The sequence below is a fragment of the Mytilus galloprovincialis genome, chromosome 6 (assembly GCF_965363235.1).
Source record: "Mytilus galloprovincialis chromosome 6, xbMytGall1.hap1.1, whole genome shotgun sequence".
NCBI lineage: Eukaryota > Metazoa > Mollusca > Bivalvia > Mytilida > Mytilidae > Mytilus > Mytilus galloprovincialis.
The window spans coordinates 93,154,901-93,267,558 of NC_134843.1; the positions used below are offsets into that span (position 1 = coordinate 93,154,901).

Sequence of the window (112,658 nt, forward strand, 5' to 3'; positions counted from 1 at the left end):
AGTAAACGCGGACCTCGAAGAAGACACCCATTGACATGCCTGTTTGAAGTAATATCACATATAAATAGGAACGTTATTTAATCATAGTTATCGTTCATAGTTTCTAACAACACTTCTTCGAACGCAAGTCATCTCATGAATATTATTGCCGGCTCATGAATATTATTGAAGGCTGGCCTCATGAATATTAACGCCGGCTGCTATCGACGGCTAGATCCACACTAGTGATTTATTTAAGTATATTAAGATCGGATGGGTTACGGACCAAACCAGTATATCTTCCATGTGTATTATAATCTTTTGTAATAATTCCTATTTTCTATGTATATGTATATACAATTAACTAAAATTTGTTTATTCAATGAATGATAACTCGTACATTTAAGTATATTAAATCTATACATAGACTATTTTCTCAAACTGTTGTAATCAAACTATGGACATACACAAAGAAAGGTAGAAAAACAAAAATACGCCACGAAAAATTGCAATCTATAAGTCCCTTATCAAATGGCAAAACATATCATACGAATGGAAACAACTGTCATATTCATGACTTGGCATCAAAAAGATATTAGATATTTTAGCCTATCTCGATGACGTATAATTTACATGCACACAAAGAACATATTGAAGTTGTTTATATAGCTTGGCCAAAGATTGTTGAAATTAGATATGACATACCTCTCCAACCTAATGATACAATTTTAGAACTTTTGAATTTACTGAATCTCATTTATGAGTAATTAAAGATATGAATGAATGAATGAGTCCTAGCTTAGCTAATATCAGAATGGTTGAAATGATATAAGAAAAGCTTACACTATTTCCGTTTAGAATATTATCATTTATTTATAAATTTATCAGGACACTGGCTTCGTCCTATCTGTCTTAAGTAAAGATCTTCTGGTCTTCTTCAACATCGCTAATATTTTAAAACACTCATTAATTAGATTTACAAATGAAAAAGAATTTAAAAGTATCTTATTTCTAGATATACCTTTCTTCAAAGGGAAAAGAAATATAACTTTAAACATTAAACTATATAGAAAACCAATTGATAATTTTTGTTTTCCTAAACGAATATCAACCCTAAACGTTAGTTTCCAATAATTGATAACTGCAGAAAATATTCGCTCTATTAGATCTTCAAAGAATCTAAAGACTTTCATGAAGAAATTCAACTTTTGAAGTCTTACTTCTTAAAAGAGAACAATGCGAAAATGAGATCGATAATATTACAACAAACAAACAATAATAACAAGAAACGTATGTAAGATATAATTATAAAACAAATAGGAAATGGCTCCACCACTCATCTTTGCAACAAGATTTAATTCGGTTAACAGGAATTTACAGGACTATAAGAAAACATTAGGACATAACCGAGCAAATCAGAAATGTAGAAATACTATTTATACACATCAGATTATTGCATAAAGAAGTCATTTCAAATCTAAAAGATTCACAAAGAGTTATCAGAAGATTAAATCAAAGGAATTAACAGAAAGAAAGAAGTTTATAAATATATAGAGAGAGTAAACGAATGTATAAACAGGTGGTGTATTCCAATAAATAAAAGGAAAATTTTAAGCATTCGTAATACTTAAAAAATGTAAACATATGGCCAGGGAAACCCGATGATGATGGGCTTAGGTTTACGGGAACTGAACCAAAACACCTTTTTATCACAGACTTAGCTATGCATTTTTTTTTTAAATATACGTTCATATCATTACATTTAAAGGTATGTGCTAGTTTCTTTAAAAGTACAAAAATAAATTGTGAAAAAAAAGTATTTCAAAACAAAAATTATCAATATACAGTAACTAAACCAATTCTAGATAACTCTAGTTCATATATGTATTAGAATGGGAAATTATTACAAAGGATTCTAATAATTGGTCCTGGACCTGGCTGCTTTAAAAATAAAAATGAGTAATATATATATATATAAAATATTGAGTCATTGTTATTTTAATAACAAAAAAAAAACAATCTATATTGATTTTTTTCCAAATTTTAAATTTTAAGGTTGATTTAAAAAGGTTTTTTTTTGTGTTGTGTTCGTGTTGCTCAGTTATCAATTTTCTGGGTATAGTGTACTTTTACTTGTAATATTATAAAAATATTCCTGGTAATACATTTGTTATCTTTTTAATTCTATTTACTAATTAACAAAACAATATCTTCAAATATTACCTTACGATTCGGATTGAACAAGGAGTAGGTCAAGGCCGTGTGTTGTCTGCCTGGTTATTTTCCGTATTTATCAATGACTTGATTTGTGAACTCTTATCGACACATTGTGGACTACTAGTAGGCCCGATAAGCATACCAACAATCTTGTTAGCTGATGACACAACTTTATTAAGCGCAACTGTAAATGGTGCTCAGACATTATTAAACATTGTTAACAGCTATGCGCTCAAATGGCGGTTAAAATATAATGCATCGAAAAGTAGTGTTTTGACTTTTACACCACCAAAAAAGACTCGCAACAATTATGACTCTGCAGCATGTCTTAACCTAGGTAATATTGTACTCGAAAGAAAACGTACATGTACTTACGCTGGAACACTTATTAACTCAGATGGAAAAACTTTCGATAGATCAGATAAATCCAGTAAAAAGTTAAAACAGAAACTTCACTCACTATATACTGTTGGTGTTAATCCGCGAGGGATGAGTGCCTTAACTAATAACTTGATATGGAAAAGAGTTATCCTTACAACTGCACTTTATGGATGTGAAACTTGGGGTCAGCTACCCTACCGTGAAACTGAAATGTTGGAAATAACTCAAAGATATTTCGTCAGATTTATTCGTATGATGGATAAACGTAGTCCGACTGACTCTTGTATTAGTAGTGTTGGTTTGTGGTCTGTCGAAGGATATACTGATAAAATGAAACTTTTGTTTTTTGGGAGATCGTGTCGTGCAAAATCGACAACAATACATAAACGGATGTTTAATTTTCGTATGGGACAAATATTAACCGGTGAGACCAGTCAAATATCATTGACTTACGATTATATCAAAATTTTGATGAAATATGAATTTGATGTTTTTGTTGAAAACTTTGTGGCTGAAATTTTTTTCAAGACAAGCTACTGTGGAGCAAAATTGTAAAACAGACTTTAGACATATACGAAGAAAACAAATGGAAACACTCAGTTGAACGGCGACCAGAACTAAAGCGGTACCATAAAATACATACATGTTTGACGGAGCATCGTTTGTTACGACTAGCGGTAACTTATCCATCTCTAAATTCAAAATTTATGACGCTTGTGAAATTAGGATCCATAGCTATACAAACAGGCAAATGCTCCTTGTGTAACTTATATAATACGGATATACTTATGCATTATATACTTTGCTGTACATCTCTTTTACAAATTCGGACAGAAATGTTCTACAAAATTGTTGATATTCTTGACGTAGAAGATTCCGTTCGTTTCTTTAATCAAGATGATGACGAAATTGTCGAGTCGTTACTTGGAAGTATGAATCATACCATGCAAACTATAAATGCTGATGTATGGAGCCTCTTGATGTGCCAAATAGCAGATTATATGTATAAACTATATCAGGTCTTCAATTATGATCTTTATAGTCACATATTTGATCTTAACTAATGTTGTTCTTGTATGAAATTGGTGAATTATAGACGTTTTGTTTTCGACTCTATTTCATATGTAATTATGTAACTACCTATAGACTTTTTTTATTGCTGTTTATATACTTTGATGTTGTTTAGAATATGTAAATATGTTAGTGTTATGTTCTTGATTCTGTTCTTATAATATAAATTGTAAAATCTTCATATATGGAGGAAATAAAGATAATCAATCAATCAATCAATCATACATGTATTTTATCATTTTAACCATTTAACTGTTTTTATCTTTGCAAGGAAGTGATTTTGTTTAGCTATAAAAGGACTTGAGTTTTTGTGAATTCTTTTTAAATCATTAACACGACATAATTATAACTATAATATCTTTATCGCTAGCACTTATAAAGAAGTTAATTGCAAATATAGTGTTGTGGCAGAAATATGAGTACATGCAAGTTTATTTTTTTAAATCAATTGGGGATCACAACTGTTTAAAACAATTATAAACTTTCCATTCACCAGTTATACACCCTGTGTCCATCTAATGGTGTGTATACATCAATGTTAATAAGGTACTCTCTTGCTTGATCACACTATACAGACTTCATTAAAAGGGGTGTCTTCCTTACACATATAATGCTATAACAAATGTATGAGGATTAATTATGAATTTCTCGATTGTGACAATTTGACTAAGCGTGGATTCGAATGCAGGATAATTAATGTATGTGTTACAGGAGATACTTGCCTATTCAACGAACCTTCTAACAAGATTTATGATAGTTGAAATTAGTTATACAAGCTGCATGTTTTGCACCTGTCGTAATGCAGGAACCTGACGTTCAGTAATTTTGTTGATGTGATTCATAAGTGTTTCTCGGTCTTTGATTTTTATATAGATTAGACCGTTGGTTTTCCCGTTTGAATGGTTTTATCATAGAAATTTTTAAGGCCCTTTGTGTCTTGTTGTTGGTTGTGATCAAATGCTTCGTGTTAAAGACCATACTTTGACCTTTAATGATAAAATAAAATTGAGAATGGAAATGGGGAATTTGTCAAAGAGACAACAACCCGACCATAGATCAGACAACAGCAGAAGGTCACCAATGGTCTACTTTTACAGATTGCGATGTAGAGTTGTCTCATTAGCATTCATACTACATTTTGTTATAACTTATTACTACCTAAACTTACTGTCGAATCATTCGTCATTGTTATAACTTATTACTGCCTAAACTTACTGTCGAATCATTCGTCATTGTTATAACTTATTACTGCCTAAACTTACTGTCGAATCATTCGTCATTGTTATAACTTATTACTGCCTAAACTTACAGTCGAATCATTCGTCATTGTTATAACTTATTACTACCTAAACTTACTGTCGAATCATTCGTCATTGTTATTCGTATTTTCTTCTCATCTCTTTATGTGTCTTTTTATTATCACCTTGTATAAAAGAGGGACGAAAGATACCAAAGGGACAGTCAAACTCATCAATCTAAAACAAACTGACAACACCATGGCTAAAAATGAAACAGACAAACGAACAACAGCACAAATGACACAAAATGGAAAACGAAAGAATAAACAACACGAACCCCACCAAAAAAACTAGGGGTGATCTCAGGTGCTCCGGAAGGGTAAGCAGATCCAGCTCCACATGTGGCACCCGTCGTGTTGCTTATGTGATAACAAATCTGGTAAATAGTCTACTTCGGTAGGTCACATTCATGAAAGGGAAGGGGTTGTAGTTACGACGTAAGGAAAATATCCGATATCATTTGTGAAACGGTTATTCCATAACGGTCAACCAACTCGTGATGGCGTCCGTAAAATTTACGAAGGGATGATTTTAACTTCACCATTTGGAACTCTTGATATAATAGCTTCCTTGTGACCAGCAACCCTCTATCAGGAAAATCATGATAGGAAATGCAAGCACGGGAATATCGTATCAATTGGGAGATCTATACCCCGTATGCAGATGCTATTGGAATGTTGCTACTTAGAAATGGACAGTTCACAATTGGAAAGCTGAAATCCTCTCTTTTTTCGTAAAGTTTTGTTTTCAACCGACCCTCATTGTCAATTTTTAGATATAAATCAAGATATGAGGCCGACATAACTGTATATGTAGTATCATTTATCTCTAGCTCGATGGGATATAACTTTCTTTCAGTGTATCTGTTTAGAATGTATGATAAATTTCAGTAATAAAGAAGCTGAAATCAACATACACCACTTATAGTACTGCAACTGACATAAAAAAAAAGATGCTAAGTTAACGAGTTTAATAGTTCGAAATAACACACGGCTGCAAATTGTTTTAAATGATAGAATAATCTCTATATTCTAATTTCCGTCTGGTCGTAAAAAGTTTCTATTGTCACATTTTTGTATGTTATCCCTTTAATGGGGATAACCCTCAATTTACGGTTTTGGGTAGTTACCTTAAAATCCGAAAATATATTTTTTGGTTTAATTTCCCGCTATGTTCGTAAATATTTTCGATGCACTGTCATTAAGGATCATCGGAATGATGAAGACATAAATATAGTACCATCCCCAAGTAAAACTTTCAAACTCAAAGTTAGACTGTTTAGGCTGTTTTTTTAGATAGAAATTTAACGCGTTTTTCTTTGAAAACCAGAAAACATATTAAGATTAAAACTAAAAATAACCGCTACAAAGATAAATCCGGTTTAGTTTAATATTTTTTCTTGAGGTTTAAAATGGTTAGATATAAAGAAATCTGATATTTTTTTTATTAAAATAAACTCCTTTGATGGGTTTATTGAAATTTAAGTAAAAAACAATTATGGATGACTTCTAGAAAGTTAAAAAAAAAATACAGTACCCATGGCCAGGGTAAAAGCATTTAGTGCATACCTGGCCAGGCACATAGATCGAAAGATCACAAATAAATCCGTGTTTCCCTGGTAGCAGTATAAATTAAATTGCATTGAAATAATTGTGGTAGATATATCAACAGTGTTATTTTATTATTTAACTCGTAGTTATCTAAAAGGAAATTATAAAAAAAAAAAACATAATATGACGGAAGATATATTTTTGTCATTCAACGTATGCATTCAAATATATATATACATTGATAATTTAGAGTGGATAATTTAAATACTTGGTGGAATTTAAATAATTAATTTATCTATTAGTATGTACATGTATATCCATATAAAGAAGTTACTTCCTTGTTTTAAACATAAACTTCCTTAGAATCTGTAGGTAAGTCTGTTTATTTTCTAGGTCTGAAAAAAGTATTAACACAAATACCGACCTTTAGGTAAATTCAAAAAGGCAAATGTCAATAAAACTGGCATAATAAAACGTAAGTACATACCAACTAACGGAACAAATCGAAAACAACTGTCATATCCAGAAAGGAGGAGAATAAAATGTGGACAATGCAACTACATATCACATTAAATAATCGTGAAACAACTGAATTCAGATACCACAAAATCAGGAAGGGGTAAGTCCTTAGAGCCAATTTTCTCTGTATGCGTTCGGTGTCATTAGCAATCGGTCGTTGAAATCTACTGGAAATAGACAATTAAAATTACAAGAGATTCTACATTTACATTTATTTTTAAAGACGTTTAATTCAGACTATTTGGAACATGAATTGTTCTTCTTCGTTTGTCTATGTTTGTATGTCTGTTAGTTTTTGAAAGAGTCATTGTGTTTATGTGACTTTTGGTGATTCATGTTATCCATGATATATATTTTATGATATAAAGTTAACATTTGCCAGTAAAATATATCTCGATAAAATCAAAATGATATTCAATGCCACATGTTGACAATTTTTCCAATTTTACGTACAAAAATGTGTTCTTTTTAGTTGAAAAAAATCCCTATAATCAGGAAATCAGGAAATTGCAACAGTGAAATAAAAGCAAAGCTTTGTTTGTTTGATTTATGAAAAAAATAGGCAAACAACAACAGTTCATTAAGACGAAAAACTAAATACACATGTATAAGTCAAATCTGTTATGTGTGATACCACCATTTCTTTTCCCCATTAAGTTTGAGTTAAATTTGCACTTTTTCCAAACAATTGTGCAGAATTAATCTTTGTTTCAAATATAGAAATACTTGACATGAGTGTTATCCTGTCTGGTACATAACCGTAGACAAAATGTCACATGGATTTCATTGCATATACGAAAATAACCAATCAACTTTCACCTCTTTTGTTCCTGTGTCCAACCTTAAGTAACCACGTAAAATCAAGATTCCAAATTATAGTGTAGAAATACAAAGAAAATAATGATGCTTTGAAACACCCAAGATACATTTCTATTGCCCAATTGTTTTTTACTGTAATGAAATGTATGTAGACTTAATGTCTTCTAATTGACAAATTCAATGGATGTTTGTTTTACAACTATTTAAAATGTTAAAAGGTTCCTTACTTGGGTCAGTGATATACGCATTCGTTCAGTTGTAATTGCTAAATGGAATGCATATATTTTATTCTGAATAACTAATCTATACGTATGCTCAACATAAAAGTTTTTTTCTTTTTCAGTACTATAATGATGTAATCAGAGAGTCATGGATAGAAGACATGTTTTGTTTCTTTCCAAAGCTTTGTTTTTTCAGTCTATCTTTCATATACTTGGCGGATTAAAGTGTGATAAAGACATCGATGCTTGTAAATGTGCGGAGAATACTTATAACCTCTCAAATAGAAGTGGTATTCATGTACAACGTTTGCGCAAATTAAGTTTCAAGAATGACACAACTTGTATTAATTTTAACAATAATAATATACCGAAGTTATCATGCGAAGATTTTTCTCCTATACCAAGCAGCGTAAAAAAAATATATTTGAGAAACTGCAAAATAAAGTCAATTGACTGCACAAATATTTTTAGAAATTTGACAAAGCTTATGGTTTTCGATATTGGATCCAATGAACTGCAAACTAATGCGTTTATAAACATATTCATGAGTGTTGAAAAGGTGTCAAGTATAGCTTCACTCAGTCTAAACATTTCTGGTAACGAATTGAGTGAAAATTTTTCGTATTCTTTCCTTCATAATTTAAAAGAATTTCGAGCAGATGGCTGTAAAATTAACAACTTACAAAAAATATTGGAAACAAACAAAACTAATAATCGTCTTAGGTTGTTGTCACTGCAACATAACCAGATAAATGAAACTTCGTTAGAAGCATTTTATAGTCATGGAGAACACTACGAAATGCTAGATAGTTTAATTCTTTCTTATAATCCGGTTAAAAGTTTAACTCGAACTGTTTTCTCCAAATTGCAAAAGCTGAGAAATCTTTGGATTACAAACCTTTTCGCCTTTACAACATTTCCAGGATTGAATTGCCCAAGGCTTAACGTACTCGACATAAGCAATTCGTTCTCTTTTAATCCAGTGGAAGACGTAATAAATGTTTTTAACATCTCAAGGAACATATCAAATCTAGTTTTAAGTGGAACTGACCTAGTAAACTGGACGGAAAATGATCTCCTGCAATTGTTAAGTCCTTTGACAGAACTAACTGAATTAAATTTAAATAAAACATCATTAACAGAAATTCCGTGCAATCTTTTAAGAGCACAAACATCCTTAAAATTTATCGGTTTGTCGGAAAACTATATTGTAGGTTGGTTTAGTGATTGCTTTGAAAATATGCCTAAGGACTTAGAAAAGATTTATTTACGTCAAAATCTTATAACTATAATAAACGAAACATCATTTCCGCAGCTATTGGTGAAAAAGCTAAAGCATCTTTACTTGAATGGGAACCTATTTAAATGTGACTGTTCCACACATTGGTTTCGTTCCTGGATGAGAGATCATTATGGAATACTTGATGCGCTTTCTGAGGACAAATCAACACCTTTTTACGAATGTCATTCTCCTAAAAACAATGGGACATTGCTTGTTGACTTTGATCCTACGTATGAAGAGTGCTATGGATTGTCTATATCCGAGTTGCTATCTTTATCGATATCGGGATTTTGTTTTGTATTGGTACTAACGCTAAACGCTTTGACGAAACTCAACTACAAGAAGAGGGGCGTAAGATACCAGAAGGACATCAAAGGTTACGAAGAAATTGACGGTTGGGCCATGGTGAAAATTTCATAATTCGTTGCTATTGGATGTTTTTAACTGATATAAAGAACACACAGGAACACACAGGAAAATGTCATAATCAAAAGCAAGATCAATTTTAATTGCAATTATAAGACGATTCGTTGAGTCATAAAACAAACAATTACAAACGGATTCTCTCCTGTTAAAAATCTGCTTTGTTCCATTTTTTTGCCATGTTGAAAAAGACGATTATAAAACTGGTGTCATTGATATACTTATACGATGTCTGTTTTAGTATTCCTCTTCTATACGTTTTACATCATTATCTCCCTCATGCAAAGCTTTGATTCCTTTCACGGATTTGGCTATACTTTTTGGAACTTTTGGATTATAGCTCTTCATCTTTTATATAAGCTTTGGATTTCAAATATTTTGGCCACGAGCATCACTGAAGAGACATGTATTGTCGAAATACGCATCTGGTGCAGAAAACTTGGTACCGTTATTGTTATTGCAGCATAATACGTCGTTCATAAATGATATAACTGTTAATACATGTACCTACAAAATATATACGTCATTTGGACAAAGACAAAATATAATGAAACAAACCAAAACTAATTTCATTTTTAAATAGTTAGTATGTCGTTTTTAAAAAGAGATTCGCCAGATACCGAATGGGCATTCAAACTTATTTTTCTAAGACATACTGACAATACCACGATTAACAATGAAATAGGGAAAAGACAAACAACAGTCTACATATCTCAACACAGAAAATTTTAAACAGAGCAACACGACCCCCACCAAACTTTAAGGTTAGAACTATTTTCTCAAAGTACAATTAATTTTATCGTAATAAGTATTGTTTTTGTAAATATTTATTTTATTAGCGAAATGATAGTAACCACGGTAACATTGCTCAATATTAACAAGGACGTAGGATCAAAAGGTTAACTCTAGTTTCTACATTGTCATTTTTCGTTTCCTCCTATGGATTTTTCTTACCTTTAAGTTTTCATATATTCTGGCTATGTATTTTTCAGTCAGTGGAAGAAAGCTTAAACTGTTGTAAAAAGGGCTGATACAATGTTGAATACTAGTGGCATAGGTATGACACTTCTCTGTTGCCCATGACCTGCTTGTGGTATTATTTCTGATAAAATACTTTAAATGTCAGATATAGCCGCATCATGTGCTTGATGAATAACGAAAAACTCTTTACTAACCATATGCTGTATTTGAATTTTTCTGGAAAAAGTAAAGTCACAAAAATACTGGACTCAAGAGAAAAATTCATAAAGGAAAGTCCCTGATCAAGTGGCGAAATAAACAGCATAGACACATCAAATGAATGCATAACAACTGTCATATTCCTGACTTAGTACAGGCATTTTCCTATGTAGAAAATAGATGATTAAGGTTTATGACCCCTTCTGTAGCCATTTTTGTACGAATTTTTCAAACTTCAATTGTATCAAAACTACAGATGTAATGAATAATAGAGATAGACCATTTTGTACATATACTCAGAGGAAACTTGATGCAAAGCATTATTATTTATTGTTTCATTGAATTTAATAGAAAAAGAGTACTTTGTGGCAAATAAACCAAGATTTTTATAGAAAATCCACAGCCTTTAATACAGAGATTTTTGTTATAAAATTTGAAATTTAATTTTGGGGCCCTTTATAGATTTTTGTTCCGTGTCGAAGGCCGTACATTGACCTATAAGAGTTTACTTTTATAAATTGTTATTTGGATGGAGAGTTGTCTCATTGACACTCACAAAACATCTTCCTATATCCAATTACTCACTTGCTTTTCTATGATGTGCTATAGTGTTTTTTTTACAAAAAAAGTTCTAAGCAACCTGTAAATTCCAAAATACCTCGTGCTGAGCCACTAAAGTCGATCGCACCCTAAAAGGTGTACTTGATTTGGTCCATATTTTAATTTGTTTTATCCAATATCTCACAGACACTTGTCTCAGAAAAAAAATTTCCTATATACCTTAATATAACACGTGTTATATTAAGGTATATAGGAAATTTTTTTTCTGAGACAAGTGCCTGTGCAATATCTACATTAATAAACTCGTTTTAAGGAAATCAATGCTAGCACTGCATGCAATAATCTTATATCTATCAGTCATAAAATTGTCAAATACGAGGGTACAAGGATAAATGCTGTGGATTTTCTATAAAATTTGGATATGTTTAGCATTGAGTCAACACAAGGGTACATAATCCTTAACCTAGCTTAAATCAGTCTATGAAATATCTTATGTATATAGAAAGATAGTACGCGGAAAATTGTAGAAATAAAACAAAACTTTATTAAACAAGTTTACGGAGTTTAGATGAGTACTATAGTACTTTAAATATTTGTGACATATACACGTGTATATTCTTCCTTGTCCCATAATTACATTTTACTTCCTTGTTTAGTTCCGTGACATACTATGATGTCGTCCCTAATTATTGATTTTAGATTTTACAAAATACTGTCTCTGATGATTTAAAAAGATATATAATGAAATTGTCATTTTAACAATTAGATGGAAGAATATCTATTACAATAAAATTGTATTGTGATTTAAAAGAATCTCTTAAGGTTAAGGACCCCTTCTGTAGCTATGCGAATTACGTAACTCTGCAGTAGTATCAAAACAACAAAGATAATGAATAGTAGAGATAGGCCATTGTGTACATATACCAAGGGGAAACGTCCTGCAAAGCTTTTTTTTATTGTTTCGTTGCATTTAGTAGCAAAATGGAATTTTGTGGCAAATAAATCCAAGATTTTTGTAGAAAATCCACAGCCTTTCCCCTTTACTGTCATATTTGACAATTCGGTGTTTGATAAATGGAGGACTATTGCATGCAGTGTGAGCAATGATTTCCTTTAAGTAAATATAAATATGGACCAACTAAGTTCACCTTCTAGGGTTTACTCGACTTTAGTGACTCAGCACGAGTTTTTTGGAATTTAAAGGTTATTAAGGACTTTTAGTAAAAAATAAACACTAGCACATCATAGAAAAATAAGTGATTAATCCATGTTTAAAATTTTATAACTAAAATTTCTGTATTAAAGGCTGTGGATTTTCTATAAAAAGCTTGGTTTATTTGCCACAAAGTACTCTTTTTCTATTAAATAATAAAACAGTAAATAATAATGCTTTGCATCAAGTTTCCCCTTGGTATATGTACAAAATGGCCTATCTCTGTTATTCATTATATCTGTAGTTTTAATATAATTGAAGTTTAAAAAGTTCGTACAAAAATGGCTACAGAAGGGGTCATAAACCTTAAAAAATAAAATTGCATTATTTATTATAGTTATTCTACTTTTTCTGTTTGGGTTTTTTCAGGAAATAATTTTGTATATTTTGTATAATTAAAATTATAAAAAAAAATCCAAAAATATCACAGCAGTGCTGTTGGGATCGTGTGTTTTTCCACGGGAGTCGGTTCATGTTTTTTTTTTTTTGTTAATGTAGACCAGTTTTTGGTTTTTTTTATTATTATTATTTAAATAACATGCGGTCAATTCGACTTAATCTTAATTTACAAGTACATTTGTATATCGGTTTTATTTATGATAGTCAGATTTTTATCTTATTAGAAGTTTTGAGCATAAACAGCGCCTGATTTCCCACTAATTTAGCTTTTTACACTAACAAGGTTTTTCGAGTGCTACAACTAAAACGTCCAGGTTTTTTTCACAACTGATCCGTTTCTTTCTCTTTCCTTTTTTGTATAATGATTTTCAGTCATAGTTTATCTAATCAAATTAAAAGTTCATCCTTAATATTGATGAACTACTCCCAACTCGACGTTAAACACTCAACAACTAATCAATCACACATTCCATGAAATTTTGATGAAGTTTACGTTATTCCTTCTGAAAGTAAATAGATAATTTTAAAAGAAGACGGATAAAGTTATTCTATAAATTATATTATCATTATTCTTTGTCTACTAGATTGAGTCCATCCAATAAAAAACGATAATTTTGTGCATTATTCCCCCTTGATTATATTTAATATTTTGTTTTAACTGGATATTCCTTTTTTGGTTTTTCAGTTTATTTCAATCTGAATAAAATTCATATTAGTTTTAACTAATGTCATATGCATATTAGCATAGCTAAGTCAGATATCTATATTTTCATTAGATTGAAGTGTTTATCTTCATCCTGCAATATTATCAGCCAACAATTGTACAAATGACAAGTTCAAATATTTCTGTTTTGCTTCATTTGTAATTGCAGCCATGTGGATATCAATTATTTGGATTTAAACAAACTATATAAAGCATCCATTTCCTGGTGTATATTGTAGGGTAAAAAACGTTATATGTAGATTATCAAAAATCATAAAATTTATTTGTTTTCGCTTTTCGTCCTGTTTCTTACGCTCTTACAAGAAAATTCATATTTTCCGACCAAATAGCAGGAAACAGCCGAAGGCAACCAATGGGCCTTTAACACTGGGAACATATCCGGCACCCGGGAGCGGTCTTCAGCTTATATTGTTGAAAGATTTGAAAAAACTGTGCTGTACATATTTTTATTAATGCCATAACTAACTATTTAAGAAATTGTGTATTTAAGATTGCCATTAACATTTTGCACTTACTCGTTGTTGAAGGACTGACCTTTAGATGAACTTGTGCTGCCTTGTCATTAAAGTGACAAAATACTGGATGTATAATTCTAACAGCCAAACCTTGTTTATTTATATAACTATAAAGACTGTTTACTCGAAAATATCATCCAGTTTAATTGATGTCACACAGAGTTCATATACTGTGAATAATTCTGTTTAAAAATTCCAATAATGTGCCATTATATGTAAACGTCTGTATATCTGTAAAAAAAAACAGTTCAGATTTCATGAATGTTAAATATCAAATAACGTATAAGAAATTCTAAAATTGAAGATACAAATATCGTCTAAAATTATTTAAGCGATTCTCCCTTTGAGTTTCTTATGATGTATTACATACATGCAGAAGGTTGGCCTTGTTTTGTTAAAGATTTTTTTTAAATTGATAAAATATGAATCAGTAGAAATCTAGATTAGTCAAAAGTATAATGACAAAAATACCGAACTCCAAGGAAAGGTCAAACCGAAAGACCGTCATCAAATTGCAAAATCAAGCTCAAACACATTAAACGAATGGATAACAACAGTTACTGTCCAATTCCTGACTTGGTGCAGGCATTTTGTTATGTAGAAAATGTTGGATTAAACATTCAACTGACCTTCATCGTGTTCATATTTGTAAAAGAAATTAACTATTTTATTCGTCATGCAGTGCTGTTTTAAAAAATAGATAAATTCACAACGAGCAACAGTTTTAGAAGCAGAAGAGGGGCATCCGATTGGTTGTGCTGGATGAATACATTGGCAGCCACGATGGGCTTTTGCGCTCTTTGCAAATTAAAAAAAAAACTTACTTTTTGATACATTTGTAGGTGGCATGGTGTAGATAAAATTTCTACAAATAGAACATTTGTTCTCCTTCTTAATTAACACGAAATATTGGGAAAGTTTACAAAACACATCGTAAGTGATGATAGGTCTACACTTCTGCTGCATAATTAATTTCCAGTAGATTCAATAATGATCGTTTCAAAAAAATTGAAGAAAAAAGCAAATAGTTCTGCATTTACCTACGTCGCTGCATGTAATTGATTGTGGTTGCTTGTATACGGAAACATAACTGCCTATTCCCTTTCATTAAAGGTTAAACAACTTTGACGCAAATTTTCACTGAATAATTAATTCTGTAAACAATTAAACTATAGGAAAACAGGAAATGGCTGCACGATAGATGTTAAAATTGCTTACATGCTACAACTAATCATTACCAAGCTGCAGACCAAATATCATAACATTCCAGACACATTAATTGTTGTCAATATAATAATGGATTTATATACCACTGTCATACAAGTGAGAGATTTGGCTAGCTATAACCAGGTTTAATTCACCATTTTCTTCAGGGGAAATGTCTGTATCGAGTCCGTATATGACAATTGTTTTCCTTTCGTTTAATTTGTTAGAGTTTTTGACTTTGTCATTTTATGAAGGACTGTTGTTACGGCCAGAAATCGCCTTTAAATTGTAGCCAACAAAAGACACAAATCAATAGTAAAATTTAACAATATTTATTATACAAAAGTTTACAAGAAGTATTACACAAATATTACTGTTAACTTAACTGTCAAAATATGAGTCCAATCTTTTATCTTTATCTGTATCCGGATATCTTTCGGAATCCAATCTGAATATTACGTTCACTACTACGGTCACAATCCAGTATGATGTTGTTTGTAGAATAAAAGTGTCAATCCAAATGCTATGAATATAAATGTCTATCGATGTCTAAGTCTAAGTCCAAAAGTAAGTCCAAGCGTAAGAGTAAGAGAGAGTTTTACTTTAGTGTCTGTATATATATATATATATATATATATATATTTGTCATGGAAGATTCTAGAACAGTCTATAATGGAACATCCTAGAAAGTTACAACAGAAGTTTCTAGTAAAATGTAGAAGTGTATATAATGCATCTTTTATAAGGATCATTCTGGAAAGTTCCAATCATTCTGTAATTGTTCCAGAGATTTCTAAACTGCACAATTCTAAAATTATTCTGTAAACAACTATCAGGCCACACAATATAAATCAGGCCAACATAAATAAATACAATAATTACAATATCATAACACCTCCCCCCTTAAAAGAAGTTTTAGTGTAACAAAAACTTATCATGAATAATATGAACAAAAATACATAGTATATACAAAGTGTTTTAATAAGCTCTAGATAAAGCATCTGCTATTACATTATCTTTACCCTTAATATGTTTTACAATTACATCATATTCCTGTAACAATAAACTCCACCTAGTCAACCTCTGATTCTTGTTTCTCATTTTATGTATAAAGGTGAGAGGATTATGATCAGTACAAACAAGAATAGGATATACAGTGGGATTCAAATATACATCAAAATGTTGAAGTGCTGATAACATTGCAAAACACTCTTTTTCAATAGTTGAATAATTTTTCTGATGTTTATCTAATTTCTTAGAAAAATATGATATAGGTTTCTCAACATTATCATCTGTCTCTTGATATAAAACGGCTCCAATTCCTACATCGCTTGCATCAACGGCAAGTTTAAATTGTTTTTCAAAGTCTGGAGTAATCAGAACTGGACTATTAATTAAAAGTGATTTGCTATTTTCAAAAGCGTTTTGACAATTTTCACTCCATATAAATTTAGAATCTTTTCGTAAAAGATGAGTCAATGGTTGAACCACAGCAGCAAAATTTGAACAAAATTTTCTGTAAAATCCAATCATGCCTAAATATCTCATAAGTTGTTTTCTATTTGTAGGAGGAGGAAATTTGGAAATAGCTCCCACTTTAGCCATAATAGGTTTCACTTGACCTTGGCCAACTGTATGCCCTAAATAATGAACAGTGGCCTGACAAAATTCACTTTTACCAAGATTAACAGTCAAATTTGATTGTGACAATCTATCAAAAGTATCATACAAATGTGTTAAATGCTGTTCCCAGCTATCACTACATACAATTAGATCATCAATATAAGCATAACAACAGTTCAAATCTTTTATAACATTATTGTTCATTCTTTGAAATGTAGCTGGTACATTTTTCATGCCAAATGGCATTACAGTATATTGAAATAAGCCATCTGGTGTAACAAAAGCTGATATTTCACGAGCTCTCTGTGTCAATGGAACTTGCCAATAACCTTTCAACAAATCAAATTTGCTCACAAATTTTGCTTGACCAATGTTGTCAATACAATCATCTATCCTTGGAATCGGATAGGAATCAGATTTTGAGACTGAATTTACTTTTCTGAAATCAGTCACGAAACGAAAGGTTTTATCTGGTTTTGGCACAAGGAGACAAGGAGAGCTCCATTCACTGTTACTCGGCTCAATAATATCATTGTCAAGCATGTATTTAATTTCTTTTCTCATAGCTTCAAGTTTGAGTGGATTGAGCCGGTAAGGATGTTGCTTAATTGGAGAAGCATCTCCTACATCAACATCATGACAAACAGCAGTGGTTTTGTTTGGCACATCTGGAAAAAGATTTTTAAAAGAAAATACCAAAGTTTTTATTTCTTCTCTACGATCAAAAGACAGATGTGCAAGTTTTGAGTCTAAATTTGACAAAATTTCTGAATTTTTCAATCTAACTGTCTCTTCGATAGTTTTAGAACTAAAAGATGGTTCAATTACATCTGGTTTGTCATGATTGTTCTCAAATTTAACCATGCCTAAAGTGGCAACTGGTTTACTCTCACATTCATTAGTACGCTCAAAATATGGTTTTAACATATTAATATGACACACTCTGTTTTGTTTGCGCCGACCTTGAGTTTTTACAATATAATTCAAATCATTGATTTTACTCTCTATTGTATAAGGACCACAATATTTAGCCTGTAAAGGATGTCCAGGGACTTGCAAAAATACAAGTACCCTATCACCAGGCTCAAAAACTCTGTCCCTGGCATCTTTATCATACCATATTTTCATCTTGTTCTGTACATGTTTTAAGTTTTTCTGAGCAATTTGACAAGCAGTATACAATTTTTCTTTAAATCTAGATACATAGTCTAAAAGATTCAAGTCAGTATGTTCAGTAAGCCACTTTTCCTTAATCAATTTTAACGGTCCCCTTACAGTATGGCCAAATACCAACTCAAAGGGACTAAATCAAATGGATTCTTGAACAGCCTCTAGGACTGCAAAAAGTAGAAAGTGAACACCATCATCCCAGTCTCTGTCAAATTGAAGACAAAAAGTTCTAATCATGTTCTTCAATGTTTGATGAAAACGTTCTAAGGCACCTTGAGATTCTGGATGGTACGCACTTGATCTATACTGAGCAATCCCTAACTGGTACACGACTTGCTGAAATAGACCTGACATGAAATTTGATCCCTGGTCGGACTGTATAGACTTAGGAAGTCCTACTAATGTGAAAAATTTGATAAGAGCTTTGACAATAGTAGGTGTCTTGATATTTCTTAGCGGAATAGCCTCAGGAAAGCGAGTGGATGTACACATGATTGTCAATAAATACGCATTTCCAGTTTTGGTCTTTGGTAAAGGTCCAACGCAGTCAATTAGAATTCTGCTGAAAGGTTCGTCAAAGGCTGGAATAGGCAGAAGTGGTGCTGGTGGTATTTTCTGGTTAGGCTTACCAACAATCTGGCATATATGGCATGATTTGCAGTATTCTGCGACATCATTTCGAAGTCTGGGCCAGTAGAAATGCTGCAATATCTTAAGGCAAGTCTTTCTTATACCTAAGTGTCCAGCCAAGGGGTGTCATGGGCAAGACCAATAATTTCTTGCCTATAAACTTTAGGCACCACCACTTGGTATACCACTCTCCATTCCTCTTTTGGGGTAGCATCAGGAGGCCTCCACTTCCTCATTAAAATGCCGTCCTGATGGTAATAGTATTCGGCCACTTTGTCTGCTTCCTCCTGTGGTTGAGCCCTCTTGCGGAGCTGAAGAACCTCAGGGTCTTTATTTTGTTCTTCGAAAAGGTTCTTTCTGTTTAATGAATGGCTATTTACGTCTGGCCATGGCATAATTACGTTCTTGTTATCATTAGGTGGTCTTATTAAGGCCTTTTCTGAGCTACCAGGACCTTCAATGTCGGCTAGGAAAGTGTCAGAAAGGTCCATATAATCAAACTGGTTTTCTTGTAAATCCTCATCTTGTTGTTTTCTAGCCATCGCTCTAGTAACAACACAAGCTGGATAGAATTCAGCATCATCTTCAGGTGATTTAACATCCACCACCGGTTCACTGGTAACAATTGGTTCAGCAACCACTTTGTTCCTAGCTAGATCATTTCCTAGCAATAATGTAACACCCTCAACAGGGAGATTAGGACGAACACCCACAATAACTGGTCCAGTTATCAAATCTGACTTCAGATAAATACGATGGAGAGGAACATCTATACAACCTAACTCTACACCTTGTAACAAAACGGAGGCACCAACAGAAGTCTTCTCGGACAAAGGCAACACACCTTCTAACAATAAAGACTGAGAAGCTCCAGTGTCCCGTAAAATCTTAATAGGCTGAAGAGTGGTATCATCAACAATAGAAATAAACCCATCAGACATAAAGGGTTTATATTCCTCCATGTAATCACAAAAAACTGGACTTAAAAGCCTGACTCGCAGGACATTCCAACGTACTGGTAATATAAGGTGTCGTACAAGCACTGGACTTCGACTTATTATCTCGTTCATTCTTCTTCTGGAGTCTAAAACAATCAGCCATCAGGTGACCATTCTTCTTACAATAAGCACAAATCAGTGACTTCTTCTCAAAAGTATCAAATTTTGGACTAGACATATTATAATTGGACTGACTCTTATTCTGTGCAACAGACTTACTATCAGTACGCTCAGTGCTTTGATTTTTGTAATTTCCACTTGAAGTACTAACATTTTGACCCTTGAAACTTCTTTTATGTGAAAGGGTATAATTATCTGAAATTACAGCTGCATCATGTATTGTCCCAACAGTTTTGTCGTCTAAATGTGTTTTTAAGTCTAAATGAACACATTGTTTGAACTCTTCTAATAACATCAATTGTCTTAGGTTATCAAAATTGTTATCTGTTTTCTTTGAAGTAAGCCATTTATCAAATAGATCTTCTTTTTCCCGAGCAAATTCCACATAGGTTTGTGAATCAGACTTTTTATAAGATCTAAATTTCTGTCTATATGCTTCTGGTACTAGCTCATAAGCTTTCAAAACTTCCTGTTTCACCGTGTCATAATCGGAACTTTTTTCTGATGGAAGTGCGGAGTATATTTCAGCAGCCTTACCCTCAAAAACACTTTGTAGCATTGTAGTCCAATATGGCTTTGGCCAATTCAAATTATGAGCAATTTTCTCAAACTGTGGAAAATATTTATCGACTGTTTTTTCACAAAATCTGGGAACCAAACGTATATTTTTTGCTGCATCAAAATATTCTGATTTCGACTGGACTTTAGTGTTGCTTTCTTCTTTGACCATTTCAATTTTCAGTTTTTCCATCTCTAGCCTTTCTCTCATTTCAAGTTCTTTTATTTTCTCCCTCTCCTTCATTTCCAGTTCTTTTAATTTAAATTCATCTTCTTTTTCTTTTTTCTCTATTTCAAACCTTTCCTTCATTTCCAGTTCTGCTTGTTTTAATTTAAATTCATGTTCTTTTAATTTGAGTTCATGTTCTAATTCAAGCTGTTTTAATTTAAAGGCGTCAATATTGTCTACCTTAAGTTCAAGAGCCTCTTCACCTAAAATTTCTGTGTCAACTAATTTGTCTATAACCAAATTTTTTATAATTTGTTTTCTCATAGATACTTTAAAATCTAATTTCAGATGTTTAGCGAGCAACACTAATTCCTCTTTCTTTAAATTATCAAACCCCTCCAGGTCTGGCGTTTTCAAAAATTTACCGACATCAAATGCCATTTTGTAGAATTTTGTTGGCTAGTTATAATAAAAATATTGAATAAATTTTGAAAAAGATATTTTCGTGATCCCGGACGAGCCCCCAATTTCTGTTACGGCCAAAAATCGCCTTTAAATTGTAGCCAACAAAAGACACAAATCAATAGTAAAATTTAACAATATTTATTATACAAAAGTTTACAAGAAGTATTACACAAATATTACTGTTAACTTAACTGTCAAAATATGAGTCCAATCTTTTATCTTTATCTGTATCCGGATATCTTTCGGAATCCAATCTGAATATTACGTTCACTACTACGGTCACAATCCAGTATGATGTTGTTTGTAGAATAAAAGTGTCAATCCAAATGCTATGAATATAAATGTCTATCGATGTCTAAGTCTAAGTCCAAAAGTAAGTCCAAGCGTAAGAGTAAGAGAGAGTTTTACTTTAGTGTCTGTATATATATATATATATATTTGTCATGGAAGATTCTAGAACAGTCTATAATGGAACATCCTAGAAAGTTACAACAGAAGTTTCTAGTAAAATGTAGAAGTTTATATAATGCATCTTTTATAAGGATCATTCTGGAAGGTTCCAATCATTCTGTAATTGTTCCAGAGATTTCTAAACTGCACAATTCTAAAATTATTCTGTAAACAACTATCAGGCCACACAATACAAATCAGGCCAACATAAATAAATACAATAATTACAATATCATAACACTGTCCGTTTTGAATTTTCCTTGGAGTTCAATATTTTTGTTATTTTACTTTTTTTTTCTTCAATTGAAGCAAATTCAGAAATTTTTTATGACCATGGACTTTCGAATGACTGGAGTCCAGTGATTTCTAGACCTGAATACACATTTCAGACATACTAGTCTTCAGGTTAGCTCGTCAATTACAGTTCTGTCCGGAAATGAAGGCTTTTGATAGGGACATCAAGTAGATAAGCAAATAAGCCAACAATGAACAACTCGGAAAAGGAAATAGTATCGATTATACAAAACAATAGTCAAATAAGTATGTAGTTCAAAAACTTCACAACATATACTGAAATCATGTGATTTTAGTATGAGAATAATACCCATGGAAAGAAATTAATAAGTGAAGAAAGAAATCAGTATTAATAGGGTAAGATATAAAGGAGTGTTTCAAAACCAAAAACTAAAAAAGATCACAACTGAAGAAAAGGCGGCCTCTTATATGTTGTCGAGCTGTTGACAAGTCTGAAAGAAGACTTTAGCAAAGAGTTGGAATACCAAATTTAAATAATCGAAACAGACCAAAGGTGTTTCCAAATTCAATATCTTTCTTGTCAAAATTATATTAAATCTGAATTTAAACGTAATGACAAAAACAGAACGGTTGTACAACTAAATTGAATGCGAAAGTAGTTGATCAGGAATTTGTGTGAGACATTGTTAGAAAACAGTTATATAGCAGAATATTTCAATTGTTGATGCAGACTACTAGTATTACCCAGCAAATGCAGAATACACTAAAGTCACAATAAATGTTTGAACATACAATGTATAGAGATCACAGTTGAACTTTATTATTTGCTCTGTAAATATTCAAATAGCAAAATAGATGCTAGTTACACTGCATTTTGCTTTTAAAGTAGTTTTTGAATAATTTAGCCCTTTTCGTAATTTCTTAAAACCAATTTATTAGTTTAAATCTTATATACTGCTCGAACATCTACAAAAGCTACCAATGATGATTACTAAGACCTGACTTCTAAACACATAAAATAAAAATCGAAATAAAACATTCAATTAAAAGGAACGATGATTCAGTTAACAATACTATTTACCAAGTGGAGAGATTTTGATTGGAGGTATTAAAAATCGTCACTGTAAAGACCTCCTCACCATGGCCTATAAGATGCAAATCAGATTGGTAGACATTGACCCATTTAAATACTACAAACCTGGCGATTCACGGACTATATCAGGTCATCACATACACCAACAGCGTACAACAACAACAGTACAGATACTCCTTCTTTCCAAGATCAACTAGGGAAAGGAACTCTTTACCGGAATTTGCATATAGTTTGAAAATAAATAATAATGGTAAATAGCTGTATTTGATAATGGAGGAGGAATTAAGGCCTCGTAAAGAGTCATAATAATATAAAGAAGAGTCCGACTCCGAAAGAAGGCGAAGAAGATATTGTTTTCTGATTGTATGTTTCTGGTCACCTAGTCGCCTTTGGTTTTTCAAATCACAGGTTGTCCAAAAATGGTTGCCAATAGATAAATAAAGAAAGATGTGGTGTAAGTGCCAATGAGACAACTCTCCGTCCAAGTCACAATATGTAAAAAGTAAACCATTATAGTTGAACTTACGGCATTCAAAACGGAACCTTACTTGCTCATACCGAAAAACGAGTCTACGGGTCCCAAAAATGGCTAGTGTTAAACCATTCACACTGGAAAAGCAACGGGCTAATCTATATAGAAAAAAAACAAGAAAAGAGAAACACTGAAGAATCACATCAACAAACGAAACCCACTGAACAACAGGTCCTAGCTTGGAACAGGAGTAAACAAATGCCGGGTTTATACATTTTAACAATTAAGCTCTAAGGGAGCTACCATTTGATTTTTATAGGGGGGGGGGGTGGGGGGGGCTAGGATGAAATTTAAAAAAAATAGGCAGGACAGGAGTTTTGAGTAAAAAAAAAAGGCAGGATGAGCAACTTGGTAAAAAAAAAGTTAGGATGACAATTTGTGTAAAAAAAGTCAGGATAAACTAGTAAAAAAAAAAGGCAGGACCGAATAGAGTAAAAAATAAAAAGGCAGGACAGAGACTACAACTAAAAAAAAAAAGCAGGACAAAATTTTTCATCCTAGCCCCCCCCCCCCCCCCCCCCCCCATAAAAATCAAATGGTAGCTCCCTAACATTCGTCCTATCCCGAAATAATAGTGTATTAAACAACACAACATATAAATCAATCATCAATTGAAATAGCTTGAAAATAAAAAGCAATATAAATATTATTGTTATATACATATGTTGCCTTCGGCTGTTGTTTGCTCTATGGTCGGGTGGTTGTCGCTTTGACATATTCACCATTTCCTTTCTCAATTTTACATTAATGGATCTATAATCTATCGATTCCTGTATCTTGGCATGTTTTCTCTGGCTGTTTATGACGTCTTTACACCCAATCCATTGGATGTTGGATGTGTAATGCATACTTTTTTTTTATTAGTTGTTATTTGCTCTAAACTGGCGGTCAGTAACTGTGAGAACTCTCAAATATGTACTTGGTGTCTTTCTGTTGTTGGGATGTAAAAGTACCAGTTCACGTCCACTCTGTGTGTTTGTTATATGTATTTCTATATGTATCCATTTGATAAGTAAACTGATTTTTATAGTTCGATTTTATGTTGTACTGTTACAACACTGTCCAAGGTTAGGGGAGGGTTGGGATTCCGCCAACATGTTTACCCCCGCCACATTCTGTATGTATGTGCCTGTCCCAAGTCAGGAGCCTGTAATTCAGGGGTTGTCGTTTATTGCTATGTTACATATTTGTTTTTCATTGATTTTTTTGTACATTAATTAGGCAGCAACCATTTGATTTTCTGGGGGGGGGGGCTATGGTTTTTTTTGGAAAAAAAAGTTTGTTTCCAGTTTTTGGAGAAAAAAATAATTTGTTTTGAATTCTGAAAAAAAAAAATTGTTTGTTACACCCTCAGCTGCCACTATATGTAATGCTAAAATTGAAAGAAAAAAATTGTTTTCCACTTATCGCGAAAAAAATAGAATGTTTTTCGCCGCAGGCGAAAAAAAAAGTTTGTACAGAAAAAAAAACCATAGCCCCCCCCAGAAAATCAAATGGTTGCTGCCTTAGTTCGTTAGTCTTCTCTATATAGTAAACATCCACTTTCAGCCGTGATGACTAACTAGTACTTGTTCTGATTATGAGGGCCTCAAGTTGAGAGGGTTGTTTTTCTTCATAAAATGAAAATTTACTGATGCAATCATTACATACTAGTACAACAAATATAGTTGAACTACAATGTATTGCTTATAGTATTTGATAAACAGGCAAAACCATGAAAACTTAACATTGTCCTTTGGAACAGTATACATTGTGTACCTAAATAAATGTTCCTGCATTGACCAATGAACATGAGGTCAAGGTCATTTGAATCCTCCAAGACGGAAATATACATGTTTCTGTCATTCTATACACCAAAAATAGTTGAAATATGAATTATAGTATCTGACAAATAGACCATATCTGCAAAGCATCATTGACCAATGACTAATGAAAATGAGATCAAGATCCAATCTGCTAGCTAGCTAGACATGTACACATTACAATCATTCCATAGATATAGTTCACCTATTGCTTATAGTATTTGTGATGTGGACTTGGATTTCATCACATAAACTTCATCTTAATCAGACATGTTCCCCAATTCCCCATTTCCTTTCTCAATTTTATGTAGACCTTGTAAGGAACATATATACCAAATAAAGTTGTCCGATTTGTAATTAGTGAGAAATTCACGTGACTAAAAAAGCATTTTTTTTTCAGTCTGTGAAACATGAAGACAATGGACAGAAGATGGACAGATTATTAGTAACATAAGGCATCTGCAAAACAAAGTATGAAACATCCAGGTCTTCTACCTTCTGAAATATGTAACTTTTTACAAATATTTTTAGCTATTGTTGATGCTGTCACTGGATTGTACTTATTTGCATTCTGCCACTTTCTTCACAGGCAAGACAATAAATTAAACATAAACTAATCTATGGATTATTAAAAAAAATCATCTGTAAGATGGCTCACTCTCTAACTCTTCATGTAATAAGTATAATGTGACTTTGCAAAACATAATTTTTAAAAAATGCACATTGAATTGGATAAACTTGATGTTTAAAAACTTTAAATGAATAATGCTATCAATGCAATTTACTTCGGAATTCATTTTTTTTTCCACAATCATTAGGTCACCAAACGTGGTTTTTATTTTTCAGTGAAGAGAGGGCTAGAAACGTTTTTTTTATAATTTTCATGGTCAAAGGTCAAGGTATATTTGATAAGTAGATTGTGGGTTATATGATCATCAGAACATAGGTGTATCAAATTAGAAGAGATGACCGTTATATTTCCATCAAAATCACAATCAAAATCCTGTGGTAACATTATTAACAACACCATAGATCAACTGTTTGACAAATAATTAGAAGTGAAAGTGTATAAAACTAATGGAACGTTATTAAGTAATGAGTATATGATAGAAACATCAAAGGTAAAAATTAACATGATTAACAGACTTGCAAATCTTTATTCGACAAAATTTTTAAAACATATTGGTATAATTACTCAAAGTACGTATATTACACATGTTACATACATAATATTGTCAATATGAAAAATATTATTTGAGTTAACCTAAAGTACTTAAAACAACCTTTTTTCATTATCTTGAATATTATCATGATTATAAGAAAATAAGCAGATGGTATAAAATGTATATGAATTTGATCAATCCTAGTTTTTAGATGACCCCTTATATTTGACCTGTAGTTATCGTTGTTGGTGGTGAACAGTTATTGAAAATGTTCATTGTAATCCATTAGTATCTAAAAAGCTATAATAATCATGATAATAGATAATTGCACTGAATTATAAAGGATATATCAGATCAACAACTCCCACTTAAATATAGAAGATTTTTTTTTATTTATGCCAAAAAGGCAGACACAATACAAAATTTTTATTCATTGATTAAAAGATATCAATAAAAGTCAACACATATCCATCAATATTACTGTACTTGTTTATGTTAAACACATGAAAATTGTGAAGGCACATTAAAAAGACAATCAGGAACTAGTTGCAGGTGCAAAATGTTTGTGCATTAACATGATTTAAGTAAAATATTGACTTAGTAAGACCCATTATGTACAGTAACATGAAAAATTAATGCATAAAATTAGAAAAATTATTCCAAAGCAATTAAACATTTTTTTTAATTCAAACAATAGCAAGAATTGTATAAGACAATACCTGTGATTATATCATGGTATCTTTCGCCCCTCTTTATCCATGTTATCTGCAATCAAAATTGGCACGATTTATTCAGGTAATTTTAATGCCTTTTTCAAAATCTCTTACTAGTCATTTGCTAGCACAATGGTCCTACATTTATCTTTCTTTTTAATGAAAAAAATACATATTCTATTGAATATACATAAAACGACCATTGGTAAATCGTTATTATTATCAAGAAATCGAACTGAACTATGATGTAAACAAGAATGTGTCCTCAGTACACGAATGCCCCACTCGCACTATCATTTTCTATGTTCAGTGGACCGTGAAATTGGGGTAAAATCTCTAATTTGGCATTAAAATTAGAAAGATCATATCATAGGGAACATGTGTACCAAGTTTGAAGTCGAGTGGACTTCAACTTCATCAAAAACTACCTCGACCAAAAACTTTAACCTGAAGCGGGACAGACGGACGAACGGACGAACGGACGAACGAACGGACGGACGAACGGACGCACAGACCAGAAAACATAATGCCCCTCTACTATCGTAGGTGGGGCATAATAAAATAATTGATATCATATTAGGTTTTATTCAATCATATCTAAATAAGACTTTGTTTTGTCATCATCAACGATGCTAGTTATATTTAGATTGTACGCAGTTTGTTCTGTTGGACAGATTGCTTTATCATCGTAATTGACGCTGGTTATATTTACGTTCTCAGCAGATTGTTCTGTTGAACACATTGCTTTATCATTGTTATCGACGCTGTTTATATTTACGTTGTCAGCAGATTGTTCTGCTGGACAGATTGCTTTATCATTGTTATCAATGCTGGTTATATTTAGGTTGTCAGCAGATTGTTCTGTTGAGCACATTGATTTATCATTGTTATCAACGCTGTTTATATTTACGTTGTCGGCAGATTGTTCTGTTGAACACATTGATTTATCTTCATCAACCATGCTACTTATATTTAGATTGTCGCTCGCAGATTGTTCTGTTGAAGATATCGATTTATCATCATCATTATCGTCATCAGTACTAGTTATATTTAGGTTGTCCGCAGAGTGTTTTGTTTTGAATGTTTGCGTACCAACAGATGATTTTACTTTCTTGCACTTTGACCTTTGATGTCGTTGTAACTGATTCTTCTGAACAAATTGTCGATGACATAAGGAGCATGCATGAGGCTTTTCCTTTCTGTGAATTCTTTCATGCATCTGTAACTGAATCCGTTGAACAAAACGTTTACTACAGAAAGTACATTCAAACTGCTTATCTCCAGTGTGTGTCTTCATATGCAGACTCAGTGTATTACTCTTATTAAAACGTTTACCACATACATCACATACAAACAGTTTCTCTCCTGTATGAATTCGTTTGTGTGAATTCAAATTACTGCTCTGACTAAAACTTTTGTGGCATACATCACATGAATAAGGTTTCTGATTTAAATGTATTCGCTCATGTTTTACCAGCGCCCCACTTTCACAGAATCCTTTGCCACATGTATGACAAAGATAAGGTTTAATCGATGTATGAATCATCGAGTGACGTTGTAACACATCTACACGACCAAACCCTTTTCCACATCTAACACAGATGTAAGCTTTTATACCAATATGTATTCTAGCATGTTTTGTCAGAGATCCTTTGGTTTTGAACATCTTATTACAGGTATCACACTTCAATGGCTCATTAGCAGATTTTGTAAAACACTTTCCCTTTATAAATTGTTTAATAGTATCTTTTTTATGACTCTCTTCCTTTCTTTTTCTTGAAAGTTTTTTCTTGCCCTTTTTTGTTGGTGAAATGACTTTGGGCTGTTTTGTCCCATCTGAAGTATTTCTTTTACTTTTCCTTCTATTATTCATTCTGGTTTTACTGAACATGCTGATTTCCCTTAAATGAGAAACTGTCCTTCAGACAATGCAAGGTGTCATTCGGCTGTTCTGTAAAAGAAAAAAGAAAAACTTAAGCATGTTAAGCTTTTTAACTCAAGTGGAGAAAATTCCTTATATGGGGATGTGGTCCCCAATTACAATGATAACCGTCATGACAGTTCTAGTAAACAAATCAATAATTAAAAAAAAACAATCTACTAATGCACTCAACTTCATTTACCTTTAATTTCTAACATTTTTATTTTCCCACATTTGCGCAGAAATCTCTTTGATTTGAGCGTCACTGATGTCTTTTGTAGACGAACCGCGCGTCTGGCGTAATTATTTTTTTATTAATCCTGGTATCTATCTATGATGAGGTTATTTACTTTCTTTTGGTCTGGTTTGTCATGAGACTTTAATTTATATATTTATCAGTCTAGTAACATATAGGAAGTATTTGATATGAAAAAAAACATTACCTGATGATAGCTTTTTTTAAACTATGAAAATGATGTCATAACAAAAATGACGTCATAACTAAAATGATGTCACAACTAAAATTCCTTACAATAGAAAAAGAGGGGGTCACTTATTTTTAAGGACAAAAAAGATATTACAAAATTCCTGGAAATGTTTTCACCATATTATACCAAATAGATGTCTCACAAGTCCTAATCCCTGATATCTCGGCCTATAACAAACTCGGCCTATAACATAATTGGCCTCACAATATAGGACTATAACAAACTTGGACTTCTAGAAGAATACAAGTATGATGTTGGATGTTGTTTTCTTTATTAGAAATTAATCATCAATACTTAATTTGCAATAAATTATGATTTACAATTAATTAAATAATCATTTTGAACATTTTAGAAGCAAGTAATATAAATTATGTTAACAAGACATGTATAAAAAGAAAAGTAAAAATGAATTCGTAAAATAATGAAAATCTTATTTGTCTTTTCTGTATTATTATTTGCATATATATAAAAAAGAAGATAATGCTTTTCATTTACATGTTCATCTTCACTTAAAAAAATAGAGTAATAATTAAAATCCAAACTGAAGTAAGTTAGAATGAAGATAGAATGGTCTTGCGACACCTAATTAGGTGTCCTAAAGTTAGGATGAAACATGTGATATATCCTAAGTTGAGATAGCTTCCAGAACAAGACATAGGACAAAGACGTGGTATAAAATGGTCTTAGAACATTTTAGAACATGTCCTAATCCTCAGATAGCTTCGAGAACACCACCCCAGGATTTAAACTAACAACTGGCACATGTACTGTTGACACCTATTTATCACCCAAAGTGAGAACAAAACTATAGCTACCTGTAATTACATGAAATAGTAATTAACTAAATTATATCCAATAACTTTGCAGTAGCAGCTTGTGTATTAACATAGATATAATAGCCATTATATCAATGGTATAACTGATGTTTTCATGTTCTTTTTTTATTAGTTTGATTCCAATTCTAAGTAGTTATAAGATAGTGTAGTAAATTATATGTTTCTGGTCATACTTTTATTGGTTGAATCCCAGTGGTTTGTGAGAAAAAGAAATCTCTGTTGTTTTACATGTTTTACTCCACCTTTTTTGGGAAATATGTATAATGTTTGCATATAACACATATATTTCAGTGTGGAACTTAATCTATTTGTCATGTTTTTATACATTTCTATATATTGTTTTTTTTTCAAAAATATTTATCATTTTCTCATACGTGTACATTCGTATATCATGTATATCATTTTTTTACATATAAAGTTGTGTTTTTTAAGTCAGAAAAAAATCGTTAACAAAATTATCTACTATAGTCCGAGTCTTTTCAACATATTTCTGCATATTAATAGTGGTTGGGTGAGTTTGTTCTAGTCCGATTTTGTGATAAGCCAATTTTGTTATAGTTTAAGTTATCCAGCAGAGTCTAGTATTTAGAGGACAGTTTCTATTTCTTAATTATATTACATAAATATGTGCCCTTTGAGTTTTGGATTTAGAACTAGAAGTGTGGGGGTAGTCCTTATCAGGACTTGGGTTCGGGATTGACCCTTTCATGATACGGGAATTCTTTTTTTTGAAAAATCGGGATGTCAGGATTTAAATTTATCTAAACTTGGAACCGCGGAATTTCGTGTTTTTAAGCCCAGGATTTCAGGATCAGGAGCCTTCCACCCCTCTCAGAATTGATTTTATTTTATATACCTGCCAACTTTCACAATTTAAGCGTGTACTACACGATTTTGACCCTTTATTGCACGTTCGTGATGGTGACAAAACATCAAAAACACGATTTTGTGAAAATCTCAACGAAAAATATGCTTGTTCTCGATTTTGAACTGTTTCTAAGGGAAGACAATCATAATCAGCCAATCAAATTTTGTGTTTCTCATTATCAAATTAGTAAGCCAATCAAAATGTTTTCTCTTAAGATTATTCTAACATGCTACACTGATTTTGAAGTTGTGTTGTATTCCTCTGTATGTTAGTCAGAATTGTAAAATCGTGATCATGGCAGGTGAATTTTCATCTGCAAGCAGGTTCTTACACAGCTTAAGAATGAAAGCATGGCTGATTGACAAAATTCAATGATGCAGTACTACCATAAAGATAATAAATAGAAGTTTATTCACTAATTTATTGACATTACACTTGCTGTAACAGATGTCATTTTTGTATCCAATTAAATTACCAAATCATTTACAGTACAATGTACTATTCTTCTTTTTTCACAAGAACCAAACTAACAGGTTCCTAACAACCCCATATTTGAGGGGTAATTTTACTGTTGAAAAAAAGAAAAAAGAAAAATTTCGATTTTTTTAACTTAAATTAGTGGGAGCATTCATTATATTTGGAAATTTTTTTCTAAATGAGTGGTCCAATTATTATTAATAATAAAGAAGATAACAGTCCATGAACATAACGAAATTCTATGACATGTTTTGACCAGATGATATTAATACCAGATAGCTGTATAGTTCTTTGGGAAAAGTTTCTTCAAAGAATATAAATATGTGCTAATTTGTACTTAAAAGTGGGTTTTATTGTTTTTACATTGAAGGATTACCCCTCAATTGGGATGTTGTTCCCAACCTGATAAAGGTCCTTTTATCATGTTTATGTGCATAATTTTAAATTGGAAAAGTCAACAATCATTTTATATCCTTACACAAGAAAATAAAAGGCAGTGTCTGCGCGTCTCCGCATGTGGGTACGAATAGTATAATTGCCTTTCCTAGGCTACGCGTACCCACATCCGGTTTTATAATAAAATGCCATCTGATAGGGAATAAAACGTGAAATATATACAGAATTTGTTGCAATTAGTGAATAAATTGATTAAAACTACTCAAAAGTTTTATAAATATTTATATATAGGTAAGTGAACAGTTTTTATTTCAGTTAATAAATATTCTTAAAATGGAAAAGAGTGATATACATGTGGGGAAAACATTTCATATGTATCATGAATTAGAACAGTCCATTAATTTTATACAATAAAAGTTTAACAGAATTCATTTTTCATGTATTCATGGAGGCAAAAAATTCCGAACAAATTCGATAGGAAAAAGGCCTAATACAAGGCATTTGTTTTAAAGTGTAGTTTTAAATCGAATTTGCTGCGTTACATTCATTAGTCAAGTCTGAGACTACTATGTGTTATTGTCATGATTGTAGTCTCAGGTCAAGTTTTTTTTAAAGTCAAATACTTCTAGTTTTCCTATTTTAAACCGTTCTTAATATAAAGGATATGCCTACTTTTAGTACATTTCAAATGGAATGTCCTCTCCACTTTAAACTTGGCGTGACTAAAGATGGACAAAACCTGATTGAGGGAGGTAAAATGTTTATTTATCATGTTTATTATCTTCTGTTTTTCATTTTACTAAAAGATTATTTTTATTTCAAATTCAGTAAAATTTAATTCTATAAATTTGCATTTAAACTTTATAATACATGTAGTATCAATTTTTATCATGTTTTTCTTTTTACAGGGACTGAACAGTTTCATTTTCCATCAGTGTGCATTTAATTTGCAATGTTTATTATGTATTATTATAAGATAAATACAATTTGAAAATATCATTTTTCATACTCTTCACTCTTTCTACGAGAAATCCAAATTTATCAATAATTTCCGTTTATCATGTTTATATTTCACGTTTCATTCCTGATCCGATGGCATTTTTATAAAACCGGATGTGGGTATGTGTAGCTTACGACTGGCAATTTGCCTATTCGTACCCGCATGCAGGTATGTGCAGACACTGTCAAAATAAAACCTGGTCTTCTAGCTACATGTTCATCTTTTCTACTGATATAATTACTAAAATCAGGCAAATAAACTTAAGGAAAAAGGCTTGTAAGTTCGTCATACAAATATGACACTTTTTCAAGACCATAGAACAGCAGGAGCAAAATACTTTGTAATGAATTGTAACCTGTGAAATTGTTGTCGTGCAATAAAACCCCCATGGGCACTTTTAAAAGTTGGCAGGTATGATTTTTTATGATTAGGTGAATACCATGTCCATGAATACAGACATGACATAATTTTTGTTGTTTAAAAACAATTTTTTTTTACACTTAAAAGATATCGTCATATGTTACTCCAAAACAAAATTCAATTCAAAAGAATTACTTTTCCAGCTTTGATGTTCCGATAAGGTAAATATAAACAAAGGCCAAAGGGGAGATAACCAATGGTTTCAGCAAGCATATGCATTTCCCAAATATATTATTTATCTGCAAATAAAAACAAACTACAGTGGGCATTTACATAGCAAGACTTCTCTTCAAATTAGAACTGAGCGTACAATGATCGCTGTAATCCTCAAAGTCGTCACTAAATATTGATCTTAAAATGGGAGATATTTCCTAAGTTCGCGGCCATGTTGTTCATAAAAATTTTGTATGTCATTATTTTTTTTACTAAAAAAAGGATTATTTTCATTTAAAATCGTTCAAATTAGTATCTTAAAATTATTTATGAATTATTTCATCACAATTGAAGAATAAGACTGTAAAAAATTTGTTCGCGTTTAATCGAGAACAAGATTTTTATCCAATCGCTCTGCATGTAACATTTTCGCTTTCGGTGTCTGGTATTTTCATCCAATCAGAGAGAAGCTTTTGCCCGCGTAGAATCAAAGCCACACGACCTCCAAAGGTGAGTATCCTCCAAAAATCCTAATTATAGAAAAATTGGTGGCACCTAGAGTTAAAACATCCCCATATTCGTATTCTTCGATGAATTTTAAGGAAGGGGTCATCTATAGTTTTACAAATTTATCTTCTGTGATGCCGGAAAAGATCCATGAAAATCATCAAAATGAGGCCTCCATCCCACGCTCCCTGCCATTGTTTTCGTTATATTTTGCTTTTTCTATGCTGTGAAATGAAATCCAATACTATCAAATGTGACTTCTATACAAAGTAACAGTAGGGAATCAATTTTCCACGTTGAATTTGTGAAATAAAGTGTTGTTTGAATGTTTATTCAGTTGACCTATATATTGCCATTGCTTACAAATATGTGCTGTATTCAGGTCATGGAAAGCATGAAGTTTTCCCTTTTCCCAGAGATGTTAGCAAATATTTACATATACAAGTTTGGTGTTTATTGAAACTGGAGACAACTGCTTCAAAAAAGTACAAGTAGAGTATTTATTTTTTAAATATTGTTAATTTTAACTGTTGCCTTTTTGTTGGGCTTGGCATGTCTTCTACAATAACATCAACACATCATAATGTCTACTTCTTTGGGTAAGATATGTGGAGAAGTGTAAAGAAAACAGTATTTTGACTGATGACCATCGCAACAGTCACTGTGGACGATTTCAAATGACATCTTAACATTAAGTTAAGGTTCATGTGGACCCTATGGCTAAAATGGCCGTATTTTCACCTCAAAATTTTCTCTGAGTACAGGCAAACCTGTGCATCTGGAAAAGTTTTAAGGCATGGCATGCCCTAGATAAATAGAATTCAAATGCATTGTATGATTTAGAAAATTCATAACTTAACTGGATTTTGCCGTACACTTTTTTTCGTCTCTGCAGAAGACGATAAAATTAACAAACAGTTGAGTTTACCGTGATATGGTCCACTCAGGTACACAGTTTAAATAACCAATTATTGTCGGGTATCTATTGTCCATCTAATGTCCATGTCAATTAAAAATGCTCACTTTAATTTTTACCTGTGGGGAAGTTCTCAAACCTGTTTCCCAACTTAGTTTATTTTGGCACCTTCTGGAGAAATGAAAAAAAGTGCACGGCAAAATCCTGGTAAGTTTTTACTTTTCTAAAACATAAAACATATTTAAAATTCATTTATCTAGGGCATGCTATGCTTGAATTTTTTTACAGATGCGCAGGTTTGTCTGTACTCAGAGTAAATTTTGAGGTGAAAATACGGCCATTTTAGCCATAGGGTCCACATGAACCTTAAAAATACAAAAATTATAATTTATAGTCAAATACTTCATCATTAAATCTGGTTAATACTATTTATATAAATATATCTATTATGCATATTTCATTGTAACTTTTTGTCTTAATAAATAGAAACCTCTAGTGACATTCCTTTAATTAAGAGCAATATTATACAGGCAGTTGCATTGTCAGTCTTGATTTACATGTATTTTTAAAGAATCTGTAAAATGATCATACATGTATACGTAGATGAAGAGAATGTAACCATGTAATCAGAGAGCATGATTTGCCATCTAAAATCAATAGACCACTTTTGATTTTATGCCCTTCCCTGGAAAAGTTTGTCTGTTTATATGCATACCTTTAGGAGGTCATTTACCACATAGACAGGATTGCTTGTATCCCTGCTCTATTAAAGTGCTTTAGACTTCTTTGTGATCATCAATATGCAGGATATATTGGAAATAATGATAGTTTGGTAGCTACATAACTTAATTTCAATTTACTTATGATGACAGAATATAATTTGAATAATGATTCATTATGTATAGAGTCATATTTTTTAAAACCTGTCTTAACATGAGGAGGCATTGATGATGCCCCAATTTGCATGAATGATTTTCACGGTTTTTGACAGAAATACAACAAACTGGAAAGGAGAAGGTTACTATTAAGACAAAATTAATTTTTCTGGCACTTTCCTTTACAATAGAGCCGCGACCCCTTAAATAAACATAATTTGTAGTAAAAGGTCAATTTTGGTACTTTTTTCGTATAATTCTAATTGTTTTTGGCATAATTAACTTTGGCCGCCATCTCCGATCCAAAAAGTTTTTATATTGATGAAATCTATGTTAAAATTAAAATCTTTTGGTTACAGCACATTTTATATGTAGATCGTAGGTGGCGGCCAAAGTGTTTCTAACGCTTTTAGGTCTGAAAAATACACAAAATCATCATATTTTGACAAAATGTCCAAAATGGGCTTACTTTGGAGAATATTATGTACTCTTATGAAAAGAACTGATATATTCAGCATTTAGACTTTTGAAATAGACCCATTTTCGAACCAAATAATTAATTATACCCCCGCTTTAAAAAAGGGGGGGTATACTGTTTTACCTCTGTCTGTCCGTCAGTCCGTCCGTCATTATACCCCCGCTTTAAAAAAGGGGGGGTATACTGTTTTAGCTCTGTCTGTCCGTCAGTCCGTCCGTCAGTCCGTCCATCAGTCAGTCCGTCCATCAGTCCATCAGTCAGTCCGTCCTATGAAACTTTCGTCACATTTTTCTCAGGAACTACACATCCACCCTTTCTGTAATTTGGTATCAACATTTATATATGTCAGCCATACCGTGTGATGCGTTTTCAGATTCATCACTTGACAACTTCCTGTTTACCGAACACTTGTCTGATTTTACACATGATAGCCAAGTTGAAAATTTTCGTCACATTTTTCTCAGGAACTACAATACAAGGATTTCTGAAATTTGGTTTCAGGATTTATATAAGTCAGCTATACCGTGTGATGCGTTTTCAGATTCATCACTCGACAACTTCCTGTTTACCGAACACTTGTATGATTTTACACATGATAGCCAAGTTGAAAATTTTCGTCACATTTTTCTCAGGAACTACAATACAAGGATTTCTGAAATTTGGTTTCAGGATTTATATAAGTCAGCTATACCGTGTGATGCGTTTTCAGATTCATCACTCGACAACTTCCTGTTTACCGAACACTTGTATGATTTTACACATGATAGCCAAGTTGAAAATTTTCGTCACATTTTTCTCAGGAACTACAATACAAGGATTTCTGAAATTTGGTTTCAGGATTTATATAAGTCAGCTATACCGTGTGATGCGTTTTCAGATTCATCACTCGGCAACTTCCTGTTTACCGAACACTTCCATATTTTTACACTATTAATATTATCCACTTGCGGCGGGGGCATCATCAGTGAGCAGTAGCTCGCAGTTTCACTTGTTGAGACTTTTTTGGTGTTTTATGATAAAGTTGATATTTTAGGCCATTTTGTGCCATAAGTGAACCTTGTCCTTTGTCTATTACTGTATGCCATATTCTAACACAGGATCTTCATGCCTTACCACAAGTTAAACGACCAAGGCTTGTAAAATTGCTTTCTTGCTTGTGAAACTCTTCTCTACAAGCCAACAGAATCTAACTAAAAATTTTGTAAAATTGAGCTCCTCCAAGCTTGTGGATTCAATAATTTATGGTAAAGACTGGGATACCTGACACAGTAAACCACCACTCTATCATATCTTCAGTAGTCCTATTAACCTTTTTAGCTCACTTTGCGTCTGCCGTCGTCTGTCGTCGTTAACTTTTACAAAAATCTTCTCCTCTGAAACTATTGGGCCAAATTAAACCAAACTTAGCCACAATCATTTTTGGGGTATCTAGTTTTAAAAATGTGTCCGGTGACCGGGCCAACCAACCAAGATGGCCGCCATGGCTAAAAATAGAACATAGGGGTAAAATGCAGTTTTTGGCTTATAACTCAAAAATCAAAGCATTTAGAGCAAATCTGACATGGGGTAAAATTGTTTTAATAGGTCAAGATCTATCTGCCCTGAAATTTTCAGATGAACCGGACAACTGGTTGTTGGGTTGCTGCCCCTGAATTGGTAACTTTAAGGAAATTTTGCTGTTTTTATACCACCGCAAAAATTGAAAATTTTTTGGTATTATAATTGTATGATGTTGGCGTCGTCATCTGCGTTGTCGTCATCGTCCGAATACTTTTAGTTTTCGCACTCTAACTTTAGTAAATGTGAAAAGAAATCTATGAAATTTTAACACAAGGTTTATTACCACAAAAGGAAGGTTGGGATTGATTTTGGGAGTTTTTGTTTCAACAGTTTAGGTATAAGGGGCCAAAAAAGGGCCCAAATAAGCATTATTCTTGGTTTTCGCACAATAAAAGAGGGACGAAAGATACCAAAGGGACAGTCAAACTCATAAATCTAAAACAAACTGACAACTCCATGGCTAAAAATGAAAAAGACAAACAGAAAAAACAATAGTACACACGACACAACATAGAAAACTAAAGAATAAACAACACGAACCCCACCAAAAACTAGGGGTGATCTCAGGTGCTCCGGAAGGGTAAGCAGATCCTGCTCCACATGTGGCACCCGTCGTGTTGCTTATGTGATTACAAATCCGGTAAATAGTCTAATTCGGTAGGTCATATTCATGAAAGGGAAGGGGATTGTAGTTACGACGTAAGGAACATATCCGATATCATTTGTGAAACGGTTATTCCATAACGGTCAACCAACTCGTGATGGCGTCCGTAAAATTTACGAAGGGATGATTTCAACTTCACTATTTGGAACTCTTGGTTTAATAGCTTCCTTGTGAGCAGCAAACCTCTATCAAGAAAATCATGATAGGAAATGCAAGCACGGGAATATCGTATCAATTGGGAGATATATACCCCGTATGCAGGTGCTGCTGGAATGTTGCTACTTAGAAATGGAAAGTTCACAATTGGAAAGCTGAAATCATCTCTTTTGTCGTAAAGTTTTGTTTTCAACCGACCCTCATTGTCAATTTCTAGATGTAAGTCAAGATATGAAGCCGACTTAATTGTATCTGTAGTATCCTTTATCTCTAGTTCGATTGGATAGATGCGTTCCACGTAGTCACCAAATTTTGAATTGTTTAGTGAAAGAACATCATCTATATAGCGGAAAGTAGAGTTAAAGGATATTGCTAACTTCTTGTCTTTCTTCCTAAGAAGTTCCTGCATGAAGTCAGCCTCATAATAATAAAGAAACAAGTCGGCGAGTAGAGGGGCACAGTTTGTTCCCATTGGAATGCCGACAGTCTGTTGAAAAACACGTCCTCCGAACGTAACAAATATGTTGTCAATCAAGAAATCAAGCATCTTGATAATATCAGTTTCAGAGAATTTTTTGTTTGAATCAGAGTGATTCTTTACAAAGTAGGATTTATCCCTCCCTAAGACAAGATACTTGTATCTACGTTGGCCATTCTTTTTTATGAAGCAAAGTAATACCAACTCTTTCAATTTGTCTTTTAGTTTGGAATGTGGAATACTTGTGTACAGAGTAGAAAAGTCAAATGTTTTAATACTGTTACAAGATGAAAGAGAGTTAGATTGTATGTACTCTAAAAGATCTTTTGAATTTTTAAGTATCCACATCTGATTCACGCCACCTCTAGAATAGGCAGTTTCACAATAACTTTGAAGCCCGTCTTTGATTGCTGATAAAATAGATGTTAATAATTTAGAAAGAGGTTTCGTGGAGCACTTGGAAGACCCAGCAATATACCGTTGTTTGTAAGGACACTTATGTAGTTTAGGTATCCAATACAGTGATGGAAGATCCAGTTCTTCATCTTTGGTTGAAATTCCAAAGGAACATAGAACAGACCTATGATTATCCAGGATTTCCTCTTTGGTAAGTGTCGTGAGGGTATATGTTGAGTTTCCAAGTGAATTGTCAATACCTAATTCGTTTATCAAGCAGTTGATGTAGTGACTTTTACACACAAAAACGATGTTATTTGGGGCTTTATCTGCGGGGACAACAACATATTTGTCATGGAGGTCAGATAGGTGTTTTGCAACATTTGGGTCTTTAAAGATTGACGTAGCATGGGCATTGATGGACCCATTCAGTTTCTTAATTCTGATTTGTATCAACGACCTCACTGCCTTAATCCATTCGGAAAGAGTGTCTACGTCTTCCTTCTCGCGCTTAGCCCATTGCCTGGCATAATCCTCGACTGAATCCATCAAAATTTTAAAGTTGTATTTCCAATTGATGGATTTAGGCTCACGATATTTGGGACCTTTCGATAACACATTTCGTAGAGAAGTGTTATTAACAATGTTAAGGTCACCGGTAATAACGTGGCCAGCAGGATTATATGTGAATTTGGAACTAGCACAAGTGCAATCAGGAGGTTTAGACTTGAAGTCGTCAATATCGAGATCCTGCAAAACGCGTTTGTAATTGAAAATTTTAGTTGCAATAGGTTTGGTATAGGTATAAGAAATTATTGGTACAGACTGGTCTTTGAAATAAGGAGGTATTTTCGATTGTACTAATTTATGATGAAGGATATTGCCTAGGTTGACGCCATCGAGACCTTTGTTGGCAACTTTAGTATAAGTAAATAGAAATAAATGAAATTTAAACACAAGGTTAATGACCACAAAAGGAAGGTTGAGATTGATTTTGGGAGTTGAGGTCCAAACAGTTTAGGAATTAGGGGCCTAAAAGGGGCCCAAATAAGCATTTTTCTTGGTTTTCGCACCATAACATTAGTATAAGTAAATAGAAATCAATGAAATTTAAACAAGATTTATGACCATAAAAGAAAGGTTGGGATTGATTTTGGAAGTTTTGGTCCCAAAATTAAACTTTGTTTGATTTCATCAAAAATTGAATAATTAGGGTTCTTTGATGTGCCAAATCTAACTGTGTATGTAGATTCTTAATTTTTGGTCCCGTTTTCAAATTGGTCTACATTAAAGTCCAAAGGGTCCAAAATTAAAGTTTGATTTTAACAAAAATTGAATTCTTGGGCTTCTCTGATATGCTGAATCTAAACATGTACTTAGATTTTTGATTATGGGCCTAGTTTTCAAGTTGGTCCAAATCAGGATCCAAAATTATTATATTAAGTATTGTGCAATAGCAAGAAATTTTCAATTGGACAGTATTCAGCAATAGCAAGAAATCTTAATTGCACAGTATTGTGCAATAGCAAGAAATTTTCAATTGCACAGTATTGCACAATAGCAAGAAATCTTCAATTGCACAGTATTGTGCAATAGCAAATATTTCCAATTGCACAGTATTGCACAATAGCAAGAAATATCTAATTGCACAATATTGTGCAATAGCAAGAAATTTTCATATTTTCAATTGGAGTTATCTTTCTTTGTCCAGAATAGTAGTTGAATCAACTTAAATCATTGCTTTATACAATATGTACAATGTATATTCACTTTTACTACCAACTGATAAATTAAAACAATCTTTACCATTCAGTGATAACAAGCACTTTTTTTTACATTTTAATATGTATTTAACATGTTTAAACGAGTAGTTATTGTTGCATTAGAAATTTGAATTGAGATCAGTTTTGGAATAAGGGAAAGGGGGATGTGAAAAAAAAATTGGGGGAGGGGTCAATTTTTTTCATTTCAGATTTCATAAATAAAAAGAAAATTTCTTCAAACATTTTTTTGAGAGGATTAATATTCAACAGCATAGTGAATTGCTCAAAGGCAAAAAATTTTTTAAGTTCATTAGACCACATTCATTATGTGTCAGAAACCTAAGCTGTGTCAAATTTTTAATCACAATCCAAATTTAGAGCTGAATCCAGCTTGAATGTTGTGTCCATACTTGCCCCAACCGTTCAGGGTTCAACCTCTGTGGTCGTATAAAGCTGTGCCCTGCGGAGCATCTGGTTGGTTATTGTCTTGAATATTATTATAGATAGAGATAAACTGCAAACAGCAATAATGTTCAGCAAAGTAAGATTTACAAATAGGTCAACATGACCGAAATCGTCAATTGACCCCCTAAGGAGTTATTGTCCTTTATAGTCAATTTTTAGCAATTTTCATAAAATTTGTAAATTTTTATTAACATTTTCCACTGAAACTACTGTGTCCAGATCATTATAGATAGAAATAATTGTAAGCAGCAAGACTGTTTAGTAAAGTAAGATGTACAAATACATCACCATCACCAAAACACAATTTTGTCATGAATCCATCTGCTTCCTTTGTTCAATATTCACATAGACCAAGGTGAGCGACACTGGCTCTATATAGTTTGTTATTATCTTGAATATTATTATAGATAAAGATAAATTGTAAACAGCAATAATTTACAACAAAGTAAGACCTAAAAATAAGTCAACATGACCAAAATGGTCAATTGACCCCCTAAGACATGTTTATAGTCAATTTTTAACAATTTTCATAAAATTTGTAAATTTTTACTAACATTTTCCACCGAAACTACTGGGCCATTAGGCCGCCAAGATCATTAAAGATAGAAATAATTATAAGCAGCAAGAATGTTCAGTAAAGTATGATGTACAAACACATCACTATCACCATGATTACCAAAACACAATTTTGTCATGAATCCATCTTTTTCCTTTGTTTAATATTCACATATATTTATCATGTATATACCAAGGTGAGCAACACAGGCTCTTTAGAGCCTCTAGTTTCTCATTTTTAAATTCTGATCATTCTCTGGAGTTACCAGATGAGATTTGACATTATATTTATTATTCAGCACTGCTATTAAAACTATGTGTCATATATACATATAATATACATTTACATCATTCAGGGGTACTACATGTGCAAGTAATTTTTTTTTTACTTGAAGAAGTAATATGAATAAACTTATATTAGTTAATTTGAAGGATACTTACACTAGTAAATTTTATTTACTTGTATTGGGGAAAAAAATGGCTAAGTTATACACATGTCCCTTAGCTAGACATTCAGATTTTTTGACTTATTGAAGTGAAAAAGTCATCCTATCTTCTTTTCTTGATTTCTTAGGATTTCTTTGCTGTAATAGAATTTGAATAGAAGTTGCATATAATTGCTTACATCCCCTGCGTTTGAACTCTGGCAGATAATTGTCTTATTGATAATCATACAGCCATATCTCCTTAATTTTATATATAGTATAATATCAAATCAGTATGTAATCTTATGATGTACAGTACATTTATATATAGTATAATATCAAATCAGTATGTAATCTTATGATGTACAGTACATTTATATATAGTATAATATCAAATCAGTATGTAATCTTATGATGTACAGTACATTTATATATAGTATAATATCAAATCAGTATGTAATCTTATGATGTACAGTACATTTATATATAGTATAATATCAAATCAGTATGTAATCTTATGATGTACAGTACATCATGTACAAATATATAGTATAATATCAAATCAGTATGTAATCTTATGATGTACAGTACATCATGTACAAATATATATTCCTCCAATGGAACTAGATTTTGTGCAAATCAACCATGCTATATTTGATTTCCTATATTGCTACAGGAGTCTAGATCAAATGGTTCTGACTTTCAATAATATAAATTTGCTACATGAAACATTAGTCATCAGAACATTATCACATGATTATGAATTACAAATAAACCATCATGCAAGTACAAGCATGACTAATTAATGGATGTGTTGTGAAATTGGTTTCAAACTTATTCCACCAAAGACATTTCAAACCCTTATTTTTATTCACTCTCACTAATTTTATTTTTAAATTATATTTAATCATATTGTCATGATTAATTGTAAATATAAATATATCTGCTTTAGTAAATATTTTTTTATGTCTCTTTACGGGCCTTATTATGGTATACTGTTGTCCATCTGTGGTCCACATGTCGGACATTAACTCAAAAACGCTTTAACCAATATGCATGAAACTTTTTTGAAGTGTATATATATCTATTGAGTGACGTGAGCTCCCTTTTGTTTTTTGTAAATTTCAGATTTACTGTTTCCAGGTTTTGGGATTTTATTCATAAAAAGGGGGGAATTTTCCAGTTTTGAGTCAAGTACTAGAGAATGCTTTCACCAACTTGCAAGAAATATTAATGAATTGCTAATATCTATTGACATGAGCTACCTTTCACTTTTTATAAATTTTATATTTTACGTTTCCAATTGACAGGGTTTTGATTTTTTTTTAAAGGTGGGGGGGGGGGGGGATTTAGGTCATACCTTTGGTCATGGTTCATTGACATTGAATATTCCATGGAGGTTATTTGTCCCTGCACCTTTGGTCATGGTTCATTGACATTGAATATTGCATGGAGGTTATTTGTCCCTGCACCTTTGGTCATGGTTCATTGACATTGAATATTCCATGGAGGTTATTTGTCCCTGTACCTCTGGTCATGATTCATTGACATTGAATATTCCATGGAGGTTATCTGTCCCTGTACCTCTGGTCATGGTTCATTGACATTGAATATTCCATGGAGGTTATTTGTCCCTGCACCTCTGGTCATGATTCATTGACATTGAATATTCCATGGAGGTTATTTGTCCCTGCACCTCTGGTCATGGTTCATTGACATTGAATATTCCATGGAGGTTATTTGTCCCTGCACCTCTGGTCATGATTCATTGACATTGAATATTCCATGGAGGTTATTTGGCACTGCACCTTTGGTCATGATTCATTGACATGCTACAAACTCTTAACTGGGAGATAGTGCACGAAAGAAGAGCAAGTGCAAAGTCATCATGGTGTACAGAATCATAAAACAACCCTGTGGCTTTTCCCTCATTGCATGCCACTAACATCCACGTGCACCTTTCTGGGACATTATGACAGATTCCTGGTATCATTTGTCAGGACTGATGTTTACAGGCAATCATTCTTCCGTGATATGGTATGATTTTGGAAAGGACTATCTGTATTCTTAGTAACCTGCACAGCACTTGAGTCATTTAAAAAAAGGTGTGCAGAGTGTCTATTCTGTGATTTGAATTCAATTGAATTTGTTATGCTCAGTGATATAATGGGGCGTATGACATTTGCGCCGATTTTGGAAATTTTCATTCTTTCATTTGCGCCGATTTCATTTTTTCATTTGCGCCGATTTTATATTTTCTCCTAATTAGATTTACAGGTAAGTTAATACTTGTACATGTACTATACCATTGGTAAAATTTGGTTATAAGTGTTGTTCACTTATGTTTAATTAGTTAATTTTGATTCATATTGTTCTGGAACTTCGTTGTAACATGATGGACATATTGCACATTAAAACTAAGCCGAGTAGTCAATTCTTTAATCAGCGACGATCATACATATAGGAAGGTCAATGTCCTAAAACATATCTTACTAATGAACCATACAATCGTGTAAATCCAGTCACCACGGATTCTGATAGTCTGACTATTATCAAATCACAAAACGAGCAAAACCATGTGGCAGATAACCGAAAGTCAGAGGCTAAGAACTACGGGTACGGTCAAGGAAAAAGTCTGGAGATGTTTCTTGTGGTCCTTCTTCCATCTCCCCGTGGTGAGCAGGGGACAACAGTTATATATATATATATATATATATATATATATATATATACATGTTATGATTGACAATTCATTTCATTTGTACAAGTGGCTAACCGAAGACGTCTATAATAATAAATAAAAAATAACATGACTTTGTTAGAGAGTTGGTCTCATTGGCACTCATACCACATCTTCTTATATCTATTCACCTGTAATTTACCTGTAAAAAAATCGGCGCAAATGAAAGAAAAAATCGGCGCAAATGAAATGCAGATCGGCGCAAATGCAAAACGCCTATATAATGGTTACAGATATAGATAAACCCCTTATGACCTCCTCTCACTCTTTTTTTCTGCTAACTGAGGGAGCCCTAGTGAGGGGTTTAAAATGAAGGAATGTCTCACTTTTTATGACCCACCTATGATAGTAGAGGGGTATTATGTTTTCTGGTCTGTGCGTCTGTTTGTTCGTTCGTCCATCTGTCCCGCTTCAGGTTCAAGTTTTTGGTCAAGGTAGTTTTTGATGAAGTTGAAGTACAATCAACTTGAAACTTAGTACACATGTGCCCTATGATATGATCTGTCTAATTTTAATGCCAAATTAGAGTTTTTACCCCAATTTCACGGTTCACTGAACATAGAAATGATAGTGAGAGTTTCAGGTTAAAGTTTTTGGTCAAGGTAGTTTTTGATGAAGTTGAAGTCCAATCACCTTGAAACTTAGTATACATGCATGTGCCCTATGATATGATATCTCTAATTATACCCCACGCAACGAAGTTGCGCTGGGTATAATGTTTTTGACCCGTCCGTCCGTCCGTCAGTCCGTCCGTCCGTCAGTCCTGTTTCTTGTCATTGCAACTCCTCTCAAAACACAACAGAATTTCACGAAACCTTTTCAGATGATAAGGACATACTATGTAGTTGTGCATATCGACGGGAAATTGCAATTCAATTTTTTTTCTAGGAGTTACGCCCCTTTGAACTTATTTACTTTAATGTACTACTACTGCAACAGTTTGTCATCGCAACTCCTCTCAAACCACACAACAGAATTTCACGAAACCTTTTCAGATAATAAGGACATACTTTGTGGTTGTGCATATCGACGGGAAATTGCGATTCAATTTTTTTTCTAGGAGTTACGCCCCTTTGAACTTATTTACTTGAATGTATTACTGCAACCGTTTGTCATCGCAACTCCTCTCAAACCACACAACAGAATTTCACGAAACCTTTTCAGATAATAAGGACATACTATGTAGTTGTGCATATCGACGGGAAATTGCGATTCAATTTTTTTTCTAGGAGTTACGCCCTTTCAGGGCTCACACTACTTCAGAATTATAGGGAGAAGTGACTTCTCTTTTTGAAACTGATAGGGAGAAGTGGTGAGATTTGAAAGAGAAGTGCTCATTCGCACGGTGCGATACAATGTTTAGATTTTACAATAGTATAAAGGGCCATATGTAAATAATGTTCTTTTTATATTGTTCAATTCATATCTGAGTAAAAAAATTACAATTAAAGTAACATTTGAAATTAAAAGTTGTTTAAGCTTGTGAGAAACTACCAACTAAATATCTAGCACTAAAAAAAAAAAAAAATGTAAAGAAATTATAATATATATATATTAATTACAATTTAATTTAAAATTATCTTGTGTATGGCATTCAGTGTTTCTCATAAAAAAATATAAAAGTTATTAAGCGGACGAATGCAAGAAAATTTACAAAAATAAACGATGTTTGACAAGTTATTTGGAAAGGAACATGACGTTTTTAATGCAATAAATGGATGAAAAATTTACTGGAGGCAACTTTTATCACGTTTAAATGAAGTAACAAACTTATTTTGCCGCCGAAATTGAGGTTGATGTACGTTTTCGAGTAACAAGCACCGGAAATGCACGAAGTGATAAAAAGTTGTATTTTTATCAAATAACCTGCTACACACAGCGAAGACAATGCTTCAACCTCTTTTCAAAAGATAATGAATCGTTTATGTCTGAATTTCTTTAATTATCAATAAAAAATTGATGTTTCATCAACTTGGTAAAAATTGAAAATGTCCGATGACGGAAGCGACTGAAAGCGACTATCGTCAAGAACAGGGCGACTTGTTTTCGCTTTTGGGGGTCGGGGAAAGCGAAGTGACGGTCAGGAAGGCGACTTCTTCGCCCAAGTCGCCTGGTAGCGTGAGCCCTGCCCTTTGAACTTATTTACTTTAATGTACTACTGCAACAGTTTGTCATCGCAACTCCTCTCAAACCACACAACAGAATTTTACGAAACCTTTTCAGATAATAAGGACATACTATGTAGTTGTGCATATCGACAGGAAATTGCGATTCAATTTTTTTTCTAGGAGTTACGCCCCTTTGAACTTATTTACTTTAATGTATTACTGCAACCGTTTGTCATCGCAACTCCTCTCAAACCACACAACAGAATTTCACGAAACCTTTTCAGATAATAAGGGCATACTATGTAGTTGTGCATATCGACGGGAAATTGCGATTCAATTTTTTTTCTAGGAGTTACACCCCTTTGAACTTATTTACTTTAATGTACTACTGCAACAGTTTGTCATCGCAACTCCTCTCAAACCACACAACAGAATTTCATGAAACTTTGTAGATAATAAGGACATACTATGTAGATGTGCATATCAACCGGAAATTACGGTTCAATTTTTTTTCTAGGAGTTATGCCCCTTTGAACTTATTTGCCTCAATGTACTTCTGCAACAGTTTGTCATCTCAACTCCTCTGAAAACACACAACAGAATTTCATGAAATTTTGTAGATAATAAGGACATACTATGTATATTGACAGGAAATTATTATTCAATATTTTTTCTTAAAAATTTTTTTTTTCTTATACTTATTTAATTTCTCCAATGACAATGTGGGGACGTGGGGTATGTGAGCGTGCTCACTAAGGTTCTTTAATTATTAAATGCCAAATTAGAGTTTTACCCCAATTTCATGGTCCACTAAATGTAGAAAATGATAGTGTGAGTGCCCGGGTTTCATTATCTTTCATGTTGACTGGTACTTCCACGTTTCTAGGTGGTACTTTTCAATTTATTCCATGAATATCTTATATAAAAATTCCTACATTTAGGCGGTACTTGTCATAGCATAGGAGGGTAAAAGTACCGGGTACCGCCTCCTAATGAAGGCCTGGAGTGGGGCATCCGTGTACTACATGTACTATGGACACATTCTTGTTTTTATTATAATTCATCTATATCTTCAATTGTTACAAAATTAAAGAAACAATTAAAGAAGGTTGCACTGATTTACAAATACTGCTTTCCTATTCAGATGGACAGAGTGAACTAAGAAGATTTCTGTATAATTACTTTGGTCAGAGTCTTTGATAGTCTTTGTTTGTATGTACATGTAGTACCAAATGTTAACACAGTAATTCTAACATGACGTCCTTCAAACGCTTTGAGTACACACCTGTGGTAAATTATGAATATATTGCCAGGGCTGTTCCGATCTTACTCCCACGTCATATGCTTTTTTTATGAATGAGGTACCCAACGTCATCATTGACGTAAAGATTATAAGCATTTTACGGGAAATTACACGCTTGAGAAACTGAAAATCATCACAAGGAAACGTAAACAAACTATGCTAAAATGTGGTATAAGCCAAATTTTTTTTATATAGATAAGACATAAAAGTCAATTATCATTTAAATTCGTCCAAAACTATCTAAATACGTCATTACGAGCATGTCAATAATTCAGTTTGTTCCGTTCTTTTACGCCAATTTAAAAGTACGTTTATTTATGGCAACGGCAAATATTTGCCTCCACCTAGAGTGCTTCGATGCAAAAGAATTGCCGTATTTGTCCTATTAGCAATGATTAGAATCGAAATAATTCATGGGGGCTTGAATATATCGTGATTTTACCACGAGTTGTTTCTTTATGCCGATATTTTACCCCTCGTTGTCATAAAGGGCCAACCCGTGGTAAAATCACAATTTATCATATACTTAGACTAAATAACATATGATTTTTACTGTATGATAATAACATTAAATTAACGTAAACTCCATATTTTACGAATTGGTGCTTAGCGGGCTGATATGAAAAGTTTATCACATGCTTGGATTATTATCGCATGCCTTTCCGTAACGTTATCACATGGCATTCCGGTGATACTCGGTAAATTCCGGAAAATACACCTCAATGCTACGTTTTCAGTGAAAAACATTACAAAGTAGTGTACAAAACAATTATTTGAATACTGGAAAGTAAATTGTGTAAAATAATAAAATTGAATTAAAAAAAAAAAAAAAATTAAATAAATGCATTTTTTAAGTTTTCTGAAACATAATTTAGAAAGTTACTTTAAAAAAGTTGACTTTTCCAAACAATGTTCATTATGTATATTGTTGAATTATTATTTTTTTTGTCGATTCGTCCAAATTAAAATGTGTGGGTTTTTTTTCTCTGTTGAGGCATATGATCGAAAGATTTCATATTGAATGTATCAAATTTTGGGTCCGACGTCCGTGAACTTTTTATTCTTTCAACTTCTTTTCGGGAACCATGTAAAAGGATCAATATATGAATCTGTTATTTTTTTTCTCTACTGTTGAAGCATATGATAAAAAGATCATAACATGTCATTTTTCATATCGCATGTATTATCAGCCCTCGGTCAATATCAGCCCTCGGTCAATATCAGCCCTCGAGCCATGCGGCTCTTGGGCTGATATTGAACCTAGGGCTGATAATACATGCGATATGAAAAATGACATGTAATAATCTGATAATATTCAAGTCCCCATGAATTATTATAGTATTAATGAATGGGTGTTTTTATAATGGCCCTGTTATATGTCCAAGGTCTGTAATAATGGTAGAGGAAGTCTGTAATGGCCCGAGGCAACGCCGAGGGCTATTACAGACATCCGAGGCCATTATTACTGACCGAGGACATATAACAGGGCCATTATAAAAACACCCATTACTTAATACATTTATTAACCAACTGAACAAAAGTGTATGTGTTGCTGCTAACTTGATGTACTGTCTTACTCTTTTAAGTTTAAACAAAATAATTTGTACTTTACCATTATAAAGCTTTTAAATATACCAAATATCCAAGATATTAAGTTGAAAGAGATATGTGTTAAAAAACAGGATGAACAGTGATCCCTTTATATGTTTTTTTAATGTTGGTTGCTGGTTACTAAATTAAATAAAATACAAAAAGGTATTATACTCTTTACAACTTAAGTTTTATTAACTTTATTAAAAACCCTAAGTTTTATTAACTTTATTAAAAACCCTAACAGGGCTTAATACAGACAAACTGCATTAATACAGGGCCATTACAGAAAAAACAGGGCCATTACAGAAAAACAGGGCCAATACAGAAAAAACAGGGCCATTACAGAAAAACAGGGCCATTACAGAAAAAAACAGGGCCATTACAGAAAAACAGGGCCATTACAGAAAAAAAACAGGGCCATTACAGAAAAACAGGGCCATTACAGAAAATAAGTTATTCTAATAAACAGTCACTTTTGGCAATAATGCACTTAGTTGGTTAATAATTCTTAATTAACATATGATTTGTTCTCCACTGATTACCTTAAGTATCACTTTGACCTGTAGGTTTCAATTGAAGAAAAGGGGGGAAATTATACAATATATAAATCCATATGCAAAAAACTAATTTCATATAACATGTTCAGTTTTGTAAATCAAATGGAAAGCTTAGGATTTTCCAGATTTTTGTTGCCTTTTGTGGCTCACATATAATCTCACACTTCCTATTTTAATAAAAATCAATGTTCTTTTGAAAAGATCTATGTCTCTAATGCATGAATAACTAGATAGAAAAAGTATTGATTTTTTATCTCCGTCTAAATATAGACTAGTGGTAAATAGCTTTAGGTTAGAGCTAGTGTACTCTTGTTGGCTAGGTCATTTGAGTTTAATGTTGGGTTTTTTAGCTATTTAACTTCAGATATACATAATACTGTTATCAATCATTCTTAAAATATGTTGTTTTGTAAATATTTGAAATACTATATTCTTTATCATTTAGATACATGTATGTATAAAATGATTCCTACAACAAAGAAAATTTTTCAAATAAATGGTGTATTAATTACAATAGGTACACACAATCATGACAATGTACTAATATGACATGTTACATAACATATTGATTATTAAATTGTAACTCTACATGGTGTAGCTAACAAAAACAAATAACCATTTTTATTTTTAGTACATTTTTTATGCCCCACGTAGGGGCATTACACATGTATGTTTTTGGTCTATGCATTTGTCTGTTTGTCTGTCCGTCTGTCTGTCCCACTTCTAGTTAAAATTTTCAGTCAAGGTATTTTTTGATGGTCTTTTTAGTTTAAAAACTGACTCCAGGTATACTGTTGTAAAGGCTATTTATGATAAAGACTGTTTATGACCTTGATATGTGTTTTCAAGAATGCTATCTTGTTGCAGACAAAATACCTGACATTTGATTTGTTCATATCCATTTTATACAAAATACATGAGATTTCCTAGTACTGTTAACTGTAACTGAGACAGAAATAGTGTAGATTATTAAATGTACTTCCTAAATGTTTAAAAAGGAATAATATATACATATCACAAACAAGACACATGTATCTTAAACAAAACAGTTTTCTAGCACTGGTCATAAACGTTATCATCATGATATAAAGGACCCTTTCTCAATGATAAATGTTTTATTAATCATGTCAAGAAAACATCATACTGATCATAATCCCACTAACCTATTGAAAAAATGACATAAATTTGGTGTATAACTATCCAAAATGGCAGTTAATGGACTTTTCCTAAAAAACATCTTGATAAACTATGATACAAATTGAACATCAGAAATGCTCAAAACCTGAAATTTGAAAACCAAGGAATGTAAAAGACTATAAAGTAGTATATTCAAAGTTAAATTGTTTTTATTTCAGATGAAATATACAAGAAACAAGAAAAGAGTTGGAGTTTGTTTACTGTCAACGTATCAATGTATAAAAACCTAATACGACGAAACAAGGGGTCTGCATGCCGTCTCTACAATACACAGTGTTCCCATTCTTGGATATGTCTGACAAAAAATCGCCTCCTAGAAAGGTGGGTATTGATGAAGATTTTCTGAAGGTTGTACTTTTTGAGAAGTTTGTGTTCATTTAACTGATATTTTTACCCTGTTCTATATCATAGGGATTCTTATTTATGATAATTCTATTTCTAGATCTAAATGAGTTGAAATAGGTTTATTGGTATTTTATATCAGATTCCTTTTTCTAAGTTTAAGATCTAGAGCTAAATGGTATACATGGTATAATAGGTTTATTGGTATTTTATATAAGATTCCTTCTAAGTTTAAGATCTAGAACTAAATGGTATACATGGTATAATTGGTTTATTGATATTTTATATCAGATTCCATCTAAGTTTAAGATCTAGAGCTAAATGAGTTAAAATAGGTTTATTGGTATTTTATATCAGATTCCTTCTAAGTTTAAGATCTAGAGCTAAATGGTATACATGGTATAATAGGTTTATTGGTATTTTATATAAGATTCCTTCAAAGTTTAAGATCTAGAACTAAATGAGGTATAATTGGTTTATTGGTATTTTATATAAGATTCCTTCTAAGTTTAAGATCTAGAACTAAATGAGGTATAATAGGTTTATTGGTATTTTATATAAGATTCCTTCTAAGTTTAAGATCTAGAGCTGAATGAGGTATAATTGGTTTATTGGTATTTTATATAAGATTCCTTCTAAGTTTAAGATCTAGAGCTGAATGAGGTATAATAGGTTTATTGGTATTTTATATAAGATTCCTTCTAAGTTTAAGATCTAGAACTAAATGAGGTATAATAGGTTTATTGGTATTTTATATAAGATTCCTTCTAAGTTTAAGATCTAGAGCTGAATGAGGTATAATTGGTTTATTGGTATTTTATATAAGATTCCTTCTAAGTTTAAGATCTAGAACTAAATGAGGTATAATAGATTTATTGGTATTTTATATAAGATTCCTTCTAAGTTTAAGATCTAGAGCTGAATGAGGTATAATAGGTTTATTGGTATTTTATATAAGATTCCTTCTAAGTTTAAGATCTAGAACTAAATGAGGTATAATAGGTTTATTGGTATTTTATATAAGATTCCTTCTAAGTTTAAGATCTAGAGCTGAATGAGGTATAATTGGTTTATTGGTATTTTATATAAGATTCCTTCTAAGTTTAAGATCTAGAACTAAATGAGGTATAATAGGTTTATTGGTATTTTATATAAGATTCCTTCTAAGTTTAAGATCTAGAACTAAATGAGGTATAATAGGTTTATTGGTATTTTATATAAGATTCCTTCTAAGTTTAAGATCTAGAGCTGAATGAGGTATAATTGGTTTATTGGTATTTTATATAAGATTCCTTCTAAGTTTAAGATCTAGAACTAAATGAGGTATAATAGGTTTATTGGTATTTTATATAAGATTCCTTCTAAGTTTAAGATCTAGAACTAAATGAGGTATAATAGGTTTATTGGTATTTTATATAAGATTCCTTCTAAGTTTAAGATCTAGAGCTGAATGAGGTATAATTGGTTTATTGGTATTTTATATAAGATTCCTTCTAAGTTTAAGATCTAGAACTAAATGAGGTATAATAGGTTTATTGGTATCTATAATACTAAAATTACGAGGTCCAATTTGTTAGCCGTCATCACGTAAAAACGACGAATCACAGAATTCAACTTTATATATAACTAATATAGTACAAAGGTGTAGATTAAAAATTACACCACTCCAGGCCCTTTTGTTTTCCATGTAATTAATATTGCCAATAATTAAGAAGTTCCGAGTCGAGTCCGCTACCGATACCAATAGTATAGTTACCTGTTACCTATTACCTTATCTGTATGTTCCGCATCTGACAGGCGCACCACCAAACGTTGTATTCAGGATTAATATGCTATATACACGGGTCATAACCACAGGGTTGACACTACTAAATTGTCAAATTGTTACCTATTGTAGTATTTTAATCAGTAACACTTTCTAAGATAACAATACGAATACTAAAAATCTGGACTAAAAATAAGGCGTATAGGTACAGTTTTCAATTTGTTAGTGGGCATGACGTAAAACAGCGAAGCAAAGAATTCAACTTTATTTATAACTTATATAGGACAATGCTGTTGATTAAAAAATACTCCATTCCAGGACCTTTTGTTTTCCAAATAATTAATATCATTGTTTCAGTTCGACGGGTTCAAACAGAAAGACTTGAAAGCAGAGAAAAACTGTGTATCTTATAATCGGCATGACTTTATCAGATGACAATACTAATACTAAAATAAGGCTTGCGCATAGTTATATACTTTAATTCAGTCACGGACCCGTGATATCACGGGTGTGTTCTAGTTTTATATAAGATTCCTTCTAAGTTTAAGATCTAGAACTAAATGAGGTATAATAGGTTTATTGGTATTTTATATAAGATTCCTTCTAAGTTTAAGATCTAGAGCTGAATGAGGTATAATTGGTTTATTGGTATTTTATATAAGATTCCTTCTAAGTTTAAGATCTAGAGCTGAATGAGGTATAATTGGTTTATTGGTATTTTATATAAGATTCCTTCTAAGTTTAAGATCTAGAACTAAATGAGGTATAATAGGTTTATTGGTATTTTATATAAGATTCCTTCTAAGTTTAAGATCTAGAACTAAATGAGGTATAATAGGTTTATTGGTATTTTATATAAGATTCCTTCTAAGTTTAAGATCTAGAACTAAATGAGGTATAATAGGTTTATTGGTATTTTATATAAGATTCCTTCTAAGTTTAAGATCTAAACTAAATGAGGTATAATAGGTTTATTGGTATTTTATATAAGATTCCTTCTCAGTTTAAGATCTAGAACTAAATGAGGTATAATAGGTTTATTGGTATTTTATATAAGATTCCTTCTAAGTTTAAGATCTAGAACTAAATGAGGTATAATAGGTTTATTGGTATTTTATATAAGATTCCTTCTAAGTTTAAGATCTAGAACTAAATGAGGTATAATAGGTTTATTGGTATTTTATATAAGATTCCTTCTAAGTTTAAGATCTAGAACTAAATGAGGTATAATAGGTTTATTGGTATTTTATATAAGATTCCTTCTCAGTTTAAGATCTAGAACTAAATGAGGTATAATAGGTTTATTGGTATTTTATATAAGATTCCTTCTAAGTTTAAGATCTAGAACTAAATGAGGTATAATAGGTTTATTGGTATTTTATATAAGATTCCTTCTAAGTTTAAGATCTAGAACTAAATGAGGTATAATAGGTTTATTGGTATTTTATATAAGATTCCTTCTAAGTTTAAGATCTAGAACTAAATGAGGTATAATAGGTTTATTGGTATTTTATATAAGATTCCTTCTCAGTTTAAGATCTAGAACTAAATGAGGTATAATAGGTTTATTGGTATTTTATATAAGATTCCTTCTAAGTTTAAGATCTAGAACTAAATGAGGTATAATAGGTTTATTGGTATTTTATATAAGATTCCTTCTAAGTTTAAGATCTAGAACTAAATGAGGTATAATAGGTTTATTGGTATTTTATATAAGATTCCTTCTCAGTTTAAGATCTAGAACTAAATGAGGTATAATAGGTTTATTGGTATTTTATATAAGATTCCTTCTAAGTTTAAGATCTAGAACTAAATGAGGTATAATAGGTTTATTGGTATTTTATATAAGATTCCTTCTAAGTTTAAGATCTAGAACTAAATGAGGTATAATAGGTTTATTGGTATTTTATATAAGATTCCTTCTAAGTTTAAGATCTAGAACTAAATGAGGTATAATAGGTTTATTGGTATTTTATATAAGATTCCTTCTAAGTTTAAGATCTAGAACTAAATGAGGTATAATTGGTTTATTGGTATTTTATATAAGATTCCTTCTCAGTTTAAGATCTAGAACTAAATGAGGTATAATAGGTTTATTGGTATTTTATATAAGATTCCTTCTAAGTTTAAGATCTAGAGCTGAATGAGGTATAATAGGTTTATTGGTATTTTATATAAGATTCCTTCTAAGTTTAAGATCTAGAACTAAATGAGGTATAATAGGTTTATTGGTATTTTATATAAGATTCCTTCTCAGTTTAAGATCTAGAACTAAATGAGGTATAATAGGTTTATTGGTATTTTATATAAGATTCCTTCTAAGTTTAAGATCTAGAACTAAATGAGGTATAATAGGTTTATTGGTATTTTATATAAGATTCCTTCTAAGTTTAAGATCTAGAACTAAATGAGGTATAATAGGTTTATTGGTATTTTATATAAGATTCCTTCTAAGTTTAAGATCTAGAACTAAATGAGGTATAATAGGTTTATTGGTATTTTATATAAGATTCCGTCTAAGTTTAAGATCTAGAACTAAATGAGGTATAATAGGTTTATTGGTATTTTATATAAGATTCCTTCTAAGTTTAAGATCTAGAACTAAATGAGGTATAATTGGTTTATTGGTATTTTATATAAGATTCCTTCTCAGTTTAAGATCTAGAACTAAATGAGGTATAATAGGTTTATTGGTATTTTATATAAGATTCCTTCTAAGTTTAAGATCTAGAACTAAATGAGGTATAATAGGTTTATTGGTATTTTATATAAGATTCCTTCTAAGTTTAAGATCTAGAACTAAATGAGGTATAATAGGTTTATTGGTATTTTATATAAGATTCCTTCTAAGTTTAAGATCTAGAACTAAATGAGGTATAATAGGTTTATTGGTATTTTATATAAGATTCCTTCTAAGTTTAAGATCTAGAACTAAATGAGGTATAATTGGTTTATTGGTATTTTATATAAGATTCCTTCTCAGTTTAAGATCTAGAACTAAATGAGGTATAATAGGTTTATTGGTATTTTATATAAGATTCCTTCTAAGTTTAAGATCTAGAGCTGAATGAGGTATAATAGGTTTATTGGTATTTTATATAAGATTCCTTCTAAGTTTAAGATCTAGAACTAAATGAGGTATAATAGGTTTATTGGTATTTTATATAAGATTCCTTCTCAGTTTAAGATCTAGAACTAAATGAGGTATAATAGGTTTATTGGTATTTTATATAAGATTCCTTCTAAGTTTAAGATCTAGAACTAAATGAGGTATAATAGGTTTATTGGTATTTTATATAAGATTCCTTCTAAGTTTAAGATCTAGAACTAAATGAGGTATAATAGGTTTATTGGTATTTTATATAAGATTCCTTCTAAGTTTAAGATCTAGAACTAAATGAGGTATAATAGGTTTATTGGTATTTTATATAAGATTCCGTCTAAGTTTAAGATCTAGAACTAAATGAGGTATAATAGGTTTATTGGTATTTTATATAAGATTCCTTCTAAGTTTAAGATCTAGAACTAAATGAGGTATAATTGGTTTATTGGTATTTTATATAAGATTCCTTCTCAGTTTAAGATCTAGAACTAAATGAGATATAATAGGTTTATTGGTATTTTATATAAGATTCCGTCTAAGTTTAAGATCTAGAACTAAATGAGGTATAATAGGTTTATTGGTATTTTATATAAGATTCCTTCTAAGTTTAAGATCTAGAGCTGAATGAGGTATAATTGGTTTATTGGTATTTTATATAAGATTCCTTCTCAGTTTAAGATCTAGAACTAAATGAGGTATAATAGGTTTATTGGTATTTTATATAAGATTCCTTCTAAGTTTAAGATCTAGAGCTGAATGAGGTATAATAGGTTTATTGGTATTTTATATAAGATTCCTTCTAAGTTTAAGATCTAGAACTAAATGAGGTATAATAGGTTTATTGGTATTTTATATAAGATTCCTTCTCAGTTTAAGATCTAGAACTAAATGAGGTATAATAGGTTTATTGGTATTTTATATAAGATTCCTTCTAAGTTTAAGATCTAGAACTAAATGAGGTATAATAGGTTTATTGGTATTTTATATAAGATTCCTTCTAAGTTTAAGATCTAGAACTAAATGAGGTATAATAGGTTTATTGGTATTTTATATAAGATTCCTTCTAAGTTTAAGATCTAGAACTAAATGAGGTATAATAGGTTTATTGGTATTTTATATAAGATTCCTTCTCAGTTTAAGATCTAGAACTAAATGAGGTATAATAGGTTTATTGGTATTTTATATAAGATTCCTTCTAAGTTTAAGATCTAGAACTAAATGAGGTATAATAGGTTTATTGGTATTTTATATAAGATTCCTTCTAAGTTTAAGATCTAGAACTAAATGAGGTATAATAGGTTTATTGGTATTTTATATAAGATTCCTTCTCAGTTTAAGATCTAGAACTAAATGAGGTATAATAGGTTTATTGGTATTTTATATAAGATTCCTTCTAAGTTTAAGATCTAGAACTAAATGAGGTATAATAGGTTTATTGGTATTTTATATAAGATTCCTTCTAAGTTTAAGATCTAGAACTAAATGAGGTATAATAGGTTTATTGGTATTTTATATAAGATTCCTTCTAAGTTTAAGATCTAGAACTAAATGAGGTATAATAGGTTTATTGGTATTTTATATAAGATTCCTTCTAAGTTTAAGATCTAGAACTAAATGAGGTATAATTGGTTTATTGGTATTTTATATAAGATTCCTTCTCAGTTTAAGATCTAGAACTAAATGAGGTATAATAGGTTTATTGGTATTTTATATAAGATTCCTTCTAAGTTTAAGATCTAGAGCTGAATGAGGTATAATAGGTTTATTGGTATTTTATATAAGATTCCTTCTAAGTTTAAGATCTAGAACTAAATGAGGTATAATAGGTTTATTGGTATTTTATATAAGATTCCTTCTCAGTTTAAGATCTAGAACTAAATGAGGTATAATAGGTTTATTGGTATTTTATATAAGATTCCTTCTAAGTTTAAGATCTAGAACTAAATGAGGTATAATAGGTTTATTGGTATTTTATATAAGATTCCTTCTAAGTTTAAGATCTAGAACTAAATGAGGTATAATAGGTTTATTGGTATTTTATATAAGATTCCTTCTAAGTTTAAGATCTAGAACTAAATGAGGTATAATAGGTTTATTGGTATTTTATATAAGATTCCGTCTAAGTTTAAGATCTAGAACTAAATGAGGTATAATAGGTTTATTGGTATTTTATATAAGATTCCTTCTAAGTTTAAGATCTAGAACTAAATGAGGTATAATTGGTTTATTGGTATTTTAAGGTATATGTGAATGATCAGGTTATTAGCTCATTAATTATATATATGTGGGTAACCATCAAACCTATCCCTAACAGGATATTGATAGGTCTGTTTTGTGTTTGAACAATGCACAGTTTACAAATGTTTATCATTGTAAATAGATAAATTTTAACTTAAGTATTATTTACATGTTAATGATTTGTACATGTTATTGACACATTTTCCACACCTGTGTCGAATTCTCAGTAAATTACAGGTGTTTGTCATCGTGGTATATAATGACAGGTGTTTTGTAAAAAAGCATGTATAATTCCCCTTAATCAGGTCTACACATTATAAAGCATTACATTTTAGTAAGTTTTAAATTGGTACCCTGTACTGCTTGCTTTAAAATACACATTCTCAATTTTACCTAAAAAATGAAAGTATTTTATTGATATACATGATAAATGTGTATTTTCATTTAAAATAATTATCCTTAAAACCTTATTTTTTCTTATGATTTTTTTTATGCAGTTAAGCTGCATTATGCGAGCACCCTAGATTTGTGTTCTACCCAATAAATCCTGAAATACTTGCCATTGTTATTATCTAGCTTGTTACTATGTTATATATAACTAATTGAACACTTTTTTAATACTTTTTTATTCTGGATTACAAAAAAAATGACCAGAAAAACCTTAAATGATCGTCGATTTATCCAAAAGTTTTAAAGTTACACATAGGAAGTAGTGCTTATTAAAAATCCTTGTGTAGTTCATTATGACTTGTGCTTTTAGCTAAGATGTCAAAGAACAATTGTATGAAATATTTAATCGCCGAAAATCTCTGAAGACAAGCAGTTTTAGATTTCCCAAATGACAAAAGTCGTAGGAATATTGTTTGTCATCAATACGTAGTACAACTACGTCAGTAGTCTATTATATAATTCAACTGTTCATGCTGTTGGCGGCAATTTCAAATTAGAAAAAGAAATTTTCGTAGCTTTTCAATTTGGAGGCAGGTGAGCAAATTAGCGGTGGTCCGAGACCTTCCACTTTTGCAAGCGGAATTTCGACTAGGATAGTTGGTTTCTAGCTACGCCCGACGTAGTTGCCTTACATTTGAAAGAAAATAAGAAATTACTTTGCAAACCTTTTCACCATGTTCACCAAAGTCTCCAATTAAACGAGCTAAACACTTATTTTTATCATTATTTTTCATGACGGCGATATTCATTTTGTTCAACCGCTAGCTTTATACAGAAAATAGCCGACAAATATTGTATAAATTCGAGTAAAATCATATCCTGATTGACAAAAACAACATAGTAAACACATAACAATGGCGGCCGCGAAGACAAAATTTTACAAAATCGGATCCGATTCCGGAAGCGGATAAGGGTAATTCCGGGTTTGACGATCATTTACAAAATAAATCCAAGCAGGTGAAAAAATACATCTATGCATGGTAAATGAATATAAAAACTAGTATTGTAAACCAAAAGATATATGTAAAAGAAAGAAAAAGCAGAAAAATATTTTATTCAGAAACTAAAAATTACTTTTTGATAAATTTTAATTTAAAAATCCAATACAACGTGACAGCTGGGAACAGTATATCTAACAATATACATGTTCATGGTCACAGTCTAAATTTTCTTTATAAATGATAAATGATGATAATGCATGTGAGATGTTTTTAAAGTGTAAACATATTACTGCAATTTCGAGGGGTTATTTGTTTTTTTCTCAATTTTGAAGGGTCAATTAAAGTAGCTGAAAGTTTCATTCTTTATTTTCACAAATAATGCAACTATATTGTATATACCTTAATGTAAGTAAATCATATGATATATAGATGGCATTCTTTGGGCCACTCAACCCCCTCCTGTTTGATAACTTGGAAACGGTCGAGCTCCCCACCCCTAAACCATATCAGGGGCAGATCCAGGATTTTAGGTTAGGAGGGGCGCAAACTTAAATTTTCGCCTAGCAGAGCGAGGCTAAAAAACAATTTAGGTAAAATTATCGGAATTTTCTTTATTAAGCTGAGAACAACCCATGCTTTGCAAATTTAAGGGGGTGCAAGCACGCAACCCTCCCCCGTCTGAATCCGCCCATGCATATATTCAAGTATAGGACAATATAATAAATAGAAAATGAAATATAGGGGGAGTCCCTGGAGTTACCTCACCCCTTCCTGTTTGAGAACTTGGAAACCGTCGAGATCCACACCCCTTAATCATATATATTCATGTTTGTAACAATATGAAAAATCAAATGAAATATAGGAAGAGTCGCTAGGGGTCACCCCACCCCTCCTGTTTTAGAATTTAAAAATGGTTGAGATCCCCATCCCTAAACCATATATATTCATGTATGGGACAATATAACAAATCAGATGAAAGATAGGGGGAGTCCCTGAGGTCACTGTTCACCCTCTTGTTTGAGAACTTGGAAATGGTCAAGATCCTTACCCCTAAACCATATATACTAATGTATGGGACAATATAACAAATCAAATGAAATATAAGGGAAGTCCCTGTGGTCATCCCAACCCTCCTGTTTGAGAACTTGGAAACCAATGAGATCCCCACTCCTAAACCATATATATTCATGTATGGGACAATATAACAAATAAAATTAAATGTAGGGGAAGTCCCTAGGGTCACCCTACCCCCAGTGGCGGATCCAGAAATTTTCATAAGTGGGGCCAACTGTCTGACCTAAGAGGGGTCCGCTCCAGTGATTCCCTATATAAGCAACCAAATTTTTTCCCAAAAAGGGGGGGGGGGCCGGGCCCCTGCCCCCTAAATCCTCTGCCTACCCCTACCTGTTTGAGAACTTAAAAACCGTTCAGATCCCCACCCCTAAATTATATATATTCATATGTATGGGACAAAATAACAAATCATTTACATTTACTATGGGCAAGTCAGTCAGACCTCATCTTTGATCCCTGTTGTAGTGAACATTTGTCTGATTCGTGTCTCATAACTTTTGTACTATAGAACACAAACTCAGTTTTCTTTCCAGGGAAACCAGTCCATTCATACTACGTCAAATTGAACGTCTAGCAGTCAAATAAAACCAAGGTTAACTACCAAGTAGAACAACTGCAATCATTGGGAACTTGTACCACTGCAGACTTACCATAAAAAATATACATTGATATATGCATTGCTTTTGAAACCTTGATAACATATAAATTATTTGCCTTAATAAATAAATCATTAGATAAACATGAATGTACTATATATGAATGTTTAATGTTGAGGCAACATTGCCACAGTTTTCATAATTACGGTTGCCTTGGTTTTTGGTTAACTGCCTTCAGCGCTTACAGCGCTTTGATTTATACATGTTATATATGTCCTTTGTCAGGTTAATATTCTTCCAAGAAAAATAGATGTTTTGATTATACATGTTTATTGTTCTAAATTGTGCTAATAATATGTCAATTTACAATCTAAAGGACTGCATGGACTGTGAGGATTATTTTTTCTTAATGTCACTGCATTAGTTGAAAATCCATTGTTTACACAGTTGGTAACTTACTACATCATTTTGGTGTAGTCTTTACGATGAGGTAAAATAAAGAGTCAAATTATCTTATTGTAATAGCTTCATGTAACTGAACCAATATGGTTAATTGACAGAAAACACAAGTCAAATTATCTTATTGTAATAGCTACATGTAACTGAACCAATATGGTTAATTGACAGAAAACACAGTTCATAGTAGTCCTTCACACCACCTATAAAACCTTATCCATTTCTTTTTGTCATCTGTAAATTCTGTAAATTATTGCGTGCATTTATTATTGCGTTTTTGTCATTTTAGACTTAAATGAGATTTTAATTTTTATGATTTTGAAGAAAAATCCTGTTAAATTCATATAAATATTTCAAAATGCAAGTTAAAATTAGTTTGTTTACAACTCAGATGCATTCTTCGCAATAATAAAAACCTTGCAATTATTTCTGAATTTACAGTGTACAAATGTAGCTAAGATTTTAGATATCAATTATTAAATGATCATGCTATCATGGCTATAGACTTCTCTAACATTGACCTATGTTGCCCAAAATAGAGGGACACAATTCCCATCTGCCTTTCCTCTGAGCTCTTCTGACCTACCTATGTGCCCCTCTCCCTTTATAGTCCCTGATGTAAGCTGAATACCTTTTCTACTGTCAAAAGCTTTCTACAAACCATAAATAAAATCTGATAATAGTTCTTGGAAAATCAGTCATTTTCTTTAAAGGGGGGCACTAGCTACAAGATATATAAAAAATCTAAAGTTTGATTTTTGTCGAGCCTTCGACTTTAGTTGAAAAAGCGAGACTAAGCGATCCTACATTCCGTCGTCGTCGTCGTGGCGGTGTCCACAAATATTCACTCTGTGGTTAAAGTTTTTGAAATTTTAATAACTTTCTTAAACTATGCTGAATTTCTACCAAACTTTGACAGCAGCTTGTTTATGATCATAAGAAGGTATCCAGAAGTAAATTTTGTAAAAATAAAATTCCATTTTTTCCGTATTTTACTAATAAATGGACTTAGTTTTTCTGCGAGGAAACATTACATTCACTTTGTGGTTAAAGTTTTTAAAATTTTAATAACTTTCATAAACTATCCTTGATTTGTACCAAACTTGGACAGAAGCTTGTTTATGATCATAAGATAGTATCAAGAAGAAAATTTTGTAAAAATAAATTTCCACTTTTCCGTATTTTACTTATAAATGGACTTAGTTTTTCTGCGAGGAAACATTACATTCACTCTGTGGTTAAAGTTTTTAAAATTTTAATAACTTTCATAAACTATCCTTGATTTGTACCAAACTTGGACAGAAGCTTGTTTATGATCATAAGATAGTATCAAGAAGAAAATTTTGTAAAAATAAATTTCCACTTTTCCGTATTTTACTTATAAATGGACTTAGTTTTTTTGCCAGAAACAAAACATTCACTCTGTGGTTTAAGTTTTTAAAATTTTTATAATGTTCTTAAACTATCCTGGATTTCTACCAAACTTAGACAAAAGCTTATTGTTTCTGATCATAAGATATTATTCAGAAGTAAATTTTGTAAAAAAAAAATCACTTTTTCCGTATTTTACTTATAAATGGACTTAGTTTTTCTTCCAGTTAACATTACATACAGTCTGCAGTTAAAGTTTATAAAACATTTATTAGATTCATAAACTATCCTGGATTTTTTACCAAACTTGGAAGCTTCTTTCAATCAAAAGACAATATCGAGAGGGAAATTTTTATTGATGTTTTTCCTCATTTTTGTTGAGTCTGCGATTAACAGCAAAAGTAGGCGAGACACTGGGTTCCGTGGAACCCTTACGAATTTTTTTTCTGTTCAATCAATAATGAAAGTGAAATAGTGAAATAACAATTCGCTTTTTGCAGCCAAAAAGATTCAATTTTGTCAAATTACGCTAAGAAACATTGATAATTAGTAATTCACTTGCAAGTGAATGAGTCGACCTCTTTAAATTCGTATTCATTTGAACTTCAATTTAACCCCTGGCTAGAGATTAACAACGCATGCATTGTACGTGTACTGGTTATTTAAAGAAAAAGAATGTCAACAATGAAAGTGAATCTACGGTAAATCATTTGATTACTAATTCGATGCACATAAAATCATTCTTATACGGTTAAAAACAATGAGAAACATCTATTTTTAATCTATAAAATAAAATCAAACAGACCTATAAAAATCCAATTGCACATATTGGTTTAATCTATTCATAACTTTATTTATGTTTACATCGCTTATATGGTCGTCTGAGGTCATATCGATAGGTAATTAGATGGCGTCTGGACTAAAATACACACGAAACGAACCTATATATTATCTACCCCATGCTCTGTAAACTGTTTATTTTAGACTTTTGATCGTTTGGATAAATGTTTTACATTGTTATAAATCAAATATGAGAATTTGAGTCAAATCGGTGACCATGAATTTGACAGCTAGTGCCCCTTTAATTAATTTTAACTTTTATCTATTATCATGATCAGGCTTAATGTAATTATTTTCAGTTCACTAAAAAATAAACAAAAATAATGAACTCCTACATGTAGGTAAATTCAATAAGAGAAGGTTCATACAAACTGACAAAAACATTATCAACCAAGTATACATGTGAAAAAACAACTGTCAAAGTCCTGACTTGGTACAGACATTTCCCGAGGTAAATAGGGGGTAAAATCTGGTTTCATAGCTAGCTAAACCTCCCACTTGTATGGTTGTTGTTTACAGTTCCATTATACTATTTGAATTTGAACTTAAACTGTAAATAATAAATCTTATTGTTTCTGAATTTATTGATATGAAAACCCTGCCTTTCTGTGAATGTTTGTAAACAGATCAGGTTTACAAATATTCTTAAAAAAAAACTTCATTAAGATTATATTAATAGATATATATGAGAATAGCGTTATTTAATCTGTGTAATAAAAATTGTGACATCTGTTCATGGTTTAGACGATTTTTATCTGTGAAATCACCTTTACTTTGTCTCTATTTTGCAGGTGTTAATTAGAACTTACTTCACATTTGATAACTTTTAGAAAGTGTTAATATAGATTTATTACACAGTTTGTTAAAGAGTACTTTTTGAGCCAACACAAATTTTAGGACGAGACAAATCATATAAATGTTCAAATGAAAAATAGATGTCTGTTTAGATTTCATTTGTTCAAGAAGTTGGTTTTGTTTAAAGATTTTATGAATTACTGAAGTTACAAAATGTTTATGAAGTTTACAAACTTTTTCTTGAAGGAGAAGCCTATTTTTGTACGGACACCACAGTCAGAAAACAAATCGCTGAAGAGAAAGATCTTATCATCAGAATCACCCCCACATGACGAAGAAGGTAGGGTTTGATATGAAAGACTTTTAAGTCAGTCCAAAATGATCATCTCTTACTCTTTCTGCTGAGGACTAGGGCTTATTTGGGTAACTACATGTAACCAGAACTAGTTATAACATAAATAGTCAGATTTAAATATGATTTGGAAATATATGTTGTAAGTCATCATGGTCATGTCAGTACCTAAACTTTGTAAATATGTCATGTATGTTGTTAGTACCTATACATTTGTCAGTTCTTAAACATAGTAATTATATATTGTCAGTTCCTAAACTTAGTAAAAGCATATTGTCAGTAGTACTGACTCAGTACCTAAACTAAGAAAATATATATTGTCATTGCTTTGGTTGACCTAAGATTTGATAATTACCGGTACATCTGTTACTCATTGAAAACTCTCTGAAAGGATTAAAATTCAGCAAATTTTTGAAAATAGAAATACATGACAGTTAAAATCTGATTGATTGTTTGTTGGTTGCTTAACATCCAGAGCCAAATAAATTGAATTTATGAAGATCAGAGTAAAATTATTAAACATGATGTTTGGGAAGAAAATATCAGACTTTTGGACTTGATAATCTTTTAAAGAGGAAATCACTGAACTCTACTTATTTTTGTCATTTCTATCCTTTAAATGATCTTGTACATTTTTGTTTCAGATAAAAAAGTTACACCAAAGAGAAAGAAGACTTTTAACTCTGACATCTCACCACCCCAGGGGATTGTCCAGCTACCAAAAACCCCTACCAGTGGGATAACATCACCACGTACAGGCCCTCTGTCTGAGAGGCAACAGATGTTGATCCTAATGCGTATGACAGATGAAAACTCACAAGGTAAAAACAGGTTTCTACGTTGGTGAACAAAAAAACTTATATAAGATATCAAGGGAGCAAACAAAACTGTATGTCGAGGACAATCATCCAACAATATAGTCAAAAGTCTTCGTCAGGATTTTCAAAGGCTGTGACATATTCCTAGAAATTGGCAAAACTGAGCAATATGATTTTGTTTAGCTTTAATATTTCTAAAGGAATAGTTCAAATGTAGTCATGAAGCCTAGGTGGCGGAGTGGTTTAGCGTGTCTGATACAGTACTAGTGCAAGGCGATTTGGTGTCACAATATCTCAGTAGCAGGAGTTTAAATCCTGGCAAGGGAAGAACAAAAAAATTTGCAAAAGCAAATTTACAGATCTAACATTGTTGGGCCGATGTTTATACAAATTATATGTATACAGTTAGATATTGAGAGCCATTTTCAGAGGATAAAAAGTCTGTTTTCTTTCTTTTTCAAATAATTTCATATAAGCAGAATACATGTTTTGCACATTTTTGGATACACATGTTTATTGTTTTTACCAAAGGTTTGAGAAAAAAGCATGAATGGTTAAATAAGTTCTTTTGACACACTTTCTGTCTTTCAATCTATACATGAAAAATCACCTAAAGTGGTACTTAGCAGATCTTTACATGATAAAGCATTTACTCCACCAATCTATTGACGTTAATGTAGTCTAAACTAATAACATATGTCACTTGAATATTTAGATTGACAAACCATGGGCTTATGGTTTCCCAGGCATAAATGTGGTTGACTGTTACTGACCTATTTAGGATGTTTATGTCAACGCTTTATAAGAAAAGCTTATAAAGCAATAGAGTTGGGTACTCTTAGCGCAAACTGGCATGTAATATTAATAATGTTAAATTGAATTTCAGATTCAACAACAAATAAACCAGCCTCTCCACAGCCAAATATCCCTGTACCAAAAAGAACGCCTATAGATAAGAAAGTACACAAAAGAAATGAGAGAGGAGAGACACCTCTACATATAGCAGCTATAAAAGGAGATGTCAAACAGATAAAGAAACTTATTAAGGCTGGGGCTGATGTTAATGTGGCTGATTTCGCAGGTAATAAACTTGTTTATAAGAGACCTCACACATATATTTACATACATAAGATTTGTTTTTGCTTCAATGAAAAAAGTATTATGAAACATAGAACATTTTAGTTATTGATTCAGTTTTTGTCACTTTTAACATACTCAGTACATTATTTATCATGTTAATATTGATTGATTATGACCAGCATACAACTTTATAAAAAAAAACTGAGACAAAGTTATGCCATCATCACCTAATTCTCCGAAAAATAAAAAAAACAAACAACAGACAACCATCTAAACGGCAGGCTACCATACTGCCTTCAACAATGAAAACTCAACTAAAGCCGTGAGTATGGTGTATACCTCTGATTTTGTCATTTTAAAGGTAATTAATTTAATATGACTGTATACTTTAAAGTCATAAGAAACCTCAAATTAAAAAAAATATATGCATATGTTTTTTATAACTAAATGGATAGTTTTCATTATACAACTTATGTACATATACTTTTTTTCTGAGGAAAATTCTTTAATTTGTTTGCATTTAGAAGAAGTTTACTTACTTTTAATTGCTTTCTTCCAGGAAGCAATTCGCCGACATATTTTCCGTATGCATAGTGACCTGAGTGTAACCCTCCTCGTAAAAATCCAGTGGTCGCAATACGCATGGATCTGTCATTAAAATAAACAATTATCTGATTGTTCATGTTAAACACGTACTCAATAACCATGTTTTTTGTTATTTGTTTACTATAAGGTGACAATCGGTAAACTTCGGCTTCAAATCACGGCATTTAATGAGTAGCCATATTGTTAAATCATAACAGACAGAGAGAAAAAAAATTGACGATTAAACAATATATATGCGTTAAAAATGAGAAATTCGTGCACAGAGGACTTAGTTTATGATATATACATGCATTGGTTCATAAATTGGATAAACATTATTTTTCACCACTCACTCGTTTCATATGACTTTAAGCATAAGAAAATTGTTTTGGTTATTATGCCCCCCCCCCCCCCCCCCCCCCACCGTAGCAGAGGGGGGCATTAAATTTTACCCTTGTAAGTACTTTCCAAATTGGTTTCTGTTCTCTAACTTGAGTTTGCCTCAATCAAATGTTATGAAACTTATACACAATGCTTATTACCCCAGAACACTGATCAAGTTTGAGTTTTGGTGGTGTCACAATAATAATTTTAGAGTTATGTCCCTTTATAAATGGAAAAATTAAAAAATTAAAAATATTTTAGTTTCTGTTCTCTAACATAAGTTTGCCTCAACCATATGTTAAGAAACTTATACACAATGCTTATTACCACAACATACAGATCAAGTTTGAGTTTTGGTGGTGTCACTTTAACATTTTTAGAGTTATGCCCCATTATAAATGGAATAAAAATGCAAAATTTTCAGTTTTTGTTCTCTGACTTAAGTTACCTCAACCAAATCTTATGAAACTTATACACAATAATTATTACCACAAAACTCAGACCAAGTTCAAATTTTGGTAGTGTCACTTGTTTTTTTGAGTTATGTCCCTTTATAATGTTTTATGCAAGCATGGGCATCATTTGTGTCCCCATTCTCCATTTTATTATTTAATCACACTTATCATAGAAAATTACATTGTACATGAACAATTTTTCAATTCAGGTTGGACCCCATTACATGAAGCTTGTAATAGAGGATGGGTACAAGTTGCTAAGCAGCTGTTAAAAGCTGGTGCGAATGTCAATGTTCAGGGTCTAGAAAATGACACACCATTACATGATGCTGTCATTAATGCTCATAATAAAGTAAGTGGCCTGGTTGTGCTATTGTAAATCATTAAAAAAAAACTGAACATTTTTGTAGACAGCTGGCTGTTGCTGCTGAACTTGAGATCAATTAACATAGATTAAAATTTTCAAAAATATTTGAGAAGAATGAAAATGATTTTATATAGCAGTTGATAAAATTATTATTGTCCAACAATTGTCAGTGATTTAGTTATTAAAGATAGAATTATTTCTACCTTCAACAGAAAATTGTAAACAATTGTCAGCGATTTTGTTGATAAAGATACCATTGGTATTGCATCATCATAAAGTTGACTTTGTAAAGTGTAGTTACACATGTTGCAAGTATCTTTCTGTTCTGTTACAATTTTTTTTCCATTTAACAGGCATGCTTTGGTTATTAAAAAAAATATTCAATCAAAATTTCAATTGACCAGTATTTACCACGTTTACCACTTGTTACTTGTATTTATTGCTGGTCTGGTAATTACTAGTACTAGTGTTACTTGTATTTACTACTGGTCTGGTAATGACTAGTACTAGTATTGACTGTTTTTTTGCTAACCATGCCTCAGGTTAGAATTTAATTGACTGAAAACATTGATAGGTTATTGCTGAAATAAGAATTTATCAGTACATTTTTTTTTGGTCTATAGTAATCCCTGCTAGATGAATAATAATTAAAGTGCTTTAGTTTCTCTATAAAATAACTAGTATTTTCTTTTTATAGCTTGTGGAGTTACTGTTGAAACATGGAGCTAATCCCCTTCAACAGAACAGTACTGGGAAGTCACCAGTTGACTTGGCTAGCTCACTTGATATGGGCAAGTTACTGAGGAAGGAGATCATCACATCAAGTAGTGATAGTTCCAGTCTGGATGATATGAGGTCTCCTGCCTCACCGGAAAGTATTTCCTCGTTAAAAGAGGAGGATTTCAGAAACTCTGATAATGAAGAAAAAGGTACAAGACTTATATTTTTATATTTAATGAAAGCACACAAAACACATATACAAGTTATTACAGTCGATTTCATTGAGTGTGTAGGGAAAGTTAGAATCCTTTGTTAGCTTTCAGTTAGCTGAACTGTGAAGTCATTATTATGTCAGGTCAACTATCCTCCTTTAATAGAAGACTAGTCCGACAGATAACTAATGTATCTGTCTGTAAGACTAGACTACTTCGAAAGGAGGGTTGTATATCTTACCTAATAATGACTTCACAATTCAGCTAACAAGTAACAAACAAGCTTACCAAGGATTCTACCTTTCCCTACACGCTCAATGGAATCAGCTGTAGTTCTTTCAAAAGATAGGTTATGGGGTAAAATGCTAATTATGAAACAGTACATATATAACATAAAAAAAGACATTTTTAGTTTAAACATAATTTATTTGCTAAATTGAAGCAAAATCGATGAGACGAACAAGTTAATCATACTTATGAAGTCTTCTTTATAACACATATATATACATAACATAATTTTATGAGCATGCATGTAAAGCAAACAGTTTAATAGGTATAGATATTACATATATATGCATGTAAAGCTACCTGTTTATTGGATATCATAAGCATGTAAAGCAAACATTTTATTGGATGTTATAAGAGCTCTATATTAGAAGAAAAGATTGAGAAGTAATATATTTTTGAAATGACTAAGGTGTTGATGATGATAATCCGTTTCAGTATCACTTTAAAAAAAGAATTACATTAATAAATGTGTTTTACATTATCAGACTTTTAGAGAGATTTGCTTTATTAATACATTGTAATAAGAAAAGTGAGAAAGTGACAATATAAATTTGTTAATATATTTAATACTAGAAAGGAAAGGAAAATTGAAAATATTTTACATGACCTTATTTATTATGTGTTAAAGGTTATTTACGCAATAATAGTCTGACTGTTTTTACACCTTCCTACTGAAAGTTAACAAGTTATTACAGTCTTACTAAAAATTAGGAAGAAATTATTACAAGATTTAGTGAACAGAAGTATTCGATTTAAAAGATGAAAAAAGATCATTATTTTTAGATTTATATTATGATTGAACACCCTTGAAAAAATATTTAAAGTTATTAAAAAAAATCCTATTGTGACATCCTGAAAAAAAAGTGACCTTGCCTTATGAAGTCAAATAAAAAGAACACAACTTTCTGCAAATGTATGAAAAGGAAGGATAAAACTCATTAGAGAAACAGATCCCACCACTATAACTGGCCATTGTGAAATACAATATTTCTCCACTCTTAATAGTTAAATTTTATTTTTTTTTAAAAGCTTAGCAAGCCTTGTGCTTTAAATATTAAAATTTAAATGTCCCAGGTGGAGAAATATGATAACACACTTGTTGCAGTGAAAAAAATCTATATTTCCTTATTCTTTGAGAATCTCCTCTAGATAGGCTGGTGTGAAAAGGCTCTAGAACTAATTCTTATTCTATATGAATTGAGCTCCAGGCCTCAAAGCAAAAATGAAAGTGTACAAACAGCACAAAAATGGTTAACCACCTAACATGCCTTAGGAGATGTCTGTACAGAAATTAATAAAAGTAAAATTAAATTAGCAAAAATTCTGAACTCCAAGGAAAATTCAAACTGGAAAGTCGTTTATTAAATGACAAACTCAAAAGCTCAAACACATCATGCACATCAAACTAATGAGAAACAACTGCTACATTCCTGACTTGGTACAGACATTTCCACAAGTAGAAAATAGTAGTTTTAAAACACATTTTTTACTGTACATATATATATTATGTATTTGAAACTCTCCAAAGTAGAAATTTTGAAGTCCAAGGTATGTTTTTCAGGAAACAGCCCTGATATATGTTTGGGAATATATAATCAAAATTTAAATGTTCATAGTAACACTTATAAAAATGTAATTCTTGTATCTTGACAGATCTGATCACATCACGGCTTGCTAAATCTGACGGAACGTATGGTTTTGGAAGCTCACAGGGACCAAGTAGTCGCAGGATGTTAATTCCAAAGACACAGGAATCCCCAAGACTCTTTTTAAAATTTCACCGAGAAACAGGGGATGAAGTAAGTGACAAACAAAAGGAAGTGACCTCATACAGTGTTATTATGGGAATGAGTGACAAGCGATCTTTTTCTCCAGCTGATAGCAATGTGTCAAGTGTGGATAGTGACCTTTATGACCCTCACCTTGAGGCAAAAATAAACAATACAAAAACATGTCAAGTTGAAAATGAAAGTGATATTTCATCAACAAATGTGCTAACAAAAAATAATGTGACATCATCTGTGATTAACCCTAATATGGAATTTCAAAGTTTTGAACGGCTTGATAACTTAGAGCCAGACAGTCAAAGCATGGATTCCTCTAGGAACTTTTTTACATCAGAGATGCCAAAACAGGAGTCTTTTACTGCGCAAGGAAATAATGGTGATTCAGCAGACGTTAAAAGTAATAGTGATAAATGGGATTACATTCCAAGTGTTGTTGATTCAAGTCGATTAAAAGATGATAAACTATACAGTCAAAATTCATCAAATCATAGAACGTTGTCTTCATCTATATCTCAGTCTGTCACTACTAATTCGGTGAATAGTTTAACTTCAGTTCTACCTTTTACTTCAACAGAACGGACTTATACAAGTAACAATTTACAAAGTTTCTCAAATTTCCCTCGACAAAATAGTATTTCTAGTAATGTAGTCTCTTCAAATGTTGGACCTAGTAACGGGGCTTCTGGTGATAATAGCTCTGAATCAATAGTGACAACCAGTGGATTGAAGTGGGAATTGAGGTCTGCTTCTTCACCACGTCTTGAAGACGATAGTAATCTATCTGGGAAGTCTGATAGTGATAGGGTATCGTCCCCTGCACGGTTAGACAAAGACTTAAGAAATTCACCAAGAAGTGATAAAGAGAAAGACAGTCGCTCTTGCTCACCAAAAGTTCCACCATTAAAAATTATTATTCCACAAAAAAGTTCATCCTCATCTTCTAGTGAATCAGAATCATTAAAAATTCATGTGTCAAAGGCAGCTTTGCCATACGTGTTAAACCCAGGGGAGACAACACAAGTGTCGTCTGCTGTCAGTGGCCCTGTGTTGTCACTCTTATCACAGGAATCACTGCGACCATCCAGTCCGACATCATCACGGCCATCCTCAAGGGGAAGTAACACAGCCTCTGTATCAAAAGAAAATGATAAAGTTATAAAAGAGGAAGAAGATGGACTGACCGATGAGGATATACTTGGAAAACCAGAAATGACAGAAGAGGAAAAGGAAGCAGAGAAAGGCAAGGAGGAGGAGAAAAAAGATGAAGCAAATCAAAAGTCTACACGGACCTTGAGGTCACATACTAAAGAACAACAGAAGGCACAGGAAAAACCAAAAGAGAAGGGGGAGAAGGATAAAATTGACAAAGAAAAGGACAAAGAAAGAGAGAAAGAAAAACTATGTAAGTATCAATGTAGGTTTGATTAAACAAACCAATACAGAAGTGTATAAGAAAGTTGGTTTGATGAATCAATATGATTCTACCTCATGTACATACTGTACATGTATTTATTAATGTGCATTCTGTTGTTCTTAGTGCTGACTGAAAAAAATTAAGGCCACACCCTTATTTATAGACCTACACTGTATACAACAAATTAAATGTTAAAATATTACCATAAACAGACAAATTCATGACGACCTTTTTAGCAGTATTTTTTTAAAGGACACACATGACGTCAAAGCTGTTAAATAAAAAACCAATTAGCACATGAGTCAGTTTTTTCCCTCCAAGGCCGTTAACTAAAATGGCACAATGATGCTGAACTATTTAAATAGTAGTTTTAACAATAAAATTATTTTCTGTATAAACATGATAAACAGTAGCATGAGTAGCGTGCATACATACCTGTAGAGTTGATTATTAAAATATCGAGCAATTGTTATTATGAAAGAAATAAACATCTACATCTGCTTGTTTTGCCAAACTGCAATATTACTTGTCAGTTACTATAACCAACATAAAAACTTTATTATTACTAACATTTCCAAAATAAGTCAGAGCAAATGTTTTCAATTAGTGATGAAGGGTCAAGTGAACTAACAAAATTACGTAAGTTTTTGGTATATATATATTACAATGAAAAGTGTGCTATTGATCATGAGTTGATCATGAGGTTTCATTTCTTATTTGATTTTGTGGATTTGATGAAGTCTTTGTACAAGGATACAAGCTTAACTAGAGATAAGAACAATTCTGACACTGATGATAGAGCCTATCAATTTTCAAATGTACTTTTCATTGAAATGAATACCTATTTGATTCACTCTTTCAGGTATTACTGGCATATTATTATCTGCCATTGCTGTTGTATCGTTTACTCTTATAGAATGATAAAAGACAAAATATAATGATTTCTGTATTTTTTTCTGAAAAAACTATCTAAATATTTCTGTGAAAAATTTAGAAAACATTCATTATAAACATGATAAATTTAAGATACATCATGTAATGTGATATACAGAATGATAAGACAATTATCCACCAGGGTCCCAAAAAAACAACAATAGGTCACCCACTTTATGGCAAAGGAATTCACATGACAAAATTAAATGTAAAACCATCTGACGCAGTTAAAACTTTTGTATATTCCTTTATATTTCATCAAATATGAATGAAGGAGAAGTCAACCAGAAAATCCCAAGAACAAGCATTACAAGTTGTATGATAAAATATATTACAGTCAGAGCTCAGACATAAATAAGTCTGAATCTGCTTTTGACTCATAGAGGTCAAAATTTGTAAGTTTTAGGATTTGTCTCCCTTTAATGCAAGACATAATAAGACAGAATAAGTCAAATATTGTTCAGCAAGAAATAAATGACCAGAATCAAAAAGTTGCAAATATCGACTCCTACAAGTTGATAAGGTATCAAAATTGGTTAACTTCAAGACCCACACATATTTATAAATAAGTCATGCATCTAAATCAAATAATGACAATGTTGAAAGACAATGCTTTGTCTTCTAAAGAAAAATATGAATGAGAGTCTAAACAATCGGAGATAATGTTAATTAACCTTACAATGCAACCACCTGGAACTACACTTAATGAGGAAAAACATCTGTGTTTAGTAAAGATGTTCAATTAGATAATTACATATAGATAGCTCATGATCAAGTCCTTGTGAACTCTCAGACAGGTTTTTGCTGTCATAGGTGGTGTACTTTGGCCACCAAGTAAAATTAAGTGTTTTCATCAACAAAAATAGACCTAAACAAGTCTGTCATTTTCTGACTTGGATAAGTCTAAAATTGAAACACATTTTTATAATAAATACATGTTTTGACTTCTTTAAGTCAAAAACAAAAATCGACTTGTTTATGTCTGAGCTCTGACTGTATTAATGCTATTTTGTGCATTTTTCTTTTGATCTTTTTTTTTTGTGATAATTTTTCTTATCATGCTACTGCTTGAGATGGAAAATTATCGCTAGAAACTATGGAGGCATGTGGTGTTGCTAACAAAATTGACATGAAATTGACAACATCATCATAGGTAAAATAGCGATAAACAGATTATCATTGGTCATTTCAACTCGTTTGCTTTTTTTGCTTTCGCAGTCCCTGCTCTAGCAAGAAAACCAATCTCGTTCAGATGATCAACGATAATTTATAAATACAATGTATTTTTATAATGACCTATGAACAACATGATGAATAGAACATTTTATTATGTCCTAAGAATAGAAAATCTGATTGAAGCCTCAAAAACTGACTGACAAATTAAATTGTACATTTTGTACTACGAGAAAAGCTAGATTGTATATGTACATGTTCATGATTTTGTACTTTTAGAAAACCTACATTGTATATACATGATATATGTGGTAAGATTGCAATTAAGACAACTCTCTACCAGACATCAAATGATATAGACATGGTAGAAGTGAACATTTATAGGTCACTTGTATGTCCTTTAACAAAGAGCAAAACCCATGCTGTGTAAATATATATATTCTAGACATTTTATATATATATCAATATATAGAAAGCTATACATTGCTATAAAAGGCCAGGAAATGACAAATATTAAAAATTCAAATGAGAAACTTAAAGCTTGATTTCTGCTCTAAACAATATACAAAAGAACCCAAACATTTGACAAATATGACATACAACATAGAAATATACAACCATCCTGTGACATGTGACATATTTATTAACAGGCATCATATGCCAATGTAAATGTATGAATATTAAATATGTTGAAATGTTTGAAACCTCAAAACATTAAGTCCTCGGTCTGCTTTGAATTATATCAAAAGTCTGTCGTGTTTTACATTCATGTACATACATTCTAGAAACTTATCAATTGTGTTCTTTCAGCAATATTAAATACAGATCAGTCCATGAGAGACGACGTATCAGTTTCGTCAAAGACAGCTAAAGGTGATGAGGATGAAACACAGTCTTCAGTGCAGCTACGGAAACGTAACTTGCGACCGAAAATAGAACCAACAGAACCTCCTCCTGTTCCAACCTTACCTCCAGTTACTTATGAAAAACCACCTAATCCATATGAAACATACTTGGCTATCAGAAGACAGGTAAATATTAGGGTAGAAAAACCATCTCATCCATACGAAACATACCTGGCTATCAGAAGACAGGTAAATATTAGGGTTGAATTACCACCTAATCCATACGAAACATACCTGGCTATCAGAAGACAGGTAAATATCAGGGTTGAATTACCACCTAATCCATACGAAACATACCTGGCTATCAGAAGACCGGTAAATATTAGGGTTGAATTACCACCTAATCCATACGAAACATACCTGGCTATCAGAAGACAGGTAAATATTAGGGTTGAAATACCACCTAATCCATACGAAACATACCTGGCTATCAGAAGACAGGTAAATATTGGGGGTGAAAAACCACCTAATCCATACGAAACATACCTGGCTCTCAGAAGACCGGTAAATATTGGGGTCTAAAAACCATCTCATCCATTGAAACATACCTGGCTATCAGAAGACAGGTAAATATTAGGGGTGAAAAACCACCTAATCCATACGAAACATACCTGGCTATCAGAAGACAGGTAAATATTAGGGTTGAAATACCACCTAATCCATACGAAACATACCTGGCTATCAGAAGACAGGTAAATATTGGGGGTGAAAAACCACCTAATCCATACGAAACATACCTGGCTCTCAGAAGACCGGTAAATATTGGGGTCTAAAAACCATCTCATCCATTGAAACATACCTGGCTATCAGATGACAGGTAAATAATTGAGGTGAAAAACCACCTACTCCATACGAAACATACCTGGCTATCAGAAGACCGTTAAATACTCAGGTCAAGCATGAAAAAAACACCTAATCCATATGTAAATTATCTGTCTACCAAGAAGACAAGTAAAAACTAAGGTCAAGCATGAAAAACCACCTAATCCATACGAAACATACCTGGCTATCAGAAGACAGGTAAATATTGGGTTGGAAAAAACACCTTTTATATACGAAACATACCTGGCTATCAGAAGATATGTAAATATTGGGGTGGAAAAACCACCTTTTATAAACATTAATGTATAAAACAGCCATTTTAACTTCATGATTATGACTGTATTATTTTTTTATTACAGAAGATAACATTTCAACAGAAGAGTTTATCAGTTGTACAACCAAAGCCACCACAAGGTTTTAAAGATTATCTTCTAGTGAACTGTAGTTATGTTCTTCAGGGGAATTCAGCCAGTACTCTGTCTGTACCAATGGTGGGTATATCTTATAACCAAAAGTTCCAAACCGCCATTAGTTTCAGGATGTTTTAAGATGAATGAATTAATGAATATGTTATTTTTATAAAACAAAATGTTACAGATACCACATATATCTTAATAATAAACAAATATGTCTTGAATGTGTGAATTAAATGTATGTACTAGACATTCTAAACTTCTCCTGGGCTTTCTTAATAAATTTACAGTTTGATATGGTACATTGTTTAAAGAGAATAGATCCAAATTGTAATTTGATCATGTGTTATGATACCTATGTAACATTTCTATTAAACCTAAGACTGACATCAAGATCATCAGTAATTTTAAATCTCTTTTGCATTTAAATCACAGTTAAACATGGTTAAACATGGAATGATATTTTATTTTTGAAAGCCACTTATTGATTCAGATTTTCTCATTCAGTTTATTTTTTATACACAAACAATGTGCTAGATACCAAAATCAGAAAAGAAGTTATAAAAATCTGAACCTATATTGTATTGTTTAAATAAGGTATTTTGTTTTTAATCAGACTTTCACTTTCAGCTTTCACCTCCTAACTCTGTTACTGAGAAGATGCGTGATTTATTTATAGAACAAGAAAAGGCACGCTACAAACTTAGGCTTCAGCATCTGACAGAAAGGGTTTGTATTTATAAAGTGTACTATAGATTAACAGTATAGACATAACTGTACAGGGAAAGGAAACACCTGACCTTGATCTCATTAGGCTGATTTATCAAAATAGACCATAGTAGATTGATACTTTTGGTTATAATTAGTAAAAGATTAACTATATTCTGACAAGATTTATTTTGAGTTGTTCATTTCTACACAATTCATCTGACGTTGGCCTCATTTTTGTCAAGCCTGCAACTTTTGTTGCAGAAAGCTCGACATAGAGATAGTCAAAGTGATCCGGCGGCGGCTACGGCTGCAGCGTTAGCTAACTTCTTAAAAGCTTTATATTTTAGAAGGTTGAAGACCTGGATGCTTCATACTTTGTATATAGATGCCTCATGTTACGAACTTTCTGTCAGTCACATGTCCAATGTCCTTGACCTCATTTTCATGGTTCAGTGACTACTTGAAAAAAAGTTTTTTTGTAATGTTAAATTCTCTCTTATTATAAGTAATAGGATAAATATATTTGGTATGTGCGTACCTTGCAAGGTCCTCATCCCCGTTAGACAGTTTTTACTTGACCTTGACCTCATTTCGTGGATCAGTGAACAAGGTTAAGTTTTAGTGGTCAAGTCCATATCTCAGATACTATAAGCAGTAGGTGTAGTATATTCTGTGTATGGAAGGATTGTAAGGTGTACATGTCCAACTTTCAGGTGTCATCTGACCTTGACCTCATTTTCATGGTTCAGTGGTTATAGTTAAGTTTTTGTGTTTTGGTCTGTTTTTCTTGTACTATATGCAATAGGTCTACTATATTTGGTGTATGGAATGATTGTAAGGGGTGCATGTCTAACTGACGTGTCATCTGACCTTGACCTCATTTTCATGGTTCAGTGGTCAAAGTTAAGTTTTTGAGTTTTTGTTCTTTTTTTCTAAAACTATATGCAATAGGTCAACTATATTTGATGTATGGAAATATTTTTTGACCTATATGTCAGTCGTGCAGGTTTTATTTGACCTTGACCTCATTTTCACAGTCCATTGCTAAGTGTTAAGTATGTGTGTTTTGGTCTGTTTTTCTTAATTCATAAGCAATAGGTCAACTATATTTATTGTATGAATTGTTAGCTGTACATGTCTGCCTGGCATGGTTCATTCGACCTTGACCTCATTTTCATGGTTCATTGATCAATGTTTAGTTTTCTTGGTTAATGTTGAGTTTATGTGACAGTTGTAATAAAACTTTATATTTAGGACTATCAACATAATAACAATGATTATTAAAGAAGGCGAGACATTTCAGCGTGTGCACTCTTGTTTATTTATATGTTTTCCTGATACAAATTAATCATGATTTATTGCTTTCTTTTAATGTTGCGAAGGAGAAGTCATAACAAGTAAAACAGTGTTCAGGGAGATAATTCTTACAAAGAAAAAACAGGGTCAGTTTCAAAAGTGTATAAACTGTACACAATATTAATACTGCACAAGATAAAAATCAGGTGTACGATGAAAAACCAAATAATCAGAAAAAAAAGCAAAAGGTCTTTTCACAGAAAAATGGGAAGACCTAATAACTGAGTCAAATGCTATGCATATGTTTTTTTAACCAGTGAAAATTGAAATGACTTTGAGAGGAGAAAAATCACTGTATAACATGTTGATTTTATGTTTTAGGAGAAACTAAGGTTGGCCTTAGAACAAGAGAAGATAAGAGAACATGGTCGCGCAGCAAGAGCATCTAGTAATCAAAATTTACCACTTAGTGTATGTACATTGATGAAATACGATGACACTTGTAACATCAATGACTTTGATCAGGTAAGTAACACTTTAAAATGGATTTTTCTTAAAAAAAATAAAAAACTGATTGCGCTAGTCAAGTTGCGTGCTTCCAAAAAATTATTAGATATGACTTAAAGGTGAACTTCTGTAGACATAGGTATACTTCCATGAACGAAAACTCAACTATATCCAAAAATAAGTCATAATAATTACAGAGATATGGGTATAACTCAATGAGACGAAAAACACAACTATAATCAATGTGATGTCAAAATTAGAGGATTGACCCGTAGATGTGCTGTATACATCCTTTTCCTTGTTGTTTTTTGGTAGATTGGTGAATCAATTATGTCTTCTAATTTTATATATAACTTGATATGTATTTTTCACATGTATATAGATAGGTTAATGGTTTGTTTATAGGGATTTCTACCTATATCTAAATTATAAGAATTAGGAGATGTGGTATGGTTGCCAATGAGACAACTATCCACTTAATTTTAAATAAGAAAAACCCCTTACTGTATGGTTGGCTATAAAAAGTCCAAATATGAAAATATGAAACAGTTCAATTGAGAAGACCAACAGTCAAATTTATAACAATACAATTTAAGAAAAAACAATGGAATTTTGTCCTTGTGTAGACATTTTTTCTGAATGTATTACTGTTTTGTGTTTAAGAAGGGATTGCTTGCTGTTACTGGCATTCAATTTTGAATTTTATTGTGCAACCAGGAGGAAATATAATTTAGTTTGCTATAAACATATATTTCTATGTAATATTATGACATAATAATAACACTATCTGTATTTTCAACTTATAAAAATATAACTTTATTACAGTCTGATGAAAAGGAAAAGACATCACGCTCAAGATATAATGGCAGACAATTTTTGTCATGGATTAAAGATGTTGAGGACAAATTTGAAAAAATTAAGGTAAAGTCAAAAACTGATGGATTCCCTGTTAATGTATTTAAATTGTTTCTATGTTTTATGTAATGATAAAGTATACACTCACTCTAAAATTGGGGTCTTTATTGCAATCACATGTTCTGTCTGTCTGTCTTTCATCCTAGATATACATTTTCTTCAGAAACTCATCAACACAATGATTTCATATTTTGTCAGCAGCTTTACAGGGATTATTGTTACATGCATGAGCTATTCAGATCTGTCGAATACCTACTTTTTGGATTTAAGATTATAAGTGACTGAAATAAACTGTTGCAGATTTTCATATCAATTGAAAATGGGTTACCTAGTTGTTGCAACCCCTTACTTGTGCATTATCATTTTCAATTGTATGGTACAAAAATTTTTAGTTCAGGCCAAAAAAATATATATGTACAGCAAATAAAGATTCAGCTTCATTATGGTGTCGAAATAATAAAGACATGTATTAATTTGAGCATCATGGTATGATAATATATTGGTATGTCCATGACACACTATATAACAATGGTGTACCTTTGTCCTTTATTTTAAAACATGATTTGGATGCATTTAATGTCGTCATAATATGTCTGTTTAAGGTTACATCATCAAAATAAATAGGGTAGGTAGGTCGGTATTTCCATTTTATTTTTTGCGCCATGATTTTGAGTTGTGCGGTCCGTCTTGCCGTGGTCCGAGTTTTCCATAGGTAGAGTTTACCTGTATTTTTAATGATTGGATTATTTCCCTTTGTTTTGATTGGAAAAAAATGGGGGCAAAATGTTTATTTCATCACACGAGTTGTGAATTTCCTTAAAACAGCTCTGATATTCATGATTATGAACATTGGGATGTATCAGGCAACACTATCTTCACTTTTAACACGAGTTCAGTTTATTTTTCACTTTACAACAGAAACAAAATGGCTTAGGGTCTGCACTCAAAATAAGGTCAGTCGGTTAACCGTAAACAGACATATATTTTTTTTGGCCTCACCAAAAAACTGTATATACAATAAGTATGGAACAAAAAAATACCAGTAAATAAAATGAAAAATGTATGTATGTATGTATTACCTAAAAAAGTATTTTATACAAAAGCATTGAAAATAATGATGAACATGTATAAATTTGAGCATCATGGTATGATAATATATTGGTATCTCCATGACACACTATATAACAATGGTGTACCTTTGTATTTTATTTTAAAGCATGATTTGGATGCATTTATTGTCGTCAATTTCTGCTTTGTAATGAGTTATTCAGGAAATGTGCTTTTTAGGGAGGTGTGATAGTAAACAAAAACATGTCGCACTAAAGTATAAGTATTATTTATCTAACATTAATAGAATTTGAATACTTCAGAAAGAAGTATTATTACAATATCATAATGTATTTACATTTATTATTTCAGAACGCATTATTACTACGACACCATAATGAGGCTGAATCTTTATTTGCTGTACAAAAGATGGACTGGGAATGTAAAATGAAAGAGTTTGGACTTTGTGACAAGAATAGATTGCCTGTTGTAGAGGAACTTCATGTTCCCATGGTCCAAGTTAATGATGATTTTGAATTGTTGCCTTCATAGTCTTATGTTATTTGTTAGTGTAATACATTGAACATTCAGTAAATCTTTTTTGACAGTTTAATTTTAATCTCTGTTTTATTGAGATAAAGATAGCACAAGTGCAATAAAATCTCTAGTTCTCGAAATGTTAGATAATTTCAGCCATCTACCTTACCTTCATAATGCAATGAAGTGCACATCCTTTAGATCCTTTCCATACCCTTTTGAAGCAATTAATTGTTAATAAATACTTAGATATTCCACATCACCTGTTCCACAATTATAAACATTAAACAAAAGTTTTTTCCCTACTAATTGTGACAAAGGGAGATAATTTTAAAAATCAAAAATTAAGTTCCAATTGCAAAATTAATAGGCAATTTGATTATTTGGAAAATTTTATTTTAGTTTTGTACCTCACTATAGATACTTTAAGTAACCACTCGGATAGGATGTGAAAATTGATCCTTTGCTCAAAAAAAAAAACTTTACTGAATGTGTCTATACATGCTATAGGGCCTATTGTAATAAAAACATTTACTGAATGTGTCTATACATGCTATAGGGCCTATTGTAATAACTTACTTCTTTCTCAGTGCTATATCTTTACAGAGTTTTATTTATTTCACATGTTTTAATTTTATGTGCGTTTTTGCTTGTAAAAATTACTCATTTTGTGAGCCATGAACACTTGAAATAAAACATTTGTTAGTTAAGGTACATATATATATTTACCAATGTATGGTATTATTTGATGCACATGCTTATTTCTAAAAACCAGTTACTAAGATAAAGGGGAAGGTATAAAAAAACTGTCTTTGTCCTAATTATTCAAAAATATTAATAAATTTTAGGCCTTCAAACATATTTATTGAATGAATGAATGCAAAATTTTCCCGAATTTGCCTCCATTTGAGATCTTGTCATTTAATAATTAGATGTCAGCAACAATGATACCTAAAATGATCATTTGTGGCAAGACCTTTTTATACGCCCGTCGTCTTTTAGACGGGACGTATTATGGTATACCGTTGTCCGTCCGTCCGTCTGTCCGTCCACACTTCGGACAATAACTCAAAAACGCTTTCACCAATTTCCATGAAACTTAAGTGAATTGTTTATATCTATTGACGTAAGCTCCCTTTCGTTTTTTTTTAATTTCAGATTTTAAGTTTTGGATTTATGGGGCTTTATTCATAAAAAAGGGGGGATTTTCAACACTTCGGACAATAACTCAAAAAGGCTTTCACCAATGTCCATGAAACTTTGGTGAATTGTTTATATCTATTGATGTAAGCTCCCTTTCAATTTTTATAAATTTCAGATTTTAAGTTTTGGATTTATGGGGCTTTATTCATAAAAAAAAGGGGGATTTTCAACACTTCGGACAAGAACTCAAAAAGGCTTTCACCAATGTCCATGAAACTTTGGTGAATTGTTTATATCTATTGATGTAAGCTCCCTTTCAATTTTTATAAATTTCAGATTTTAAGTTTTGGATTTATGGGGCTTTATTCATAAAAAAAGGGTGATTTTCAACTCTTCGGACACTAACTCAAAAAGGCTTTCACCAATGTCCATGAAACTTTGGTGAATTGTTTATATCTATTGATGTAAGCTCCCTTTCAATTTTTATAAATTTCAGATTTTAAGTTTTGGATTTATGGGGCTTTATTCATATAAAAAAGGGGGATTTTCAACACTTCCGATAATAACTCAAAAAGGCTTTCACCAATGTCCATGAAACTTTGGTGAATTGTTTATATCTATTGATGTAAGCTCCCTTTCAATTTTTATAAATTTCAGATTTTACATTGCCGTGTTATGAATTTTTATGCTTAAAAAAGGTGGGATTTTCCAATTTTGGGACAATAACTAACACTTTCACAAAATTTTATGCAACTTTAATAAATTGTTTATATCTATTGACATAAGCTCCCTTTCCATTTTTATAAATTTTGGATTTTACGTTTTCTTAAGTAATGAATTTTTATACTTAAAAAAGGGTGATTTTATGAAACTTAGGTGAATATATTAATGTAACATCCCTTTTGATTTGTAAATATATTTCTAGTTGATCATATAAATTCATTTAAAGCATAAAAGACAAGTTAAAAGAGCAACAGGCGTATCATGCGCTAAAGCGCAGCCCTTTATTACCAAGATGTTAGAGTGAATAAAATATACTTTTGTGTAAAGCTGTTGCTCACATTTAACAAAAGTGGCGGACCCTTCAACTTTTTTTTGCTAGATTAAATATATCCATTTAGACTTGGTAATCGGTCACAGTGATGGCACTAATAGCATTTCTGAACTGACCAGGCTACATCAGCCTGTCCATTTCATAATAAAATTACACAGATTTGAAAAAATTTTAAGAATTTTGACTCTTTTAGCAATCCAAGGGTCAGATTTATAATACCTTCTCCTTTCTCCATTTTATGTACTACATATGTCTTTAAACTTTATATTTAATGTGTATGCACCATTAATACTTAATCAAAGGTTGTATTTGAAGAAAATAGTTTGGACAATTTAAATCATTTTTGTACTTGTGAAGTACCTACACTGTGTGAGTGGCTTTAGAGACTTGCATTATATTATAGTTGTGATTTCTGAGTATTGGAACCCTCAACTTATATTTTATGATGACAAGATAATGTAAAACACCTTGTTCCTAAATATTAAATTTTACATCAAATCTTGCACTATTTCTATGTATGCAAGTAAAAAATCTACAGAATTAATGCTTATTTATATACTGTTTCAATTTTATATACTTAAAACAAAAATATAGAAGAAAAGATATAGAAAAAAATGTTTGTTACATCAGGAAATAAATGCTTTATTGTATTGCACTCGCTCAATTTCTTTGTAAGAAGCTTAAGGATGTACTTAGGTGAGGTTTTGGAATTTGTGTCAAATGTTCGGACTCCTTTGTGTTTTTCCATACAATACAAGGTAAAATATTTTGCCCCATAACACCCATGTATTTTTTCATATAAGACTTAATAGCTCATGAAAGGTCATTTAACAAAATTTTAGAAAATTCTTGATTTTCTTTGTTTTGTTTTGAGACCCAAATAATACCAATGCAAATATAAGGTAAAAGTCCGAGTCAGCCTTTTCCCGCCATATTTTAAATCTCAAATATTTCGAAAAGGAGGTCCATGACCTATCAATATTTTTAGCTTATTTTTATCCTTAGCATGTGCTCTACCGGCTTATAGTATCAATTTTAACTTCTTGATTTATTAATTTTCACTTAACCTCACCTAAGTACATCCTTAAGGGTCAAAATGGCAGTATTTTTTGCCACACTGGGAAAGTACTAGTTGTAGTAGCCTTAACCAATATTAACTATGAAAATCTGCTATTTTTTCTGTAACAAAGATTGATCACATGTAGAGTTAAATGTTTGATAATGATATACATTGTTATAAATTGTATACATAGAAAACTTTGTCTGCTAATATTTCTGTAAGACATTACTGTTCACACCTTGTACTAGCTTCAGTACAAAATTAACACAATAAAAATACATCAGATTCAAAGGTGTAAAAATCTATTGTATTAAAATATCACAATTTTTTTCAATAAAAGACTGATGGCTTTTAGATTGAATGCCAGGTTTTTGCACTGCAAGGTATGTTTGCCGTGGTCTGCTAAATGGTGTATTGTCCATGCTATTTACAATATTTTTGCATATTTACAAGCAAATAGGTTATTTTTTACATGCACAGGTTTTCTTTATTCCTAATTTTCTGTTGTTTAATTTTGTTTGGTATATTTTAGTTGTTAAGAGTGTCTCTTTATTTGTTTAATGTCCTTCTGCCTCTTATGTATGTTAATGTCTCAATGGGTATTTAGGCCGATCCCCTATCAAATAGCAATGTCTTTGTGAAAGTTCACATGTTGATGCTTGAAACTAAAGGATGCATCCATTTCATCTTAATTTAAAAAAAAAGAATCTAATTTTGATTTCAATCACAAGCTTAATAGCATTGCACAAATTTTCATTTTTTACCATCTTCATTAAGAAATAAAGCTTTTAGGCCAAAGGTTTATAAAAGGATTTTTATAGTAAATATCAAGTTCATTTTTCATTTGGGAAAGCAATTTCAACAGCAATCATTTAATTCTTCATATAAAGATTATTTTTTTGAGTGCTAGATTTTTAAAACCTCTGATGAGAAACAATATTTTTAATAACGGATTGTATGGTGTAATATATTGACAATCTGTTGTAAATCATGTAACAAAGATAATTATTGTTGTATAAAACTTCATTATATGTAAATAATCTAGTGTTGTAAAAAGAATTATACCTATGACCCAAGGTCACTAATCTTCAAAGTTGAAGGCCATTGTCTCATGCTGTATGGGTCATGGTAATGTTATGTATATATTTTGCTTGCATCTCATCCTTGTACAGTCTCATTATTGTCATATTGCATAAGGTTTATAAATAGTCACATATCAAACAGACAAGTTTATTAAGTTGCTTGTAGATATTATGCTTTCCTTGAAGCTTGTTGGACCAATTTGAATCTGTCTTTAAACATTTTCCACATATAATATTTAATGTTAGTGGTTTGATTGCACATGCAATTAGTATTCCTATTTTAAAACTAATTGATATATTTTTTACATGTTCAGGTCCACTTTTGATATTTGGTTCATTGCCTCTTAGAACTTGGCTTTATTTTATTAAGATATTGAAAAATAGCCCTTTTCATATGATTATTTTCAGTATTAGTTTAATAGAGCCTTTTAAAAAATTAAGACAAACATGATGAAATTTATCCTCCCTTTAAAAGAAAACATAGCTCAGCTCAGTCTGGTTACTTTGCCTATTTATTTGATTACAACAAAATTAATCAATAAAATGTAGAATTGTTATAATTTCAAGTTAGCAAATGAATACCAAGTAGGTATGAACACTTTCTAAATTATCACAATATTTGATAAATAAAGTACATAGACCCAAACTTATATATACTTACAATAAGCAACTCTGTCAATAGTTTTAAACATCTTTGTTTAACTAAACAGGAAAGATGACCTCATGTCCTAAATAAAGGCAACCTATTTTCCCCATTATTTGAAGAAGAAAAAATTAGCTGATTCTTAAAAAAATTCAAATGAAACTTAGTGTCATTGTAATCAACAAGAGTTCCAAACTAAATATTTAGTGTCATCCTTTGTCAAGGTAGACAATTCAGTTTTTAAGCATTTTGAAATTTTGAAAATGTTTTGTTGATTATAGCAAACATAATTGACTAAACTTTTGTTGGTAGCAGCTGATCAACCATTTCTTATATGACTTGTATTGTAATATCATGTGACTACACAAATCGTATGCTTCCTCCATGTTATGATCATGTGACTATTTGTTCTAGGAACTTCTGTAAATCTATTGTACTTGTGAACAAACCGAATGGTAAATAAATAGATAAAAACCTTAGTATATGTTTTTATTTACTTAGCCCATCATGACTTATATGAGAGATGAATATTAAGGAGATATTTGCATTACTTTGTGTTCAACATAGTTCTGTTATCAAAATAGGTATTGAATAAAGGCAACAGTAGTATACCATTGCTCAAAATTCATTAATTGATAGAGAAAAAACAAATCTTGGTTACAAACTTAAACTGAGGGAAACGTATCAAATATAACTATGACACAACATAAACACAACATTAAAATGTAAAACACACAGAAACGAACTATAATATAACAATGGCCATTTACCTGACTTGGTACAGGGCATATTAAGTAACAAATGGTGGGTTGAATCTGGTTTTGTGGCATGCCAAACCTCCTGCTTTAATGGCAATGTTATTTATAACATTAAAATGACACTAATACAAAAGATTTACAGAAATGATTTCAAAATGGGTAATCAGGTTAATTTGTTCGTAATTATATCACACTTATGTACAACTCTCCACAAGAGACGAAATGACACAGAAATTAACAGTTATAGTTCACCTAGTTTACCAAACCTTCAACAATGAGCAAAGCCCATACGGCATAGTCAGCTATAAAAGTCCTCGAAATTAGAAATGATAAGCAATTCATACAAGAAAACTAACAGCCTGATTAATGTACAAAAAAACTGAACAAAAACCAAATTTATAACACAGCAACAAACAACAACCACTGAAACACAGGCTCATGACTTGGAACATATACACAGAATGTGGCGGATCCCAACTTTACCCCCTTACCTTGGACAGTGGTGAAACAGTACAAGATAAGAACAAACTATCAAAATCAGTTGAAAAGGGTAATCTGATGAAAACAAATTCATAAAACAATTAAAAACCAATTCTTCAGAGAACAATTGAAGGACTTTCCACCTCGTAAATCTTATAAGAATAAGTGTTTGGTCACACAGGGTGAGTTTTGAAACCCCCATTACTGTACAACATCATTGGCCAAAAATCCATTCGATATGTTGTAAGACAAAAAAGCATCTCAGACAGCAGAAGAAAAAAAAAGAAAACAGAAAAAAATAATCAGAAGAAAATCAAAAGGTCTTTCCACGAAAAGTGGAAAGACCTAATAACATGTGCACGTGAATTGGTACTGGTGCATCTCAACAAAATTATCAATCAGTACACATCAAACATCCAATGGATTCATTATTAGTTCACATTGAACACTCCACGTCATGTTTGAGATATCAGAAAAATGAAACAATCAACGGTTTCAGACACATACCCGCCAACTGTCACTATTTGCGGGGGATTTCCCCCATGGAGCCTCCCCAGTGGAAATTTTGTAAGAGCAATTTTGTCCACTATTTTTCAGAAAACAATTAAATTAACAATGGCTATGAGCTTGTTAAAGCACGAAGAAACCAAAAAAACACATTAGAATATATTTGAAGGCCTCCTTGAAGGTTTTGTAGGACTATAAGAACCATCTTTCACGTAAAACCCCCATGGGCATTTTGAAAAGTTGCCAGGTATGCAAACATTGTCAATTCGACGAAATCAAGAAGATATTTCAATAAACTCATCATAGATACCAAGATTGAAATTTTATATTTACACCAGACATAAATGTCATTTGATCACAAAACATCTGGACGGTTCATTTTCAGCTAATTATTGCTGAATGACGGCAAATATATAAATCAATTGCCTTGACAAAAAGTCATCTACGTGACTAGATATTTTATGTTTCATTGATATTTTTTTTCATTTCAGCAATGTTCACTTAGATATGAAAAGCCGAGTTGAGCATGACATCAGTAATGGACGGAAAAGAGAAAATATTTAGTGACAACAAAAAACAACATCAAATGTTTCTGACAAGAATGTCTAAGTTCAAATAATTTTATGTTTTTTTTTTTATTAACAATAGCAAACAGTATATACTGTACAATTGATCTGTCAAATTAATTACCTCAACGATAATTTTTAGATAGAACAAAAATATTTAAAGATTTCAATACACATTTATATCAAATCTATTAAAATTGAAAAAAAAGTCCGATTCACTGGTTAGCGTTTTTGGTATTCGATATTCGGTTCTTTCGACGGTTAACCGTTGACAACACTAAAAACACTTTTCACCTGAAGCAAGGCAGGCTTTTAATAATGATAAAACTTCAAAAAGATAAATTGCTGATTCAAAATGTTTATTTTGCCAAAAAAACGTGCATATGGCGGCGTCACTCGTTTGGCATGGCTCCACCAAAATGAGTCGGACTTGAGTATATACTTTATATACAGAAGCAGCCATTACAATTTAAATATATAATATGTTACTGTTATCTGTATATAATATTGTTACATTGAATTTTTTAAGAATGACGGTTTTCATTATGTATTTCTTACATAAATACAGGAAATATTATTTTACTATTCCAAGCATCATTGAAATGCATTAACGTAACAATAACACTGCTTTACTGTAAAAATTTATTGTCACGTTCTGAATAAATTGGTGTTCCTAATCGAAAAAGCATTCCACCAATAAGATTCCACTGAAGCCATTGTTACGTTGCCACGTTTTTATTTAGTCTAGAAAATAAATTTACCTTGATCTTATTTCTGAAATAGATAAATGTCAACAAAGTTATGATGACCAATGTTATTGTTATGATGATCAAAACAACTACTGGAATATTCACGACTGTATCCTTGTTACAATTTAATTCTGAAGGAGACAGACTTATAAGCTTACGTCCACGGACGTTTGAGGGATTTGCACACTCTAGCGACCCTAGGTAATCATAAGCTTTTGGCATAGTCTTTGAAGATAGATATTCCATTACCTTAATTATTCCACAGTCACATAAGAACGGATTTTCAGTGATATCGACTTTAACAAATTCGTGAGTCGAGAACAAGTCAATTATACCTTTTGTTAATGAAGTTATCTCATTACGCCTAATATCTATTATTCCGACTGGTGTTGTCTTTTTAACGGTCATTCCGTAATCTCGTATCATTGGAATAACTTTGATGTGATTATTGGAAAAGTCTATATATTCCATCACTGGAAATCGTAGTCGCCAGCCTTGTAGTTTATAAATAGTATCAGACATACCGTTTCTAGAAAAGTTTAAGATTTTGAGATTTTGTGCAATGTCTGTATGAACTATTTTACTAATAGTAGATCTAGTAATACCTTTCATTCCGCTAAATTCAAAAACCTCAAGGTTGTTATACAAACAGGTTCTCTTCTGAATGTTGAAGTAATGATTTGACTGCGCGAATATAGTGCTGAAGTCATACAACTTATAGTTTTGGAAATCTTCAAATTTCACCTTTGTTCCTCTCCGAATTATGGAAAATGCATTCTCCGGTCCACATTCTGCAGCTCTTGTTATAGCAGAGTTAGCTTTTGAAATTGATTCATAAAATTCTTCAATTCTTAGAATAATAGTGACGTTGTACATTTGAAGATATTTTATTGTGTCGGGAATGCTGTTTATCAACTGATTCTTGTAATCAGTCCTGTAATCCTTGATTCGGCAGTCTTTTATATAAATACTATGTAGTTTGTCTGCTCTGAACGGCCAAGGAAAGTGTATAATACCCTCTTCACAAGTGACGGATAAGTCAAATCTGATATTTGATGCTACTTTATCGGTAAAATTTCTAAATTCGGGAAACTTTATACTGGAATTACCTTTAATGATACATACAATGTTAAAGTCAGTATGAGCAGTTTGTGATATATTACATAGCCTACTCCAGTTCTCCAGTCTTTCAAACTCATTCATAACATCTGAAAAATGGTTGAATGTGTCTACGGAATTATTTATTTGCGTTTGTTTTGGCACCAAATCATTATTCCTTTCAGTTGTAACGATAAATGCAAGTCCAATTCCAAGCAAGGGGTACAAATAAAGAAATATTAGATACGTTTTCATTCTGAACAGTTTTCCAGGAATGATATTACTATGTATATGGGATACCGGATGTTATCTATATCCTTATGAGCCAAAATAGCAGAACGACCGTTATATTTTCTACGAATAGAAACCTTTAGTTTGTTTGTTTCCTGCATAACAAATACATTAAGTATAAAATTAAGTTAAACAAAATGATGATCATGGCGTTAACTAACTTCATTATAAATGAATAGTAAAATGTAATTAAAAAGGCATAACATAATGTATCATCATAATACTATACAATTACTGTCTTTTGTTTCGGTAAATATGCGGTTTTATTGACTTTTGAAAAAATAATATTCACTGAGGCCGACGGCCGAAGTGAATATCAGTTTTTCAAAAGTCAATTAAACCCCATATTTACCGAAACAAAAGACAGTAATTGTTTTATTCCATATTCCGAGGGAAGAAAATCATGTATTTAATGTCAAACATATATCAAAACAAATTGTACATGAAACATTTTACCATAACGTTGCATGAAAAAGCGCGTGACGTTTAGCGCGGTGAATAACACTTCCTCGGGTGAATATGCTTTTTTTTATTTAAAATCCAATTCATATAGAGAAACCTACTAAAATAATACCAATATGGAATAATTGTATTTATCCTTTATGTGATATTGTGTGTACGATAATGTTTGCTATTATTCTTATTTTATATTCTATAGTGTACATACCTGTAGATATTAAACATTGATGTAGTTTAAAAAATCATGTATTTGCTTGCTTTATTTAAAAAAAAACTGATTCATGTGATTAACTATATGTTTAATTTTTTCTATCTTTCATTATCAGACAATTATTGAAGGTGTCCAAGGTGTTACAAAATAAATGTTCACCCATTAACAACATCTTTCTTATTCAATTACTTTGGATCATTACGAAGTTCACCACTGGTTAATTTCTCTCCTTATACCCAGATAATTAACTACTTCTCATCTATTCACACCGTCATTTCAACCCCGTTTCGTAGCACCCTTCCACGAGAGGGATTGACTACCTACTATACCAGGTGTTGTCGATAGGCAGGCCCTGGAGAAAAATGACAGGGTTACATTCTGTTAACTCAATTTAAGCTGCGTTTTACATGGAAACTGTTAATGTTGGAAGTTATAAGAAATATCAGCATAGTCTGACCATATGGAGTTCTCTAATTTTTGCGCTTTTTTTCACATTTCGTGATCGGTGTGAGAAAAATATTGCTTTTCGCTAGTGAAAAATCTGTTCTCTGCTGAAGATTGGTCGAAATTTTTTTTGTTTCCTCTGAGATTTCCTATTGTGACATCATGAAAAAAGGCCACCATGCCTGATGATGTCACATAAAAAGTACACAACTTTCTTCAAATCTTTGAAAAGGAAGGATAAAAATCATTATAGAAACAGATTCCAACACTATAACTCGTGTGTTGCGATATATCTCCGCTCTCGACAGTTAAATTTTACTTACTTAAAAAGCACGCAATCCTCGTGTTGCAGTTGTTGAATCTATATTTTAGCATCTATGTATCGAAATAAAGTTCAAGGAACAATATTGCTCGGCGCTTAATAACAATTTTGATTAAAATTTATAATAAAACCATATAAGAGACAACTTTAACTTTTTTATTTGCTCCTAAAAAGTGCAGTAAGTTATTTTCTAAAACTTTACAATACTGTTTTTATATGAAAGAGTGCAGCAATAGACCTTGACAAATAAACTATTGTAAAACATAATTTTCATAATTTACAGCGCATGAGGAGTTTTCCCGGATTTTAATACAGAAGATTCCAAGAATTATAACATAATAGGTATAATTAATCATGTTGCTTGTTTATTTGAATTTTAACATTGTAGGAGTGATATGTTTACCTTAGAGTTTATTTAATTATTTCTTTAATTTCAACATCCTTGAAATAGTAAGCTTAGTTGCTTTTATATTTTATGATATTTTTCAAGCTCTTACATTTAATATATTTTTTAACACACATTTATTTTTTATTTGTGATCCTTCTTTATCAATAAAACTAAATAAATAAATAAACTGTTAATGGTGATTGACCTGCTTTAAAGTGTATGGAACTAATAACATTATAAAAGCACAGATAACATTCGTATTCCGACCTTGTAATGCAGTGATATTCGAAGCCAAAATATTCGGAACATGAAACCATAATCAACTTTGAAGAGTTCTAACCAAAATATACTGGTTACGATCAAAATCGCTTCTAGTAACATAAATAGATTAAATGAACGGTCATAAAATTCAATTTGGAATTATTTTTTAAGTTTGACTTTTTTAACTAGTCACCTCAATTGGCCTTTGTTAGTCTTGTATTCTTTTTACTTTTAGTTTCTTGTGTATAATTTGGAGTTAAGTATGACGTTCATGATCAGTGAATTAGTATATATATATTTGTTTAGGGGCCAGCTTAAGGACGCCTCCGGGTGCGGGAATTTCTCGCTGCATTGAAGACCTATTGGTAACCTTCTGTTGTTGTCTGTTCTGTGGTCGGTTTGTTGTCTCTTTGGCACATTCCCCATTTTCATTCTCAGTTCTATTGATATTCATTTACTTAACGTTTTGTCAACAATAGAAGACGCGCAGCATGTAAAACAAGGGGTTTTCTCTAAGATATAATCACGAAGTCATGCAAGAGAAACAACACCGTATTTCTTTCAATAAACCTGGGGAACTTTTCTGATAAAAAACGACATCAATATTGTATATGAATGAATATTTATACAGTCATACATTCAAATATTTGTTTATCTGTTAGCAATATTACTATTAAAAGTAGGATACCAAAAATATAAAACTCCAAGGGAATTTCAAAACGGAGAGTCCTTTACATAATGGCAAAATCAGAAGGACTTAAAACGAATAGAAAACAACTGTCATATCCTGACTTAATTGGTACAGGTATTTCCTTGTTTATAAAAAGGGCAATTAACCCTGGATTAATACCTAGCTAAACTTTTCACTTGTATGTCAGTTGCATAAATTGCATTATAATGACAACAACTTATAAGAAAAATAAATAGACAAAAAAGGTAAATGCATATCATCGGCAATATTTCTAAATCTTTCGAAGAATGTAGACTAGAATGTCATGATAAATACGACGGCGGGAAAGGGGAGAAAAGTATTTAACGATGACGAATCAAACGTTAAATCGATAGACAATAATTTCATCACTTTGGCTGGTGTGTAATATTAAACCAACAGTTCCAAATGGTGCAGTTGAAATCATCTTTTCGTAAATTTTAAAGACGCCATCACAAGTTGGTTGACCGTTATGGAATAACCGATTCACAGATGATATGGATATGTTCCTTGTGTCGTTTCTACATTACTTTTCCCTTTTCACGAATGTGACCTACCGAATAAGACTATTTACCGGATTAGTTATAACACAAGCAACGCGACGAGTACCACATGCGGAGCAGGATCTGCTTACCCTTCCGGAGCACCTGAGATCACCCCCAGGTTTTGGTGGGGTTCGTGATCCTTTGTCTTTATTTTTCTATGTTGTGTCTTCTGTACTATGATTTTTCTGTTTGTCTTTTTATTTTTAGCCATGGCAATGTCAGTTTATTTTCAATCTATGAGTTTGACTGTCCCTCTGTTATCTTTCGTCCATTTTCTACATTTGAAAATGTCTGTACCAAGTCAGGAATATGACAGTTGTTGTCCATTCGTTTGATGTGTTTTATCATTTGATTTTGCCATTTGATTAGGGACTTTCCGTTTTGGATTTTCCTCGGAGTTCAGTATTTTTGTGATTTTACGTTTTTCGTCCCTCTTGAAAACAAATAAATCATGCTTATAAAAGGCATTTGCCAAAACTACTGGTTGAGATGTCAACAAATGTCCAGAGTCGTTAGACTTAAATGTTGACTTTTTATAATAGTTAACCGAACCCTTTGGATAGGATTTTTTTTTGGATAAAAGCTACTTTGGGTGTCCGGTAAAGTTTGAAATTCAAAAAAGGGAACAAATGTGGTTAAGTTAGAAATATGCATCGTGTGTCAATGTTTGTCACAATAGCAATCAATCTGCATTCGAGCAGAGTTAAGTGATCAATGGAAATGAAACTGCTTCCTAAAAAAACTTTCATCATGAAACTAGTCATTATGTCTTACGATGAGATGAATAACATGTCAAACTCACCAGCGACTGGCAAATTCTATTGATGTAAAGTTTCATCTCAAATCCCTGATCAACATCTGAACAATTAGATGTTGCTGTTTTTGATGGATACGATATTAAACTGTGTACTAAATCTGTCCAATACCTGAATGACTTGGAAGAATATCTGGATGAAAACTCTGTGGAAGGTCTAACATTTATGAACGAAATATTTACAGAGAATCTTGATTTGGATATCAAGTTATTTATTCTTCTCTACGCCGACGACACTATTATTTTTGCGGAGTCGGCAGAAGGTTTACAAAAGGCTCTCAATGTTTTTGAGCAATATTGTTTAGAGTGGAAACTCACTGTGAATGTATCAAAAATCAAAGAGGAATGTTACTTTCAAACTATGTAATGAAATTATTGAAATTAAAGATTCATATGTTTATCTTGGTCTGCTGTTTAATTACAACGGAAATTTCTTTCAAGATCGAAAAAAACTGGTAGACCAAGCTCAAAAAGCACTTTATGCTCTTTACAAGAAGATACAAAGTATCTCACTCCCGATTGATTTACAATTAAAATTATTTGATGCATTGGTGGTTCCTATTTTGACCTATTCCTCGGAAATATGGGGGTTTGAAAATAAAAATAATATTGAAAAATTGCATCTACAGTTTTGTAAGCGCATTTTTGGGGTGCGATCCTCTACGCCAAATTTTATGGTGTATGGAGAACTTGGAAGATTTCCACTTGAACTGCAGATCAAGTTAAAAATGGTATGATTTTGGCACAAGCTTGCAACAAACGATAAAAAAATATCGGGTAAACTGTACAAATTACTTTGGTACATGCATGAGCATGAAGGTTATAATTTCAAATGGTTTAACTATGTAAAATCTGTGTTTAATGACTGTGGCTTTTGTGAAATATATAATATTCCGGAGCAAGTTGATTATAATTATATTAAAACTAATGTGAGGCAGCGTCTCCAGGACCAGTTTATTCACTAGTTCTCTGATATAAATAACTCATCAAGGGGGGAATTTTATTTACACTTTAAAGAAGAGTTTTGCTTAGAACCATATCTGTTAAAATTAAGGCGGGGTCATAGAGTAAATATATGTAAATTAAGGATATGTAATACAAAGTTTCCCATTGAAACAGGAAGATGGAGAAATGTACCACGAAATGAGAGAATTTGTCCACTTTGTAAAGCTGGTCTTGGGGGGATGTGTACCACTATATATGTATATGTACCAATTATGAAGTTAAAGATTTAAGGGGGAAGTTCATACCTCCATATTATTTAAAATATCCAAATGTTAAAAAAGTACTGGGCATACTTAAATATTGTAATAATAATGTGCTGTCTAAGCTGTCAATTGTTATTCAAAAGGTAGAAAAGATGCTTGTCTGATTTAAAATTGCAATAAACAAAGATTTATTTCTGAAGATGTATAATTTAAAAATGTATACTGTATGTATTATGAAATATGTTGTGATTTATATTGTGTATAATATGCTCCTGTTACGCAGTCTTCTGCGGCTGAGTTTTCTTTAATAAACTAAACTAAACTAAACAAAAAAAAGACTTGATTTTTAGCAAATTTTAGCAAAACTGTATTTTTATACGAAATAGATGGTCGATCCATATCAGACTGGAAAATGCATTTGACTTTATTGATTAAGTCAGAACACGCGAAAAGACAAATATCAAATGGTCCTGCGTATCATGTTTGGTGAAAAGTAAAATCACTAATACTGAATACCGAGGAAAATTCAAAATGGAAAGTCCCTAATCGAATGGCAAAATAAAAAGCTCAAACACATCAAACGAGTAAATAAAAACTGTTATATGCCTGACTTGTTACAGCCACTTTTTTATGTAGAAAAGGGTGGATTAAATATGGTTTTATAAATAGATAAACCTCTCCATTGTATGTCATTCGCATAAAATTCAATTATATTGATAACAATGTGTGAACCAAACAAGCAGACATAATTGGTAAAAATGTCAAAAAATAGGGTCACAGCAGTCAACATTGTGTCATAATCTTAATCAAACAGATAAACATGTAATAAAGAAGTACAGGCATGATAGAGATATTGGAAGACAAAACAAGAACAGTCAAACAAATCAACTGTCACAAAGTACAGATGTTTTATTCTTTGTATGCATTTCTAAATATGCATCCTCTATCAAAAACAATCAGGAACTGTGGTTTCGTAAATAACTGAAGCTATTTTCTGGAAAATATATCAGGATTGTGCGTCCTAATTGCTCTTCAACTTCGTTCTTCAATTGTCATGTTAGGTATTCTATTCAAGAGGCACTGATGAGTCTTTTGAAAAGAAAACTAGCGGCTGACGTAACAAATTTTGATCCGGTTATCTATGAATATGAAAAGCTTATTCAAACAGGGACGAAAACCAGTAATAAATACGGTTGTAGATTCCTTCCTGCAATGTTTTCAGATTATAGTGTTCAGGCGTTGATGAGTGCTAATACTTTTGCCGGATACGCAAACAAGGACTTAGAGATTAACGTATAGCTGAGGTTCTTATATATAGCTTCCTAGTGTGAAGCATGAATTACTATTTGATGAAAACAAGAGCTAATTAGTGTTGACGAGTTATAAAAGGGTCTTGACGATTGTCAGATAATATCATTACCAAAGAAATATTTATAATCATTCACTTAGCTAACAAAAATAATGAGACTATACATTTGTAACAGGTAATCCAACAAAGAATTCATGACATAAAACTAATTTTGTTTTACACTGATCCAACAAATCAATTTACACTTGTATTTTGCCTCAGTTGAGCATCTTTTTAATATGGGTTATAACTGATCTTTTGACACCAATCAAATGATATATGTGAAATTATTACCGCATACACATTCTCCAAAATATTCATCTTGTGTATGCAATTTGTAAAAAAAACACGGTTTCATAGATTACCTTAGCTGTATTTGGCAAAACTTTTTGGTATTTTGGGTACTCAATGCTCTTCAATTTTGTACTTGTTTGGCTTAATAACTGTATTGATCTGAGAGTCATTGATTAGTTTTATGTAGACAAAACGCACGTCTGGCGTATTAAATTATCAGCCTGCTTCCTTTGATTACTATTTAAGTGTTACAATTTGGGTTTTTTAAAGAAGAAAAATAATTAAAATACACCGAAAAATTGGTGATTTACAATTTAGAAAATAAATCTGTTATGTGAATATTAAACATGGGTTTACTAATGTTTGTTTTTACCTTTATATCAGCTGCGGTGTAAAATATAAACAATGTAAAAGTTACTTAATGTGAAAAGGTGAAGGCCACATCTACATTTTCGTTGTCATAAATGACAAAAATCAGAAGATTCATGATTGACGCAATTTTGTATTAGCAACTGTTTATACAAATCACTTAACTTGTCGTTTATGACATCTTACTTGCTCCTACTTTTGGTTAAATCGTGTCTTTTTATCATGCTACTGAATATATCTCAGTAAATTTCAATTTTTTTCTTCATTCATTTTCTATATGATTCAGGTTAGCCCATTAAACCTTATTTTAGGAGCACCTGAGATCACCCCTAGTTTTTGGTGGGGTTCGTGTTGCTTATTCTTTACGTTTAAATGTGGTGTCATGTGTACTATTGTTTGTCTGTTTGTCTTTTTCATTTTTAGCCATGGCGTTGTCAGTTCATTTTCGATTTATGAGTTTGACTGTCTCTCTGGTATCCCTCCATTGCAACAATGTGACCACTCTAGGTCTTTTATTCGCACATTTTTCTTATCTATCCATATACAGTATAGATTGGTGCTTTTCTTGTACATTAAAGTTTAAAAAATTGTATTATGGTTACAGAACTATAATCAATGGTTTAATGTAGATAACATGATCATGATGATGAAAATGAATATATGTTATTGAAACAGAATGTATTGACTAGAATCTTGATTTTTTTATGAACTGTTCTAAAGTTAACCTATTATTGTCTATTAAAACGAAATTATGATACAGAAAAGAAAACATCTGGACGATGACAATGAAATCGATTCATTTCTAGCTTACTATTGTTTAACCATGTCGGCAAATACTAAAATCAATTGCCTTCACAATTAGTCCTCTACTCTCATTTTTATGTTTTATTTTTTTTTCCATTTCGGCGCAGAGAAGAGATAATTTTAAATGACAACATAAAATTACAAAAAATATTTCCAACAAAAATTTGGGACAAAATATAAATATTTAAGGAATCACAAACCTGTTTTCTCTGAGCATGGCAGGCATTGAATGCTAGTATAACTTCACAAAGTGGAACTACAGACTCGAACTGTTTATTTTGAAAAACCGACATGCACATTGCGGCGTTTCTCGTTTTTTATTGTAATTAACCATTTATACTAGATGTGCAGAAAGTGTCATTGTAAATTAATTATAGAATCTGTATGCAATATTGTATCATTGCTTTTGGTTTTTTTAAGAATAAAGGTTTTGAAGTTGTATTTTTATTTATTTCATACATATGGGACATACTATATAACTATTCCCAGAATACATTGTAATACATTAAGAACATATCGTTACCGTACACAGAAAGTTGTTGTTACGGTTGTAATAAATGGGTTCCTAATCCAATCTACATTGTCTCCAACAAAACAATTGTTCCGGTTTTTTTCGTTTTTGAGTGTAGCGTTTTTATTTAGTATAGAAAATGAATTTTCCTTGATCATATTTCTGAAATAAATTAACAGATAAAAACACAGTTTCATTGTTACAGTTAAGGTCTGTAAGAGACAGACTTTTCAGCTTACGTCCACGGACGTTTGAGGGATTTGCACATTCTATTGACCCTAGATAATCATAGGCTTTTGGCATAGTCTTTGAATATAGATATTCCATTACTTCAATTATTCCACAGTCGCATAAGAACGGATTCTCACTAATGTCGACTTTAAGATATCTGTGAGTTGAGAACGAGTCTATCATACCTTTTGTTAATGAAGTTATCTTATTACGCCTCAGATCTATAATTCCGACTGATTTTGTCTCTTTAACGGTCATTCCAAAATCTCGTATCATTGGAAGGTCTCGTATGTTGTTATCTGAGAGGTCTATATATTCCATCACTGGGAATCGTAGTCGCCATCCTTGTAGTTTATAAAGAGTATCAGACATGCCATTACCAGAAAAATTCAATACTTTGAGATTTTCCGCAACGTTTACTTGAACTATTTTATCGACAACTTGTCTGTCTACATTCATTCCACTGATTTCAAAAACCTCAAGATTGTCGTACAAACAGGTTCTTTTTTGAATGTCAAAGTAATGTTCATCATTCGTCAATGCAGTGCTGAAGTTAAACAAACCATTGTTTTGCATATCTTCAAAAGTTGTCTTTGTCCCTCTCCGAATTATGACAATAGCATTCTCTGGTCCACACTCTGCAGCTCTTGTTATAGGGGAGTTAACTTTTGACAGTGAGTCGTATACTTCTTCCATTCGTAAGATAGTTGTTACGTTATCCATTTGTAGAAATTTGATTGTGTCGGGAATTTGGTCTATCAATGAATTCTTGAATTCAGTATTGTAATCCTTAATTCTGCAGTCTTTGATATAAATTCTATGTAGTTTGTCCGCCCTGAATGGCCAGGGAAAGTATATTATACCATCTTCACAAGTGACGGATATGTCAAATCTGATGTTTGATGAGACTCGATAGGTAAAATCTCTAAATTCTGATAACTTTATACTTGAATTACGTTTAATGATACACATAATGTTGAAGTCAGTACGACCAGTTTGTGATATATTACAAAGGTTACTCCAGTTGCCTAGCATTTCAAACTCGTTCATAACATCTGAAAAATGGTTGTATGTGTCAACAGAATTAATCCTCTGCGGTTGTGTAGCCACCAAATCAGTATGTCTTTCAGGTGTAACGGTAAAGATATTAAATCCAAGTCCAAGTCTAAGCAAATGGTAGGTACTAAGAAATATGAAAAACGTGTTCATTCTGAACTGTTGTCGTCGAATAATATTACTATATATATTGGATTACGGATGTTATCTAGGTCTTTATGAAGTATAAAAGTACATGTTTTTTCAGCGAATAGAATGCTTTTAAATTAGTTCGTTTGTTTCGTACATAACATATGCACAACGTTTACAAATAACATATAACAAAAAAAAAAAAGGATAATTATGGTGTAAACAAACTTGAAGTAATGATAAATGAAAAGTTTACGGAATTAAGTACTGTAACATATATCACAGACAGTTGTAAATGTTTTCCGGAAAAGTTTGATCACAATGTTTTGATGATTAATAGGTAAATTTTTGAAAAATTATCTTTTAAAATAAAAATCTATAGTCTGCATTATCTTTTCCTGTTTACTAGATTTTTTTTATTGTATGCAAGCATACATTGGTCATAATTACTTCTAAAATATCACCCAATTGACATCCCTGGAAAAGATGAAATATGATTTTATTATTCAACTTTTCGTTTCCGTTCTAGCCAAGAGGTCAAATCTTCATTGCTAACATGAATTATAATGATGGAATTATTTTCTGTAAAACAACGGTTTGTTAAATATTAAAATCAGAAGGATCCCATTGGTTTATACAATCCGTGTATAACCTAAATAAGATTGCGGACAACTTTTTGAAACTATTGGTTTTCAATACTTTTAAACTATTTATTTGATTTGGCCTTTCGACTGTAATGTTCTGTAAAAGTCTTTTGTATACAAAACGTGCAACCGGATAACGCAACTTAAATAAATAGTTTTGAAAATTTGTTGCATCAGACAACGTTGTTCTGGGTTTAACTTTATCTTGAATGCTCAACCAAAATGGATACACAAAAAATATGATCATAAACATCTATTAGGATCAAATTGCTTAAGAAGTATATGAGATCGTTTTTTTTTATTTGCGTTTGTCATTTCTTAACAAATCTTATAATAAAGGCACAGACTATTTACCAGAACAAGTTTACTAGTTTGCATGTGACCTGTCGACCTTGATCAATTTTAAAACTATAGATTAATAGAAAGCTATCTTCCGCATTATATAGCAGGGATTCGATATTTCTTTTTCAAATAAAAAAATGGCACAGTACTATCTCGACATTCTAATAGTTTTGTGTATGTATTATCAATTATGGTTTATATGTTAAACATAGAAAACAATTTGTAAGGCATTATTTTTTATATCATGCACTAGCTCGAGTTTGTTTCGATCAAATAACTACAAACGTAACGGGCCCGTGTAACACTTATCAATTCAAAGTTTTGAAAAGTTTTGAAATTTTGGATTTTTGGAATCTTGATCAAAGTTTTAAAATATCAAAACTTCAAATTGTGTAAAAGTTTTGAAATTTTGAAATTTTAACCAAATTATTAAAATATCAAAATTCTAAATATCGTTTTTAAATTTGATAGTTTAGGATTTTGATCAAACTTCTAAAATACTGAACCTTACGTGCAATGTTGATTATTTCACTTTTTGAATGTTTGATGTTTTAAATTTTTTATTACAGTATCAAAAATAGAAAAGGGGCAAAAAGAGGGGTACCTGTAAAAAGCAAAACGAAATAAAAGCGGAACGAAACGGAACAATATGAATTGAAAACATACTGATAATTAAAAGTTAAAACCACAGACAGACAATTGTAAGCGGTAAAAAATTGGATGACAAAATAAATATTTCTCAAAAGAAGAGTATTCATTTCAAAACAAGACGTACGGATCTGATATTGGCCATTTTACTTGCTGGTTTTTCTAGCACCAATATCAGTGTTAGGAGAAACAGGAGTAACAGTAAAAAACTGAGCAACTCGCAGTAGGTCAAATAGTATGTTTAGGTTGAGCATGTATATATATATTCTACTGAACTCTAAGCAATAGAAAGGCTCAATACACAGTGCATTATCTCTTTTGATTTCAGATTTTTCCATTTTGCTCTACGACTTCTTACTTTCTGCAATCATGTTGGCTAAATAATATATCATTTAATCTGTTCTTTGTAAGTTGTTGGCCCTAAATATTCAGCTTTGAGTGTTCCATAAGAAGGTCGATGCAGAAAAGCGCTTCGGTCGTAACTTTTAACGTTATGTTTTCATTTTTATCGGTTGTATGACGATCATAATTATATTGCCTTGTATATATAATATAATATTTTTTTGGTACGGTAGGAATACTGAATGCATGGTGTCCCAATTAAAGTTGTGCTAGTCTACAATTTGGGAGGTTTTTTATATATATATCTATCATATTTACGCTGAAATTAAGAGTACCAAATATTAGTAGATTGGAGCCAAGATACTGTTACAAGGTATCTACATAAACTCATCATAGATGGATACCGGGATATAATTTTTGCCGGTTTTTGAGCCAGACGTGCGTTTCGTCTACAAAAGACTTACCAGTGACGCTCGATATAAATCAAGTAAAAAAGGCAAATAAATTTAAATAAAATCAAAAAGGCCAAATAAATTAAACGTTTATATCCAACTTATAGCTTTGGTTTTGTTAAAGTTGAAACCATTCATATCATATATAAATCTCTACTATAAACATTATTTTCAGCATTCATATTTATGTAATAGTTTCCTCTGTACTACATTTGTAAGTGTCGGCATTTTGAAAAATTTTAATTTTTTTTCTAAAGTTTATATCAGCGATATATGCTGCATGATGGATTTTTCTATTTTTGGCCATACACCAATGTTGCTCTCGAGAAACCAGTGCAATGTAAAACGCTGAGTTTTAAGTAAAGAATTCAACTACGGAACGCTGAAAACTGAAATTTGAAAGTCAAGAAAAATAAAAACCGAAACAATTGAAGAGGTGTTTGGCCAAAGTGAAGCTAAAATCCATCTATAAGGACTACATGTACGTTGTCCGAGGGAGTTGAATCCTAAGTTTCTTCGTAATTTGTACGTAAACAACCTATTTTAAATTATCGATTTTTTTGTTGCCAGTGACAAATATTTCATGAATGTTCAGGAACAAATTAGCAATAAATACAACAAGGGGAGAGTGCATAAGAAGACATAACCTTTCAATCAGTTTATTTGAGGTCTGGAGCTGGCGTATGGCAGTAACTGCTAGCTTTATATATAGTAGTCCTTTGTTAATTTATTATCATTGCCATTTTGATTAGTTTCTTTTGTTTCCTATTCTGACATAGGACTTGTATTTCGTTTTCAAGTGCGTTTTACTGTTCGTATTACTGTGTGTTTTTCATTCTTTATTGGCTAGAGGTATAGGGGAGGGTTGTGATCTCACGAAACATGTCTAACCCCGTCGATTTTATGCGCCTGTCCCAATTCAGGAGCCTCTGTCCCTTTAAAACTTGTATGATTTTAATTTTAGTTCATTGTTATATTTCGAAGTTTAGAATGACGGCTATAATCACTGAACCAGTACACTTTTTTGTCTAGGGGCCAGCTGAAGCACGCCTAGCACAACCGTTGTTCATTGCGACGCTATACGTTTTAAAAGTATTCCTTCCGTGTCATTTCTTGGAACTGAAATAAATCATAAAATGCAATATATGTTCGTCATGCAATCGATAAAAAAGAAAACATAACGTTTAAATTTGCATGCGACCGATGCGCCTTTTTGGATCTACCTTCATCAGGAACGTCAAAAGGCGAATAATCCAATATGATTTTATAATTATATAGGATATTCAATTCTACTGCTAGTAATTATGTGTTTTTGGAGGAATATTACTGCATTATATATTCAAACCGAGTATGATTTTATTCAAGCAGTGACATACAATAGCTTATAGTTATGATAGTGCAGTTACTTTTTGATCGTCTTATAGGTGTGTATTTTTGTATTGTGTGCATCATTTCGTTTTGTTGAAAGCAGGACATTCATATTTAGTGGAGGAAGGAACACGCGAATGCAGTTCATGCCGTCCCTATCAAAATACGATTGTGGCGACGTCAAATTATGATAACGGACAAACTTGCAAAACATTTTCATTAATATGGGTTTTTTTATAAATAACCCTGTAATCTTAATGTTATTTGGTGTACCACTTCAACTTTAAAAGTATTTTTTATTGGTATAGTTATCAAAGCCGAAAAATAATCTTCACGAAATCAAATCTCTGTATTTTTGGCCGTAAAGGTTTTGTGAAGGCATTAAAATTTAACTTGGACATTTTCGCATGACATTGCAAATCTATTGTTTTGAATTGATTATGTAGCTCAATTTATTTTTCAATTCGAATTTTGAGAGCTTACACTAAAGTACAAAACGATCGTGCTTACAATTTGATGAATTTTCTGTCAAAATTTTATTTTTGAACTGAAATATTTTAAGTTTCCAAATTAAATTCGCGATGGGACATTTCCGTATCATATTCTTTTGAAAACATGTATGCAAATTTTTAAATGGAGACAGCCATGTTAACCAATACTGAAATATATCACGTCATAGATTGTTCATGCAAAATTTCGAAGAGTTGCGTGAAAATTTCGCGAATTGTTCGAGTTTTATGTTTCGAGTTTGTTACATGGGACAACGCTAAGTAAACGTTTTTCGGATAATCTGTGTCTTCCTTAGCCGAGGAATATTATATTTTTATGCGCTCTCTAGCATAATGTGAAAAATTAAGAATCAAACTTTATTTTTATGTATAATTTGAAATATTTATTTCAGCATTTCTATAAAAAAAATTCCCGTCAAATATTTACTTAACGCTATTTTTCGTGTTAGTAGCAATATCTAACGTCAAGTTTTTAACAATTTTTTTTTTGAGAGATGCACAACCTTAAAATTTCAGGATACTGTTACATGTATCCCATGTGATGTCTATGTTTTAAATATATAAAAAAAAAAGGCCTTCTTCTTTTCATTATTTATTTTGTAATTAAAAATGATTAGATAAATTTCGTGCTATTTATTTATAACTAAGAATGATTGTTGTCAGAGTCGTGTTTACATCAGTGTTTACAGGTACCCCTCTTTTCGCCCCTTTTCAATTTTTGATAATTTAATTAAATATTTAAAAAAATCAAACTTTCAAAAAGTGAAATAATCAAAATTGCACGTTAGGTTTAGTATTTTAAGAGTTTGATCAAATTCCTTAACTATCAAATTTATAAACGATATTTAGAATTTTAATATTTTAATATTTTAATAATTTGGTTAAAATTTCAAAATTTCAAAACTTTTATAGAATTTGAAATTTTGATATCTTAAAACTTTGATCAAAATTCTAAAAATCTAAAGTTTTAAATTTTTTTAAAACTTTGAATTGATAAGTGTAACACAGACCGTAACACTATTGTAAAGATTCAAAACAAATTCTGGTTTGTCACTTCAGAGTTTTGGGACTTTTTACAGTCCTATTGAACGCAACACTTATATGCCTAAGGGTATTTATGACAATTATCTAATTCCACGAAAGAGGGAAACAACAAATCTTGACAGATGAACTATTGTACAATTTGATTAATAGCGCGTAAGTACACCCGGATACAGATAATTATAAGAATTTTAACTTAATAGGCTTAATAAATCTAGTTGTTGGTTGTTTGTTGCTTTGAATTTTAAAGGGACACTAGCTACGAATAAAGGCAACAGTAGTTAACCGCTGTTCAAAACTAATAAATCCATGGACAAAAAACAAAATCGGGGTAACAAACTTAAACTGAAATGTATATAAAAAAATATATGTTTTTTTTTCAATCATAATTGAAAGTGAAATAGAGAAATAATAATTTGCTTTTAGCAGCCAGTGATTTATCTAGCGGTTTGTTGCTTTTAATTTTAAAGGGCAACACCTACGAAATATATATAAAAAAGTATGAATTGTTGTTATTCAATAATTTATGAAAGTGAAATTGTGAAATAATAATTTGCTTTTAGCAGCCAGTGATTTATCTAGTGGTTTGTTGCTATGAATGTTAAAGGGCAACACCTACGAAATATATATAAAAAAAAGTATGAATTGTTGTTATTCAATAATTTATGAAAGTGAAATTGTGAAATAATAATTTGCTTTTAGCAGCCATTATGCTTCAATTTTAACAAATAAACTAAGAAACATCGATGATTAATTATTTACCTGTGAATGATTCGACCTCATTATATCCATATTCATGTGACCTCTAATTACGCATAAGCTAGAGATTAATTACGCATGACTTAGTTTTAAGCCATTATATGAAATTTAACAGACCTAGAAAACCCACTTCCACCAGTTTGCTATCTATTCATATCAATATGTATCTTTATATTGCTTATATGACAGTCGAGAGTCTTTAGGTGTCAACTCGACTAGTCAATTAGATGGTGTGTCCAGTTATTAAAAAGAAAAGAATGTAAACATTGAAAGTGAAACAAAGGTGAATCATTTTATAGTTGATTGATTCGATCCTCAAAAAAGGTTAAAATGATTATTAACTTATATTTTTTAACTATCCTATGAAATTAAACAGACCTAGAAAAACAGACAACGAGTTCGCTACCTATTTATATCTTTATTTTGCTAATATATAACCGTCGGAAGTCATCGGAGGTCAACTCGAGTTGTCAATAAGATGGACGAAACGAAACGATCATACAGATGCCTTGTAAATCTTTTCATCATTTATATCTGGGCGTCACTGTTGTCCTGTAATATTATGTTGTCATTTCAATGTTATATTTAACTTTGCCATTAAAGTGCGAGGTTTGGCATGCCACAAAACCAGGTTCAACCCACCACTTTTATTCCCCTTTAAAAGTGTCCTGTACCAAGTCAGGAAGATGGCCATTGTTATATTATTGTTCGTTTCTGTGTGTGTTGCATTTTAACGTTGAGTCGTTTGTGTTTTCTCTTATTTTTGAGATATTGAGATCAGACGTGGCACGGTACTTGTCTATCCCAAATTCATGTATTTGGTTTTCATGTTATATTTGTTATTCTCGTGGTGTTTTGTATGATGCTTGGTCCGTTTCTGTGTGTGTTACGTTTCGGTGTTATGTCGTTGTTCTCCTCTTATATTTAATGCGTTTCCTTCGGTTTTAGTTTGTTACCCCGATTTAGTTTTTTGTCCCTGGATTTATGAGTTTTGAACAGCGGTATACTACTGTTGCCTTTATTGAGTCTTGTGTGGATGAGGCGCGTTTTTGACGTTTTGAATTTTAAACCTGATGCTTTTTATTATCTATTAATCATGTGTTTCTTTGTCTAATACGTTCTCCTATTTATTTGAGCGAAATTCACATTGCGATAAGACGTGTCACGGTATTTGTCTATCCCAAATTCATGTATTTGGTTTTGATGTTATATTTGTTATTCTCGTGGGATTTTGTCTGATGCTTGGTCCGTTTCTGTGTGTGTTACATTTTAGTGTTGTGTCGTTGCTCTCTTATATTTAATGCGTTTCTCTCGGTTTTAGTTTTTTACCCCGATTTAGTTTTTTGTCCATGGATTTATGAGTTTTGAACAGCGGTATACTACTGTTGCCTTTATTTGGATATACGTTTTAGTATGTTATGAATCCAATATGAGAATTTGAGTAAAATCGGGGAACATGAATTTGACATGCAGCCAAAGCTAGTGCCCCTTCAATATCCGAAGCCCCTTTAACATGATAGGAATAAGAAGTTTAGCTGATACATCTCTTTTATTTCATTCGATTTTAAATTGTAACATGTTAGGTTTAATAAGTTCAGTTGTTCGTATATTATATGTCATGAATATATATACTATGCCAATGAAATTAAATAAACGAATACGTAATAGTGACTGAGCTGCAACGGGTGTGTCTATGACGACTTATAACATTAAATATTACACATACGATTCTCATTCCGACCTTATCATGCTAATGCTATAGTGATTCTCGAAATATACCGAAACCCGAACCCATGATTAGAAATAAAAACATTGTAATTACATGCTGAGTAATGCATTTGAAATGGTCGTAAAAATTAACTTTGAATTGTCATTATTATGTTTAAGGCTTCCTCAGTTCGTGTCTTTCAAACGTTTTATATACATTTACCGATTGGTTTGCTAACAACTGACCAATGCATTTGCTTCCACATGGTTCATTAAGGTGTGAGAGTAACAACAAAGTCCTATATCCCCGGTAAAAATGTTTAAACCGTAATAATGGCATGATAACGACAATTTCGTATGTTGAATCTTTCTTATGAAAAATTGTACAAGATTGTGTTCACATGGGCACACACCTCGAACATTGTTCAAAAATACTACAAGTCCCATAAATGTATTAAATGGTCAAAACAAAAATACAGTCTATACTGTCAAGTGCGTATGTTTGAAAAAAATCTACAAAAACAAATAATACTTTCTATAAAATGATCTCAGAAGAGGTGCCTCACAATGTATTTTTGTAAAAATGGTCAGAGTACCATTATGCCAGTCAAAATGTTAAAAAGATTATAATGAAAAATAGTCCTACTAAAAAATCAAGTTATCCATCATGCAGTCTCTGGGTTTTGTTGTGGTCGGTCATGCCGGCGCAAGGACGAAGATTATGACTATTATTCCACTAAAGGCGCGAGTGGCAGATGACAACAAAGCAGTACATTTATTAATACACTTATTGCCACACGAAAAGCTTAGAATGAGTTACTGGCATAGTTTGTGTTCGTTGTCGCTTAAGCTATATTTCACCTAGTTAATTCAAATATATAACATTCATCTACAGTTGCTACTTTTAGAAATAAATGGGGTCAAAATTTCAGACATTTACTAACGCTTTCGTTTCTCTGAATAAAGTATTGGATAAAGAGTATTGTTTCAAAAGATAAACACGAAGCGAGTTTTGTAAAACCATTTG

At 31.7% G+C, this 112,658-nt stretch overlaps 2 protein-coding genes and 1 long non-coding RNA gene across 7 annotated transcripts; 2 read left to right on the top strand and 1 right to left on the bottom strand.

The window, feature by feature from the left end:
* Nucleotides 1–6,698: 6,698 nt before the first annotated feature.
* On the top strand, nt 6,699–9,984 carry LOC143080744 (uncharacterized). The gene is made up of 2 exons (XR_012979787.1): nt 6,699–6,868; nt 8,178–9,984. It is a non-coding gene; the product is annotated as an uncharacterized LOC143080744 (long non-coding RNA).
* A 16,575-nt stretch (nt 9,985–26,559) lies between these two features.
* On the bottom strand, nt 26,560–34,124 carry LOC143080746 (uncharacterized). Of its 3 annotated transcripts, none has more exons than XM_076256749.1 (2): nt 34,015–34,124; nt 26,560–29,249 (listed from the first exon to the last, which is right to left on the bottom strand). In XM_076256749.1, the coding sequence occupies exon 2, from the start codon at nt 29,187–29,189 to the stop codon at nt 27,882–27,884; it is 1,308 nt and encodes a 435-aa protein (XP_076112864.1). In that variant the 5' UTR covers nt 29,190–29,249; nt 34,015–34,124; the 3' UTR covers nt 26,560–27,881. The 3 variants fall into 3 exon arrangements, with proteins under 3 accessions (XP_076112864.1, XP_076112865.1, XP_076112866.1); XM_076256750.1 differs by having other exon boundaries at nt 33,978–34,114; XM_076256751.1 differs by lacking the exon at nt 34,015–34,124 and adding an exon at nt 33,840–33,968.
* A 163-nt stretch (nt 34,125–34,287) lies between these two features.
* On the top strand, nt 34,288–89,746 carry LOC143080745 (uncharacterized). Of its 3 annotated transcripts, none has more exons than XM_076256746.1 (14): nt 34,288–34,367; nt 52,752–52,914; nt 66,811–66,904; nt 67,561–67,737; nt 68,621–68,815; nt 70,448–70,590; nt 71,303–71,534; nt 73,479–75,014; nt 77,943–78,163; nt 79,219–79,350; nt 79,903–80,001; nt 81,661–81,804; nt 82,612–82,707; nt 84,121–89,746. In XM_076256746.1, exons 2-14 carry the CDS (start codon nt 52,846–52,848, stop codon nt 84,298–84,300), a joined length of 3,318 nt encoding a protein of 1,105 aa, XP_076112861.1. In that variant the 5' UTR covers nt 34,288–34,367; nt 52,752–52,845; the 3' UTR covers nt 84,301–89,746. The 3 variants fall into 3 exon arrangements, with proteins under 3 accessions (XP_076112861.1, XP_076112862.1, XP_076112863.1); XM_076256747.1 differs by lacking the exon at nt 34,288–34,367 and adding an exon at nt 34,760–34,855; XM_076256748.1 differs by lacking the exon at nt 34,288–34,367 and adding an exon at nt 34,826–34,849.
* Nucleotides 89,747–112,658: the final 22,912 nt, after the last annotated feature.

Excerpts from the sequence above, each read along its gene's own strand:
- LOC143080746 (XM_076256749.1), bottom strand. The coding sequence starts at position 29,189 with ATGTTCAGTAAAACCAGAATGAATAATAGAAGGAAAAGTAAAAGAAAT.
- LOC143080745 (XM_076256746.1), top strand. The coding sequence starts at position 52,846 with ATGCCGTCTCTACAATACACAGTGTTCCCATTCTTGGATATGTCTGAC. Across the intron at positions 71,535-73,478 it reads CTCTGATAATGAAGAAAAAG|ATCTGATCACATCACGGCTT; the intron begins GTACAAGACTTA and ends GTATCTTGACAG. Across the intron at positions 81,805-82,611 it reads ACATCAATGACTTTGATCAG|TCTGATGAAAAGGAAAAGAC; the intron begins GTAAGTAACACT and ends ACTTTATTACAG.